General features: G+C 35.8%; 1 protein-coding gene across 1 annotated transcript; it reads left to right on the forward strand.

The window, feature by feature from the left end:
* Nucleotides 1-6066: 6066 nt before the first annotated feature.
* Nucleotides 6067-120841, forward strand: LOC101899254 (uncharacterized). The gene is made up of 13 exons (XM_059121572.1): nucleotides 6067-8250; nucleotides 65122-66388; nucleotides 74301-75440; nucleotides 83157-83242; nucleotides 84344-84518; nucleotides 85246-85400; nucleotides 85726-85823; nucleotides 87304-87446; nucleotides 88063-88172; nucleotides 91136-91267; nucleotides 111414-111508; nucleotides 111601-111855; nucleotides 113994-120841. Exons 2-13 carry the CDS (start codon nucleotides 66292-66294, stop codon nucleotides 114655-114657), a joined length of 3150 nt encoding a protein of 1049 aa, XP_058977555.1. The 5' UTR covers nucleotides 6067-8250; nucleotides 65122-66291; the 3' UTR covers nucleotides 114658-120841.
* The last annotated feature ends 23338 nt before the right edge of the window (nucleotides 120842-144179 follow it).

Here is a 144179-nt window from a genome sequence, read left to right on the forward strand (position 1 = left end):
TACGTGGCGGCGGAGGTGCAGGCGAAGGCGCCAACAATACAGGCGATAAATCGAGACTGGGAATTGGGAAGCAAAAGTTTGACTAGGATTTGCACCGTTATTGCCTGAAGTGTAATCACGAAAGAGTTTTCAATTTTCAAACATGTCGATGGTAGAGCAACAACGTTGTTCAGTGTTCGATGGATGGAGTCAATTTCCGTTTCCTTCAAATGTATGCCCCGAATCATATCGCAGTACTTGTGTGTGTGTGTGCATGTTGCTATAGCCCATCGAGCAGCTAGCAATTTGTTGCTCTGTTGGCCAGATTTAGTTGTTTGTTAAGAATTGTCATGTCCTTGATTTAATTTTATGATTTAATGGCTTTTTCGGATGAATGGGTGGTGTAGATGTGACCCATTTTGGTTGTGTAGCCCTCTCCCTTCCTTTCTTCCGACGCCCATCCTTCCTCCAAGTGTGGGATATCTATTTGCAACTTATAATTAGTTTGATGAGAGCCTGGAAGTAGACTTTCTTCCGAGTTCCTTAATAAAGTTTTGTTATTTGAACAAAGCCAAAGAAACATTACACACACACACAAACACCGACAAAGTTGTGGGAGGTGCAGTTGTCATGGCATTGGACAAATGTAAACAGCCCTAGCCGTTTTATGAGTTGACATTGGGTACTCATCTGTAAAGGCAACATCTCCAGTTGCTGTGCGGAACTGTTGTGTATAGCTGGGACAATTCCCGTTTACTGCTACAACTTGCTAGTATTTGAGCACGAGTTGTTGCTGGGTACCATTGAGTACCTCAGTGCTGTTATTGACGATGTCGGCGACTGCCATGGATTGTCGCTTTCCACGTTGCCGGAATGGATTATCGAATGCGTTCGCTTGTTCCGCATTTATTGCAAAATTTTTAATTAAAACTCATTAGTTTTGCTTCGGATGTTCGATGCTGCCTTTGCAGTTGCTTGCAGCACTTGGTTGTTTGTCACACTATTACCAGGCATATCCTCAATGGATTGCCCGCACTCTCCCTCACACACACTCGTGCATGGCGGGAACGTCTCTATACTGGGTCGATGGTCCATTAGTTGAACATTTTATGAATGGCAGTCGTACTTTGTTTGTTTGTTTGCTGGCAATCGTTTTCAATAAAATTTATAAATTTTTGTAATAAATTACATGTTTGTTTGCTGCACCAATAGTTGTTGTTCCGAAATTCGACTGCCCTGTGTGTGGCATGGCATTCACCCCGAGCCCGACACCAGCCAGTATTTACTTCAATGGAAATCGTGAGTTAAATTAAAAGTGTCTTTGGGGAGTCCCACTGCAACGCTGCAACAGCGAGGAGCACGTGCATTCATTTTTAATTGAATTGCCAGATTGTGCATGCATCAGGGCAGGGGGTTGGGGTGCGGGACAAGTAGTTTACTCTGATTTCGTCTCCGGCACTTGGTTTATTTGAAAAATTATGACTGTTTAAAAAGCAATCAGCAAAGTTTATGTTATGCAATCGTGCCTCACGTGCCCTGCCACTCCATTCGATTGCGAATCGATCTGATTGCAAAATGTTCGGCAGTCATTTGTGGCTAGACGCGAACGCTGGTTTGTATTTAAATATAAAAATAATTTAATTTACGAATGTCAAACACATTGCATATTTGATTGATAATTTTTTTGAAATGCAGCGAATGGATTCGTGAGTGGATTTCATGGAAAGTTATGGGTTTTGGTCGACACAATGTTGTCTTTTCGTAATTTATTTAAATGTATTTCAAATCGTATTTACAGGAATTATGAAAAGAATAGTTTTCAATGAAAGCAAATCAAATATTGATTTCTAAAGTTCCATTCAAAAATGCTTGATCAAAATCAATTGAAGAGGTTGGTTAGATGTTGAAGCGTGTTGTAATTGCATTAAGCGCCGTAGACATTCAAATTGATGCAGTATCCTCCATTAATACTGAATTAAAATATAAATCGGTGATTTTCCACACAAATTTAATAACACAATGGAACAGTGTCACACCAATACAAGGGAAAGTTTCCTTGTGTTAGTGTTATGCTTTTTGTTTTTTGCTTTTTTCATTTAACTGTGAATTGCTCATTGCGGGCAGACCTCAAGCCACGACTTGGCCGTACATTTCCGGTTCGTCGGAGTGCGGTTGCGAATTATTGTGCCAATGTGTCGGCGCCTTTTTTTCGTGGGGCGTTAAGTGGAAAATCGAGTTGTTTGCAGCAATGGCGGTTTTCAACTTTCAACCTAAAATTTGGTTAAATTTCATTTGGTTTCACGTGAATTCAGTTGGGGTTTTTACACCTCCATTTCGAGCTATTAAAATCTGCGGGATTCCCTCAGCTATATCTTTTTGTTCGTCGCTTGTTTCGTAGTGGAGAAAAAGGTAGCTCCGAACACAGACATTTGTTGCTTTCGCATACGCAAACCGCAATTGAGTGATTTTGCGTGTCTGTAGGTGTGTGAGTGTGTGTGCGTCCGTGTGTGTGAGCATGAGAATGAAAGTGATTGTGTAAAAGTGCAGCTGGTTTAATTGGCGGTTGACGGTATTGTACAATCATTTCATCAGGATTGTGTGTGCGCGTGTGTGTGTAAGTGTCAATGTGTGGAAAATTGTTATATTGCCAGACAAAGCTGAAAGTGGTGAGGGGTGCCGTATGGTGGTTGGGGCAGAGGATATTCGCAGTTATTTAGAATTACAGTTGGACACATTATTTTGGTTTTGTAATAAGCCAATTTTCGTGACCATGAAATGTTGTTATAATTATTTTATTGGATAATTATTTGTTATCGTCGAAAAGGTCAGAATAAAAACAACATATGTGTGTGTGTATTGAGAATTGTTTTATTTCACCGAAACTGTAGTAATAAAATCTCTGACTTTAGGAAAAACTAAAAACTATATATGAGACAGATTCGAAACATTAAAAAAAACTTGAATCGAACTTGGAAGGTTTCTGGTGATTAATTTGCATATGCTTAATGGCAATAAGTTCGAAATAAATACTACTTTACAGAGAACGGCCTTTGTAAGCCATCATTCACACCAAATTTGCCTGATGAGCCGCTTGACCAACGGCGAAGAGAGTCACATAGTGGTGGGTGTGTGATAGTGTTTATCTGGCTTTACATTGCACTGCAAATTTCAGATCATTAAGCTCGTCTCGAAAGAGAAATAAGCACATAAATCATAAACATATCATCTTCGCCTTAACAAGGCAAAACTCAAGAATTGACAACAAATTTTAGCTCCCAAAAAATTATTAAGTTGCATTTATTTAGCCAAAGGATACAAATTATTTGTGAATTATGAAGCCATTTGTTTTAATGCAAAATAAATATTTCAAAAACTGAAAATATGTCATATATGTTTGTTTTTCTTAAGAATATTTGTCCTATTGTGGGATCGCCATACTAACTTTTCATCTAGTGTTGCAGAAATATTGCTATGTTAAATTGTTTAGGAAAAATTGGGAAGTTATTTCATTATTAAAGCTATGATTATTTCAAGAGAACTGGGGGAAAACCTTGCATCTTATGAAAGTTATGATCATTATTTTTTAATTGAAAAATACTAGGTTTGAAGAAAAATTAGACTTTTAACTATGAATTAACCTATGTTGTATATATGTCTCAAAGTTGGATTCTATTCACAACTCGATTCGTTTATTATATACAGGGTGAGTTGAAGCAACTGCAACCAAATTCAGACTGCTGAAATTTCTAAGCCACTCTTCCGACAGTTGTTATAATTGTTAAAGGGACAGCTCATTGTAAACAGCGTACAAAAGAATTTTGGTGAGAATTTTCCGGAAAAAAAATTTAAATGTGAATAAATCTTTTGTGTTTCGTTACCGTGATACTGGTAGTTTAGCCCGACGTCAAGGAAGTGGTCGGAAGAAAACAGCAACATCAGCAGAAATGGTTCGAAAAGTAATGAAGCGACTTGATCGAAATCCGCGTCGCAGTGGCCGAAAAATGGCTCGTGAGCTTAACATATCGCAATATTCCATTCGGCAAACAGCTCGGGGTAAAGCCATTGCAATTCCAAAAAGTGCAAGAACTTACACCGCAACAGAAAGAAAATAGACTCAAATGAGCTAAGGAGATGCTTCGCTTGGCCAGAAGTGGTGAACAGTCTATAAACAAACAAAATTATCGTGTTTACTTGCCAAAGAGGTCAGCTGAAAATGTACACCTTCGGTTGGCCACCAGAACTCAAGCGGCGCCCATTGTGATGGTGTGGGCCGCCATAACAGCGGATGGTCGCTCTCCGCTCGTATTGATCGACCATGGCATCAAAATAAATGCCGAATATTATCGTGAAAATATTCTGGAGGGTGTATGAAAGCCTTGGGCACGCAAACATTTTTGGCTCAGACCTTGGACATTCTAGCAGGACTCACCACCACTGAAGAATGGTTACAAAATGAGTTTCCTCGCTTCATTTTCAGCGCACAATGGCTACCAAAATCTTCGGATACCAATCCTTTGCACTATTGTGTCTAGAGTATTTTGGAAAGAAAAGTTGACCCTAGAAAATACCAAAGTGTCGATCATCTCAAGCAAGTGCTTCACCGGGAATGGGCCAAAATACCGCAGAGCAACATTCGGGCAGCGTGTGGCGGTTTCATTGGCCGTTTGAAGGCCGTAATTCGTGTCAAAAGTGACCAATTCGAACAAATCTACACTTATTCTAAAATGTGATGCTATTTCCGACATTTTTTGCTTTCATTCAATAAAATAAAAAGAAAGTGTAGAAATTAGGGCATTTGACTTTGTTACAGTTTTTTTATCTCACCCTGCATATATCGCAATAGGTATAATTGAGAAAAAGATGGAACGCTGACTTTAAATAATATTTTGTTTCAAATTTCACGCTTTGACGGAAAACTTAAAAAATACCTTCCGATTGCGAACTTTTTGTGTAATGAGATACAAATTAAGAGACAGGCTTAAAGTCGAGGGCGTCCATCCTTTGGATATGCACGAATTGCATTAATATATATGTAAATATGTTCTGTAATTAAATCTGCTACATAAATCCACTATTTTAACAACAAATTAATTTAAATTAAATATTTGATGGTCTTAACGATAAATCTGAATGAAATGCAATTATGTTCCACCGACTTTTATTGCTGCTTCCCCACGTAATACATAATATAATATATAAATCTAGGTAAATTCTTAGAAAAACATTTATCTTTGTTTCATGGTCTTTTCCTTTAGGTACATTTCACCATTAAAAATTTTAGTTTCTTCTTAATTACACGCAAATTTGTAATTAAGTCCGCATAATGTCAACCACCAAAAGACAATATCATTTAAAGCATTTTTAAATGCTTGTGTTGATAGCCAAGACATGTGGATTTTAATGGCTTTAACGTAAATAACACGCTTTATGGCAGGATTTTGCTGCGTTAATTGTTGGTGCTTTTGTGCGCGAGATATCCATTAGAATGTAAATTATCGTTTCCATAGTTTGCGACTGAGTTAAATCTTTCTAAATCCATCTACCCGACATAGAGACTCTGTTGATACATTGAAGTTAAATTTCTGTTCTCGCCAACCATTGGCCATGCCGTTTCCCCTTGAAAGTACCCACTCTTGAACGTAAAACATCAAAGTCTTAATGAAACAGTTAGCCTCCAAGTAAAAAGTGTCTTCTGCTGAACTTGAAAGCGTGTTGTTGTATCTCGCAAATGGCAAAAGGTGCAAGTTTAAGATATAAATTACTAGCTCTCCGCATGTGGATGGATTCAGTAATTTGTTGCAATTTCAGTGCTGCGTCCATGTCACAATGAAATATTGAATGGAATAATAACATTTGTAGCACACACACACAAACACTCACAGGCATTCACATCAAGCAAGTGACTGTCGTGCCACCGAGAAAAAGAGCCGCCATTTAAGAGAATGTCGGAATTACTCTTCTCGTTGTGTTCTAGAGGAAAAGGAAAATACTGGGAAATTTCTTCAGCATCCATGCTTGCTTGCATATCTTTTCAGTTTTCCCCAAATGCTGCCGCATCCACGAAATCAGTTCGTGTTGAATGCTAGAAGCGTAACGTTGTGGTCGCACGGTGTATCCCCACCTCAACAAGGAAACGTGACTCTTTTCGTCGCTGCTCTGGAATTCAATGAAATCTAACACAAATACGAATCTTTTGTTTGGTCGAGTGCTCGTAAGCGTGAATACTTCTTTAAGATACATATACGTATTCAATGCGAGTGTAGTTGTGTGTGTGTGCGTCTAGGTCGTTGCTAAATATTGATGTGCGTGTGTGTGTGTGTTTTTGAAACAGTTGCATTCCTCGAGGCAAAGAAGCTGCCGTTCGCATTCACTGGGAACGTGAGAAGAAGTGTATTAGAAATACATTGAAGCCCCCTTCGAGATAATGTCCATGAATTATGTGGCATCCTCAAGGTCGGCTTAGTTAGTTGGGTTCTAGAGAGAAAGAAAATTACATGTGTATGACCAAAACAAACAACAAATTTGTCTCGTCCCACGTTGTGATGTGCAAACATTGAATATTGTTGTAGTCAACAATTTTTATATTTGTTAAATCGGATCGGATCGGTGTGAGTGTGTGTGTTTGTGTGTGCGTTGAACGCATTTAAAGGAAAGCACAGCCAAATAAAATCACTTTTTGGCCGGCAGCTCTGAAAAATTCTTTCGAAATTACGTCGCGTGGTAATATTTCGCTAAAAGAGAAACAACATTTCTTTTTTATTTCGTTTCTCGGATTTGGGCCGTTCGGCGTGAGTGTGTCAGAGTGCTGTCTGTGCCTTCATAATCGTTGTCGTATTTTTAGTAAATGGTGACTCGCAGCGCGCCGCGACTTTTTGACGACATTTCGTTTTTAGTTTAGAAATAAAATTGAAATTGTATTAATCCAAGCAAGCCAACACAACGACATCAACAACAACAACGACAAGAAAAGCGGAACAACAACAATTTGCACAAATAGTTTTGTATTCAATTATTATTATCTATTTATAAAACAACACAATTTTTGTATAAATAAATATTTGCAGAGAGAGAGAGAGAGATAAATCAAATAACAAGTGTATATTAAATGAATCTTGGCATAATTAAGTGTATGGAATTTTCAAATAATCCTAAACCGAACATGGATGCTGTATAAATATACGCACACATGCATATGTATGCGGGTATGCATAAATACAAGCAAAACAATTTGCTTAGTTTCATCAACACAAAAGCACAACTAAATGTTGTCATAATTCCAAAATCCAAATGAGTATTTCCAGTTCATATCCAAGCAAGTGTATCCTAAAACTAAACCAAACGACGAAAACAGTCAACCCACCAGCTATTCCATCCAGCCATCCAGCATAGAAGAGCTCAAGCGTACATAATAAATAAATAAATAAATAAATACTAAAAACTACATAAATATTTATATCACATACTCTGGTCGACGCCACCGTCGTCTTCGTCGCTGTCATCCCCCTCACAGTTGTTGTTGTCGTCGACGACGATAGATCATTAACGGCAGTCGGTCTGTGCTGGCTGGCCCTGCTTGCCTGTCTGGCCGAACTCGAAGTCGGTCCATGTGTGTGAGCACCAGTGCGTTTGGCTGTGATAGTGTTAGTGCCACCGCCAGTCTTATTGGCATCATTTTTAAGAATCTAGTTCAAGTGCCAACAAAATAATAAAGTGTAGAAAAAGTCCATGTCAAGAAGGCGAAGAATAAATGCCGCCACATAAAAAGTAGTGAAAAATTTCGTAAAAAGTGTGAAGAAATAAATAAATGAAAACACACCAAAGACATTGTGCCCACTTTTCGCTCCTCTCTGTCGTTGCTGCTATTGCCAGTGCTACATTGAATGGCTATAGACCCAAGTCTATATTCTGTTCAGTTCAGTTCAGTTCAGCTCTGTTTATGTGTTGCTCTCACTTTCTTGTGAATGAATGACCTCCACATAATTCTAAAGAAAGAAAGAAGAATAAGTAAAAGAAAAAGAAAACAAACAACATAAACGTAGACCCTGCCTGCACCTGCTGCCAATGAGTGAACGCCATCTAAATTTCCCCCGGCTGCTGCAGCACCAACATTGATGTCCACAACAACAGCGCCACCGACAAGAGCGCCAATATTGAGACCATTCGTTCGAGCGGCCTTGGGAGACATACCGGCGAAACCATTAGCACTCTGCCAGTCAAACATTCATTCATAGAGGCAGGCCACTTTCGTCACTGCACCGGATGGAATCTTGGGTATGTCAACTATTCACTACAAAGTAGATACTTTTAATTGTGTTCCTTGGAAGTCTTTGGTTTGCCTGTGGGCTGTATGAATGACTTTTTTATATGTGGCGTAGGTTTGCCTTCTTTTCCAGTCACTCTTCTCGTTTCTGTTAGTTTCCTTCCATTCCAATTAATTAAAAGAAACTCTTAGGGTGGATGCTTGTCAGTCATAAGGTCAAGGGAAGATATAGCTAGCTATTCACGAATGATTCGAAAATGAACTTTGGCTTTTTTAGCCATTCAAATATGCGAAGAGCAAAGGTGCGATATACTTGGATGATTGGATGAATCCGATGATGCTGGGCAATATTGACATATCGCTCATTTATTCAATGAGTGGCATTATTAAAAAAAAAATTCGTTTTCTGTGTTAGCGTTTTATACATTTTTTCACGAATCATTCTTATTTATTTTTTTAAGACTTTCACGTTGATATCAGTAGAACTTAAGGAATTATAGCTTTAAAATAGAAGAACGAAGAGTATATTGCGTGTATTTAATACTTCAAACCATGCTTAAACAGAATATTGAGAATCATGCAAATGGAAATTGGAATTTATTAAATCTGGATTTGGAACACATACTACCACAAATATTACAAAAAAATATATATTTCAAACGAGTTCGTGTCGAAAACTCATCAAATTGACATTGTTTGTTTTTCATGAAAACGAAAATTCGATGGAAATCGAAAAAATGGCCCAAGGCCATATAACAACATCACAATCTGTTTGAGATTCTATATACTATGGTTACAGATTTGGTTTGTTCAGAGATTCATAATGAAATTGGATTTATAATGAAAATCCCCGAAAAAGGCAGTTTTTTGTGCAAAATCCTAAATACTAAAAATCGCTAAACATAAACTCACACTCCATTTGAATTTATGCAAAATAGTTACATAACATTTTGCATAGATTCAGGTGGATTGTAACTTTAACCTTAAAATTTATTTTTTGTGAGTTTGGGTGTATTCAGAGGCCTACAGATGAACTATTATGGTGAATATTTTGACCATATCTTAATTAAGTTTTTTTGACACTTTTGGAGAAAAGACCCTTAAATCTGTCTCTAATTATTCGACTGCTGATTAATTTGAAAAATTCCCTGATTTTTGCGCGTAATATTGCCACAGAAAATGTATACCTAAAATGCATGGCTTCCAAGGATTCTCGAAAATTTTCAAAAATGTAATAATAGATACAACTCGCCTGCTTAATTTTGGTAACCTTCCTAAGCACGTGTGTTTTCTTTTCTTTTGTAAATTTAGAAAAATGTGAAATTTGCTGCACTTGGTGATGGCGGGTTACCTTCTTTACTGCACAATAAAATATAAAAAAAAAATATGTAAAAACTTTTCCATTTTTTGGATATTTTTTTCAATAATAGAAAAGTGTTTTTTCGTCAACCATTTTGTCAAATGGTTTAAATGATAACCTTGCCGTTCTTTCGGGTCAAACCCCGGTAACCCGAAAGAACGGCAAGGTTATCATTTAAACCATTTGACAAAAATACCTATCTAACCTATGTTAAACTTCCTTTTCTTATTCCGATCTTCATGAAATAAATACCTAAATAATATGATCAATGTGCATTAATCTTTTGAATTGAATTTTTTTTGTCAGCACCTTTATCTGAAATCAAATTTAAATATTCAAAAGGGCTGAAATGTGTATTAGACCCAAACATTCTACCATCAAATCTGTAAAGTTATCTGCAAAGAAAGTTAGATTTCTGTACACCAATATTTCTAACGGGGTATTCATAGAAATATCCGGCAGCACCTTTCTCATCGACTGCTCGAACAAAACTAAACTAAACTAAATTCTATCAAAAGTATTTTGTCAGAAAATTCAAAACAATTTATTTTTTACAATTGTATTGGTGAACACACAGATATCCCATGGGACTCTCTGTGCATAACCAAGTTACAGTATTTGTCATAATCTTTCCTGGATGCAGAGATAGGGCTCTTTGAAACCTCACAACCCTGTTCTGTTCAGTATTTCTGACACTATTTCAATTCCATAAAACAATAGGATATGGGTAGGTTTAATCTTGATTTTAGAGGGATATTTACGTTGGGGAAAAACTGCTTCGTAAAGAAGGACAGACCCTTTCAAAAAATATTTTTATATTGGTCTTAAAGAAAAGTTGACCGTACATTATATTTATCAAGCATCTACTTTGTTTCACAAGTACAGGGTTGCTCATATTCGACGGACCTTTGGGCCCATTCCAATCTACGAGGCTTGTCCGCAGGCAACATTCTTTGCCTCAATTGAATTTTGTACGGGAAAAAATGCAAATCAATGCGAATAATCCGTTGTAAAGTGGACCAAGCCATGCCCAACTGTTGAGAACGGCGTTTTTGGGATGTTCTTGGGGACCTCTCAACACTGGCTCGTACGGCGCCTTGGTCGACTTTTATATGGCCTTTTCGTATTAGAAAGAGCCTTACCAGTCGAAAATTTTTCGTATAAACGCTTAATGGTGTTCTTAGAAGGCGCACTTCTCACATTTTTTAATGTTTTAAAAGCACGTTGAGTTTTCACAATTGACTTCTCGTAAATGTCAACTATTTCAGAGAGCTCGCGTGACGTGTATTGGTTCATGGTAAAAATCCGCTTGGACTGACGCTTCAAATGCGGTATGTCATTAAGCGATGTGACATCTCTGTCAAAAGTTGTGGCTTCGCCAGATGGGTCCGTCGAATACGGGCAACCCTGTAGACGCTATTAACTAGCAAGGCTACATCATAGACTCCGTCTTTGTGGTGATTATGGCTAACGTATTAATGGACGTCCAACATGAACATCAAGAACCATAGTTGTTAATACTGTTATCCAACAATAAAGGAATTCACGGTCTTCAGAGGCTCCTTTAGATCAGTCACATAAAGTAGGAACAAAATCGGACCTAAATTAAATATATAAGCCTTTTACTATTAAGGCCATTTCAGAAGTTTATCGTCCATTGACATTTGTTTCTCGTTTTTTTTTTCATTTAGCATTTTTGTGACACATTTTAATTTGTAGCAATTTTCATGAATAACGAACGAACAACAACGTGCTAGAACTAGTTGCTTGTATAGTTCACGTACTCGACTGTTCGTTCCAGGCATTTGCACTATTTTTACTGCCTTCATGAGCTACAAATATTTCATCAGTAAATGTTAGCGAATGCAGTTTGTATGTTTTGAATGAAAATGTGAAAAAATCTCGGTAGTGAAGTGGGATCCGCTCTCTCCACATGCAAATTATCGCAACATGACATAATATTTTTGTTATATTGAAAAATTTACGATTTAGCCCATGTTATATTTCGGAGTTGTAACATAGTCCCTTGTTCTTTTGCTAAGTCAATAAAAATATATTAATTTAAAAATTCTGTTACCTTTTGCGCTTGCTTTGTATTAGTTAATATATTACACTTATGTCGCACAAGATATTTTTGTATGTTTCGTGGCCGATTCGAAGATCTGAATATTTTGTATTCATGAGCAACAACTTGCTCTATGTACCGATTCAAGTCGAGCGAAGTTCAGTTAAAGCCGACAATTCGATAGTATAACAACCACAGGAGTGGTTTTATTTTGTTTTAGTCAGTTGCCAATTTGCATAGATTACCCCAAGGACATACCTCAATCAAACATTCCTTGGGGTTTAAATGTTGGCAATACATGGTGTGCCACTATTGCCACAACTTCACTTGCACTCTCTTTGCTTTGACCGTGTTCGTGCGGTCGCAACTCCAACTAAATTTTCTTTTTGATGCAATTACTCATAGCATCAACCGCAAATAAAATCTCTTGTTATAGCTGTTTTGATGTTGTAGCTTGTTCTTTTTATGATGTATCCCCCCCCCACTGCGTCCCACCATCCTTTTAGCCATTTGGCCTATTCAACTGGTAACATAGTGTACACAATGTAGAGTAATGCGAGTGTAAGTGTGTGTGTGCGTTGTTTCACGAAGTTTCCAACACAACCGCAAGACGACTGACTGGTCATCCATACACACATATTCGCCAGAGAGGAAAGAAGTCATAAACTGTTTGATACTTTTAAAATTTTCATTATAGCCAAAGTTGGAGGCAATGCTAGTTCCGCAACTTGTCCTCCCGCCCGCTTAACTTTCGCTGAGGCACATTTACATGCATTCAAGTTCCTTTAACTTCGACACAGTTTCTCGTAAGTAATTTGGTCGTCTGGACTGGGTTACCTCCGACACTAGTCCGTATTACGCGTGTAATCAGATTTGGGCTCCTCGGGCGCAAAACATCCTCCTGAGCGGGGCAATGGGTTGTTCACCTAGTGGTTTCAGTTGGCATTGTTCATTTAGGTTCACAGTTACAATTTGAATAGAAACTTTTTGCTCAACTTCAACTTTTGCCAACAGTTAAGTGAATTTGACGAAAACGTGTTTAAGGTCTTAACAGCACACTCGTCAACCCCCTTGCCTGTGGAGCGAATTATTCAGCGCCATAAAACTTGGGGGGCTGTAGAACACTCATAGACATGAGGATCTCTTAGTGGCGCTGGCGGAAGATTGTCGTTGCCGTTGGCATTAGCTTAAGCCTAAATGATGCCACCCTGTCGATGTGTCGGAATGACAAGAGTGTTGGCCTTCGTTCCCGCTAAGCCTCTTCAATAGAATAACTTTTGTTTTAAACACTTAATACCTTGCGGCATTCCTCACTCGTTTGGCTGTTATTGGTGTTGAGTTGAATAGCGAAACGAAAACGGCGAAGAAGAATAAAAAACGCAAAAACGAAATATTTAAACATAAACAACATGCTAGCGCTCCGTTCTGCTCTTCTCTACTGGTGTAGTTTTCTATGCGACAGAACAATGGAACTCTGTGTGTAAAAGTGAAAGTTGTCATCTGTCCCTTCGCACGTCTGCCAGCTGCCCGCCTGTCCCTCTCGTGGCACGTCGTGTCGCAGATATTCTAAATGTTGCAATTCATTATGGCAAATAACAAGGCCCATAAACGTAAATTGCCAGATGTGACAAAGAGTGGCAGTGACATCAGCTACTGAGGCAATAAGAAAATGCAGAAAATGACAATAAAGAAGAGAAAATGAATAGGAAAAACACACTCTCGTACATATTGTGTGTGATGTTATCCGTGAGTATTTGTTGTTGCTGTTGTTTTCTGTTCTAATGGCCAACACCAAAATAATTAGCAATGATTTGGTACCCTGCAATAGCTGGAGCATTTATGTTCCGGAAAATTATGTTTTGTAGATGCAATATACTGTTTGATGTGAAGTAATCCCAATTATTTACTTATTTTTGATAGCATATACACCGGTGTTAATAGCCAATCTGCATATGGAATAAAATATTGATAGATCGAAATATATTGTCAGATTTGAAGGCGCCTATTTAGGGAATACAGAGGGAGTCGGCAAAGTAACAGATTTTTCAATCCGCTGCAGCGTTGATAAGATGTTATGTTGGACAGTTTGACTATGGCCTTTTTCGCCCTTCATTCTGTTTGACTTTCGAAAATATTTGGCAGTTATACCCGGAAAAACAGACCACCCCTTAGCCTTAGGGGTATAGGAAAGTGTTTATGTCAGTTTTGACTATTAAACCACTACTCTTTCTATTCTTTCCCTTGTCTTTCCCGATTGACGCGTTAGGTCCAGATATCACTCTGTAAAATACTTATGTTATCTGTATCCATCAGAAAGTGATTACGGTTACCTGCAGGACCTTAAGAATATAATTGTTCAATTTTTCCAGATATTGTCGTCTTTGGCGTCATGGATGTCGTCTTTATTGTATTTCTCTTCGGACATGGCAGACGAATAATTTTTGTTTTGTAGGTTGTATTACGGTTATCTATTAGGGAGAGCTAAAAGTATATCCCAAGAGGAGAGGGCATGCTACGAATGAGGTTTTATTCAATACTTTTTGCCCCTTTTTTTGAAGTTTTAAACCAAAAACAGGAGAGCATGCGTAGATTTTGGCGAGGAACATTAACAAATATATCCTTCATTATATTCTTGCTTCATAAAATTGTCGGCAATTTAAATAACAGTGAATAGTTGATTATCTCTGAGGTAAGATTTATAAATGTATCTTACAATTGTCCGCTACTTCGTTAGCAACTAGGGCTCATTTGCAAACCCTATGACCTTCAGAGCTCTTGATTAAGATCCATCGGTCCACCCAATATAAATGGTACCAATTTTTTACTATTCAAATTTTTGTAGGAATTTCAGTTTTGTGTACGAATTTCTACAACTATTTGTGCTGACAAATTTTGAAAACTAACTTGTTTCATTTACCAGATTTTAGAGTTTTATGTTAATGCTTTTTATACCCTACAACACTATGTGTATTATAAGTTTGATTGGGCCAGAATTTATGTAACACCTCGAAATATTGGTTTCCCACATAGGAAAGTATATATGGATCTTCCTAGCTCGCCGAGCTGAGTCGATCTAGCTTTGTATGTCCGCCCGTCCGTCTGTCCGTCTGTCCATGTTAATTTGTAATCACGCTACAGGTCGCAATTATGGCCCGATCTTCACGAAATTTAGAATGTAGGTGGGGTTAAGGTCAGAATAGAACCCTATTTCTTTTGGAGATGATCGCATAATGTTTAGGGGTTGAAATGGACCAAAAACTGAAAAACATCCTGATTTTGCAGTTGCTCTACAGGTCGCAATTATAGACCAATCGACGCGGCGCATGTAGCTAAAGTTTAGGTCGGGGAAGAAGCCTACCAATGTGGGTGGTCATCGGATAATATTTAGCGGGTAAAATGGACCATATTGAAAAAAATCAAAATTTTTCATTAAACCGTGAATATTTTAAATCCCGGCGAAATCACAAAGCCATGACAAGGTTACTTCTGATCTTTACATTGATGTTAACATCCATCAAATCGGATATATAGCAAAATATGTGCGATATGTATGTCTATCAAAGAAGATATGCTTGAAAGATCTCTTATATGTCGAGAACGGCTGAAATGATTTCAACAGTTCTCATTAATTCAAAATGGCCTCTTGGCAGGAAAGAAAAAACGTTTAAAAAAATCGCATAAAAATATCTCTCTAAAGATGAAAATATTGATTTTGTAAAATTTTCTCATATTTTTTCAATTTTGTCATATTTTTGACAAATTTTCATTTTGAATTAAACATTTGGTAATATTTCTACAGCTAACAGAACTAAGTAGTTAGGATATCAGGATATCATATACAGATCGCATTTATGGCCCGATCCTTACGAAATTTCGCATGGGGATAAGATGAGGGTCGGAATAGAAGCATACTCTTTTATTTAAGGGTTGAAATGGACCAAAAAACTGCAAAATTGTCAGTAGGTCGTAATTATTGCCCGATCCTCACGCTCATTTGTATGGGGGTTACCGGCCATCGATGGCCATCCAAAAATGTTCAATGTGTGAAATAGTTTGCCAACTTTTGTAGACAAAATACGAAAATATCCATTCCAGTGACTTTTTGGAGAATTCAAAAATACAGGAAAGACGCACTTCTAACTATTTCGTTAACGCTGATTTCGTTGAAGTATATAGTCAAATGTCTGTATCTCATATAGATGCGTTTCAGTCAAAAACCAATAAAAAATGTTAATCTTTTGCCACTTCTGAGAGATTATAGGTCTTTGAGAAATATTGGTTCCAGATCTAGGAAGACCATTTACGTGCAACATCTACCAATAAATTGGAAATGAGCAAATTAGTTTAAGTTGCTATTATTCGAAAATTAGAGAACGAAACCTGATGGTTTTCTTTTATTATTTGTCACAATATCTTGTGGAATTCTTTCGAGTATCTCGCCTATATAAACTGTATCGTTTAGTTTAGTGTAGAGTAGTGTAGGGTATTCAACGGTCGGCCCCGCTCGACTGTAGCCTCTGCTTACTTGTTTTTTCATATGTATAGTACAAAAATTTAAAAAATTTTTTTGCAAATAATAACAATAGAGCAAAGATTAAAATGCCAGTACTATCAGTCACCCAATGATGGCATATGTAGGACCATTCAGTTCTTTTCGCACATTCAGAAAACTCCTTATATCCTCCTAATATCATAATTCTGTAGCACACACTTTTTCCGATACCAAGAAATATTCATTACACCCTACACCACATAGTGGTAAGGGTATTATGTCTTTGTGCATTTGTTTGTAACATCGAAAAGGATGCGAGATAGACCTGGAAATAGATAGTTGCTTTTGAGGATAGAATCACTTTCTGAGTGGATTTATGCATGTCAGTCCGTCCGTCCGTCTGTCGGTGTATTCTTGTGAACAAAATGCAGGTCTCATTTATTATCCGATTGAGATGAAATTTTTCAAAGAATATATATTTGACCCTAGAATATATGTTTTTTTTTCTATCGTAGAACAACAATATAAGTCCTATATCTGGCAGTAATCATTACACTTTCCTATTGCAAATCAGTAAATATATGGCCCACCGAAGAGGCCCATGCTCCGATGCCTCTGCGCACGCCCTTGCTATAGAGGGTATATTCAGATTTAAATTGCAATCTAAACTTCTTGGAATAATCTCACACAGTATTTAGTTTTTATCAGCTAAAAACTCTTTGACGATTTCCAAATTGTCGGCGTTTTATTAAAAACACGTCCTGTCCGAATAACAACCTTTTCTTTTCGTTCGTACAATGTAGGAGGATTTAAGAACATATTTCAAAACAACTCAAATCTCGACGACGCTATTTCACAAATTCAATTAATTTTAAATTCCAATTATTGTAGAAATTCAACAAATTGTCCATTAAAGCAATCCCCATTAATAATTCACCCCTCCAGCTCCCCACCACCACCACCACCTACAAGTGCATTTTTTCGTTCTTTCTTAAGATGTTTGACCAACAACGCGTGCAAAGGATTGCTAAATGGCCTAATCACTTTATGTGTTACCGAAAAGATCCCTTAGGAACAATTTTTATGGACTTTGTAGACAAAACATTCCTTTTCGACAATTTCTATGAACGATTTTAATGAAGCTTTCCGAGGGAAAGGATAAGGAAGCCGTGCCTCCGCTTTAGTCTTTGAACTGGTTAAGAAACGGACTTAAGTACGGCAGCAAACGTGCTTAGATGTTTTTCGGATGGAAAATTACCCCAAATAAAAATGTTTCATTTTTTTGTGTCCAGTTTGGAAATCTTTCAAACATCTTTTTTTTTGGAGTTGCGCCCTTCACAGGAACAGAAAACGGTGGATCATTTCAAATGGACGTTCGAAGGAAATGTGAATTTGTTCCCTACCCCGGGGCCAGCGTTTGTCGGTAATAAATGAATTTTTTAAGCAGTTTTAATGTAATTTGTTTCGTTTTTGTTGTTCTTCTGGGCCATCCGACGATTTCTGGTTGGTGTTGTTGTTGTTCTGGTTTTAATTATGATTTACAAAACATTGAAGAGCCTTGCTCCGTTCATCTCTCTTTGCTTTCGGTTGTTTGTGCATCGGGGCCACCAAGAAGAATATCATCAGTGGCTGGACGGACCTTTCATGTGACAAAGCAACAATGGATGGCATCGTCGTTAGGCTGTACAGCTTCGAAATGACAAAATGTTTCAGTTTTTGAATGAGGAAAAAATGACATCCTTTCTTTTTTGCGACAAAATGAGATAACTTCCGCGGCAGCCTTAAAGTGGAATTATGTTGTCAAAGGTTTAGGAAACAAGTTGGCTTTGGAAAAGGGACGCAGGGTAAAAGTTCCTTCCATTTCATGTATCTGTCTGTGAAACGATGATAAAATATGTTCATGCATATCTCATGAGTGTGGTGGTGTGTGCGTGAAGTTGAGTAATGTCACGTCGAACGGAGTTGCTGTCACGACCAGGGCTAATCCTTTCCAAGAAGAGACAAAGCAACAGCGATAGCGACAACGGTCCAATTGGGTTAATCATTTAAATTTCATAGCTTAGAGTAGCGGTTTATCACCGCCGAAATGAGTTGTCATTCTTACAATTACTTCACACATGACAAATTCGGCTGCGTACCCATAGCCTATGATGTGTGTGTGGTTTGTCGTTGTGTGCGTGAGCATGTTTATTATTAAATCATATCCTTTTCCGTGGAATAATTCAAAAAGTTGTCTTGTTGTTTGTACTGCGGAAATGAATTTCGTGTAACAATTACCAGGAACCCAGAGGAGACAAATGCAGAGAGCATGTCAGTGGAGGTACGGAGGGGGTGGGTGATAATTGCAAAACAAATAACGCCGATGGAGTGGCGGGGAGGTTAGTGAATAAATTATGCCGCCAAACTTCTTTTCGCATCCGAACGGAAGCTATGACGGGCTAATTCTCCAATTTATAATTGTAGATCTCTGGCAGCACCGCAACGACATTCCACATCATTTGTCGTATTTCCACGCAACGTAACGCAAGTAGGTCGCTCACACAAATACACACACACAAACATGCTGGTGGTTATTTTATGGCTGAGAGTGTGCGTTTAGCTAAAGGTACAAAGGATACACATCGCATTCAGCAATGCTCAATAGTTTTTCCCAAGCAGTACTGACAGCATAATGGATGAGTTTTCTAAACCTGAACTTTGACTGGCAGACAACATCATCAACAACAAAAAACAACATAGCAGCTCAACAACAGGAAACCGAATAATGGTGTATTAGCCAACGACAACGAGTTGTTTACAACGGATGTTCGAAGCTAGAAATTATAAAATACAAACGATCCAAGGGAAGAACAACTTCTACGAAATAACGTGCAATACTATGTCCAATAATAATAATAATAACTTTTTATTTTTTATGTTATGTAAAAATAACTGCTCCTCCGTCATAGGGTCGTGGAAGTGTATGTTGTAAACGCGTTTGTGATCAGATAAATCATATGTATCCACAAAGAAAATTCTATGTCCAAATGTTAATCTGTATCTCGATTCAAGTCACAATAGAGTTCTAATACAATGTCGGACAGACATACTAATGCATGTGTGGCATAAAAATCGTATATGGTCAACGTAAAAGTAAGACAAAAAAAAAAAAGTAAAAAGTATCGGTCGATTGTGCCGACAGATGTATACCCTCAGTCAATGTTCGATTGTTTAAAAATATTTTTACTTCTGTTGTGATTATTCAAACTCTTGTATCGGACCTAAATAAATATGATATAAATATTGCGACGTGCCGGGTTTGGACTACATTTGTAACTTCCTTCACTTTACATGAGATACAGGGTGAGATAAAAAACTGCAACAAAGACAAAGGCCATAATTTAAACATTTTTTTAAATTTTATTGAATTAAACCGAAAAATGTCGGAAATATCATTAAATTATAGAATAAGTTTAGATTTGTTCGAATTGGTCACCTTTGGCACGAATTATAGCCTTCAAACGGCCAATGAAACCGTCACACGCTGCCCGAATGTTGCTCAGCGGTATTTTGGCCCATTCGCGGCGAAGCGCTTGCTTGAGGTGATCGACACTTTGGTATTTTTAGTGCCAACCTTGCTTTCCCATATACTCCAGACACAATAGTCCAACGGAAATGAAGCGAGGAAAATCTTTTTGTAACCATTCTTGGGTGGCGCGTGCTGAGTGCGATGGTGCTGAGTCCTTTTGCAATGTCTAAGGTCTGCGGCCAAAATGTTTGCGTTCCCAAGGCTTTAATACACCCTCCAGAATATTTTCGCGATAATATTCGGCATTTATTCTGATGCCATGTTCGATTAATATGAGCGGAGAGCGACCATCGGCTGTTATGGCGGCCCACACCATCACCATGGCGCTTGAGTGCTGGTGCCTCCTTGGCAAGTAAACACAAACTGCTGGACAACGAATGTTTTCTCATCGGAGAAAACCAAATTCGACAGTTCACCTCTTTCGGCCAAGCGAAGCAACTCTTTAGCTCCTTTGAGTCTATTTTATTTCTGTTGCTGTGTAAGTTCTTGTACTTTTTTGCATTTCAATGGCTTTACCCCGAGCTTCTTTTTCAATATTTGCCGAATGGGATATTACGATATGTTGTTCAGCTCACGAGCCATTTGTCGGCCACTACGACGCGGGGTTCAATCAAGTAGCTTCTTTACTTTTCGAACCATTTCTGCTGATGTTGCTGTTTTCTTCCCTCCACTTCCTTGACATATGTCGGGCTACGCTACCAGTATCACGGTAACGAACGATGGTACGAGATACAAAAGATTTATTCACATTTAAATGCTGGAGTGCTCTAACGATAGCCACTTGTGGTTTTCCAGCCAAATATAAAGAAATCACACTATCACGCTTGAATTCCAAGACGAATAACTTTTTTTCTGAAAAATTCTCACCAAAATGGTTTTGTGCGCTTGTAAACAATATAATGAGCTGTCACTGGAATAATTTGAACAGCTGTCGCACGAGTGGCTTAGAAATGACAGCAGTCTGAAGTTGGTTGCAGTTTTTCCCTCTCACCCTGTACAATGTTTTAGTATGATAGCCGCTCTCTTTAATTTTGCATTTCGTCAAAGCACAAATATACCGGTTGGTATAAACCTACTATATAGTGGTAATTCTTGGAACAAAGTACTTTTAATGTTTTTACGTCATTTTTCCAGACGATTAATTTGGGTTTTCTTTGGATGAAAATTCGCCCAATAACGTTTTCTAGTTCACGCCCACGGCTTAGCATAAAGTTATAGCCATGCTTGCCGATTTCCCATGCTGAGTGAACATTTTCCATGCTGGAGGGCATAAGATAACAAACGTGTTAGAGTTAATGCTGGTTGTAATGTGCTTCATTGCAATTTATACTTTCTTGTTTTCGTTTGTTTTTTTTTGTCCATGTTTCTGCACCTCTAGTTGCTCATCGATAATAGAACATCATCTTCTTTTGGCTTTCTTCAGGTCGACACAATTTTTCTTACAACACTTTTATGAGTATTTTTGTATTTTTACCCTTTATTATGCCAATCTATTAGGGATGTGATTGATAGTTACACATATAAAAAGAAGATGGCCAGGACCGACCTATATAATACTTTACTCCACTATACAAAGTTAACAGAGTTACAGAGAATTTGTTATGGACCGCCAATCTGCAACCCATTTATAATCTTATTTTTTTCTCTGAGTCAAAGTTCAATAGGTTTGACTTTGACATATAGACCAAAACTTGCGGAAAAATGTTAAACAATAAAACTTCATCTTCAAGATCAAAATCGCCCAAGTCAACTTTTTATTATTTTGACTCTGGTTCTGGCTTATAATATACATGAAGCTTATATATGGGATCTACAGTTATGTCTGAATCGATTTGGTCCAAGCTCGGCAGATGTTATTCCGGTAGAAGCTTGATCATTGATGAGTGCATGTTAAGGTTTTTGAGGGGCTTAAATGTTAAATCGGATTGAACATATATATGTGAAAGCTAGAGCTACATCTGAACCGATTTTCACCAAATTTGAGAGACTTGTTTCCAGGTTAAATTCGGTCGTAATTGCTTATATTAAACATGAGGTGTAAGACAAACATTAAATCAGATGATGATATGTATGAGAGCTATATCTGAATAGAAACCGATTATCCCCCATATGTAAACAGAAAAATTTAATATCAACTTAAAATTATTCAATGCAGATCATCCAAATTAACTCTGGATCTACATTGTCTCCTTTTGTCTGTTACAAACGAACGCACAAAGACATAATATCCTGTACAGAAAACATATTATTTCCAACTCCATCTTTGGTTACCAAGGATAGCTCCTCTCTCAGCGATGGGTTATGGATGTTTATTTTCGTTTTTACAACATTTACATCATTTTCTATTGTGTTGCCTTCTTAAGATATGTACTGATAGCTGCACACATACAAAGCTCCCCGTGCTGGGCAAAAGTTACTTCTCTCTCAGGTGTGGTACTTCCCTTGCCTTGTCTTGTCTTCTTTTCACATGGAGCACAACTTTTTCTTACCTCGTAAAACATATGTGAACACTTTGATGACACAATTATTTCTATTCAGATTGCAGGCAGATAGCAGTGATAGGCGGGACGAAAGGATTGTTTAGTGTTGTTGTTGTTGTTATTTTATTCTTTCATGAGAGTGCTGTTACATAAATTTATGACGTTGCGTTTTTATGCCTTGAAGAACACTCTTCGTACTTTTTTTTCGATGATGACGACGGCGGCGGCAACGGGTGTTGCAGATAGATGTTGGATAAAAAGGCACAGAGTAGACAGCTTACATTTGGAAAACATTTTTATTTCGGTTTTTGGCTTGCAAGATGGAAAAAGGCAAACTCGACTAAGTGTGTAGCAGCGTCAAAGGAGCAGCAGTGGATTTGAGGAAGAAAAAAGGATGTAGACAAGATACTTTACCTTGAGTGTTATTGTTGGCTGCGAAGCAACATTATAAGATTGTCGAAGTGAAAGAGGAATGTCTGGCTGCTGCAGATACATTTAACCAAAATCGTAATCGGGTTTTGAGATGAGAATCCTTCTTTTCTATTTTATCGGATTTGTTTTAAGTTTTTTTTCGTGAGGATAATATTTGCAGGAAATGTTATTAAAATTCATTTCAGTTCAGCAAATACGAAAACATTCCCAAATTATTGGGTATTAAATAAAATGTTGTCAGATAAGAGAAGATCTGGGTATGATATGTGTAGCTCCATCGATCAAATTAAAACAAAGTGACTTTTACAAATTTATATTTTTGCATGACTTTCGGTCAAAACAATGCGTTACTGTAGCGATTTTGAATTTTCCTGTAAAATTTTTTAACCGTTTGTTGCTTATTTCTGGTTAACTCCTTGCACCGTCGTCCTCAACAAATGAACCTTTCGGTGTGATCATTGGGACGAATTTTGTGACAGAAAGTTGTCTATATAGGTCCAGGACTTCGTATATCTCCGATATATCGGTACCTCCCTATATATGGAATTTGATGATTTAGGTACATTATTCACCGTCTATTTCAAGTTTCGAATTTGAATATGGTAATGGCTTATGACAAACGTCGTACAGGCCCTAATATAACGGCTATATTCTGTATTTTTAAGATCTTAACATAATTTTTGGCGAATGTTATCTTTTTCGAAAATTTCCAAATTCATTCCAAATAGTGGAGGGTATTCAAAGTTCGGCCCGGCTGAACTTACTGTTTTTTACTTGTTTTTGAAAATCGTATCATCAGCTGCTGAGCTGATGTAAGATGGCCACCTCGAAGCTGCAATTTGACACCGTAAGACAATAATTTCTGGGGTGCCTTCAATGCTAAGTGTTACGCCGACTAGCCAGAGATAATTGACGATTTAAAAGAGAATATTCGTGAAGCCATTGCGGAAATACACCTGCACACAGTCGATATGTGCATGCCAGCAGATGCAGTCATATGAATGAAATTATTTTCCATTGTTAACCGGATCGATTGTGCTTTCAAAAAACAAAAAATGCATATTCCGAAAAGATACAGCAACAAAAAATATATTTGACGGACCCTGCCTTTGACAGTTTTTTTATTTATCTTTCAATTCAAGAACTCAAATTTCTATCGATAACTTAAAATGGACTTTTACAAAACTGAAGTTTTTGGGATGTGACACCCTGAAATGTATGAAGATGAAGAAACGTCAATCTAAATTAGTTTAAGTCCTTAAATTACCTTCCAATACCCTCTCCGCTAGACATTGAGGCACCATCAAATTGTAATGACATTGAAAGTTTACCATTTTTGTTGGACTACCACAAAACCGCAATGTTCTTCGAATTTGTTTTCCTTTGTTATGTCGGAAAAACTTTTCATATTCCGCTTTTCTTAATTTCATTTTATAATTAAGCGAAGGCTGATGATGCGACACGACTCGAATGCTTCGCATGTTTGACTATGGCTTGTTAAATATTTTAATGAAATGTTGAATTTTAAAATAAATATAAACGAAATCTTTGCGATTTGTACCAACAATCGCGCACTCACACACAAACACATACACTCACCGCGTGGCGTAACATTATTATTCTCTATAAAATTACATTCACGTGTGTGGCTATGCAAACACGGTAATCTTAGTCCTCGCCACACATGCACTCGCAGTTGTATTGGTGTGTGTATGTGCATGTTTATGTTGCTCATGGATTGCTGGCAGCCTAGAAAGGGGAGGGGGCAAAGAACGGATTTTGCTGGAGTACGTTTCAGCACGCAATAAATTTAAAATAAATTGCTTAAGAGCTCTTAAGCGTTGCCGGGAGACGACGCACCGTAATACAAGCGAGCACACAGACACACATTCTCCGCAACGGACATGAGCCAGCGCCTTTGGTATGATCTTTCTCGCAGTGTAGCGATAACAAAGTCGGTTAAAAAACAAACGAATAACGTTGGTAATTGTGGAAGATGATCACACCGCTGATGATTCCAGCAATGATGGAGTATGAAGTCATACATTGCCGCAAACATGCACCGATACACATCAACACACACACACACACACCAAACACCTACGCACATTCACACAGTCAAGTGAAAGGATTTATTGTTGGGTAGGTGGTAAACAATCCGATTAAACAAAGCAGTAAAAAGCGACGTGTATTACTGTCACTTAAAGTACAATGCAACATTCATTATCCTCTTTTTCCCCATTTAACCAAGGCAGTGCAGGGATGGATGTGTTGGTCCACAATGGAAGAGGTGTGACAGTGTGTGTATGCGATTATTGTACCTACTTAAATATACATACGTATAGTATGTATGGGTATTAAATAAGCCGGCAGCAAACACGTTTTTTTTATCATAATATAAATTTAAGCGACAACAAACTCAGCATTCCGACTTCGTACAACCCACTCAGTCCTTGGCTGACGGAAGAGTGGAAGGAAAATATCTGCAACGTAGCACAGTTTGGTGGCTCGTCGTGTTTACTTTCTGGTAGGTGGGTGGTTCGTTTTAAGGGAATGGGAGGCTGCCAACGTCTTGTTTCCTTCGGTAAGAGTGTCACTGTGAGCAGACCACATGACATACAACATACAAAGCAGTCACACTCCTGCACACATAATAAGATTTTATTTATGGCTACAAGGCAGTTGGTCTGTTTAATATTAAACACACAAACACACTCGTACATTAATTGTGAGGTTGACGGAGTGAGTTGGCTCACACGGACACACCGGGCGGCAACAGTGTGACATCAGAAATTAATCTCATATAACATGCAGGCGAGCAGTCTTCATCCTGTTCGAAAGGATCCACAACAACAGTAGCAAACACAACCACCCATACCCACATGATTTCAACGGGCAAGAGCGAAACTGTAACTGTTAAGCAACCATCGAATTGTTTCACGCTTCCGCTTACTTCAATCAACGTAATGTAGCTCTTTTCGTCACACGCACACACAGACTCACACACAAAATGAGAGTAGCAAAGTAAAAAAAAAAAAACAAACGTTTGCGGTCGGTTGAGTGTGAGTGGACGCACTATTCTTGTTGGTCTTAATGCAAAGGAAACATTTCGATATTTTTTATTTATAACCTATGTACGAGTCGTTCTGATGTAGAGGGTATACCTTTACTTTCATCAAAAAATGCTTAAGGTATAGTTTTTGTTACATCAATTTAAGAGTTTTTGAGAAAAGAAAAATTTCACTGATTTTGAGTTTAAGACTTAGTAAGGCGATTTTTTCTCAGGGTTACTCCGCTGCGTCGTGGTTTATAGAAATGATGATAGCAAAACAAAGTAACATGAAAGTTTCTAATAAAACATTATACACTACGTGAGTAGTACTTATTTTGCTGTCCACAGAACTCGGTTAATACCAACTGAATAATATGTAGTTATAATCGCTTTTTCTTCGGTATGATTAACGATAACCATTATTTCTAACCATCAAATTTCCTCGTCTTCGTATAGTTCCCATATCGGTACTTAGAAATACCATATAGCCATACGGAAGATTTTAGCGATATTTTTCTGCAGAATTGTTTCAAATTTCGTATTTGAAGTTCTTAATGAGTACTACAGCCTGTGAGAAAAAATTGGCTATGCAGATGCACTTCTTCTTTGCAAATTCCTTAAAAATGGTGGAGAATATTTAAATAATTTGCTTCTTTATTCCTTGAGATTTTAAAAAGGAAAATGTTTACCTATTACTTCAAAAGTCTTCAAATCTTTAATTTTTTAGTTCACAGAGGACCCACATCCCAAAATAATTTCAACGACTAGAAACCAAGAGGCACCCTAATATCAAATTTCGGGATCCCTTCAACCAATACTGAATTGTGTACCACGTAGTTCTTTTCACACAATTATAGTAAACATTTCCAAAAATACTTCCATATCTTAACTACAGACACCAATAGAACACCTATATCAAATTTCAATTTGAGAATTGCAGTTCTAGTACCATTTAGCACTCTTCGTTCACATGTAGGACAAATTTTATTCACACAATACCAAATATAGCACCATTCAGTACTTTTCGGATAATTATAGTATACATATTCGAAACAATCTCCATATGTCCAAGCTATACATAAACAGCAATCCTAATACAAAATTTCTGATTTCAAGCACTATATGTTCACCCGGTTCTAAATTGTACCAAATAAAGTACTCCTTAGTACTTTTCTTGCATTTTTATTACATTTGTCCAAAACCACCACTTTATCACAAACCTACCATCAACAGGGACCCCAAGACAAAATTTTAAAATTCCCACTTCATTCGTTCACCCTAAACCAAATGCTCCAAATTTAGTACCATTTAGTATAGTTCGCATATATAGTGTACATTTCCAAAACCCCTTATATTTATTAAAATAATTTTCCAACCTTGATTCTCAAGGTTTTAGCTCCATGCGTTCACATAATACCCAATGGTACTATTTTAGAAGTCTTGCTCCAATTTATCACTTTTCGTAAGTTTAAACTTCGAATTTTCAATAAGCCTTTGGTACATCTATCCTGCACTCCATCAGTGACTCTCATTCACAATTCTAGCTAATTCCGTTTGTCTTATACAAAGTATTCAATTTCAAGTAGATTTTAGTACTTTTTATTTCCAGATTTATCACACTCCTACTCACCAAGATTGGCCGTCGTGCAACATTTTAAGTTTCTGGCTTCAGCCGTTTCGTTTGGGCGTCGATGAATCCTCAAGTCAGTCAGTCCATTACATTACACTTTTTATTTAAGATTACCTAGAAATCAAAAAATCAAATTTCAGATATCCGAGAGAGATAAACTTATTCTGATCAATACATAAAAGTGTATTATTTGCAACCAGGGGACTAACTAAAATAATTCGTTTCGTTGGTTAGCTGATTAAAATTTGTGGGAAAGATATCGGGATAAGTACTCATTATTTTTGGCTAAAATTGATGCTGATATTTTTTTAGTTCCTGTGAGGCACACAGGGTTCATATAATTCAGATGTGTTGAAGAAAAGTACAACTTGAAATTGTGTCGTTGTAAATCATAGCCAATTCTTCTCATTTCGTTGGTCTCAAAAAGACGACACTTGGATGTGGCAATAGATTAAACTGGAATTAAAGTCAAATGTTTCGTGACAACATTTTCGCAGCCTCATTAAATTCCAAATAGAAAATGTATATATTCTTGGTTTGAAATTGTATTGCTTTAAATACTTTTCCGTTGCTTCAGCTTTTTCCAGTATAAAAACAAATCCGGTGCGTGGTGGAGATGAAGATGCCTCCAAATCAAATATTTTGATATTTTTTCTCCATTCGTTGGCCAATATTTGTTGTCTATCATCTTCATTGTTGTTTAACGTTGCCTTGAGTTGGTAGATTGTGGTTTCTGTCGGTTCAATTGGAAAACCTCTGTTGTCCAATAACAACCTCTCACTCCACTCCTCTCCTCCGATCCATGTCAAATTGTTCAAATTTGAACATTTTGTCTACACAGTTAAGTGAATAAAGAAACATAAAAGAAAAGAAAAACGACTGGAAAACAACATCATAGAGAAGAGTGAAAATTTGGCGTAGCATTTGACTGATTCTTTTTCCCAACTGAATCATCCTGAAATTGAAGGATACATAAAATTTCAGGTTGTGGATTTAGAATCTATTTCATTGTTCGCAGAGGATTTTTTATGTGAACATCTTGAAATATTGTGTTCTAGACAGACAGACAGAAAGATGGTAAGAAAACTTTTTAATGAAATCTGCTACCATGGCGAAGAGGAGAACATTTCTGATATGTTTCTTTTGCTCACATCCGTCCTAATAAGCGTTTGAAGTTAATTCTATCAACAAACATTATTAAAGGATGATCTATGCGTGGAATTTCTTTATTAGGGTTTATTTAGAATAAACCAATTTGGAGACGTCGGTATGTATGTATTTGTGTTTTCAGCTACTTCTACTGAATTTTATTCATTCAAAATAGTCCTTGCAGAAGAAGCAGTTGCTTTAATACTTTAAAACTTCGTTTAAATTGTTAAATTCTGTTCAGTTATGCATTTACTTTATATTCTGGATTTTTTTTGGATTTTTCATTGAAGCAAATGTAAGGAGTAGCTGGAAGAAGATTTCTTCTTCACATCCATCAATTATTAAAAGTTGGATTTGAAAGTGCGAATCTTTGAAATGCTTCAACAGAGCGAAGTGAGACTCAGCGGGCAGCAATTCATTGCCAATGCACTTGCAGAGGAGGGGAGAGAGAGGAATGGAAATATTTTGTTTTTCATTCACAGCAGTTCATGTATATTTTGTTCACTGATTAATAATAGATTGTAGTTTGCTGATGACTGTTGTTTGGAATTTTTTCCAAGTCTCGCTCTGCCCAGCTTTCACTCACTCCACGGGATGTGTACGTTCGCTGGTTTTCACTTTTTTTTTTTGCTAACGTAATGGAATTGAAAAGAAATGACAAGAAAAATAAAAAAAAAAACACGGAATACAAATGCGGACAGTCTTGTACTTGCAGATGATAGTATAATACACAAGGTCTCTCTGTCGTCTCTGCGATGTCAAGTTCATTTGACACTCAGAGAAACATTTTGTGGTAGTCAGTCTAAAGCGACACAGGGAAATTCAAATAACTAATATATGAATGGTTGGCGATAAAACTTGTGAGAGGGTCATTTATGTGTGTCGATTCGAATGTGATTGCAAAAAAGTAACCAGACACACTTGCTTTCCATGATGTTTTTGATAGGATTTTAATGAAATTGAAACAAAAAAAGTTAAAAAGTATGTAGACGGTTTGCCAACAGATAAATACTTTCAGTTTAAGACTATTTACATGTGTATACATGCGGATCAAATTCAACCCAAGAGTATAGTTTGGCATAACTTTGTTTATAATGCGATGTAAAATTTATAGGCAATTTGGTTAGTTTATATGTAATTTATAAATTTTTATTTATAACAGAAATATATTCAAGTGTGTGACGTTTTCAAAAAATTGGGCATTAATTTAACATATTGTGAAAGCTGATTTGCTTTCATATGTCAAATATTATTTTAAAGATTTAGTATTTTTCTGTTCTCGATAGATCTAATTGCACTAGAAATATTTAAATGTGCAACGTTTTAAGAAATGTCGGGCATTTATTTTATATGGTTTAAGGAAGGGAGAGAAAGATTGTTATTCCAATGATAATCGACACCTTTTCATACTCGTAGATATTCGGTATTTTGATGCATTTTTCACCGATTGGTCTAAAAATTTGTATTTGTAGTTCGTAATGGGTTCTGGCACATATAACGGTAACTCCGAATATTCGGTATTGTGACGATTTAAGACACGTTTTCTAAAAGGTTTGTGTGAAATTTGACATTTTTACTTCACAATGGGTTCTACAGCCGGTTTCAAAACATTGTCCATATTAATCAACGGTTCGATATTTGATAAATAGACCGATATTCGGAATTTTAATAATCAAAATCACATTTACTCTCTAAATTATGTCAAATTTGGTATTTAAGACTCGCAATAGATTACAATTTTTATACCCTACAACACTATGTGTTGGGGGTATTATAAGTTTGATTGGGCCAGAATTTATGTAACACCTCGAAATATTGGTTTCCCATATAGGAAAGTATATATGGATCTTCCTAGCTCGCCGAGCTGAGTCGATTTAGCTATGTATGTCCGTCCGTCCGTCTGTCCGTCTGTCCGTCTGTCCGTCTGTCCATGTTAATTTGTAATCACTCTACAGGTCGCAATTTTGGCCCCATCTTCACGAAATTTAGAATGGAGGTGGGGCTAGGGTCAGAATAGAACCCTATTTCTTTTGGAGATGATTGCATAATATTTAGGGGTTGAAATGGACCAAAAACTGAAAAAATTCCTGATTTTGAAGTTGCTGTACAGGTCGCAATTATAGACCAATCGACGCGGAATTTCGCATGTAGCTAAAGTTTAGGGCGGGGAAGAAGCCTACCAATTTGGGTGGCCATCGGATAATATTTAGCGGGTAAAATAGACCATATCTTTTGTGTTGAAAAAATTCTAAATTTTTCATTAAACCGTGAATATTTTAAATCCCGGCGAAATCATAAAGCCATCACAAGGTTACTTCTGACCTTTGTATAGATGTTAACATCCAACAAATCGGATATTTAGCAAAATAGGTGCGATATATATGTCTATCAAAGAAGATATGCTTGAAAGATCTCTTATATGTCGAAAACGGCTGAACTGATTTCGACAGTTCTCATTAATTCAGAATGGCCTCTTGGCAGGAAAGAAAAAACGTCTAAAAAATCGCATAAAAATATCTCTACAAAGATGAAAATATTGATTTTGTAAAATTTTCTCATATTTTTTTCAATTTTGTCATATTTTTGGCATATTTTCATTTTGAATTAAACATTTGGTAATATTTCTACAGCTAACAAAACTAAGTAGTTAGGATATCAGGATATCATATACAGATCGCATTTATGACCCGATCCTTACGAAATTTTGCATGGGGATAAACTGAGGGTCAGAATAGAAGCCTAATCTTTTTGGAGATGATCGCCATATATTTAGGGGTTGAAATGGACCAAAAAACTGCAAAATTGTCAGCAGGTCGAAATTATCGCCCGATTCTCACACATTTGAATGGTGCTTACCGGACATTGCAAAAGCCAAGCAGTGTTGGATGGCCATCCAAAAATATTCAATGTGTGAAATAGTTTGCTTACTTTTGTAGACAAAATACGAAAATATCCATTCCAGTGACTTTTTGGAGAATTCACAAATACAGGAAAGACGCACTTCTGACTATTTCGTTAACGCTGATTTCGTTGAAGAATATAGTCAAATGTCTGTATCTCATATAGATGCGTTTCAGTCAAAAACCAATAATAAATGTTAATCTTTTGCCACTTCTGAGAGATTATAGGTCTTTGGGATATATTGGTTCCAGATCTAGGAAGACCATTTACTTGCAACATCTACCAATAAATTGGAAATAAGCAAATTAGTTTAAGTCGCTATTATTCGAAAATTAGAGAACGGAACCTGATGGTTTTCTTTTATTATTTGTCACAATATCTTGTGGAATTCTTTCGAGTATCTCGCCTATATAAACTGTATCGTTTATTATAGTGTTGTAGGGTATTCAACGGTCGGCCCCGCTCGACTGTAGCCTTTGCTTACTTGTTGTAGTATAAAATTGTCTATACAGGCTCCCGTTTCGTATGGCCCCCATAAAACGGCTCCAGTCACAATAATGTTTTTTGAAAACTCTAACTGCATTCTCCTGCCGGTCTAACTTTAGTTTGTAGTTTAAAGTGGAACGCGTTTTAATCGACATACTTTTGTTTAAAAGGTTTTCTTTACCACATGTCAATCGACAAACTTTTGTTTAAAAATGTTTTCTTTACCAAATTATGGAGGGTATTAGAAGTTCGGCCTAGTCGAACTTAATGTTTTTTTACTTGTTATTTCTTCTTTTTTTACTTATTATTTCTACTAGAATATTTAAATATATATATTGCGTTTCTCCGAAGTTGATCTATGCTTGGTAAAATTATTACGATGTACCGACGACGGATTTTGTCCAAAGAGATTGACCTTAGGCCAATTATATGATATCTACCGTCTATAGTGATAATGCTGAAATTATAAACATTTCGAAAACTAAAGTTTAGGCTTTTTTACTTTATTTTCTATTTTTAGACCGACATACCGAACAAAACATTGAAGCGAAGCGTATTGTTGGGTGTTACATATTTTTTTAAAGAATTTTGTTATTCATTATCCTGGAATTCAAAGCACACACAACTTTATACGAAAGTGTTAGGAAAACTTTCAAAAAAGCAAAATTTCGTTTTACCTGTTTATTTGGCGTTATACAAGAATGTGGACAAATATTGATAGTAGTTTTGAAGAGAAAAATACAACATTATTTATGGAAATCTTCCACATACTTACCACTTGACAATGTACCTCAAGTCAAAATTGCAAAAATAATGCAGTTTGATACCTTTGCTGCCTTGTTGTATAACATAAATTTAGAAAAGTAGCTGTTTTTTTATAAATTCTTTATTTTATAAATTCTGAATTTCGGACTTTAATAACAAAATAATTAAAATGGATGACACTAACATTTTTTTCGGTGTAGCTTGACAGATTCTTTTCTTCCTCGCTCGCTATCTTAAGCAAACGAGCACAACGCCACAACTATATTCGTGATAAGACACAATCTCATTATTTGTAAAGTCACATAATTGTGTAGCGATAGAAGGGCAGACAGGCAGTCAGGCGGGCAAACACAAACAGACGGTTATTTGAAGGACTGTTCGAAAATAAATATTATCGTTGTAGTGGTGAAACGGCTCATGTGTTTTCTTTAATCAAATTAAGGCTTTCTCTGACGCTAACCCCGTCTCCCCTCCTTTGGTACCTGTTCTAAACTTCATTGTCATTGTCTGCTTTGTTATGTTGTCCTGTTCGATATTGATTAAATCGCATAAGAGAGACATTGACGACGACAGCGACAACGACATTCGATGTTGGGGGGAAATAAGCAATAATGTTTGTTTGGTCGTCGTCCTCTACTTGCGATTCATTTCTGCCCAGCAGAAAGATTTAATAGGTGTTGAATAAAAAGAAGAAGAAATGATTAGAAAAGCAGGAAGAAACAAGAGTTCCTCTACGAAGAGCTTTTGCTGATTGGTAAATACAGTTTGCAATCGAGCAGATTTTAATTTTACAAAATAACTCAATTATCGGCATATAATATATACATATATTTGTGATTTCTGATGTCCCAAATGAACTTGAGGGGTTGCAGAAAATAAAAGTGAAACAGATGTAGAACTAAAAAGTATGCACTGAAATATTAAATGGGCTTCTCCGAAGTACCAAGTGAGAAACTGGGTAATTAAATGTATTTAATATTCTTGTAGAATGCATCTGCACTCTATTCGTTTACTTGTATTTATTCAATTTGTAGATCTATAGAGGTGTAATTCATCACCTCCTTTGCAAGTAACAAACAACATGTATACCTGCATAACCTTAATACAGTTCAGCTCTGTTTTTCCTGGAGAGTACTATTTTAATTAAATTTGATCCTGGCAAAATGGAATCAGAAACCCCTGATTTACGTCATCGTATCAATTTTATTAATAATAATTCGGTCATGCGGAATGGCATTGAGACAACGAATGAAGTGTGTTCTGGTTAATATTAAATCACAGCATTTTCATGGAAAAGGATAAAGATTGTTTATCGACAAACGTCAAGTGCCGCTTTGTGTTCATAACGAGAGAGGAGGTGTACCTAATAATGTCTTTTGTCGACTGATATATGATAAGCGAATGCGTGTGTGTATGTGTGTGCTTGTATGGTTGTTGGTCTCTGTTTTGAATATATTATGGCGCCATCAAACATTTCTAATTGAAATATTGAGACAGGGTACAAATAAAGTACGTTCTTTTGCGGTTACTCACATTTAATAAGTCGCATACACAACCAACGATGAAATACTGTACACCCAGACAGAGTTTTAATATTGAATTTTTTCTTTGAAAATCAAAAGTTTTTTATTTGGTTATTATAGTTGTTTAGCTACTTGTTTGTTATTTTATTCGTTTCATATTATTTCATATTATTAAATATATTTTTAAGAGAATTTTTTGATCTCTTATTTTACTTAGCGTGCATATAAAATAAAATTAATTATATAACAAGTAAAGAAGCCGAACTTTGAATACCCTTCACCATTTGGAACGAATTTCGCAATTCTCAAAAACAATAAAATCCGTTAAAAATCTTAAAAATACCGAATGTAGCTGTTATATTAGGGTCTATACGACCTGTATAGGTAACTTTTGTCAAAAGTCATTACAATATTAAAATGCGAAATTTAAAAAAATCGGTGAATAATGTAGCTAAAATCATCAAAATACCGAATATCGGAAGGTACCGTTATATGGGGGCTATACGAAGACGTGGACATGCACAAACAATTTTCTGTCTTAGGCTGTAGCATCCATTTCGAACTTCAAATACCAAATTTGAAACAATTGTCAAATAATGTCGCTAAAATCATCAAAATATCGAATATCGGGAGGTACCGCTATATGAGGGCTATACCAAAAGTGGACCTACATGGTCCATTTTCAATACCAAAAGTCCTGGAGACATAATATACATTTGAGTAAAATTTTATCAATCTACTTCATTTCGTTCGGAAGCTAGAGTGATTTCCACAGACGGACAGAGGGACGTCCGCTAAATCGATATGGAATTGCATGCTCATCAAGAATATATATACTTTGTGGGGTCTAAAATGTATATTACGAGATGTTACAAACAGAATGATAAATACTATGGTGGAGGATATAAACATGTATTTAATATTGTATGAGTTTAAACCTGAAGTTTTGCATGTCTTTCTTGATTGTGAGAAAACCCGTGATGAAGACAAAATCAATCGTTAATCAAACTGATAATTCTTAATTTAATTTATTTATCATGGAGATTACGTTTTCCGGACCTCTGGTTATCAAATTTTTAAAATTCTTATTCGAATATTATTTTGACAAACAAATTTTGCGACAAAAGATTCTATAAACGTATACCCTTGGCATACGGTCATTTTCGAATATTGATTTTCTTTGTTTACACTATGTGTAAGAGCTAGCTCTTCCATATAGTGTACAAAAAAAAAATCAAATCAATATTCTCACTTAAGCCAAGTGCGTCACTTATTTGGGCTATCTCGATGTTTCCCATTTATTTTTTTTCTGGTTGCATATTAGACATTTCGCAATGATTTCCATAATTAGGATTCATTAAAACTTTACAAATATTTTAATACATAATCAAAGCAAAGTAGACAGGTAACAGGAAAAAGCCATCAAAAATAAAGAAACAGAAGCATATTTTCCATTAATTACAAACTTTGTTCATATTTCATAACAAACATTTTTGGATATTAATTAGTCCCGTGTATTTGATGTCTTACATTTCGTCTTGTATGCGTTTCCTAACAAACAAACAAAACAAAAAAACTATGAATAATGAATGTCAGCATGGAAAACAAGCCGTAAACAAAGAAGCGAGAATGAAAAATTGCAACACAAAGGAGAACACACGTGAAACATATTAATTAGGAGAACTGGGATTGCGCACAAAGTTACTTTTCATATCTATGATATTTTAATGTATTTTCTTCTTGGAATTTGAAAGAATGTTTTTTATGTGAGCTCATTAAAAAATGGCTATAACTTTTTCATATAGTTTTCAGAAACAAAAACAGTTTTAATCGTCATTACTCGACCTTTGTAAGTAACATTCTCCACCTTAAGTTACTGTTGTTTTTTATTGCGACGAAAGGACAAACTCAAAATGCTTGGTTTTTAAATGTATCATCCGAAATAATTACATACATTGTGTTAACCAAAATGTTTCTCAGGAAAGAAGTGGAAACATCTTTATTTAGGAACTTGTGAGAACGATTCCACGCCGAAACATTTTTCCCAATACGGCGGTATAATCCTATTTTATAAATACGACGTTCTTTTTTTGTCATAGCACCAAATATATAGTGTTTATAGTTTGACACAAATATACATCTTGTATGAAATTGTATTTTTCATTAGTTTCGGCCTATTTGTATGCCCTACGCCACACTGTGGTACAGGATATTATGTCTTTGTGCATTTGTTTGTAACATGCAGAAGGAAGCGAAATAAACCTATTATTCCTTTTGATGATCTTCATAAAATAACTTTCCGAGTCGATTCATGGACGGATGGACCGTCTGTCTCTCCGTCTGTCCATGTATTTCTGTAAACAAATTTTTGGTACATTTATTGTCTGATTGATTTCATAAATATTGCGTAATGCGTAATATCGGTTCGAATCGAGTGAATCTTAGCACATACAGCCAAAGTCAGACCAGAATTATGTCTAGTAAGTGATTATCGGTTCAGTTATAACTCCCATATATTTTTTCGTCCGATTTCAATTTTTTTGTGCGCCATATGTGTAACAGTCTCCAAATGGAATGGATCGAATAGAGTCCAGAAGCAAGTACTTCAAATTTGGTGAAAATCGGTTCAAATATAGCTATAGCTTCCATATATAGATTTCATCCGATTTGGGGTTTAAATCCCTTACATTTGTAATATGCAATCCAGATATCAGATACACTCGAGAAAAACCTCTGTCAATTTTCATCAAGATCGGTGCAGATTTGGATATAAATTTCATGTATATCTTTATCCGATGTGTGGTTTATTGTGCACAAAATGGTTAATATCAGCTCAAATGGAGTAGATTTTTGCACATACGACCGTAGCAAATACTTCAAAGTTGGTGAAAATTGATAGTTCCAATGTATATGTTTTATCCGATTTGGTGTTATATATCCTCACATTTGCTTAAAAATACCTCAGCTAGATACCGCTCAGAAATGCCTCTGCCAAATTTTACCGGTTCAGATTTGGATATAGCCCCCATACATATCTTCAGCCGACTGGACGGTTATTGTGCACCAAATATGTAATGTGTGTTTCTATCCTGGATGCAAATACAGCATTTGTTGAGACTCGATTGCCAAGTGTCTATTCTTCCGATTTTTTTTAATGTAATCTTTCTCGGAGTCATATAATGCAATGTTATTTGGTAGGAGAGGTACAAATGCCTCCGTCAAATTTGATTTAAATCGATTCAGAGTTTGATATACCTTTGTTCTCTCTGATTCCAAATTTCAACAGCTCTAAATCCATAATACGCTGTCAAAAAATGTTAATAATTGGTACGATACACTTCACATTAATTCCCAATACAAACGTTTTTTTATACAGTTTAAATTTAGGTAGCGGAGTCGGAACCTGAGTCGCACAATTGTACTAGAGTAGGAATCTAAGTAAAAAATAACTCGACTCCTAGTCATAATATTTTTTCACTGATTACACCAATTTTAATTTTAGCATTTAATCATTATACCCTACAACACTATGTGTTGGGGGTGTTATAAGTTTGATTGGGCCAGAATTTATGTAGCACCTCGAAATATTGGTTTCCCATATAGGAAAGTATATATGGATCTTCCTAGCTCGCCGAGCTAAGTCGATCTAGCTATATATGTCCGTCCGTCCGTCTGTCCGTCTGTCCATGTTAATTTGTAATCACGCTACAGGTCGTAATTATGACCCGATCTTCACGAAATTTGGAATGGAGATGGGGTTATGGTCAGAATAGAAGCCTATTTCTTTTGGAGATGATCGCCAAATGTTTAGGGTTTAAAATGGACCAAATACTGAAAAAATGTCGGATTTTGCAGTAGCTATACAGGTCGCAATTATAGACCAATCGACGCGGAATTTCGTATGTAGCTAGAGTTTAGGGCGGGGAAGAAGCCTACCAATTTGTGTGGTCATCGGATAATATTTAGCGGGTAAAATAGACCATATCTTTTGTGTTGAAAAAATTAAAAAATTTTCATTAAACCGCGAATATTTTAAATCCCGGCGAAATCACAAAGCCATGACAAGGTTACTTCTAATCTTTACATTGATGTTAACATCCAACAAATCGGATATATAGCAAAATATGTGCGATATATATGTCTATCAAAGAAGATATGCTTGAAAGATCTCTTATATGTCGGTAACGGCTGAACTGATTTCGACAGTTCTCATTAATTCAGAATGGCCTCTTGGCAGGAAAGAAAAAACGTCTAAAAGATCGCATAAAAATATCTCTCTAAAGATGAAAATATTGATTTTGTAAAATTTTCTCATATTTTTTCAATTTTGTCATATTTTTGGCATATTTTCATTTTGAATTAAACATTTGGTAATATTTCTACAGCTAACAAAACTAAGTAGTTAAGATATCAGGATATCATATACAGATTGCATTTATGGCCCGATCCTTATGAAATTTAGCATGGTGATAAGATGAGGGTCAGAATAGAAGCCTACTCTTTTTGGAGATAATCGCCATATATTTAGGGGTTGAAATGGACCAAAAAACTGCAAAATTGTCAGCAAGTCGTAATTATCGCCCGATCCTCATGCACATTTGAATGCAAAAGCCAAATAGTTTTGGATGGCCATCCAAAAATATTCAATGTGTGAAATAGTTTGCCAACTTTTGTAGACAAAATACGAAAATATCCATTCCAGTGACTTTTTGGAGAATTCACAAATACAGGAAAGACGCACTTCTGACTATTTCGTTAACGCTGATTTCGTTGAAGAATATAGTCAAATGTCTGTATCTCATATAGATGCGTTTTAGTCAAAAACCAATGATAAATGTTAATCTTTTGCCACTTCTGAGAGATTATAGGTCTTTGGGATATATTGGTTCCAGATCTAGGAAGACCATTTACGTGCAACATCTACCAATAAATTGGAAATGAGCAAATTAGTTTAAGTTGCTATTATTCGAAAATTAGAGAACGAAACCTGATGGTTCTCTTTAATTATTTGTCACAATATCTTTTGGAATTCTGTCGAGTATTTCGGCTATATAAACTATATGGTTTATTATAGTGTTGTAGGGTATTCAACGGTCGGCCCCGCTCGACTGTAGCCTTTGCTTACTTGTTTTTCACTGATTTCACCAATTTTAATTTTAGCATTTAATCATTATACCCTACAACACTATGTGTTGGGGGTATTATAAGTTTGATTGGGCCAGAATTTATGTAACACCTCGAAATATTGGTTTCCCATATAGGAAAGTATATATGGATCTTCCTAACTCGCCGAGCTGAGTCGATCTAGCTATGTATGTCCGTCCGTCCGTCTGTCCGTCTGTCCATGTTAATTTGTAATCACGCTACAGGTCGCAATTATGGCCCGATCTTCACCAAATTTAGAATGGAGGTGGGCTTAGGGTCAGAATAGAACCCTATTTCTTTTGGAGATGGTCGCCAAATGTTTAGGGGTTGAAATGGACCAAATACTGAAAAAATGTGGGATTTTGCAGTAGCTATACTGGTCGCAATTATAGACCAATCGACGCGGAATTTCGCATGTAGCTAGAGTTTAGGGCAGGGTGGCCATCGGATAATATTTAGCGGGTAAAATAGACCATATCTTTTGTGTTGAAAAAATTCTAAATTTTTCATTAAACCGTGAATATTTTAAATCCCGGCGAAATCATAAAGCCATCACAAGGTTACTTCTGACCTTTGTATAGATGTTAACATCCAACAAATCGGATATTTAGCAAAATAGGTGCGATATATATGTCTATCAAAGAAGATATGCTTGAAAGATCTCTTATATGTCGAAAACGGCTGAACTGATTTCGACAGTTCTCATTAATTCAGAATGGCCTCTTGGCAGGAAAGAAAAAACGTCTAAAAAATCGCATAAAAATATCTCTACAAAGATGAAAATATTGATTTTGTAAAATTTTCTCATATTTTTTTCAATTTTGTCATATTTTTGGCATATTTTCATTTTGAATTAAACATTTGGTAATATTTCTACAGCTAACAAAACTAAGTAGTTAGGATATCAGGATATCATATACAGATCGCATTTATGACCCGATCCTTACGAAATTTTGCATGGGGATAAACTGAGGGTCAGAATAGAAGCCTAATCTTTTTGGAGATGATCGCCATATATTTAGGGGTTGAAATGGACCAAAAAACTGCAAAATTGTCAGCAGGTCGAAATTATCGCCCGATTCTCACACATTTGAATGGTGCTTACCGGACATTGCAAAAGCCAAGCAGTGTTGGATGGCCATCCAAAAATATTCAATGTGTGAAATAGTTTGCTTACTTTTGTAGACAAAATACGAAAATATCCATTCCAGTGACTTTTTGGAGAATTCACAAATACAGGAAAGACGCACTTCTGACTATTTCGTTAACGCTGATTTCGTTGAAGAATATAGTCAAATGTCTGTATCTCATATAGATGCGTTTCAGTCAAAAACCAATAATAAATGTTAATCTTTTGCCACTTCTGAGAGATTATAGGTCTTTGGGATATATTGGTTCCAGATCTAGGAAGACCATTTACTTGCAACATCTACCAATAAATTGGAAATAAGCAAATTAGTTTAAGTCGCTATTATTCGAAAATTAGAGAACGGAACCTGATGGTTTTCTTTTATTATTTGTCACAATATCTTGTGGAATTCTTTCGAGTATCTCGCCTATATAAACTGTATCGTTTATTATAGTGTTGTAGGGTATTCAACGGTCGGCCCCGCTCGACTGTAGCCTTTGCTTACTTGTTGTAGTATAAAATTGTCTATACAGGCTCCCGTTTCGTATGGCCCCCATAAAACGGCTCCAGTCACAATAATGTTTTTTGAAAACTCTAACTGCATTCTCCTGCCGGTCTAACTTTAGTTTGTAGTTTAAAGTGGAACGCGTTTTAATCGACATACTTTTGTTTAAAAGTTTTTCTTTACCACATGTCAATCGACAAACTTTTGTTTAAAAATGTTTTCTTTACCAAATTATGGAGGGTATTAGAAGTTCGGCCTAGTCGAACTTAATGTTTTTTTACTTGTTATTTCTTCTTTTTTTACTTATTATTTCTACTAGAATATTTAAATATATATATTGCGTTTCTCCGAAGTTGATCTATGCTTGGTAAAATTATTACGATGTACCGACGACGGATTTTGTCCAAAGAGATTGACCTTAGGCCAATTATATGATATCTACCGTCTATAGTGATAATGCTGAAATTATAAACATTTCGAAAACTAAAGTTTAGGCTTTTTTACTTTATTTTCTATTTTTAGACCGACATACCGAACAAAACATTGAAGCGAAGCGTATTGTTGGGTGTTACATATTTTTTTAAAGAATTTTGTTATTCATTATCCTGGAATTCAAAGCACACACAACTTTATACGAAAGTGTTAGGAAAACTTTCAAAAAAGCAAAATTTCGTTTTACCTGTTTATTTGGCGTTATACAAGAATGTGGACAAATATTGATAGTAGTTTTGAAGAGAAAAATACAACATTATTTATGGAAATCTTCCACATACTTACCACTTGACAATGTACCTCAAGTCAAAATTGCAAAAATAATGCAGTTTGATACCTTTGCTGCCTTGTTGTATAACATAAATTTAGAAAAGTAGCTGTTTTTTTATAAATTCTTTATTTTATAAATTCTGAATTTCGGACTTTAATAACAAAATAATTAAAATGGATGACACTAACATTTTTTTCGGTGTAGCTTGACAGATTCTTTTCTTCCTCGCTCGCTATCTTAAGCAAACGAGCACAACGCCACAACTATATTCGTGATAAGACACAATCTCATTATTTGTAAAGTCACATAATTGTGTAGCGATAGAAGGGCAGACAGGCAGTCAGGCGGGCAAACACAAACAGACGGTTATTTGAAGGACTGTTCGAAAATAAATATTATCGTTGTAGTGGTGAAACGGCTCATGTGTTTTCTTTAATCAAATTAAGGCTTTCTCTGACGCTAACCCCGTCTCCCCTCCTTTGGTACCTGTTCTAAACTTCATTGTCATTGTCTGCTTTGTTATGTTGTCCTGTTCGATATTGATTAAATCGCATAAGAGAGACATTGACGACGACAGCGACAACGACATTCGATGTTGGGGGGAAATAAGCAATAATGTTTGTTTGGTCGTCGTCCTCTACTTGCGATTCATTTCTGCCCAGCAGAAAGATTTAATAGGTGTTGAATAAAAAGAAGAAGAAATGATTAGAAAAGCAGGAAGAAACAAGAGTTCCTCTACGAAGAGCTTTTGCTGATTGGTAAATACAGTTTGCAATCGAGCAGATTTTAATTTTACAAAATAACTCAATTATCGGCATATAATATATACATATATTTGTGATTTCTGATGTCCCAAATGAACTTGAGGGGTTGCAGAAAATAAAAGTGAAACAGATGTAGAACTAAAAAGTATGCACTGAAATATTAAATGGGCTTCTCCGAAGTACCAAGTGAGAAACTGGGTAATTAAATGTATTTAATATTCTTGTAGAATGCATCTGCACTCTATTCGTTTACTTGTATTTATTCAATTTGTAGATCTATAGAGGTGTAATTCATCACCTCCTTTGCAAGTAACAAACAACATGTATACCTGCATAACCTTAATACAGTTCAGCTCTGTTTTTCCTGGAGAGTACTATTTTAATTAAATTTGATCCTGGCAAAATGGAATCAGAAACCCCTGATTTACGTCATCGTATCAATTTTATTAATAATAATTCGGTCATGCGGAATGGCATTGAGACAACGAATGAAGTGTGTTCTGGTTAATATTAAATCACAGCATTTTCATGGAAAAGGATAAAGATTGTTTATCGACAAACGTCAAGTGCCGCTTTGTGTTCATAACGAGAGAGGAGGTGTACCTAATAATGTCTTTTGTCGACTGATATATGATAAGCGAATGCGTGTGTGTATGTGTGTGCTTGTATGGTTGTTGGTCTCTGTTTTGAATATATTATGGCGCCATCAAACATTTCTAATTGAAATATTGAGACAGGGTACAAATAAAGTACGTTCTTTTGCGGTTACTCACATTTAATAAGTCGCATACACAACCAACGATGAAATACTGTACACCCAGACAGAGTTTTAATATTGAATTTTTTCTTTGAAAATCAAAAGTTTTTTATTTGGTTATTATAGTTGTTTAGCTACTTGTTTGTTATTTTATTCGTTTCATATTATTTCATATTATTAAATATATTTTTAAGAGAATTTTTTGATCTCTTATTTTACTTAGCGTGCATATAAAATAAAATTAATTATATAACAAGTAAAGAAGCCGAACTTTGAATACCCTTCACCATTTGGAACGAATTTCGCAATTCTCAAAAACAATAAAATCCGTTAAAAATCTTAAAAATACCGAATGTAGCTGTTATATTAGGGTCTATACGACCTGTATAGGTAACTTTTGTCAAAAGTCATTACAATATTAAAATGCGAAATTTAAAAAAATCGGTGAATAATGTAGCTAAAATCATCAAAATACCGAATATCGGAAGGTACCGTTATATGGGGGCTATACGAAGACGTGGACATGCACAAACAATTTTCTGTCTTAGGCTGTAGCATCCATTTCGAACTTCAAATACCAAATTTGAAACAATTGTCAAATAATGTCGCTAAAATCATCAAAATATCGAATATCGGGAGGTACCGCTATATGAGGGCTATACCAAAAGTGGACCTACATGGTCCATTTTCAATACCAAAAGTCCTGGAGACATAATATACATTTGAGTAAAATTTTATCAATCTACTTCATTTCGTTCGGAAGCTAGAGTGATTTCCACAGACGGACAGAGGGACGTCCGCTAAATCGATATGGAATTGCATGCTCATCAAGAATATATATACTTTGTGGGGTCTAAAATGTATATTACGAGATGTTACAAACAGAATGATAAATACTATGGTGGAGGATATAAACATGTATTTAATATTGTATGAGTTTAAACCTGAAGTTTTGCATGTCTTTCTTGATTGTGAGAAAACCCGTGATGAAGACAAAATCAATCGTTAATCAAACTGATAATTCTTAATTTAATTTATTTATCATGGAGATTACGTTTTCCGGACCTCTGGTTATCAAATTTTTAAAATTCTTATTCGAATATTATTTTGACAAACAAATTTTGCGACAAAAGATTCTATAAACGTATACCCTTGGCATACGGTCATTTTCGAATATTGATTTTCTTTGTTTACACTATGTGTAAGAGCTAGCTCTTCCATATAGTGTACAAAAAAAAAATCAAATCAATATTCTCACTTAAGCCAAGTGCGTCACTTATTTGGGCTATCTCGATGTTTCCCATTTATTTTTTTTCTGGTTGCATATTAGACATTTCGCAATGATTTCCATAATTAGGATTCATTAAAACTTTACAAATATTTTAATACATAATCAAAGCAAAGTAGACAGGTAACAGGAAAAAGCCATCAAAAATAAAGAAACAGAAGCATATTTTCCATTAATTACAAACTTTGTTCATATTTCATAACAAACATTTTTGGATATTAATTAGTCCCGTGTATTTGATGTCTTACATTTCGTCTTGTATGCGTTTCCTAACAAACAAACAAAACAAAAAAACTATGAATAATGAATGTCAGCATGGAAAACAAGCCGTAAACAAAGAAGCGAGAATGAAAAATTGCAACACAAAGGAGAACACACGTGAAACATATTAATTAGGAGAACTGGGATTGCGCACAAAGTTACTTTTCATATCTATGATATTTTAATGTATTTTCTTCTTGGAATTTGAAAGAATGTTTTTTATGTGAGCTCATTAAAAAATGGCTATAACTTTTTCATATAGTTTTCAGAAACAAAAACAGTTTTAATCGTCATTACTCGACCTTTGTAAGTAACATTCTCCACCTTAAGTTACTGTTGTTTTTTATTGCGACGAAAGGACAAACTCAAAATGCTTGGTTTTTAAATGTATCATCCGAAATAATTACATACATTGTGTTAACCAAAATGTTTCTCAGGAAAGAAGTGGAAACATCTTTATTTAGGAACTTGTGAGAACGATTCCACGCCGAAACATTTTTCCCAATACGGCGGTATAATCCTATTTTATAAATACGACGTTCTTTTTTTGTCATAGCACCAAATATATAGTGTTTATAGTTTGACACAAATATACATCTTGTATGAAATTGTATTTTTCATTAGTTTCGGCCTATTTGTATGCCCTACGCCACACTGTGGTACAGGATATTATGTCTTTGTGCATTTGTTTGTAACATGCAGAAGGAAGCGAAATAAACCTATTATTCCTTTTGATGATCTTCATAAAATAACTTTCCGAGTCGATTCATGGACGGATGGACCGTCTGTCTCTCCGTCTGTCCATGTATTTCTGTAAACAAATTTTTGGTACATTTATTGTCTGATTGATTTCATAAATATTGCGTAATGCGTAATATCGGTTCGAATCGAGTGAATCTTAGCACATACAGCCAAAGTCAGACCAGAATTATGTCTAGTAAGTGATTATCGGTTCAGTTATAACTCCCATATATTTTTTCGTCCGATTTCAATTTTTTTGTGCGCCATATGTGTAACAGTCTCCAAATGGAATGGATCGAATAGAGTCCAGAAGCAAGTACTTCAAATTTGGTGAAAATCGGTTCAAATATAGCTATAGCTTCCATATATAGATTTCATCCGATTTGGGGTTTAAATCCCTTACATTTGTAATATGCAATCCAGATATCAGATACACTCGAGAAAAACCTCTGTCAATTTTCATCAAGATCGGTGCAGATTTGGATATAAATTTCATGTATATCTTTATCCGATGTGTGGTTTATTGTGCACAAAATGGTTAATATCAGCTCAAATGGAGTAGATTTTTGCACATACGACCGTAGCAAATACTTCAAAGTTGGTGAAAATTGATAGTTCCAATGTATATGTTTTATCCGATTTGGTGTTATATATCCTCACATTTGCTTAAAAATACCTCAGCTAGATACCGCTCAGAAATGCCTCTGCCAAATTTTACCGGTTCAGATTTGGATATAGCCCCCATACATATCTTCAGCCGACTGGACGGTTATTGTGCACCAAATATGTAATGTGTGTTTCTATCCTGGATGCAAATACAGCATTTGTTGAGACTCGATTGCCAAGTGTCTATTCTTCCGATTTTTTTTAATGTAATCTTTCTCGGAGTCATATAATGCAATGTTATTTGGTAGGAGAGGTACAAATGCCTCCGTCAAATTTGATTTAAATCGATTCAGAGTTTGATATACCTTTGTTCTCTCTGATTCCAAATTTCAACAGCTCTAAATCCATAATACGCTGTCAAAAAATGTTAATAATTGGTACGATACACTTCACATTAATTCCCAATACAAACGTTTTTTTATACAGTTTAAATTTAGGTAGCGGAGTCGGAACCTGAGTCGCACAATTGTACTAGAGTAGGAATCTAAGTAAAAAATAACTCGACTCCTAGTCATAATATTTTTTCACTGATTACACCAATTTTAATTTTAGCATTTAATCATTATACCCTACAACACTATGTGTTGGGGGTGTTATAAGTTTGATTGGGCCAGAATTTATGTAGCACCTCGAAATATTGGTTTCCCATATAGGAAAGTATATATGGATCTTCCTAGCTCGCCGAGCTAAGTCGATCTAGCTATATATGTCCGTCCGTCCGTCTGTCCGTCTGTCCATGTTAATTTGTAATCACGCTACAGGTCGTAATTATGACCCGATCTTCACGAAATTTGGAATGGAGATGGGGTTATGGTCAGAATAGAAGCCTATTTCTTTTGGAGATGATCGCCAAATGTTTAGGGTTTAAAATGGACCAAATACTGAAAAAATGTCGGATTTTGCAGTAGCTATACAGGTCGCAATTATAGACCAATCGACGCGGAATTTCGTATGTAGCTAGAGTTTAGGGCGGGGAAGAAGCCTACCAATTTGTGTGGTCATCGGATAATATTTAGCGGGTAAAATAGACCATATCTTTTGTGTTGAAAAAATTAAAAAATTTTCATTAAACCGCGAATATTTTAAATCCCGGCGAAATCACAAAGCCATGACAAGGTTACTTCTAATCTTTACATTGATGTTAACATCCAACAAATCGGATATATAGCAAAATATGTGCGATATATATGTCTATCAAAGAAGATATGCTTGAAAGATCTCTTATATGTCGGTAACGGCTGAACTGATTTCGACAGTTCTCATTAATTCAGAATGGCCTCTTGGCAGGAAAGAAAAAACGTCTAAAAGATCGCATAAAAATATCTCTCTAAAGATGAAAATATTGATTTTGTAAAATTTTCTCATATTTTTTCAATTTTGTCATATTTTTGGCATATTTTCATTTTGAATTAAACATTTGGTAATATTTCTACAGCTAACAAAACTAAGTAGTTAAGATATCAGGATATCATATACAGATTGCATTTATGGCCCGATCCTTATGAAATTTAGCATGGTGATAAGATGAGGGTCAGAATAGAAGCCTACTCTTTTTGGAGATAATCGCCATATATTTAGGGGTTGAAATGGACCAAAAAACTGCAAAATTGTCAGCAAGTCGTAATTATCGCCCGATCCTCATGCACATTTGAATGCAAAAGCCAAATAGTTTTGGATGGCCATCCAAAAATATTCAATGTGTGAAATAGTTTGCCAACTTTTGTAGACAAAATACGAAAATATCCATTCCAGTGACTTTTTGGAGAATTCACAAATACAGGAAAGACGCACTTCTGACTATTTCGTTAACGCTGATTTCGTTGAAGAATATAGTCAAATGTCTGTATCTCATATAGATGCGTTTTAGTCAAAAACCAATGATAAATGTTAATCTTTTGCCACTTCTGAGAGATTATAGGTCTTTGGGATATATTGGTTCCAGATCTAGGAAGACCATTTACGTGCAACATCTACCAATAAATTGGAAATGAGCAAATTAGTTTAAGTTGCTATTATTCGAAAATTAGAGAACGAAACCTGATGGTTCTCTTTAATTATTTGTCACAATATCTTTTGGAATTCTGTCGAGTATTTCGGCTATATAAACTATATGGTTTATTATAGTGTTGTAGGGTATTCAACGGTCGGCCCCGCTCGACTGTAGCCTTTGCTTACTTGTTTTTCACTGATTTCACCAATTTTAATTTTAGCATTTAATCATTATACCCTACAACACTATGTGTTGGGGGTATTATAAGTTTGATTGGGCCAGAATTTATGTAACACCTCGAAATATTGGTTTCCCATATAGGAAAGTATATATGGATCTTCCTAACTCGCCGAGCTGAGTCGATCTAGCTATGTATGTCCGTCCGTCCGTCTGTCCGTCTGTCCATGTTAATTTGTAATCACGCTACAGGTCGCAATTATGGCCCGATCTTCACCAAATTTAGAATGGAGGTGGGCTTAGGGTCAGAATAGAACCCTATTTCTTTTGGAGATGGTCGCCAAATGTTTAGGGGTTGAAATGGACCAAATACTGAAAAAATGTGGGATTTTGCAGTAGCTATACTGGTCGCAATTATAGACCAATCGACGCGGAATTTCGCATGTAGCTAGAGTTTAGGGCAGGGTGGCCATCGGATAATATTTAGCGGGTAAAATAGACCATATCTTTTGTGTTGAAAAAATTCTAAATTTTTCATTAAACCGTGAATATTTTAAATCCCGGCGAAATCAAAAAGCCATGACAAGGTTACTTCTGATCTTTACATTGATGTTAACATCTAACAAATCGGATATATAGCAAAATATGTGCGAAATATATGTCTATCAAAGAAGATATGCTTGAAAGATCTCTTGTATGTCGAGAACGGCTGAACTGATTTCGACAGTTCTCATTAATTCAGAATGGCCTCTTGGCAGAAAAGAAAACCCGTCTAAAAAAATCGCATAAAAATATCTATCTAAAGATGAAAATATTGATTTTGTAAAATTTTTTCATATTTTTTCAATTTTGTCATATTTTTGGCATATTTTCGTTTTGAATTAAACATTTGGTAATATTTCTACAGCTAACAAAACTAAGTAGTTACGATATCAGGATATCATATACAGATCGCATTTATGGCCCGATCCTTACGAAATTTCGCATGGGGATAAGATGAGGGTCGGAATAGAAGGCTACTCTTTTTGGAGATGATCGCCATATATTTAGGGGTTGAAATGGACCAAAAAACTGCAAAATTGTCAGCAGGTAGTAATTATCGCCCGATCCTCACGCACATTTGAATGGGGGTTACGGGACATTGCAATAGCCAAGCAGTTTTGGATGGCCATCCAAAAATATTCAATGTGTAAAGGAGTTTGCCAACTTTTGTAGACAAAATACGAAAATGTCCATTCCAGTGACTTTTTGGAGAATTCACAAAGACGCACTTCTAACTATTTCGTTAACGCTGATTTCGTTGAAGTATATAGTCAAATGTCTGTATCTCATATAGATGCGTTTCAGTCAAAAACCAATAATAAATGTTAATCTTTTGCCACATCTGAGAGATAATAGGTCTTTGGGAAATATTGGTTCCAGATCTAGGAAGACCATTTACGTGCAACATCTACCAATAAATTGGAAATGAGCAAATAAGTTTAAGTTGCTATTATTCGAAAATTAGAGAACGAAACCTGATTGTTTTCTTTTATTATTTGTCACAATATCTTGTGGAATTCTTTCGAGTATCTCGCCTATATAAACTGTATAGTTTATTATAGAGTTGTAGGGTATTCAACGGTCGGCCCCGCTCGGCTGTAGCCTTTGCTTACTTGTTTTTGTATAGAAAGGAGAAATAGCAAAAATTTGATTTGATGGTGGAAGAAATTGATATAATTCGATTCGGTTATGCCCTTTAAAAAATCAATATACTTCGAAATTTGTTAAAGCGATCGATGAAATATTTGTACGTTCCTGCAAAATATTTAGAATTTATATATATGTCTTCTACCATGAGATTGTAATTTTACTGCAAACACAAATAAAAAATGTGATTGTCTTTTTTTATGTCGGTTTAACGCATCAGAGTCTACAATGTGCAATGTCTAGGGTGATTAGTATTGAAAATGGGGTACAACTGCTCATTTTCATTTTCGGAATTTTTATTGTCTGTGCAGATCCACTACTGGATATGGCATCCATTTAATGAAACCTACCGCTTTTAAGTATGTCGAATGATTCAGAAACATTTCCAACGAAGTTTTCTGTAATTCATTGAGTCTGGTTTTCAAAGGATATAATGCCGCCTTACTTAAAAATGCCATTATTAGGAAGTGATATATCCGTATCCTGGAAGGCTTTAGGACCAATCCACATATGAGTTAGTGGCACTTTGAGTTCTCTTTGCACAAAAATATTTACCTTGAATCCCATGGGGGAAGATGTAAATCTAAAATTGTTTCAAATTTCATTGTCGAGCCAATCCAGAGAGTCGGAGGGGTTCAAAAAGACGACTCTATATTCGGAGTTTATTCAAAAATAACTCGATTCCGCAGTTAAGTGTAAATTAGAAAAGTGAGTATTTCCTCGGTAATTTTTTAAACAAAGGATTGTGAAAATGGTACCGAATTTGAAGGACTTTTAAGAAGACGTGACCTTCAAAGTTTCGAATAGGATCGATTGAAAACCCAACTAATTGTACGTTATTTATAAAGGTTGTAATGGCAACTTAACTAAGTGTGTTTATATCTTTTACATTCGGCATGATTTTGTTTTAAGGCCAGTACTGCGTGAGCCTATATAGTTCTCAGATATCGGACATTCGCAGCTATCGCTTAAAGCAACCAAGCCTATGCACATATACATGCACGTACACCCAGTAACATTGCTCGCATAAATCATAATGCATTTATATTAGGAAAAAATTTAAAACATTGGAAAAAAAAGGCGATTTAAAAACACGGCAACATCTTTGCGCACCATTACATAACTCATACTTGTGTTGGCATAAAACAGAAAACTACAACAATCCGGTAGTCAAGGTCTCCTCTGGAGTAAATTACTTCTCGTACCATCTGCAAGGAGAAAATTGCAGGGCAATTTATTGTCAACATTCAAACAAAAGAGGTCTTGACTTTTATGAGACCTGTAATTACTTGTGCATGTAGGAATATAGTGTACATATCTTTCTACATTCTCCCCATCGCATTCTTGTTCTAATGTGGAATTGCGACAATTAATGTATGAAGTCTGAAAATGTCTTGGTACGTGGTAGTCTTGCTGCATCTCATGAGTTTTTCATTTCGACATTTCTTTTTTTTGTTTGTTGTTGTATTTTCTTTTTTTTGTTGCTGTTGATATTTATTTTTCGTGTCGTACTGTTTGGCTGTAAATTTTTTCTTGCGCTCTTTGGTAGATGTGTACGCATAAAATTGAAAAATACTACAGTGTAATTGCTCAAGGTCTCTGTTGAAATTGCTTACACATGTAGGTACATTTGTATATATGGTGAGTGTGTGTGTGTGTGTGGATGTCAGTCACATCCCATTGCCAAGACCGATCAAAGGAGGCACGCACGCACGCACACAGAGACAGGCTTCTTCTTGCCTGTTTATGACATTTCTTCATTTGATTTTGTTTTTTATTTAAATGAACTAAATAAATAAAATTCAATGAAGAAAATCCCACAAATGTGAATCGGACTCTTACACATGTGCACACGTGTATGTGTGTGTGTGCTCGTTGCATGTGTATGGGTTTATTTGCTTTTAGTAAAAACAATAAATTATGGCAAATACATAATCATACGCATCAATAAAAATATGAAATCTCTTCACACAAAACGTTTTGTTTTGCATGTCTGGCATTTTTATTGACATATTGTAGTTGTGTGTCGATGCTATGATGCGTGTATGTTGGTGTGTATGCATGTAGTTGGAAATTGATGGCCTCTTCAAGTTGTGAGCCCACATGTTGTTGTCGAACACATCATCGTAAATGTTCAAACCACAACATTTATGTTCAAGTTTATCTGATCGAAATAATTGAAGTGATTGAAGAAAACATATTTAGAAATGTTACAACACATTCGAAATCAAAAATAATGAATCGAGTTTTTTCTCAGATAGATAGATAGATAGATAGTATTCAAATGATTTTGTTAACTATGGTATTACAGCAAAGAGCAAACAAGACGATGATGTGTTATAACAAACTTTTTTTTTAATATCTAGTACAGGGTATTTCAGAAGCTAATTGTTAAAATTTTTGTCAAAAAAATAGTAAGTTGAAAAGGTAAGAGTTTACCTTGGAGACAAACTGATTATGCCAACTTTATTTAACAATCAAAATTAAGAAGTGATATGAAATTTAAAAGTATCTATCGGTTTTGTCGACAGATAAATGCCCTCAGTCAATGTATGTTTGTTTACATATTTACAGGGTGAGAAAAAAACTGCAACAAAGCAAAAAATGTCGGAAATAGCATCAAATTTTAGAATATGTTTAGATTTGTTCAAATTGATCAGCTTTGGCACGAATTATGGCCCTCAAACGGCCAATTAAACCGTTACACGCTGCCCGAATGTTGTTCGGGGGTATTTTGGCCCATTCCCGGCGAAGCGCTAGCTTGAGGTGATCGACATATGTGTATTTTTTAGTACCAACCTTGCTTCCCGAAATACTCCTCATTTTATGACTTTTCTTAGGTGGCGCGTGATGACTGCCATGGTGCTGAGTCCTGTTGGAATGTCCAAGGTCTGCGGCCAAAATGTTTGCGTGCCCAAGGCTTTAATACACCCTATGATGTCACGCTCGATTAATACGAGCGGAGAGCGACCATCGGCTGTTATGGCGGCCAATACCATCACCATGGGCGGTGCTTGAGTTCTGGTGGTCAATCGAAGGTGCACATTTTCAGCTGACCTCTTTGGCAAGTACACACGATCATTTTGTTTGTTTACAACATTTAAATGCCACATTTAAGAGCCACTTGTGGTTTACCAGCCAAGTATGAAGAAAGAATAAATAATTTTTTTTCTGGAAAATTCTCAGCAAAATGCTTTCGTATGAACTGTCACTTGAATAATTTTAGCAGCTGTTGGACTAAAAATGACAGCAGTCTGAAGTTGGTTGCAGTTTTTTTCATCTCACCCTGTATATAGGAATAATTGGTACCAGAAGGAGTGGACAAATAAATTCCAAATTCATTTGAAGACAATCGGACTCTTTTTCACATTTTATTTCAAATTTTGATCCATTGTGGTGGAGGTACTTTATGGGGAGCGCCGATATTAACCATATTCTTACTTGACATGGCACTGAAAAAAATATTGGGATTGGCAAATGGACAAAATCGAATTATTATTTCTCTCTCTCTATGAGGTAAATTATTTTCTTTGAAAATTTTGACCCGGTGTGGGGGAGGTATCAGAAGGAGTGGACCGCTGTTGTTCACCTCCGAACTGGATTACGGTGTCCCAAGTTGGAGCCAAATCGGATACTACCTTCGAAAGTTATTGTGTGCATCAGTCAGACAGACCGACGGACTGACGGACACCCTTAGATCGACTCCAAATGTTTTAAAACTTTTAGACGCATCAATTTCCACTCCACTTTCATTGCTTTTGATAAACTCTATTATCTTAAAAACATTTTTAATGTTCTTCGATGTGTTTAGCGGATTGTGATCTCTTAAGGATTAAACATCTGTACTGCTGTAATGGCAACAATAAAACAAAAGCAAGCAGCAATGAAGTAAAATCATTTTGCATCTATTTTATGATGGGACGAAGCCAAAACGACTTTTCGTTGACAGCTGGCGACACACAATTCATTCATTACCATGTCTAGACATATTTACCCCCATCGGTTAAATCTTAAAGACCATCGAGAAGACATTGCCAACAATTAACTAAATGTGTGATACTGTCACAGCAAACCTAAGGCATTCACATCTGTCGTTCCCACTTGGGTGGTGGGAGAGGTGGACCCTCCGTCTTGGCCTGGTGAGAATTCCAAAAATCTCTCCACATTTCCAGCATATTTCCACATATCATTTGTTATTAGAAATGAACCCAAATGAAAATTCCAACAAATCTCTGTCACATTGTAGCTAACAGGTTGTGCCACTGTTCAAATGAACATTTTAATGTTTATTAGGGTAAACATTAGCCTTCGCTTCGTTCATCCCGATGGGGATGGATCACTGAAAGTCCAACCAACAAACATGTCGGATATGATAGCCTTAACGTTTTCCTTAGGCACTCATGTTCAAAATTACAATATATAAATAAACAATTGTAATATTGTTATGGAACACCCTAATATACGTATGAATGTACATTAGCATAACTATGCGCACGATACACGGACGGAATGTGGACGGCTAAAATGAAGTACAATGGTGCACAAAACTCCAAGGCAATGCAATCGATTAAATTTCATTTCCAAACATAGCATCCTGTCATTGATTTCATTCCTTTCTGACAATTGCGGTCTAAAATTAGTATTGTTTTGTAAAAAATAAGAAATATGTATTGTATGGAAAATGCCTTAGCAAACGTTATGAATAACGGCAATTATGTTCAGGATCCATAGGAATGCAATCACTTTCATTTAACTCGTTCGAACTGTCCCAGGTCCATCAAAATATAAACCATTATTTGTTTGGCATATTTACAAAATATTTCATTATATAAAATGAATCCAAGGCCACTTCATTATCATGCTCGGCCATGCGAACAAGTAAATGGTCGTCCCGCATAGCTCAGCTTTATTCGTACGCATATGTTCCCCTCTGCCAAAGATTAAGCATCGTCTTTTTGACAAAGAACACAAATTGATGGTTGATTAAAAATACATACTCACAAATATTCCATGTGTACATATGTTTATGAAATATATATGTCTGATGATGGTGCTTGTGTTCCGTTGTCACTTAATTCGTGAAGGGTTTCAACCTGTATTCAAATGTCCAGTGGGCTCAATGTGATACATTTATCTCCCCATTGGAGAACGTTCACATTTGCTTAGATGTAATCCCATTTTATGGGGTTTCGGAAAAGCATCTTAACGTATCGAACGCACAAATGCCAAAAACTGAAAGTGGCCTCCGAGTTGTTGTTTTAGAACATTCTGAGTTTCTAGTATTATTTGTCTTTGTGCTGTCCCTCGGCACCAACAATAACCCATTCCATTGCTGTGTGTTGATTTATGGCAACAATTGAAGCAACAGTCGGGTTCTAATATTAGTACGAACAACACCCATACACACGCACATTCAAAAAACCCCATTTTTAATACATTTTGTCTTCTAAGAAGCTTATACGGGTCAGTAAGTAACACGCTTGAAATGGATTGTGTTGTAAAGCTTATAAATGGTATGATGAAATTTAAAAACATTTTTCGGTTTAGTGCGGTAGCTATTTGTTACGAGAACAACTTTAATGCTTAGTTCCGTGTTCGGAACACTTATATGAGGTTATGGAAATCAGGTTGGTAGAGAAAATAAGTTCTGTTGAAAATTGACATTTTCACAGTAAAACTGCTCGTTTATTTAGCAAAAACATTAGGTGTTCAGCTTTGGGCGAAGTGGCAAAGGATTAGCACACACAATGTATACCGAGAGGGGCAGAGTTAGCCTCTCGATGTTCACGTTTGTAACACATACGCAATCAAAGCTTTTGTGTTGCTTATCTATACTTCCAAAAAATCTCATCAATAAATAGGGGGCTTATTAATTACATTTTGGTTCAAGTAACTTTATTATTGAATCATGAGCATCACTTAGCTTCCGAACGGAATGAAGTAGGTGGATATAATTTATGTCAAATGTATTTTAGGACCGGAGAATTTTTGGTATTGAAAATGGTCATAGAGGTCCACGGTACAACATTTTAACCGATTTTTGGCATTTTGTCATTTTACTATTTAGGAAACATCTTTGAAAAGATCCGTTCATTTACGTTCATTTTTTGGTATAGACCTTATATAGCGTTGCCTTTCGATATTCGTTGTTTTGAGGATATTAGCCAATTTTTTTTACGGAATTATTTTAAAGTTGGGACTGGGAATAGATATGACAAGAAAAAATTATCTATACCGGACCACGCATTTGAAAAATCGCATGTAATGGTGACCTTTAATATTGGATATTCCATGTTACTAACACAAATAACTATGTGTCAATACTTATAGACACACTTTCAAAAGAGTTGCATTCCCAACGGTGGAGGTTATAAGATTGGCCGATCTTAACTGCTTATTTACTAATTGGCTCTCTTATTCCTAATGGTGGAGGTTTAAAGTTTGGCCCATCTTCACTGTTATTTACAAAATTTCGAGGTCTACCGATGTATATGTTGGTAGGAAGGGTCTTCGTATTTTTTGTGTTGTACCTTACACCACACTCTGGAGAGGGTATTATGTCTTTGTGCATTCGTTTGTAACATAGAGAAGGAAGCGAGTTAGACGCATAGTTCCTTTTGACAATGAGCATAGAATCACATTCTGAGTCAATTTATGCATGTCCGTACGTCTGTCTATGTATTTTTGTAAATAAAGTACTGGTCGGCTTTATTGCCCGACCAATATAAAATTTTGCAAAAAACATTTGTTTGGTCCAACGACGAACTCTGTTGAAATTGGAGATAAACAGCCCAAATTGGATGGATGGACATATAACTAACCACAACTGTGGATGTTTGGTGCCAGCTATCAGATACAGCATAGAAATACCTGTGCCAAATTTTCTAGATATCGGTTTAGATTTGGATTTAGCTCCCATATATATCTTCACTCGATTTCACGTTTATTGTACCTAAAAAGTGTATTTTTAACTCAAATAGAATGGATTTTGATGAATTTTATCATAGTTGGCATATTTTAATTGTCATGAATTCCCCATAAAAACATTTAATTGTTGTATGTAGCTCTACGATATATACAAAGTGGTGTAGTGTTTTTCATTCGTTTGCGTGGCGTAGACTTTTAAACCAGATATTTTAATAAGATATATTAAGTTCGTCATTCCGTTTGTAACTCATCGAAATAAACATTTTAGATATAAGAGAGTATATATATTCTTGATCAGCGTAAAATTCTATGATGATTTAGCCCTGTCCGTCCATCCGTCTATTGTAATCACGCTAGAGTCAAAACGAAGTAAGATAGGTAGCTAACATTTTGCACAGACAAGTCTTTTGTCTGCAGGTAGGTCAAGTTCGAAGATGGTCTATATCGGCCCACGATATCGTATAGACCCCATACAATGGTCCCCCCGATGTTCGGTATTTTGCCACATTTTTCAACGAAATTGTCTGAAAATTCACACTGGGAGTTTTTTCTGAGTACTTTACCCTCCGGAAGATAATTGTTTATATTCACCGGAGTTGTTTCAAATTGCGAACGTAGAATTGGTAAAGGGTACAATAGCCTATGATAAAAAATTGCTTATGCAGGCCACGTCTTCCTTTAGCCTCCTATAATGGTACATTCCAAATATTCGGTATATTGATGGTTTTAGCGACATCATTCACCGGAGTTGTCTCAAATTTCTTTGACAGAAAATTGTCTAGCCCAGGCCTTCTTACAAGTATATCAGTACCTCCTCATATATGGTATTTTGATGATTTTAGCTACATTATTCACGGATTTTTTTCAAGTTTCATATTTCAACATTGTAATGGCTTATTACAATATAACGGATATATTCGGAAATTTTAAGATTTTAACAGAATTTTTGGCGAATGTTATTTTTTTGAAAATTCTAAAATTTCTAAAATAATTAAATGTTTTCTCATGGTAATTTAGAGGGTATGTAGTAGCTATTATTAATGTCTCTGATGTTCCAATTCATACAATTCTCAATGGAAATATACAATTTGTTATTCGAAAGATTGAAAAACAAAATATTAGAATAACACCAATTATAATTTACGTTATATGCATTTTTAATGTATTTAGTTAGAATTCCAAATGAACACTTTCAGATGAAATGCTAAATTTACTAATTAAATTCTTTGTATTCACGTAAGCAATGAAAACTGAAGCAAATATATTTTCATTCCTTAGAGTAGTTTCAGAAGCTGAGCTTTGTTTCGACAATTAGTCAAATGGTTGGTTGGTAAAATGCCGCATCATATACACTTGCGTTCCAGATTACAAGGAGAGAGAATTGACATAAATCAATTTCACGTTAGAGAAAAAAAGAAATCTATTTTGTTTTTTTTTTAATGCATATGGCAGCGGAATCTTTTGAAAATGAGCGACTCCAACGGTACTCTCGATTTAAACTATTCTCCGAAACATGCAACTCAACAGTTAGTTTAGTTACATTCAAGCCACATGTTTTCCTAGTCGCATCAAACTATAAACCTATTTTGTATTTGTAATGTAGTAAAGAAGTTTTGAAGCCACAAATTTAATGTCGACACAATTATTTACAGCTCTTATTAAAATGTATAAAATATCAGCTGAAATTCCTTCTTACACTCTCCACAGCTGAGTTATGCCAGATAAGCACTGGCTCCTCCACACTCCCATCCCACTTTAATCTTCCTTATTTACAACTTCCTCTTGGGCACACACGACTAACTTTTCGTTTCTGCTAAGTGAAGTGTTTTATTTCTTTCCTTATTTGGGAAATTTCTCGCTTTAACAGTTTAAGGACCGAATGATTAACTTTTTAAGACATAAAATATACAAAACACTTCTCAAAAAGTTCGTTCTTGTATTTTTCATTCTTCTTCCTTGCTGCACAACCAAAGAAGACAGCATGTAAACAGAAAACAAAAAGAAAAAAAAAGAACTACTAATGTTTCCATTTTCCTGATCATTCCTCGTTGTTTTCTTCTCATATCCATAAATTCCATAAATTCAACAAAAGTTGCGGGGGTTGGGAAAGGGCAAGGGGAGGGGATACAATAATATTTACTCATTCGACATTTTTTTTTTTTTTGGTACGAATAAGAGATGATGTCCATAAAATTCATTGCCAAGTGAAAATTGTATTTATGAAACATGAAAAATTCATTCATGACAAACAAAACCATTCACTATCAGCAGTGGCCGCAGTGGGCGGTGGACACAATAACGAAGCGACACACAGCGCGACGTCGTAGCACTCATTCTGGCCTTCGTTGGTTTTAAGCTTGACTAGTGTTGTAAGCAAGATGTTTGACAGAACAACAAACACACTCTGTGTTGGCCTCAATCATGGCTATAGTTGTGAGGGTTCCCTTTCTGTTTCGTTGGTAGTAAATGTTCGGCCTTGGTCAACAGAATACCAAGATTCACATCAATCTGTCTATCGCAAAATATTGAGCTACTAATGCCATTTTTATTAACATCGGCCGGAATGGACGCAGATACAATGAGGGTACTTGGTTTCCAGGAATGCTGACTAACCCAGAGATTCCCATTGTCACAGTCATTCTTATTACATTCAATAATATTGAGGGGGTGGGAGTGAATGGCACTTTCCATAGAAAGTGACTTTTCAGAAATGTTGTTTTTTCTTTGGCAGGCATATATGGAATGGTGTGCCCCGTCTTTTACAGCTCTGAGTAGTGTCAGATCGTCTTTACACTGTATCGATTAACAAATTGCACATTGACAGATTTTTTTAAAGAGAATTGGAAACAAAGGAAAGTACACCATTTTAACAATTGATATTCCATTTAAAAATATATATTGGATGTCATATTCTATGGAACTCCATGTGGCATCAATTGTCTCAACAAAGAAATGAGGTTTATCATTAAGGAACTGTCGACATTCTTTCATTCAAATCGAATTCGAAATAAAAATATCATATAGAAATAATCTATGTTTTTTGCCTCCCAATTACCGACAATGGAATAGAATTTATTATAAAATCATTTTACGTACAATGGGAACAATCGTCAAAATAAAATAAATCTTAAATTTGATGTTTTAGTTGTAATTAGATAGAGTTGATAGAGTGATTTCCACAGATGTACAGACAGATGGACATCGCTAAATCGACAAAGAATTTTATGCTGATTAAGAATATATATACTTTGTGGGGTCTAAAATATATATATTCGAGGTGTTACAAGCGGAATGACAAACTTAATATACTCTCCATACTTTGGTGGAGTGTATAAAAATGCAGTTTCGTGTACCCTTGGCATTTGCTATGACAATGAGTAAATCACAATGTTCCATTTTCGGGATAAATATTTATATCAATGCCTGTTAATATAGTGAGCTCTATTTTCAGTTCAACAAATGAACAGGCAGAAATGCGGATAGACGGACATGACTATATCGACACGGAGTTTAATGCTGGTCGAATTCGTATTTAGAGATGTTTCAAACTGAATGACAAATTTAATATAGCCTCCATTTTTTGATGGCGGATATAAAAAGTGATTTAAACGAAAATCCAGATTTTATATTGGCATACTATTAACCAGAATATAGAACTTCCTGTAGTATGAGTATTCCAAACATATATCACGTAAATCATACGCACACTACTTACGTGGATTGACATTCTGACTGATAATGATAGACCAGTTGTACAGTTGAAACGTAATTATTATTTTTAGACCCCACAACTTATATGTATTCTTGATCGGCATAAAATTCTATGCCCGCAAAATGTATTTTATGATCGTGTAATTTTTCGATGTAACGGTACTAGCCGAATACTCTGCAAATTGGAAATTAATTTGTTGGAAACATCCTTGCGAAAAACTGTTGATATACATAGGTCCGACATTGTGTATATTGATGACGGTAGACACATTTATCTACGGAATTGTTTCAAAGTTGATGTTTATATTTTTGCAATAGGTATCACCAACTACGCCTGAAAATTGTCTATAGAAGTTCCGTTTTCTTACAGCGCCATTTAAGTTTTTGTTTCAAAATGAGTTTACATTGACATTCTGCAATCTCGAGGAGTAAATTATTTTAATATAACAGTAAGATTATATTGAGGACATCCTAATGGTTATTTTTGGCATTATCTTTCTATAAAAACAAGTTAAAACGTATCGGTCGGTTTTGCCGAAAGATGTATACCCTCAGCCAATGTCCGATTATTTAATATATTTTGACCTCTGCTATGATTATTCAAACTGTTGACTCTCGTATTTTATAATCGTTTTGGTTATTCAAAACTTTGACCCTTTTTGGGGGAGGTACCAGAAGGAGTGGCCATATCTCTACTAACTTTATAAAAGATCTTATGTTGATGGAAATATTGAGATGTACCAAGTCTGAATTGAATCGAATGTTAATTTCGATCTTTATGAGTTTCATGGATATTCTAAATGTTGAGCATTTGTGGGGGAGGTACCAGAAGTTGGGAACCGACATATTCTATCTTCACACCAGACCTTGAATTACTAAAAACCGGACTTAACTCACATTTTATAAGAGTTATAATTTGATGGAGAGGTCGGATATTGTCAAATTTCGCACCTGATCAATCCGATTTAAGTTTGGCAATAATATTAAGGTGTACCAAGTTTGGAAATAATCGGATACTGCCAGCCAAATATATACACAGATGGAGATCGCTACATTGAGTCCAAATGTCCTGAAACGAATTTGGTCCAAAGACACCTAGGGTCTAAAACCGTTATTTGAATGAGGCACGTTTTGGCCGTATCAAGTGATATTTACTGCAATATAGCTGAGGGTATAATTATGTTGGATCTGTCAATGTTATTAAATATTTCATTTTCGTCCTTATACGTTTAATGCGATGATTTTAGCATTTAATTTATAAGGAGAAGCACTTTCCAATCTTACTCATCAATAAATAATCTCTTTTCATTAAAAATTGATGCCGGTCTGAGCCATAATTTATATTTATTGAGAAATAGGAGAGAAGAAAAACAATTGTGAAACATTCTCAATTTGCATTGAATTATGTAGACATAACTTTCGTAACCCAAAAATTCAAACTTATAATTCTTAACATATTGAATTTGCCGTTGGCCAACTTTGTCATGCAATTCAATAAACAGTTTGCATGCTGTGTGTCACAAAAAAATAAAAAAAAATGATCTCAATTCGATACAAATTTCATTAAATTCCAGTTGATTGTGTTCCCAAATATCGCTGCGCCAGAATATAAACTCTGCAAAAATGTTTGGAAAATTGATTCCAATATGTCTGTCTGTATTTTTCATAAAGCCACATCAAAATGAATTTCGGCAGCCAAAACGACAACTGCTGTCACATTCAAGAATTCACATTGTCAACGACAACAATAAACCAGACAGACGGACGGACAGACACCGAGGGAAATCCCCACTATGTACTAGGGATATGCATCATGCAAACAACATACATCGCACACACACACTCACACACACATACTTAAATGTGTACATCAAACGTTGCTGCCACACAAAGCATTTGTGGCAGTTGACAAAGAGGACAGAATGACAAGTGGCACTCATTCTTATTACACGACTATTTATTGTGCATGTAGTTGTGGTCGGGCTTTTTTGCCAATGTTTGTTTTTACGGTTTCTTTTCTCGGGCACACATAAGAAGCATGTCGTAAACTTAGTTATTTCCGGAAATTGCAGCTTAGAATGCTTGCTGCTTGGTTATTTTTTGCATAGGGAAGTGCCATCAATTTGAAAAATGAGAGTTTTTGTAGTTTCAATTAAAATGAAACCGAAGTTAGAACTTGGATGAATAAAGAATTCAATGACTTCTCTCATCTCTCGGAGTTAACAACCTTTGCTTTGGTGGCTCTCACTCATGTAGATTCAAGTTCACCCGGAGGCTAGTGTCAATGATTTTCTGGGTAACATGGCCTTTCGGAAATCTACTCCATTAAATCAATCCGCCAAATGTTCGCACCATTCCATATCATTCCACCGAAATATTTGCTGCATTTTTTCCAAAATGAATATTAATTCCGCAGAAACATGTTTTGCCGGAAATTACATTCTTTCCCATTTATTATGAATCAAAGTTGTTAATGGCACAGCAATTTTAAATATTAAATTTAAATATTCATTTTATGAAAATGTTTAATGCTATGCAAAGTGCTCAGACGAAAATGTTTATTTTCGCTGTAATGACTAAGGAGCTGCTGAAGGTGGCGATGTCTACCTGGTTGTGAATCATCAACATTTCTCTGGAGGGGGAAAGGCATTCCTCGACGGGGATTTCCGTTTTTTTCTTATAGCATGTAAAAGTATATGACACGCTTGCCGGGAACATTTCAATTTAAGAAAACTCAGGCAATGCAAGCGAAGAAAACTTCATTTTATGATCAACATTTGTAAGATAATGTCCCGTTAAAAAATAATATTCAAGTCCGGAGGGTGGGAAATATTTTACCGAGATTGTCATATCCGCGGCTAAGGAGGGCTGCATGGAATTAATTCATTTCCTTCACCTCCATATGATTTATGATGATTTTGCAAAGACACTCAGGACAATTTACCGTTGTGCTTTTAATGTGGATTGTTGTTGGCACCCTACCGGCCATCGTAAAATGAAAAATGATTTTTTGGCAAAATAAATTGGAATTTTGTGATATTTGAAACGAAAATGTAATAAAAAAGATGAAAAAAATTAAAAATTAAACCTCACAGTCGTTCTGAATCGGTCAAAGTTCTGCAACTTTTGATTGAAGATCGGTTAGGTAATTCTTGAGAATTTTAAGGCCAAATTTCGAATTGGGCGTTTGAGTAATAACATTTTTGATTATCATATCATATACCCTCCACCTTAAAATTAAAGTAAATACACTTTGTCATTCCGTTTGCAACTAAATATTCGTCGTAGATCCTATAAAGTATATGTATTTATAATAGGCATCAAATTCTGGGTCGATTTAACGATGTCCGTCTGTCTATCGAAATCACGATACAGTCCACATTATATATCGTACAGCTTCAAATTTGGTACAACATTTTGTATTGCATTGTAGGATGATGGGTATTGAAGATGATATATATCGGTCCATGTTTTATTGTAACGGTACCTCCATTTCGGCATTTTGATGGTATTAGCCATATTTTTCTAACAATTTGTGTTTAAAATTCAAAATGGGTTCTATCTCCGGTGGCAGAATAACGAATAACTAGATCCACGTTTTCCTATACCGCACATGTAACGTCACCTCCCCATATATTCTTAATTTGGTTAATCCTAGTCACATCTACCCAAAAAAGTGTTTCAAATTAAAGACTCCCAATAGATAACAAACCTTGTAGTATAAAATTGTCTATATAGGTTTCCGATTTGGCAGGGCTCCCCATGCAACGGCTTCGCACACTTTATGGTTTCTTGAAAAGTTTGACTGTATTTCCGGGCATTGCATAAATTCTTAAAAGATCTCAACGTGTAAGAAACTTTTTTAAATTATCGATATTTTGCAAAGCACCGCCAGGTAATTATATTGTAGTATGGTCCATTTTTGTTCATATTCGATGAAAAGTTACCCAGGATAGGTAGCTTTTTTGGGTTTTTGCCCAATCAAGTTCTTAAATGTTCATGTGACGAAAATTACATCTCCCAAATTATTGATCAATCTTTGCAGCATTGTCTGGCAGTGCTACTATGCCCTCCAGCGACATAAAATAAAATAACTAATTTTATAGACGTGTGTGTACCAACTTCCCTCCCTCCCTACACGATATATAGTGAGTTGACAACAATAAATCTGTTGCGTGGTTAAAATAAATTAATCTTGCCCGCCTGTGTGTAGCTGTCACAATGTTACATAATGATCTATTTTACTAGCGAAATAGACAAACAATGTTCGAGGGGAGACTCTGGGGTTACGCAAAATCCCTGTTATACTAACAATGGAACAAATAGTGTTTCAAAAGCTTTTATTATCGCAAAATGTAGCCACTAATAGTCGACTTAAGCCGACAGCATCCTCTTTCTTACATCACATCCTTTGCCATAACTTTTCATAATTCTCCCCATTTTTGTGTTTTAATAATGTTTTGCAGAACAAACAGCAGACAACGGCAATAGCGCATGGAGGAGAAATTAATTATGAACCAACGAGCGGACGGATAAGGAATAGACGTGACGAGAAGCTTTGCCAGCCAGTGGAAATCCAGCACAAAACATCCGAAGGATAACTGAACGAAGCAGCCACCTACCAGTACCACTAACGCCGCCACCACCACCACCACATGCACGCAAACTAAACGCAAAGCGATAATTATTTCATGCAACCAGTTGCAGGAAGTGCGAAATCATTGTGTGGCAGCAGCAATTAAGTTGTTCGCAAAGAAATCGCCTTTGCCTAAGGAGCTTCGGGGAATTACGTGCAAATTTCCATCATCGTCATCGGGCCGGGCAACCACCACTTCATCATTGTTAAGCAATCCGCCAAGAGAATAGCCATAAAATTAAGGAAATCGCACTAGACAGACGAAGAGACGGACAGACAGATATTGGCTGTCACTTCCACGCTCTGTGGTGGCCAAGAGACGATTAGTGGGTGAATAGAGTGAGCCGAGGTTGGAAGTGGCTGGGACCACTGCCGTCAACGGCCATCAACATTGTCATTAATAGCGGGGATTTTGCACACGCACCTATTAACGCCTACGATTTGGTGTTCGACGCGTATTCCGTTCCGTCACTGATGCCATCAACACGTTTGCGTTGTCTGTTCTTAACGCACTCCATAAATTGCAGACGATTCGGAGGAGATCCAACGACAAGTGAATGAACAACGAACCAGCTGATGTCTTGAGTGTCCTCAAGCCTTTTTTAGTGCTGACCATCTAGCCAGACATCCCGTCAGCTACGCCGCCATTATCAGGAATTGCAATTGTTTTAATACATTGGCCATCCAGCCATTCAACTAACCCAGTCAGTGGAACAGTGGCTTTCAGCCATTGATTGCTTTCATAGAACGGCGATTTTTTTTTCGGACAAAAGCACCGAAAATCGGCAAGTGCGTTTTTGAGTGTGTGTGTGTGTAGGCTGGCCCATTACTGTGTCCATAGATCAGACTTGTGGTGGCGTGCAGTTGCCATTAAGTGCTCATCGGACACCAGTTTATGTGGCCGTGGCTGGCTCCTGTCAGCGTTTCTCGCTTTGGTTAGAGATCGAAATCGAGGTGGCGGGGGAGACAGCACACGTCCGCTGGACCAGTCGCACAAATAATGAAGCCCAGCAGTAGCGTGTCGTGTGGTTGCTGTTTCTGTTGCTACTGTCGCAGTTGGCTGATGATGCTGTTAATGGTCTCCAGCGTTATTCACGGTAAGTGAAGTTATTTTTTTACGATTTTATTTTTTTTTTGTATTTTTGTGTATTTTATGACACCCTCGATGCGAATTGTTGCTCTATTTTTTTAGTCATTTGATATGAGGAGAGTTGGTGTGAATATGAACACGTGTTGGTATGTTCCTCGAAAGTGTTTATATGGGAGATCACACATTGTATTAATAGAAATTGTAGAAGTTAGCCAGAGAAGTCCCTCTGAGTGGGTTAATAGTTTCATTTTTCAATCTTTTGATCGTCATTATGCGCTACATCACTGATGTACAGGGTATTATATATTTATGGAATATTACATCGTTGGGTTTGGAGAAAATTTAGACCTATAGATGCTTTTCATGGTATACCTACACGATTTATGCATGCTATTCCAATTAGTGGTTCATGTGTTGATTCCCTCAGCTTATAAAGACCAAATGTGTTCATAAAAATAACTATTTTAGACAGTACAGACAGTGGTCGATTCTAGTACTTTATTCAAAATTGGATGGATTTCGGAGTTGAGAAAAATTGATTTCTTTTAATAGGGCGATGGGAGTACCCGATATAGATGCAACTTGGCACACCGTAATTTTTGGATAGATTTTAGCTTGCACCACTCCTTTTTTATACCTTCCATGTAAGGTCAATATTTTGATTTAGCACATCTAATATTTCAACAAGAGTACCTCCCCCCAAAGGAAATAAATGTTAACTCCGGTAAATCAATGAAATCATTTTTCGATTTTGTTTAAATGTCGCATATCCCAAATAGGCCATATAATAATCACATTTTTAACAGTTGAATTAAAACTTCACATAGTCCAATACATGTACTGACATTAGATCCAGTCAAAGGTTGGCATATGTTGGCCCATTCTTCATAATACATAAAAAAGTGGTCAAATGCTGAACAGACTAAACTCTATAACATACTTGAGTAAGGTTTAGCTTGCTTTTATAGTCCCATTCCACAGAAATTGGATGCTAATAAAAATATTGGTCAGATAGGCGAAATATCCAATCCGATTCTAGGTTTTTCTTCCCATAGCTAAATTATTTGCTTTTAAATTTCAAGTTATGGATAGTCATTTCCAACTGACTTTTGTCATTTATCTATTGTTCCGCTTTCATTCAGTGTAGCTCAAGTCTATTTTTATATTTAATTGATTTTATGCTAAATTTTGATAAAGAATTCTTAAGAAGATTTAATATTCTTAAGTCCTGGCTTACCCACGTAAAGGGAACGAAACAATTAAGAGCAGCTAAATAATTGGAAAGTAATTTGTTTTCCCCTCTCAGTTTCGGGCGTTTTTTATGAGCTTCTTGTTTTCTGCTGTTATTAAATTCGGAAGTTATTCAATGAGAATTTTTGTTTGTTGGGCCGAAAGTTTGTTTGCCAGAGTTTACAAATACTTTGACATAAATAGCTCTGTGGACACTGCCTTTATGACTTGGCAATTCATTTAGCCTAAGTGGTCAAATGAGTGGCCGGGATGGGATGGAGGAGAGCCTGCTGCCTGCTCCTTGTTACGTTTTGCAATTTGGCTGTCTGGTAAAAAGTTTAAAATTCTTTGGCAAAGTCTGAACGTGTATTTATTTGCATACCACCCCGCCCCGGTGTAAATGCTTCCAGTCTGCGTGCACGTTTTATGTGTAATATCCTAATCAAATTTGAAACATTTTCAATTTCCTTTCAAGATGTGGTACACCGATCCCCATCAGACACACAACAAAATCCGTGAAACAATTTTCAATGAACGCTTACATTTTGGGGCGAAGTGATACATCCTTGAGCTGTTTGCCGTATTTTTATTCATTATTATTATTTTATTTTTCTTTTTCGTTTTTAAAAAAAGTTCAGAAGAAGAAGAAGGAAAATAAAATACAATTTGTAAAAGCAACAGTTTGTTGCTAGGAATAAGGCAGGCCGCACAGCCATTTGATTGGGCTTTGACATGCACTGCAGGTGGCGCAGAGACACATAGAGACGATGTTGTTTGGTGGCGGTGGTTAAAGGTATGTAGGGGGAGGGGGATAACGTGAATCAGCCAGATTCAATTTGAAAGCACTTTATGCCATAGTTAACATATTTATTCCCTCTCTGCAGCCGAGGAGCACAACCACATGGTGTTAGACAAAGTTTGACATTCGGTATGCAACATCCTGGAGAAAATTAGTTTTCTAAAAAGTCTTAAATAGAAACATAAACACTTCATACCAAAAGCGGGTTTCGACTGGCTTCCGTTGTAGGTGGCACGTCATTGATTATCTCTTTAGCGTTCCAATTAGGGCAATTATCATAATTCCGAAACTGACAAAACGTATTTGTTTAGGAATAGCAAAAAGAATTCCGATGGTTTGTTGTAAATTACAAAATTTATGACTTAATCAGTTCGCAATGTATATTTAAATTGATAGAAATTAGTAAGGAAGGGAATAGCTTATTATGAATTCAGTTAACTTTGTTGGTGTATGAGAACCGTATTAAAAATGTGGATCTATAACAAATCGGAAATGTACAAATAACAATTTGGCGGGATAATTTCGGACAATAATGAATATGATGTATGTTTCCATTACTATGCAAAGAAGGGTTAAGTCTTCCATCGCGATTCGTTGCGCCACATTTACAAAACTAAACTCAATGTTTTAGCCTCTCCCATGGTATAACCAAACCATATATCCAATAACAGCATTTTTACCAAGTAAATGACTAACTTAACTCCACTACAAAGCACCATAGGGTGATCGACTGAAGCTTAACAAGCGGCACTTTGGTTTAAATGGATTTTTACACGCATCCTCAGAAGATGGCAGACTAAAAGTGATGTTTCAAATTGAATAATTCAATTAAGGCCATTGCAGCGAAAGCAAATGGATTTAATAATGGATTTTCTTCTAGGATACGGTGAGTGGGTGAGTGAGTGAGTGACTGACAGCCAAGTGGGTGGGAATTCAGCAAACGGCTGAAAATGCGTTGGGAACATTTACCTTGAGCCATGAACTAATCCTAGAGGGCTTTCACAGGGAGAGATTAGAGTTTTTCATTTATTGCTGAAAAGTTGTTGTATGAAAATACAAAATGGGGTTTGCTAACATCACGTTTCGGGAAAGGGTTACTTTTTTATTTTTTTTTTGATTTTTCTATCCATTTAGGTAGATTAGTTTTAGGAACTTTCATAGAAAGGAAAATACTTTCTATTTCATAAGGACATCGAAAACAAATTTATTTGCTAGGGCCTTTTAAGCAACAATTCCTGTGATTAAGTGTGAGAGATGTTAATAATTTCATTGTTGTTCATATTGTCAAGTAACTGATTTCGTGATTTAGAATTTTGGAATGATACTGGGAATTCTGTACTTATTCGTAAATATACTTTGATTCATGAATTGTTTCAAATTATTGCAGCACACTATCGAAATCTAAATTTATTATTTTATATTTTTTATTATGAGACATGTGGTGCTGCTTTTTATTTCAATTTCAAATAAAAATTATGAAAAAATCAAATTCAAAGTTAACCTTGTTTCATCATGGTAGTAATAGTACAAACAAGTGTATCGGAGTTTTTGTAAATATGCATCTTATATGTATTATATATTTTGATCCGTCGGCAATATTCTGAGAGCTCCCGTAACAAAAGAGTTTATTTGAAGTAGATCTTATCAGCTATCAAAATTTGGCTTTAGAGCAGTTATAATTTGGTTTCAGGTTGGAGGCATATCCAATTCTTAATCGATTTTCACTAAATTTGACATTTGAATAAATTTTTATCTTTCATACCAAATAACATTGCTATAGAGTGCATGATATCACTTCGAGAATGATTATATTAAAAAATATATATCGGAGCCAATTTCCACCATATGGGAACCAACATATATCCAAATCTTAACCGATCACGATAACATTTGGCAAACGTATTCCGACCTCTCTAAGATATCTCGTACCAAATATCATTGTTGTCGAATGCATATTACGAATGTGAGGGACTTAAATACCAAATCGGATGAAACAAATATATGCGAGCTAAATCAATATCTGGACCGATTTTCACCAAATTTGAGGGTGATGATTTAGGCCATTAATCCAAAATCGGTTGAAGTTATATATGGGAGGTATATCTAAATTTGAACCGATTCTCACGAATTTCAATAGGATTCGTCCTTGGGCCAAACAAATATTGTTTGGGAAATGTCATCTCTATTGGATAATAAATGCGACCTGCATTTTGTTCACAAAAATACATGGACGGACGGACAGACTGACATGCATAAATTGACTCAGAAAGTGATTCTATGAAGATCCTCAAAAGTAACTATGGGTATCTCGCTTTCTTCTCCATGTTACAAACAAATATACAAACACATACTACCCTTACCACTTGTGGTATAGGGTATAAAAAACAACAACAAGGCAACAAATCTGAAGGCAAGGAAAATATTTTCTGCAAAAGTTGAAATACGTCTGATTAAAATAATATAATTAAATATTGGGAAGTAAAGAAGATAAAATAAATATAAATTTGTAGAGAAAAATATGTTTATAATTAATTGAAACTTACGTCAATAGCTCCGTCTCATTTAAGAATAAACTTTAAACAAAATACAAACCCAGCCAGTATCTGTATCACACCAGCACAAACAACTTTATGTTAATTCAGACATTTCTTTTTACAATTCGTTATTTCACTTTCTGATTCTGATGTCAAATCACTCCATTCCAAGGTTCACATATGCCACCGACATTTGCGGTGTAGTTATGTGGGATGCTGTGCTTTTAGAGCGATGCGACTTGAATAACAATGGACCACAATGGAAGTGCGCAGCGACAGAGGGAAGTAGGTATGCCACAAGGTCTTCTGACTGCGTCCCATGACTACCATGCCGGGGAAAGTGAATTATTCGAAATGATTCGGGATTAAAGGAAAATTAGAATGTATTCAGTGTTCAACACATCGAAATAAACACAATACTTATGTAATGATGTGAAAAGATATCTGTGTTAGGCGGTCGCACACATACACAAGCACATCAATAAAGGCGAATAATAATAGTTGAGCATTTTATTTCCAGTTTTGTTTTCTCGATATTCGTCCCTTTGTTCGCTACGGCGTGGACCGGAGCAACAGTCAAATGTGAAATGTATTGAGGGTTTTTTTCGTTTGTTTTCATTTCGACATTTCCAGAAATCATTCAACTTAGATTACACTGACCCTTGGGAGGACCTTTCGAATTCCCTTTGAATTCTTTCTGTATATTTTCCATAAGATATTTTCTTTTTGTAAATGTTAACGAATGTACGTACGAGTGTTTGCGTATTGATGAGAGATAACTTCTGTTTGTGTAACATTTATATTAACATATGTACGTAGCTATATTCGGGTGTGCTGAAAAAGTTTTTGTATTTTTATGCTATTGCTAAAATAAAACAGCCAAGTTTTGTTAGGAAAACATTTGTGTTAAGGAACCCTGATATGATTAAGATATTGCCAATAATGAGATGCACTTTTTTATTTACGTACACCCTAATGTCATTATTAAGTTGCACTCTTGACTAACTTTGATGACGATCAAGTGGGCTATACTTTTTAAATATTTATTTAACAGTCACAGGGACTGTGTGTAATTTATTATCAACCAATAAATTTGGTACTCTATGGGGAGGTAGTATATTTTGGCGAGAACATATAACGAATACGCATAAATTTCAAGTAAAAAATATCTCGTATTAAATATTTATTTTGCACCTGGCGATAATTATTGCAAATTGACAACTAAATTGTTTATTTGAACTTCATTAAACTTTTATGACAGTCATGGCAGGGCATTTTGTTTCACAACAGAAAATATTATCAAATTAAATCCCAAACAAAGTATATATCGTTCAGTCACTCAATGAGTGTCACATCTCAAAAAAAATCAGTCTTAAGAAAAATGAAATAAAAATTAAAATCAAATTATACTTGCCAAATTTAAAAGATTATTACACAAAAAGTAGTATAACTCCATAGACAGTTATTAACAAAGAGGTTACCATAAATCAGTGGCATATTTTTGTGCAAAATCAAGCATAATTAGATGTAGAAGTGCTTTATAAAGTCATTGTACTGTTGTGTTGGTTAATCTCGAACTTAAATATCTGTATCTCCTTGAAGTCTACCCTTGGTTGATTGGAATATAAAGTACGATTCGTAGAAAAATTGAGAAATTGCTAATGTTTTTTTTTTTTTTTTTGAGCTATTCTACCTACTCTTGAAGTAAGTGAGCGATATATTCTAGAGCAGCATACGATTTTGTCCTTTTAGCCGCCTGTCTATCCGTCTGTACAAATCACTGTAGGATTCAAACGGAATGACTAAAAATAGTAGGTTAATAAAATTTTTGAAATTTTGTATTTAAATACATTTTGGCTTCTGTTATGATTGTGCAAATTGTTAACCCTCTTTGGAGTAGGTACCGTATATGCCATTGACCATATCGAATGACATATACCCTCTGTAGCTACGGATTGCCCATATTCGACGGGCCTTTCGGCCCTTTGGGCCCATTCCAATCGACGAGGCTTGTCCGCAGGTAACATTCTTTGCGTACGGGAACAAATGCAAATCAATGCGAATAATCCGTTGTAAAGTGGACCGAGCCATGCCCAACTGCTGAGAACGGCGTTTTTGGGATGTTCTTGGGGACCTCTCAACACTGGCTCGTACGGCAGCGATATTCTCGGCCGATCGCCTTACCAGTCGAAAATTGTTCGTATAAACGCTAAATGATGTTCTTAGAAGGCGCACTTCTCACATTTTTAAATGTTTTCAAAGCACGTTGAGTTTTCACAATTGACTTCTTCTGTTGAATGTAAATTTCAACTATTTCAGAGCGCTTGAGTGGCGTGTATTGGTTCATGGTAAAAATCTGCTTGGACTGACGCTTCAATCGCGGTATGTCATTAAGCGATGTGACATCTCTGTCAAAAGTTATGGCGTTGCCAGATGGGTCCGTATACAGGTAAACCTGTATATGGCTCAGGGTATAATAAAAAGTACTGAAAATGATTAGGGAAAATTAAAATGTTGTGGAAACTTAAAATTGAAAATGAGTACTATTTCTATAATAAAGTAAAACTGATTGGCAATTTAAGTGGCAAAATTACAGAAATGTTAACATTTAAATTTTAATCGTGACTAGTGTATATTATTTTAAAATTCGATATATGGATAATACAACCACGAGAAGACCTACATTATTTTGTATGTAGTATTCTCAAAATTTGTGTGGCTATATATCTTGGGTTATAAATTTGAATATATCTGCAGACTCGAGCAGTATTGGTATGAAGGTTTTAAACAAAATGGGAATTCTCCATAATTACTCGACAATCATTGCAGAACGATACTATTTCACTGAGTCTGATATTTTGTATCATCAAAAGTAGTTATGCAGCATTTGCTATCCTCACACAGGGTTACAATAATATTTTGTATTTGATACTCGACTTTGTTTTGTGTCTACAGTAGTTTGAAGTCTAGTTTTAAACAATAACATTTTTAGAAAAATAGAGATAGAATAATTTGCTGAAGAAAGTTTCAAAATAGGCCGGACATCACATTTGGACATAGTTAAATTATTATGTTAATGAGTTATGTCATAGGCATTTGCATCATCATCATTACTGCTTATCACTATCACAACATAAAAAATTGGCAACAGTTCATGGTTTAAAATGCCAAACTTATTTTTATTTTCCCTGTCGTTTTAACTGCAGCTACTCCAACAAAATATCCCAGTTTCTTCTGCAAACCAAATCTCCGAGTTTTCTTTCAAAATTTAATTAAAAATAAAATTGATATTAGACGGCATCGTATAACAATCTTATGGCTACAACTTTTGATTCTTGACTTTTCTCTCTTTGCAGTGTCACCGGAGATGATGACAGCAATAACAACAAAAACAGATACGAATTTAAATAATTACTACAAAGCCATGACTAAATTTGCAAAGTTCAATAGCAAATTACCTAGTCAATCGAACGAAGTAGAGCCATCATCGGCTCAGCCCCTAGCAGATACTCAGAGGAACACCATCCCCGAGTTATATCCTGCACTGCAATCCGATATGATAGCCACACTGGCCACAATGCAAACACATTTCACTATCTCGAAAACACCAACAGCAACACCAGCAACAACAATTACTACAACTACAACATCATCTCTGCTCGGACAAATTGCAGTGACAAGACAAAGTTCATACGAAACAAGAGCAAGAGCAAGAACAACAACAGCAACAGCATCAACTACAACTGGACCCGTAGCAGAAGAAGAAATACGGAACTCAGTTTACAGGTCATCAACGAACAACCCCAGCACACCTGCTCTCACCGGTGATAATTACGACGTTGTTATCCAAACAACAGATACACCAGCTTCAATGCCCAAATCCACAGAGACAATGGGTGAGAAAGGAACAACGAACGTACAAATCGCTCCGTTTCATGGTGACAGCAAAAACCCCAAGTATCCCAGAATAGAATCGAATTCAAGCCTGCACTCCGGCACAACATCGGCAGAAACAACAATTGTCACACAACATGCACAACGTCCTAAGGGCAATCATGTCGGCGCTGCGTCGAATCAGATGCACAACATCGAAGAAGTACAAAAGACCATCACCGGACAAAGAATCACAGCCACAGTCTCATCTAGTTCAAAGTTAACTAAACAAAACACCCCCCAGCCCAGCAGAAAGGACCAAATAACAATCAGCAGCCTTAACAACAGCAACAAACACGCCAGAGATATGTCGGTGTCATCACAACTGCAAACGACCCACTCAGACCTGCAGCCTTGGCATCGCAATCAATTAAAGAGACCAGCACTTTTAGCCGCATCTACTCAGCCTCGGACTTTGCTGCGCCAGACCCGGCAAGCGGACGATGAGCCAATCGACAAATGTCGTTTGTTTGAAGTAGGCGATCCCGAAAAGATGGAGTTGTATAGTCCCGACTATCCGAATGTCTATCCAAAGAACATTAATTGCACGCGTGTGATTACGGGTAAGTACTCGTATCTTCCAAATGCATTGTTATTGGAGGACATAAGCACATCAGCACATACCTGCATGGATGTGTGTAGGTGTTGCATGTGTTGGTTGTTCAGGACTTTTTTGGAGATTACGTTTTAACAAGTTGTCACTTTGAACCTTATTGCACAATGTAATGGGAATATCACCTGCCAAATCACAATATGACATGATTTCAATTTTCATGTTCGACTCTTAGATAAAAATCTATTGAGGCTTGATGACTTTCCTCTCCTGTGAATGGCCTAATTTGTAATCATTTTAATATTCTTTATCAAAATAAGCAAAATAGGCAAAATAATGAGCGAAACGAAACCTCTCCAAGGTTTTTGGAATCTATTGGTATTTAGGACCAGAGTTACGGAATTTCTACAGGTATCTACAGTATAAAGCTCGTCATATCTACAGGGAAATAATTTAAATTCGAATACATTTTCATGGGAGGAAATTAGTTTTACTAGTTTTACCTCCACAATAATATAGTGCCCGGATTAAACTTGTAATGGCAAAAAAAAACTTTAATTTGAGTCAAAACTGTTCTTAAAATCCCCATAGCATAGTCGATCCGTAAAAGTAACTACTGAATGTATTAGTCGTTAGTTGTTTTATCGGTTACGAACCCAAAACACCATTCCAATCTTTAGATTAACGCTATACAATTTTTATAATGATTTGTTTCGCATCTTTCAAGATTTTAACTAAAATCCCGCTGTTACCTTTATATGGCGCTTAAGTCAAAATGTGAACCGTCACTGGAAAATATTGCATGTCGAATTTTCTTTCAAACAGAACCCAAATAGCCAATTTAAAGCCAATTCTATTGAAATGTTGAACTGTATTCTCTGATCAGTAGGTACCATTATTAGGGATTTGTCAAATAATAGGCCTACGTGGAACATTTTCTGTAGGAAGCTTTATTTTTACTAGAAATGCCAACGCTTTTTCAAACGCAGTGACAAATTTATTTTGCTCCACATCTTTTGGTGTTGAGCTCAAGAAAGTATGTAAATATCCTTGACTAGAAAAAAATTCTGAGTCGACACAGTCAGTTTATCCATCTTTTGTATGCTATCCATCATGATAGCATCCAAACGAATCGAGATGGAAAATTAGGATAGAATATAGAAATGTGACTTAGTCAGATTAGTATCATGCTATAGCGGTTCAATTTTTGGTACACTACCCAAATCCTTTGTGTGACCCAAGGACAGTTGGCGATAACTGGTCCAACTTTAGGTGGTCCGAAGCAAGTACATCGAATTTGCTGAAAATCAGATAAAGCTATAGGTCACATATATATGTTTTATCCGAATAATTTAATTCGCCCAAATTATAATATGCAAAATAAGGTGGATTTTGACACATTCCACCCTATATAGCCTGGAAGCAGATATACCAAATTTGGTTGAAATCGGTTCAGATATAAGTTTATTTCCGATACATAAGCTTCAACCGATTTTAATTTAAGACATTTTTAAATTCAAAACATGCACTCTGTAGAATTGATATTTGGTAGGAGAGGATATACCTCCATCATAGTGTATGAAAATTGATTAAAATTAAGAGATAGGTTCCATATTAGTTAATGCAACACGCAAAAATAACGAGCATAATTTGTATGATATAATTCTACCACCCGGCTTTTATCCTTCAGATATAGTTACAAAATATAGCTCGCAACATGTTCCATTCGATTTGGAATTTACATCATAATGTAAATGTAATTTACATCATAATGCGAATGTGATAACGTCATTACCAATAGTTAGGTCTAAAAAACTTTTTCATATTTCCTAAGCAAAATGAAAAAAGTTGGTAACTAAGATCGTCTATGCCATTTTTTTAAGCCGACTTCATTTCCGTTCCATATTTATCTCTGAAGTGCATTTCATCTTCGAATACATTGCCGACATAAACGGCTTAGTGATCAATGACCTGTATTACGTGAGAATTCACACCTTTTGTCAAATCGCAGTATTGGCACAGCTGAAATGTTCACGCCAGCTTTTCGATGTAATTACAATTTCCACAAATGCATGACGTGTCCTCATTAGCGAAAAATCAATCAAATGTTGAAATCGACACTGAGCTGTCATAAAATCTCATTAGATTATGATATGACAATTACTACCGAAAAGCAAGAGGAAGGAAGGGAGAGTGGGAGGGGGGGAGGTAACTTATTAATGTTCAATTTACATATAAATCACTTAAAATTCTGGCGACACATTTGCCGATGAGATGAGTAGCCAGTAGGCAATGGTGGGCCAACGATAAAAGCTCCTTTTATCGTTATAAGGATAAAGACCTGTCCATACATATTACCCAACGAATAACGCCTACGACGCTTGAATGAAACAACAAATGAAGAATTATTGCCATATTTTTTAGGTTTTATTAAAAAAGTTTCGAGTAACACATTTGAATTGTATTTAAAGTAGCTTAGCCAAGTTGACGGCATCCGGGTTCGAATGCGACGCGGCATTGAGGACTGAAAGGACCATAAATCAATATCTCCAATAGAAAAGTCAACACATTTCGTCATGCGTCCCTTGATACAATGACAGAATTTATTGAAATTCATTGTTGACTATGTGAATGGCACGGTTCACCGTAGCAAACAAAGCACATACATGTGTACGTACGTGTGCGTGTGTGTGAGTGCGTTAACAAGCAAAGGTGGAGTAAAATCACAATAAATTTTGAATCTGTCTCGTTTCGATTTGACGTGTATAAATGTACATACATATGTGCATGGATGCCGTGTTGTGAGTGGCTCATTCAATTTGAAATCAATGAAAATCCATTCCTCCTCTGGAGATTCCCAATAAACTTCTCACATTCTACCGAACATGGCCACTGACGCATAGCTATGTTTTGCAAGTTGAGCAGTTATCTGCATATGTTACATATTCGGAACTGGATGATGATGTCATTTGCAAAACTTCGTTAATAATAGGCATTTAGAAGTTCTTTTCTTTCGGCAGAGTGCAAACAAAGGCACCACCATGTATACGTCATAAGTGGTTTGGAAAATATTTTTTATGGAAAGCTATTGAAATTGTCAGCACCTCAATTCATTCACCTCTGGATTAATTTTTAAATGAAAGTACAATATTTAGCCTCAGTCAAAAGTTTAATATTGCAGCTGTTTTGTAATATTTAATAATATTCTTAGCCTTTAAGTACCCATTTTTCTTAATTCCCCCTTATATTAGCGCTCCGTAAAATTGGTAGCCCTCATGTTTGGTTTCAAAGCTCTGGCTCAAGGAGATTAAAACTAGTTATATCCTCAGCCATATGGCTACAGATGGAATATATTATTTGATACGGCCTAAACGTGCCTCATTCAAATAACGGTTTTAGATCCTAGGTCTCTTTGGATCAAATCTGTTACAGGTCATTTGGAGCCGATCTAGCGATGTCCATCCCTCTGCCTGGCTGACGCACGATAACTCTCGCGAGTATCCGACTTGATCCAAACTTGGTACATCTTAATATTTCCACCAACAAGAAATCTGTTATAAAGATGATGGAGATCGGACCATTCCCACTTGTACCTCCCCCACAAAATGTCAACATTTTTAAAGAAAATAATTTATTGCACAGAAAGAGAAATTATAATCCGATTTTGCTCCTACTTTGCATCAGCGCTATATTGGGTGCGAAAATGAACAATATGGGTCCACTAAGTACCTCCTGTCTTCAAATTACACACATAATAATATTTTTATTAATCCTAGGTCTGGCGCGAAGATGGAACATATCCACTCCTCCTGGTACCTCCCCCACAAAGGGTCAAAGTTTTGAGTATCCATGAAGCTCATAAAATGCGAAAATAACGTCCGATTCCATTTAGACTTGATATATCTCAATATTTCCATTTACACAAGATCCGCTATAAAGATGGTAGAAATCGCCCCATTTCTCCTGGTACCTACCCCACATGGGGTTAAAGATTTTGAAAAACAAGACCTATTGTGATGATGATATACATCTGACAACCCCCTCCACAAAGGGTCAATACTCTGTCATAACTTACAAAAAATTCGGCGATTCTTTACAACTTTCTTGATCTAAGCATTTCTCTTAAACCCTTAATGATAACATTTTTCTATTTCCTTCAAATTTAGCACATATTAATATTTTTATCTGTATTAGCTGAAGTATGAAAATGAAATACTTCGGTCCGCTTTGTCCGTTACATTACGCATATTTCAACATCTTCCAAATGTTCACATAGCACAGGAAGTAGTCGATATAGTCCTTAGGTTAGATACTAATTTGTCAATATTGACCAACTGCTTCGGAGCTTCCCCCATAAAGAGTTAAACCTTTGAACAATCAAAAGTCAAGGCTGGAGGTATCTGTCGCCAAAACCGACTGATACTATTTGACTTTTTTTAACGAAGATAAATCGGCATAAATTCAAGTAAAATTTTTTGCTAAATAAAAAATTAAGATGCTGGCAATATGAGCAGATAATAAGTCCCAGATTTGTGTCAAACATTGTTCCATTTGTTGTAACGTGTTTCCAACACAGCGAAATATATTGTAAAACGAAACGACAAAAGCTGAAAACTTCAACTGGGGTTAATTTTAATGAGAAAAATGTACCTTAGTCCGAATATTACATGGTAACGTCGTCGTATTTTTTAACTCGTAAACCAAAAAATTATACCCTTAAGCCATTAACATCTTTTTTATCATAATCATTGTAATAATGGTAGCCACATGTGTTGCCGGCCTCATATTTGGAAGACAGTGCACTAACAACATTTGGTAACAGGGCACAGCAAGTCGTTAACAGCATTTCCACACGTCATAAAACTAAAATATCTACATTTTAGAGGGAAAGATCTACTGCGCCGTGGATGAGTACGTAAAGTGATTTGTTGTTTAAGGAACAATGGCTTTAACATGCTTACATACAAACATATGCAGAGGGACTCTACGTTGACGTTAGGTTTAAGGTTTCCGACATCATTTTAAAACATAAGCAATTACAACAACTTGAGATGGTGAACATTCGTATTATTTATAAGACGCAAACATCCATTCCATGAAAGTTGTTTTAACACTTCTCACACACTCAAAAAGTTAGCAACAGATTAAAGTTCTTTACGAATTATCGCTGTAAAAGTGATTCTAGAAATAGTACTATTCACTTCATTAATGAAGGACAATAACAAGTTTAGAAGTGACTCGAAAATGTTAAACTATTATACATTAGCTTCGTTTCTTTGTTGGCGGGAATCGGCAGCTACTGTTATGTTTGCAAATTATTACTATAGAAAACGTTTGCTCACTCGAAAAAGTAGTAAAACTTTCTGCCAAAATTGAAATAGCAAATCGGGACGAGTAAAAAGTAGAAGCATAATTGCCAGCTTCATATGGGCTCATGTGTTCTTGTTGAAGGATTAAAGTAAAATTTTAACAATTTCTATAGTTTTCCATTCCATTACATTCTGAGTAAAGTAGGTTGGCCAAAGTGAGTTTCAAATTTAACTCTTTTAGTAGTTTTACCATTGAAAGAATGGGGGAACAAAGCTATTATGTTCATGAGATTGCTTCGCACTCTAGGCGTAAAGTGAACAGGCGTAAAGTTGTAATTAGGTTTCAATCAGCAATTAAAAGTTATTCTCTGTTAAGCAGATAATTGATGAAACACTAAAAAGTGATTTCGCTTGAACGGTAGCACAGCTATTCTTTTCGCAAGAAATTTCCAAAGGCATGAAGGAGGACAGCTTGTAAAAATGTACAGTTATGAACTTGTCACATCCAGCCACATGAAATTGCGCCAATGCATTAATTTTTTGCGGAGAACTTTCAGTGTCCAAAAATGAAATAATGTGATTTTATTTCCTTGCAAATTCAAAATTAATTTATAGATATTTTTGTCATCCTAAATGCTCGAATTCTTCCCTGTCCTTAACACTCTCCTCATGCAAAATTCGATTGGTTTTCAATTGTAACCTGTAGATCGACTGCAAAATCAGATAAAAACAATTAAGCAAATATTTTGGTCGTGCGGGGCCGACCATATGATACCCTACAACACCACAATATGTTGTCAGGCCCCTTATGTCCAAATCTACTTTGTAAGATTTTGTTTTAGATATGATGTCAAAGAGATCTACCATAAGTTTTTAACCGGGTGCATTTCCATTTCCATCGTGTCGTTAGGTATTCAAAACATTTTCACGCGAAAGTTTGGCCCCTTTTACAGCTAAATGTAATCCAATGGTCATTCAAAATGCTACACTTCTTCCCGGTACTTCGCATGCAATAAAAAATATGACAAAAATTGAACAAAAGATATTCACTTTTTATTGATATATTTTCCGCGATTTTCTTAGACTTTATCCATTTCTGGCAAGAGACCATTCCGAATTGATGGGAATTGTGAAAATCGGCCCAACGGTTCTTGACATATAAGCAGAATAAATAAAATATATTCTTAATATTCAGCATCACTTTAATGGTCAGAAGTGACCTTTTAATTTATTTGTGATTTGGCTGGGATTAAAAATATTCGTGGTTTAGTGGAAATTTTCTTATTTCCTCATATAAAACTAAGGGTCTATTTTACCCTCTAAATATTGTCCCATGGCCACCCAAATAAGTAGGCTTCTGCCCAGTCCTAAACTATAAATCCATGTTATTTCCGCGTCGATGGTTCATAATTGTGGCATATAGAGCAACTGCAAAATCAGAAAAATTTTCTGTTTTTGGTCCATTTCAACCCCTAAATATTGTGCAATCATCTAAAAACAATAGGGTTATATTCTGAGTCTAACCCCACCTCCATTTTAAATTTCGTGAGGATCGGGCCATAACTACGACCTGTCGAATTATTCTAAATTGTAAGTCAAATTAAAAAATTCAAATGCGAGTAAAAAATATGTCAAAAATGTAACTAAAAATATTCACTTTTTTCTTAGCATATTTTACGCTTAGGTTTTACCCTTTTCTGGCAAGAGGTCATTGTAACTTGGTGAAAATTGTCAAAATCCGTTCAGCGATTCTTGGCTTTTAAGCGGAATAACTAACATCAATTTCATTTACATAAAAAATTTTACCTATATAATTTTACCTATTGGTTAGAAGTGACCTTTTAATGTATTTGTGATTTTGCCGGGATTAAAAATATTCGCGGTTTAGTTTTTTTTTTACATAATAGTTATGGTCTTTTTTACCCGCTAAATTTTACCCGATGGCCGAACAAAATGTTAGGATTTTGCGCAGTAATAACAATAAGTTGGGACCAATAATACCCCAACGCCATAGATTTATATAAAAACATCTGTTCTTTAAAACTTTTACACACTGGGAAACTCTAGTATTAAATTTCAAAGATGTAGGACAGGACAACAATAGTTCTGAACATTTTGACTTATAATATGAGTTTTCTTCGTTTGGGAATACAAAATTTTAAGGTCTTCCCGGAAAATAACAGTTCAAACTATAACTGTCTTGATTTATATTTCTATTCATCCTCACATCAACACCTTCCAACTAAAGCTCCCACCTGTGTGCGTTGGCAGGCGGCTTAAAGTCGTCTCTAAGATATAAAATCTTCAAAATCTGCCTTACTTTCCTTCCCTACTAAAAACTATGGGTTATGGTCATAATAAAAAAACAACTTGAAACTTCATACATTTTACTCTCTTTTTTTTTGGTATTTTTGCAGCACAAAAGGGGCAGATAATTCGCCTGGATTTTCGCAATTCATTTCACATAGAAGAGAAGGAGGACTGCAAATTTGACTTTTTGGAGGTAAGTTGTGGAAGGTGGTGTAAAGGTAATGGTAGTAAATAGCGCCATGTGTATTATGAGGCATATTCTTAGAATGGAAATGTTTCATGGAGTCACAAAGGTACAGCCGAAGTTTTGTGAAAAATTCCAATTTCATAGAATAAAGGCAAGGGGTAAAATACATAAATCTAATAAAGAAGTATTGGACAGGGAGAATACATTTTTTTGAACAAAAATATATGCAATGATGCGTCTTGCAAACTGTCCAAACTAAAAGTAATTCAATGACCCTTTACTTTATACTATATACGTATAAGAGAGTCCTTGAGAAATATGGAGGATTTAACAATTTCATTTCTGGACTTTTTCGTCATAAAGTAGCTTTCGTTTGGACTTGTTTATCTGTGTGTAAATACAAACAATTTACTCTAATATTTGCTGGCCAAGTTTCTGTGATAAACATGAGATTTTGCAAAACTTAAGATTTCGTTTTGCCATCGCCACTTGCAAGATTTGGCATGTTTTGAATTTCCTTTTGGACACAGCAAGTTGAGTGCCTGTGGAAGATATGATTACCGGCTCAAATGAAGCAGCTAAAAAAGGCTTCACACAAAGTTGCCATTTTACAATCGTTGAGTGGGGTCAAGAAATCCTTGAACAAACGCGGCATAATATTTTTGTTTGACTCAAACTTTCAAAGGATCTTCCTTGTTGTAGCAACAAGTCTTAAAGAAACCAACAAAACAAACTTTCATGTCCCGCTTGTCAGTGATGGTTGGTAAAGTTAAAGGATTAAAAGGAATCCTTTTAATATACCTCGTTGTACAACACAATTGGGACTTGGAAATAAACTTTTCGTTTTACAACGAATTTCATACAAATTCACCGGACCTATTTTTGGAAAAGTTTGATGGGAGAAACCATCTAACCCATTGGGGTAGCACTCGAGTCATTTCAACTATTTAAAACTTTACCACTAAAATGTTGTCTTTATCTCGATGGTCATTGCGTCATTTCTAACGTCGAAGACTAACAAACAAATGATTGAATGTGAGAATTCAAGTTGCATTCTCTAGAATTGACGGTAAATTTAAATAGAATGTTAATCTTGACTTTTTTCAGATACGCGATGGACAATATGGTTTTTCAAATTTAATTGGAAAATTTTGCGGAACCGACTTTCCGCCGGAGATAACTTCGAAAGAAAGATACCTTTGGCTGCATTTCCACTCAGATGAGAGCATAGAATATTCTGGCTTTACGGCTGTATACGAATTTATAGACAGAACGCGTGATGGTAAGTTTATTGAACTGTATTATAAATATCCGAATTCACAACAATCCAGTGGATAGCTCTCCTAACAGTCCCTTTTGGAATTAGAATGAGTCTATTAAAAATAACACTTATTTTAAATTGGTTCGATTTGTTGTGTAACGTTCTACATTGCCGTATGTATGTAGGTGTGTAAGTATGTGTGTGGAGGTGCGTGTGTATTCATTTGTAAGAACAACTACAGGTCCATAGAAATATCCATCCATATCAACATGCATGCCGTAGTTGACAATTTACAAATGGCAGTCACTTAAAAAACCATAAGCACTGAGTGGAACATATTTTATTGGGCACTTTATCAACTCAATTCTCTGAGCAACATATCACCACTCACACATACAGACATACATACGTAGCCAGGCATCTGTGGAGGAACACACTCACAGATACATGCACATTTCCGTTATGAATGTTTGGGGGACCAGAACAATCGTCCGCACTCACTGATTTTTGACAAATAATGGCAAATCAACAAAACGATCAAAAGTAATTCCCTCAATTCATTGGAAATGCCATTCATTCACCGATGGATGGAAGGATGGATGGATGGACGGATAGACTAATGCAAAGGAGTTCCAGTAAAAATTTGCATTTTATTTTTCGAATTTATTTTATTGTTTAGATTTACTTATTTTTTCTTTTGTTTGTATTTAAATTTTTATCACATATGGTCTGGCGTTTTGTTCTGTAGCTCCCAGTACGGATTTGAATTGCACCATCGAAAAGGGCGGCGATGAGGGGTTTGTTAACAGCACTGATATACCGCAGGAGATCAGAGACACTGTAGCTGCCAATAAAATTGCCTTGGATTGTATGTGGCGTATTCAGGTGCAGGAGAAGTGGAAGGTAAGTCCCTGGATTTCGAAGCAATCGAATGTGGCAATCCAACACGCAGACACACACATCGTTATCGAATCGAATAAAATTCATTTCTCAATTTTCAATTATTATTTTTCATATTTAACATTGTCGCACAAACACACATGCATAAATACATTCGAACATGCCCAGCCAAATTCACACTTTCATTCTCAGTAATCCCATTCACATATTCATACAAACACACACATACAGATAAAGCAAAAAATCCTTATTGATTTGTATGCTAATTTTTTCCTTCTCGTTTTTCTCCTCCCTCCAATCTCATCGCCACTGCTGGTGTCTCCAACAGATCCAAGTGAAATTCTTAGATTTTAAATTATCCAAACCCAATGACTGTGACGTGAATTTCCTAGATATTTTCCCAGAACAAACAGTAATGCCCCTCAGGTGAGTATTGAACACTCAAAATAATATTTACGCAATTTAGAGGCGTTTGCACGCTTGGCTCTCCAGGGCGAAAAGTGAATCCGAATGACTTTAATTTGACAAACTTTGTATTTGGTAGACAAGGTGGCAACAGAAACTTTTGCTGCACTGCCACCCCAAACCAATTGATTCAATTTCATTTAATTTACTCTGTCAGTTGTCGCAATCGGTGAGCAATTGGCTTGGCCAATGGCTCAAATATATTTAGAGTCATCAATCTTTTGATAGATAAATAATGACATCGCTTCAGTATTATAGGTGTAAATGTAAATCTACATTTTCTTTCGGATTTAGTTTGCATATACAAATATAAAAACCACTAAGAATCGCACTGTGAAGAAAACTTAAATTATAGCTATTATTTTCAGTCTACGGTACCATCAAAACACCTTTCAGTTGAAAAATGTGGCAAGGACCTTTAAAAACCCAAAACTAGAAGGATGTCCTAGATGTCCAATTGCAGTCAATTCAGTTAAATATTATGACTAACATTGTCAAAAATCCACAAGCGGGAGTTTGCCTTATTTTAAAATTTGACAAAAAGTGGTAACTTTTTTAGTAAAAAGATTGAAAACCTCCGAGATACTAAAAATCGGTTGGTGTAAAGAAGATTTTATAAATAGTCTACCAACATTAAACGATTTGATTATCCTTTGGTAATCAGGTGGTACCTTAATATAGGGGCAATGCCTTAACTGTAGCCAATATTAGACATTTTCAATGGTAATCATCCAAACCTTAATGCAATTTTTTGTGTCAAATTTCAAAGCTCTTCATGTATTAGGGTTAACAGGAACGGTTAAAATTGTTCTAAGAGACTATAGAAGAATTTTTCAAAACTCTGGCTTTATTAATACATTCGTACCTAACAAATTTATAAAATAGCATTTATTCGATGCAGCCTAGTATCAACTTTTGGAAATATGCATCGATATTCAATCAAACTCCATGCTTAGTTATCAACAAATCATTTCTGAAAACTGTTTGGATTCCAGCCAACTGCCACTTCATTTCGAAACTATTGCTGACAACTTTAACTGTGGCCCCGTTGGCATTGAGGCTTTATCGCTGCCGTGATTGATGTGCAAGCAAATAAAGAGAGGGAGAGAGAGACGGAGTGTGACAAGCATTGCCATCGAACTGTTGCTCCAACTGGTGCAATTGGGTTCGAATGCAATTGTATTTATGTATGTGGAAATCAAAATTTCATTTAGTCGCTTCGGCTACCCGACACCCCCCTACTTAGGCATCTCTTGTGCATGCAATTTGACCTTTTGCCCCTGGAGACCATGAACAACTAACGCAACGCTTGCATTCGACTACAAGAATTTGAATGTTGAGCTGATTGGAAATAATCCACTCACCCGCTCACTGACTGTGAACAGTTTTCTATTTATTTCATCTTTGTTTTGTGTTTCCCTTTTTCCGCCATTTTTTGCAGAGTGAAAAACTTTTGTGGGTCTGCCGGTGAGGGTATTACATCGGAGTCCAATATTTTGCATATGCGGTTTTATGCCGAGCAACAGGCCGTTAATTCAACGTTTTCCATTCTATACACCGCCTTTCGGGATCGTGGCAGTGGCTGTAAGTATGCATCACCCTCGGGTACTTGTTGTGTTGTGTTGGTGTTGTTGAGAGTGGATGTGAATGTGTGTGAGGGTGTGTTTGCTAGTTTGAATCGCACTCTTTTATAAAATCAATGGAGAAGACACAATTTTCTATTGTGTTGCAAAGCGTTAATCGATGTGAGCCTGTGTGTGTGTGCATACGTGTGTATTGAAGTGAACAACTAAAGAGAACTTTCGATTTGGTTCAGCGATGACTTTGAAACATTGCCTTGCATCTGCTGCTCATTTGAGTGGCAAACAAGTTGAAGAGGACACAGTTAACCTGCACAAATGTACCCTTTGAAGAATTAATGAGAATTGGACTGGTTATTGGTGTTGATGCAACAGCTTCGATTCTAAAGATAACTTCGAGTCTTAAGACGTCTTAATATATATCGATGATTTAATTCCTATACCCATCATTACTTATTTCATATTTTATGCATATCGGATATATTGTATGATTGAATCTGAAATCGTTTTAGTTTCAATAGTTAATTTTAATTTCACTTCTGTAATCAACATTAATCCGAACTTAGTTCACTTTTAAACTAATTCAATTTGTATACTCAAAGAGATGTTTATTTTTGCAGCATGTGCGGAAAATGAATACGATTGCGAAGACGCCACCTGCATTGCTGCCGACTTGAAGTGCAATCAGCGTGACAATTGCAAATTCCGCTGGGATGAAGAAGGCTGTGAGGTATGTATGTGTCAGCGTGTGTCTGTATTAGTTCAAGCAATTAAATTCCACGGAGATTAATCATCCTGACAACAGACGAAAGATTTAACCACACACGATTTGGAATTGATTTCGAAACTGATTGAGGGCTTTTAATCACTGAAAGTAGCCAATATTGAATGAAATTTTAATAGTTCAAAATAATTGAATTTTATAATAAGCCTACTTATCAGAGATTTACAATGAAAAGAAGGGCTTATTTCGGAAGAGAAAAAAAACATATAACATCATAATTTTTCATTTCTTAAAAGAAATAAATTTAGATTTACGCTTCTCTTGTGGTCATTTTCCGAGGAATTCAAAAAACTGGAATGTACTAGCCAAAGATTTCAAAATTTTCATTAGGGAATTATAAGCTGTTAGAAATACTTATATTTAATTATTAGCAAAAAAGAAATCAAATGAGGGCTATTATGTTCAAAATTGTAACTCAAAACTGCCTTTAATTTAATTTATTACTTTATTTATCACCAATATTCGAAACTTTGCATCCGGGGTATGCGAAAAATTCTCAAACATATTTTCAGTCAACTTCTCAGTTTGTTTTGGCGATAGTTGGGTTATAACCAAAACTGTGTATAATTTCATTTCGATTATAGTTATGCAGATACATTTACATATTTATGTTGGCAAAACGTATAGCCACGAAAGGATACTTACAAAGGCCAAATAGAAGCCCAATAAATTTTCCGTTTCATTGACTAAAAATTCGTTGCTACTACCTAATTCATTTAGCCTGGAAACACAAAGTCTGCATCTCCTCAAAGAGGCCAAAATGTAGTAATGATTTTAATTGCGTAGCTGGTGTTATTGGTGTTTCACCTGCTACAGCCGCTAAAAGCAACAACATTTTCGCTGTTGTTAGGTAATTATTGGCAACATCTGTTTTACGGCAATACCGATTCTAGGATATGCGGATAAAAAATTGAAAATTTCAAGGTAAAATATTTATGGCCTCTTCGGAACAATAATCGTTCAGCTCATAGAATTTGTTTATTTATATTGCCGCTAAAATTCATACCACAACTTCCATTTACAAAATAAGTCCAATTAGACTGTTTGTTTTTACAGAATAAAGTTTTGAAAATAAAATAAATTTCACAGGAAAATGGGGCTGGAGAACAATTTGGACTTATTCTCCGAAAAAGTTCAAGTTGAGTTTCGTTTTAACTATCGAAAATGCCAGGTGGCTTTGCAATCTAATCTTTTCCTAACAACTTCATCGCCTACGCCTGAGTTTTAAAACCAAAAAAATATGTTTGTCTACGAAGTGGAATCATACATAAATATCGCTATTAATATTCAAATCATTTTTTAGTGATAAAAATCCCATATTGTTTGAATGGGTATGTTAGGGGAAAATATGAAATGGACATGCCAAATTTGAAAAAAAAAATTAGATAATATTTAAAATTGTATACGCGCTTGCTTACTACTTGGTAGAATTCCAAAGACCCTTGGATTATATCACCTTGGGAGGTATCCTTGGTTGGGACTAAACCAAAAATATTTGTGAGAAAATATTTTCATCGTAACATAAATGCTATATTTATAATTTTAGCATATGAGGACTACATATTGAAGCCATTTCGAGAAATTTCCGGGAAAATTTTGAATATTTATTTTCAAATGAATAACGGTACTCCGTGATAATTTGAAGAGAGATGAATAAACACTAATGTGGAATATATAATTCAAAAATATTCCAAACCTAAAGGACGTCTTTCGTTGATTAATATTGCGACAATATATTGATGAACCTAAAATGGGGTTCTAAATGCAAATGAATACTGATCTCATTCAAATGAAAATAACGTGGATTAACGTTTTGCCACTAGCCCTACCCAGGTGTAGTGTGCATTTTATTGGTTTCCAAGGTCTAGACTTTGTTATAACCCTTATTCATTGAAAGTCACAAAATTGTATAATATAGTTCCAGGCTTAAGAACACCATAACTGCACCGCATTCTACTTTTCCTAATGTTAGTTTTGAAAAATATTCAGCCTTAGCACCTATTTGTCCATGGAACAATGACTTCAAATTTTTGTTTTTTTTATGTTTTGAAGCTCGTAAATCATTTTGCAATTGGCTGGAAGTTTTCCCATGGCAGACGGCATAAAAGGTTCCACCCGCATGAGTTTCACGTCATTTTTACATGCTGTTATGTAAATTAAATACGAATAAATGGTTACGATATAAACAGGCGTGTATATTTTTCTACGCATGCAAACATACATACATACATACAAACACCTTCAAATGTATTCCAATGGCAAGTGTAATTATTTTTCTCATTTGTCATACTTACTTTCTCATTGCCACTCACATGATATAGGTATGTATATACATATACATTTGTGTGTGTGTTTGTGTCTTTCATGTTAAACGTGAAATAATGTGCCAACGCCACATTTCCTTCCAACTTCGTGTGAATTACATAAGCCTGACAACGGCTTAGCGGAATCGTCTAAATGAGACTGTATCATTTTTGGCGAGTTCATGCCAACGGTTCCATCACAAGCTGACAGGCCGTCAAGTTGTTCCAACAGCAGACAAGGATACCGGCACGTCCGCATGGAATGCTGCCAAAGGAAAACACGTATCCCAAGAAAGACAAACAAACAAAAGTCAGCAATGTGAAATTGCTTTGCCGCAAATGAATAGGGTGAGAATGTGATAAAATGCGGTCACCCACATTTATAAATGTATTGCCGTTCCTCTGCATGGTCTCCACTTCTCTCGTCTCCTCTCTGTCATGTTTCGAAATACAATTCCAATTCCTTTTTGGATTCGCATTCGTTTACGTTTTCGTTTTCCAGTGACAACAATTTATTTCAATTGTATTTCTACTACGTGTTACATCCTTTTTCTAAACGATTTCATTTTATTTCTTTCTCCTTCCTCTCTCTCTGCCCGCCTGCAGCCTGAATCCAAGGGACAATCGGAGCATATGACTATTATCATCACTGTGTTTGGTCTGATCCTGGGCGGAATGGTCATAACATTCCTCGTAAATTGTGTGCGCAAAATTATGCATGACCAGAAGATTATACGGGTAAGTTATCATTTCATATCTTCGGTAGATATCCATCCCCGTGTGTATGTCTGTCTGTCAGTCTGATTGTCGTCTGTACGTACGTTCCCCTACACTCTTTGTAGATGTATGTTATCCGGCATTTGTATCTGTATCTGTCAACCTATTAGGATCTCTATACCAACAACACATACACACGCATAAGTAGTAGAGTACGTATATAAACCTCACCAAGTAAACATAGGAAGTTATGAATATGAATTGGTTTGGCATTCAATGAAATCTTTAGGACAAATTATCATCTAACATTGTGATGCTGCAGTTGTTGTTGTTGTTGTTGGAGAGGTGGTCTAGAAATTAAACAATATTCACATTCTTAGTGATATCCTAGAGACAGAAGGATAGCGAGAGATAGAGAGAGAGCGAGAGACATAATAAAATAGTTGGAGTTAATGATTAAGTCTATTAAAAGGATAATAGTCCATTGTTTCATTAATGATTTTGTGAATTCGGTTTATATTTCTAGCTTGCTTTGTGAAACGTCACCAAAAAAAGAGATAGAGATAGTTTTGAAAAATATATTTATTTCCATATCCTACATTTATTTCATTAAGTAAAAATGTTAGAAATATTCCACAACAATAAAACATTGCCGTCGATGATTCGATATAGGGACATTAAATAAAAAATTAATATACTTTGATAAAGGTCAGAATTGTTCTCGAGCTCGAAGAAATTGTCTTTATTAACACTTAAAAAGGTGGAAAATTAATCAGAAAAACCTTTTTTAAAATACTTTGGAAAAAATGATCACAATATTATAGGTGTGTTTGAAAGGCTGTGAGAGACACCCCAATATTTACTGTCAATTAGATTTATTTGATGTTTAGTCATTAAAGCACTGTCGTCTTTCTCTGTAGAATTATCAAACCATGCACCACCACACCCACGCCCACCCCACTCACACACACACTCACATACATTGTCATCCTGTAGTTCGTAGTCGCCCAAATGAATTATTTCATTTATAACAAAATCCTTTGGATTAAAATTCACTGCGCATCAAATGCCACAAATAAAGTCAATATTTATTTTAATTTTCTTATCAAAAGATAATTGGATGTTATAAAGTTCCTCTCGAAAAACTTAATAAACACACTCAAATCATTTTGATATTATTAACAAATTTGGACTTTAAGTTGTTGTCTGGTCAGGTCCTTTGCAGGAGGATATGCTCGATAATTAATTGCATAATTTCATATTTATAATTCTGGGCAAATACATAATTACAAACGCTTCATTTTTAATTTATGAGCAAACAATCCGGCTTTGTGTTGAATGTCATTATCTGATAATGATATATATTTGGAAATTCAAAACATGAGTGCGTGCATGTGTGCGTGATATTAAGTCAATATTACATTGCATTCGATATTGTCACAAATTCAATTGGAAAACCAATTTAAATTCAAAACAAATTTTCAAATATTACATTTCAAAGGGTATTCCATGTAAATTTGGTATAACGTTACGCCAATGATTACCGAGAAAACTTCATTTAAATAAAATTAATCAGAATTTATATATCTATAAATAAAATTGTCACTTGTTTAATGAGAATCATAACTGCATGGGGTCGGCGCCAGAAAAAATATTTTGTCACCGACGTTCTCATGCGAAAGTCTGTAATTTGTATGCCCCAATAGCAAGAGAATAGGACAAAGTTAGGAGCAATTGTCATATTTGATTATGGAAAATCAATATGTTTCTACGTCGAATTTTATTGTGAATTCTGAAATTAGTATGTGTCTCATCAGGATTCAATGAACAATTATCCAATCTTTGAAATCTCCATTTTCGATAAACAAACAATTACAGCACAACCTCCATCTGAATATTATAATCGCTGATAGTTGAAAATTAAGGAATATCTGATATGAAAATAGTAAAGAAAGGTTAAAAGTCATGTGGGGCCGATTTTATCATATCCTACACCACTGTGCATAGTTACTAGAGCTACTTGAAATAAATAAACGTTAATATAGGAAATTTAAGTGAAGTATAATGGCTTTAGAGCAGTTATATTTTGAAACCAAAAGAAACTTATGTATGGTAGATATATCCAATTCTGAGTTGATTTTAACTAAATTTGACGCAGACATTTGTGTCCGATCCGATTTTCATAAAAATCCATCCTATTTGAGCTGATATTACATTTTTGCATGAAAATATATATTGGAACTATATCCAAGTCTGAACCTTACTCTATAATTAAAATTTATGCGGCCAGCTATCGGCACCAAATGTCGTTGTTGTGCAGTACATATTACGGGTGTAAGGGACTTAAATACAAAATCGAATGAAACATATATATGGCAACTATAGCTATATCGAATAAGGTCGAATGTGCCAAAATCGGGCTCGTATTAACCACTTGGTGCACAATAAAATTGAAATCGGATAAAAATATATAGGTGAGCTATATGTCTTTCTCTCACGTCCTTCTTCGTGCTACAAACAAATGCACAAATATATAACACCCAGATCGCAGACTGGTATAGGGTATAAAAATGTGTTTGGTGGGATTTAGTTTTGGTGGGATTTAGTCCTTATCGAAACGTTTGGCCCAGATGGCAAACATTTTTTTTTAGATTAAATAACATTCTTAAATTTGTCTCTCAATGATTGAGTTAAAGGCTTTAAAGTCTTAAAAAAACTGGCAAATTTAAGTTTTATTTTAAATTAAGCTTATTTTAAAGATACTACATTTGGCGAAATACACACACACACACACACACACATCTAATATAAATATCGAATGATTGCAAAATGTTATTATTTGATCTGTCATTAAACTTCAATGAGAAACCATGGAAATCTTTTCAATGCCTCCAAAGTTTGGCGTTTAATTAAAACTACAATTTTAAATTCCAGTTAAAATAAAACTCCCAAGCATTTCTTCTATTCCAGTCGTACATTTTTTGGTATATTCCGACAGTAAACATCGACGGATAAATTTGAGTTGTTCAAAGGAACCATGACCGAATTACATCTACTGCCCCTGCTGCTCGACTGTTTCTATTCTCCACTGGTCTATCGATTTAATTTGTTTCCTCGACGCCAGTTCGCTTTGATGATGCCCCGGGTATATTTGTTCAAAATTAAAACAAACTCAGCCAAAAGGCACAAAGAAACGCTATCGCTACGTCAACAAAATGCCAAACCAGTCGACATGTTGTTGACGTTGATGGTTTGAGTGAAATTTACAAAATATTCCTTTCGAACTTTTAATTGAAGTCAATAGAGTTGTCGGACTTGTTTGTGGTTAAAGCTGTACAAATTGAAACTTTAAACTGCACATGGAATGTTTTACACCAGATCCGAAAGCTGCAGTCGACTAATCAACGACATTAGTTGGCGGCGTGTCTCTAGTGTTGGTCAATGTGAGTTATGGAATCGGTTTTCAAAAAAAAAAAAAAAAACATGTACATTTAAAGAGAGGTTACATTGTGTACAACATTTAAAAAATTACATTTTAAAGAGTTTGGCTGGTTTATCCAAAAATTGTGTACTGCACTTATGATTCATGGAATTCGGAAAAAAAAAATTAACTCATACCAATGACAAGAAATGGTACCAATTTGAACTTTTCATGCTAAATTTTTATATCTGCCCGTAACCCGACATGAATATTACCAACTTTAATACCTGTTGTTACACGCCCTGCTTATATCAATGCACACCAACCCAAATTAAGCGTCTTTTCAAAATGTATCTCTTCGAATAGGTCAAATTTTCTTCATTGCATTTCACAAAAATGCAGTACATTTTGTATTTCTCAAGAATTTTGAGTAGAAACTCTTCAGAGTATCCGTACAATTCGTAATTATTTTTTCTCACGCCAAATTTCAGATATTGTTCATCTAATACCGATGACGCACTATTCTGTACCATTTCGCACCCTATAAAACTGAAATAGTTTTTTGTCCGCCCCCCTATCTTTATATTAGCCAATTCGACATAAAACAAATACGAGCTGTAGGCTTTCGGATCGAGTATGCCAGTTGTACACTACTAAGCCTATTTAAGTACTTTTCTGGGATAACAAAATGCTTAGCATATGACTATGCTTTTGCTGATCACTCACTAACAGTTCTGTAATGTTTACTATGTTCTGTATTTAAAAAATTAAATTAAAATTGCTTAAAAAAATTACTTTCAATTCCAATCTAAATATTGAGTGGTAGGAATATCCAAAAATCCCGTAACACACATTTACCCAAAGAGTGGCCCTCAATCAAATTTAAAAATGGTGGCTTTCGTTGGGCGTCAATGAAACCGTGCAACAACCAAGCTGGGGGAGGACAATTTCAAGCGAAGTTGATAGCTAGTCTAGAAGATCAAACATACAAGAGGATGTTAGGTCCCAAGGCCTTACATAGCCAATACACAAAGTATCATTTTATTAGGTTACTCACAACAACTTCACAACATTTTGATTGTATATGGAATCGTTTGTACAACATATAGGACATATTAATCCAATTTTTGAAAATCCGTAAAGAATAAAGGATTATCCAGATTTCAAGTTGTTTTTAGGTTTCAGTTATATTTTCCAACTAATATCGACAAACTTTTCAAGCAAAAAAAAACGCACCCATGTAAAGGTACCCACTGATTTCAACTAAATTAAGTTCTTGGTTCCATTTTTCAGTTAAAAATTTGTAATTTCTAAAAGAAATTTGCTTTTTGAAAAACTGTTATTAATAACAATAACTGTTATTAAAAAAATCAATTATGTAATACCAGAATTTAAGCAAACGTCACAGCTAATGACAGTATATAACTGAACTGGGGTTTGCTCAACTAATCGAAAACTGCTGCAGTCAGTCATCACATTGAACTTTTACGCCCAGCTTAAAGTTTTGCATATATTAATGAGGACTCTATCCTGCATTTGATGTGTTTTTTTAATAAATTTTAGAAAAATAACTTTAAAACATATTTAATGACGAAGGGTATAAACAATTGGTTCATTGCTTAAAAATGCTAATATTGGCCTTCCGCCTTTTGGCATGAGATGTAAAGTCCAATTCACTTTTCCATTTATTACAACATTTCATGATATATGCTATGTTGAACATTTTTAATTTTGGAGTTATGTGGTAAGATGTGAAAACCGCAGCTACACATGATTATGATGATGGATGAATGAGAGAGAGATGAAATTCATTTGGTTAATGGTTAACATTCGGTCCATCTAATTATTTTGAGTTTCATAGCTTTTAAGTTGATGCACGGGTTAACGGGTTCGATTCATTTCCAATAACTGTTTCAAAATTACATTGTATTGCCATCAACCTGCTCTAAATTTAAGAGCTCTCGGAAAGTTTGTAAATGTGTGTGTGAGTGTGGCTACAAAAAGGTTGTCAAATAAAATTATTCATCAAATGGAAAAAGGATCTACTAACTGACTTGTGTTGTGTTGATGTTCATTGCAAATAGCAATGTTTACAATCCAGGCGAAATATATGTATGTGTCTGTGTGTATGAGAGTGTGTGTGTGTGTGTTGGTATGGTTGAATTTATTTGTGCTTTTGTGTAAATGGTTAGCTGGCTTACATCCGGTATTTTTATTACTGTGTAGACATGCATGTGTGGAATTAAATTGAAATTGAAAGGCTTTTTGATGTATCAAAAAAAAAAAACACACACACACACAAACACAATGGATGTAACGAACATAAAATAATCAATTCTATTAGGGATTACCAAAAATACCACAACACAGAGAAGCACAAACGACGCGGCGGGTAGCAGGCAAGGCAAATTGGCAGAGCAACAAGTTTGATTAATGTTAACAAGTAAATAACTGGAGGCAAGGCATTTTCAGCAAAAATATAGAAATCTCTGAAATTAAGTTTTAGCGCCCAATAAACGCTGGTGTGCGTTAACCGACCGCTACGACATCAAGCAACCGCAACATGTTCAGGCGAATGAAGACGTAATTAAAGTAATCCATTGTAATGATGGTACGGCATGTATGAGCCATCAAATGTTGGTGCGATCTGATGGTTGGGAGTATTCTACAGCACTTGCGAAAGATTCATGGCATTTTAATGCATTTGGGAATACACATGGGGAGCAACATACATTTCTGTACACTGCGAGATTTCTCCGGAAATATTTTTAATCCCCTCCCCGTATATACCATTTATGTCGCTTCACTCGAAACTCTAAGAAATTTGCAGCTTATAATCTTGTCATAGTGATAGATACAACTCAGTAAATTTGCTATTGAAAAAAAAAAACAAACAAAAATAGTATCCATGTAACAGATCTGGGCGAATGTCAGCATGTTAATTGACTTTGCAGTGAAATAATGTAAATATTAACACATATTTTTAATTGAAAGTAATTTAACATTGGAATTTAAAAATATTGGGTGAAAAGAAAATGGTCACATTGTCATTTTTTTTTTATTTCTCCATATTTTTCAGAGATACATTTTTGTTGAAAAAGAAAAAAAAAAAGAAAGTTGTATTGGGTTAAACATTTCCTGGCTGCTGAATTTGACTGCATAGATAAATTTCATTTTTTTTTTGTGACACTTTTTAACTTAGCATCTACGAAATCTATTCTTCCGATATTAGAAATTATCTGATTTATACATTTCTACAATTTACAAAACATATATTTTTGAGTATAACATTTATATAACATTTAATCTGCTGACACGATTGACTCAAAAATTACAACAAAAATCTACATTTTTTAAAAGAATAGGTCCAATTTTTATTAAATGTGGCAAAAATTAATATTAAGTCTGTAAATTTGTAAAATTAAGATATTTATTAATTTAAATACGTAAAATTAAAAGGTATTAAGTAAAGCAATGTTAAGAACTATATTAAAATTTCTATGTACAGATGCTTCCTACTCACTGAGAGCCCAAGCTTTCAAGTTTGGGTAGAAACGTTTGTAAGAGATAACCCATCTAAAGGAGGACCTTCAAAAATGTTGGAAATGACGCCGTTAATTTTTCAAATTCAAGGACTAAAACAAAATCAGAAATCAATACAACAATTTTGTTAATTATACCTTTAGCCACATGGCTTTGAAGGGTAAATCGATGAGGGAACATGTGGGTCCACTTCTTCCCGTACCTCCCCCACAAAAAGTAAAATTTTTCATAAAAAACAATTTACCTTATAGAACATGAAAGGATTATTCGATCTTGTTCAAACTTTGTGAATCCTTATATTTTTGCCCAACCCACTCCATCAAGTACCTCCCCTACAAGGGACGAACATTTGAAATAATTATAACTCTTTTAAAATGTGAACCGCAAACAGTCCGGCTGCCTTCAAATTTCACGCATCCCAATATTTTATTACCAAAGATCTCTTGTACCTGGTATCTCCCCCACAAAGGGTTGTGGATAACAAAACACTCATACGAAATAAGAAACTGGTTCTCTTTAAATTTCAATTTTTCAAAATTTTCGCACATCCCAAAGATTTTCTGTGAAGATGGAATGTATTGGTACTCTCCTTCTGGTACCTGCCATATAAAGGGTCACGAAAGGTGCACAAATCTAAATCATAATCAGATATCTACGATTTAAGTTAAATACATTAAGATGTAAGTACTTAACTTCAATCTAAAATATCTGGTGTATAATGCTTCCATATCTCACCATTTCTTCGAGTGTACTCTTCTAAAATATTTGCATGTCCTTGCATTTTTTATGATCACATCAACGAATATTTTTGCCTTTTGCAGTGCGACGCTCGTAAGTTGAGTCTTAAATTTCACGAAATGTCATATGCAATTTAAGAAGTCGCTGTCATGGCGCTTCCTTTCAAATGTCATTTATGAACATCATCTATTAAATTCCTGCAACAGTTCTCGCTCTCCCTCTCCCGTGCGAGGAGAATGTGTTACACATTTGTCGCAAATGTGTGTGTGTGTGTGTGTAGATTTGTGGCACACACCCCCACACGATGTACGAATGCGAATGTGCCACACCAACAACTGGGCCAAACATGTCCTTACTGTTCATCCGTCCCTATGTCAGCTATTTTGCCTGCCTGCCGGCATTTGTAACATATTTACATATTCACACACACATGAATATGCATCCATACATTCATGTGTGGTTGTCCTTTGCGCAGAATACATGGCAGCAATGTCTGTGTATTATTATTTTTAATATTATTGTTTGCCATCTATCTGCATTGTGTTTTCTTTCTTTCGATCGAAATTCCAACATTCGCCACTGTATATTTAGATATCTTGCTGTAGTTGTTGTTGGTTTTGTTTTCGCAAAATAATGTGTTTTCTTCTCGTTAGGAATATGCGAATGACCCTCAGCTACGAAACCCTTATCATTACTCAATAATTTATATGATTTACAAACATAGTATACATGCGAAATGTTACAGCATAATGTATCCACATTTCGTGTAATTAGTTGTGGTTGTAATGGAGGCTAGTAACGTCAGCCTTGTTACACTCAGACACAAAAATTTAACAACAAAGAAGCTTGATATTAATGTTTTATATCTACACTTTAATCATTTGTCTTCTCGTCATATCCTCGGAAGTATAAAATTACAAATCTCTCCATTCAAATCCCGATATTTTACTCAATATTTTTATGTTGAAGTTTTTACTTTTCGCACGCATATTTTTCTTGGTTCTGGCATGATCTGCTTTTTAAATGGAATTGACACACTTGTGAGATAGCTTTGTTCACTGAGTAGGAAACGCAATAATAATAAATGTTCACCTATGTCCCATACTTCTACTGACTCGTTGCTAATGAAACATGCGATGTTCCCAATAATAGCTACCATATTATGTCCGATTTTATTCAACATTTATTAACTAATTCTTCCCATGACCGTTCAAAGTAGTCAAAATGCCCTCATTTCAGTTCAATTATCAATTTGTCCATCTTTCCTTTGAATTTCGCTAAACGGCATTTACTCAGCCTCAATGGATAAGATTTAATTCCTAACAAATACTTATTTCTTCATTAAATATTCTTAAAGCAACGATGACTCTGTTATTGCAGGGCTAGCTGTAACAGTTTAGAGAATATTTTGGTTCCATATTTTCTTATTCTTTTTTTGTGGCATAAATCATATCAGACAGCATATGGGGGGAGGTAGTACGTTTGAAGGTTGAGTGAAATTTATCTTAACAGCATTCGATAAAGTCAAGTCAGTCGTCGACGATGACACACGCAGCACCGCACATCCGGGTAAAAGCAGACATTCAACCAAGGCAACAGTGCGACAATCTTAGACGACAGAGAGCGGGAAGTGTGTTATGCAAATTCAATTAATCATCATAAGAACTGATATAGAGCATGACATTTGAACGCATTCAATTGCAAAATAGAAATTGAGTTTATAGCAGTCTTGTCGCATTCTGCCTGTCACATCGACTGGGGAGGACTACCCTCCTTATGGGTCTTGTGTTTACACAGAGACAAGCACTTGCTTGTTGGGAATTGGTAATGGTCTTGCGAGTGTGCGTGTGTGTGTAATTGTTGTAAACATCCTTGGGCTAAAGTATGGCGGGTTGTCACATCCAACCAGAAATGCCGAGATAACGAGACATTGTGGTATGTATCGATGTAATTCAACTGTGTATTCATAAGTTAAGGCGCATTGTGGTTAAACTGTCATTATTGATGTTGGGTAGTTCTTACTGGGAATTTGCGGTTCGATACTTTTTTCAAATATTCAAATGAATCATGGTTTTTATAACCTTAGTCTTGTGGCTTCAGAGATTATGTATTATTTTATACGACTAACCTCTAGGAGAATATCCATTTTTTAATATTTTACCTATTTTAATTTTTTTTATCAGATCTAGCTAGGATGGGAGATATTTCTTCAAACTCTGCATTCAAATACACAGATATATACAGTTCGTTGGTTCCTACTGGGAAAATTTTGAAAAAAAAATATAATTATTGAAACTTTCTGCATCGTAGCACTAGAAAAATGTGAAGATGGGATACACTGGCCCACTTCTTCTGGTACAATCCCAACAAAAGGATTAAAAGATTAAAAAATAAGGAATAAAAAATCCTCAAAATGCTAAATTACAGACGGGTTTTCTTCAAAATTCAGTTTGAAAAATGAAATGTCAAATGCAGAGGACACAAACGTTTTAATAAAGAGGCGATCGGCCAATTCCGAATATATTTATTTTATGTAAACGATATTACCTTTAATTACAACAATAACTACTTAAACTGACAATTTTAGCTCGGGTTAACATAAAGAAGTATCTAATGTATTTCAAACTTCCTACATCGTTATATTTGTATGTTTATTGCGAAAATGGACAATATCTGCTGTCACCTCAGCGTACTTCCTTTGTACAACGTCAAACTTTTGGGAAAACAAGTTCGGCAACAACATTAAGTTCAGCCTATCCCATCATTGGCACAAAAAATAACATTTTTATTTAAAAGTATCGAGATTCAACGTGTTTCACTTTAAACTAAAAATATCATTTAGATCGTTTTCCATAAACAATAAAGTAGGTGGAAGCCGTTATATGGGGGTCATACCAAAACGTGAACCTATATAGACAATTGTATACTACAAGGATTATGATCTATTGCGAGTCGCAAATACCAGATTTGAGAAAAAAAATTTGGTAAAAGAGACTAGGATTATCAAAATACTAGATATCGGTTGGTACCGTAATATGTGCCATGGAAAACATGGACCTAGATATTCAATATTTTGACACCAGAGCTACAACCCATTATGTATTACAAACACCAAATTTTAACTAAATTCGTGGAAAAATGGAGCTAAAACCATCAAAATACCGGATATCTAATATATCTCATTTTCAATAAAAAAAAATACATCCTAGATACAATTCAATACAAACTTTGTCAAACTTTGAAGCTCTAGGTCAAAAATATGGGTTGTATCGTCATTTCAACAGACAGACAGGCATCGTTAAATCGACTTAGAGTTTTATGCCGACCACGATCACATATATACTTTATGGGGTCTACGACGAGCATTTAGAGGTGTTACGACGAAATGACAAATTTATTGTACTCTCCTTTCCAAGTTGGAGGGTATAATAATAACTCTCATAAAAGGGTAAATTGAACCGCATTTAATTTAAGTAGAGCATATCTATCAACAAACCAAGGCTCCCATATATTTGTTCACGTTCTATCATCGAATTACACATTTGAAAATTTAAACTTGGTATCACGACACACCACTAAATTTTAGTTCCTTTCTTTTATGCTAAGCCTATTACCGAATTACACGATACATTTAAAATACCATTCAATTGGATTTAAAGGAGTTACAATGGAATACGACACAACGACTGCCAAAGTAAATGAACGATTGGCTGGCCAACGCTTTAAATGACAGCAAATAGAAATGTTTTTATTGGGATATCGTGTGCCGACTTTTTCACATGCCATTTCAGCGCCCGACTACATCTGTTGTGACCAAAGCTTTTAAAAATACCCATAAATTATTCGCTTAAAAGTTTATCGCCTCAACGAGTGAAAACAAAGCAAAACTATTGGCTATTTTGTAAAACTTGCTGTAGCGAGGGTGTTGAGCATAGCGTCATAGCCCTGTTTAGTTTCATTCGACATTGTCCAAATTTGCTGTACAAAAAATTGTGAGAGAACATGGAAATGGCCAAGCCGAAAGAGTTATATGGCTACCGTATACCCAACATGAGAAGGCTGCGTTTTTTGGTTATTCATGGAGGGTGGAAAATAATAAATTTTAATAATTTTATCGAAAATAAGGAGAATAATAAAAATGAATTATGGAATATGAGAACACATTTTGTTATTTATAGAATATGTAACACAAAAAATAAAATGCTATAGGGTGTTTATGATATCATCTACCATATGGCGTGTAAGTGTTTTGCAACGTCAACCAACAACCAGTTGAATTGTCCCCATTCCCATGACCGACGAACCAACCGACAGACCAAACAATATTTGTCCAGTTTTGGGTTTGAAAATCTATTGAATTTCATTGTGTGCTCGCCCCAGCATTATGAAACATTTATCCCTCATTGTTAATTGCTACTGAATGATTTTCGGTCGAGAGGATGTTTGGGTGCTTTAGTTTCGTTACTGCTCTTATTGTTGACCGGAGGCACCCAGCATTCCATCCCCGGGGGAAGTGCAATCAAATAACTTTGTGCAGCAGCAGCAACACAAAGTTCATTTCGATCGAAGGGAGAGTTATTCGAAATACAATTGAAGTAGTGGTAGTGAATAACTCTGAGTGCATACTTGCCGTTATGGTCAAGGACATGCTCGGAATGGCCAAAAGTATTTGAAACTCTATCAATAATTTTGTTACTGTGCTTTTTTCCTTTTTCGCTATGCCCTCTCCAGTTTAGTTGAGTTCTAAAAAAGTTTAATGGAAAAGCGACTGAATCGAAATAAAAAAGTAGCTTCGCACTAAACAAATGAAAATTTTGTCATCGCACAGTTGAAGAGAATTTAAGTAGGTCATAAATTGTGGCAGAGTATTGCAGGAGCATTTCATTTTTAAATGAATTCAAGATTTTAAAGAATGGAATATTTATGACTTATTTAAATCTTCAGAAACCCATTTATTTGCAAATTAACAGCAGATTTTGTGTTACATTGAAATACAGTTATACTTTATGCAATTTGTCTAATCACTTTGTTCATCCCATCTCCCAGGCATTTAAAATTATTCTCCATTCAAAGATGATATTTTATTTGAACTCTTTTAACATTAAATTCTTTATTTTCAATTCTTCGAAATCCATTGTCGTGGCATTGTCATCGCACATTGTCAGAAGAAGTCACAATGCCAAAAGTTTAAAACATCGAATTCATGGGAATTACATTAAACTGGGCAGGGCAGAGCAGAGCAACGCCATTGTTGTCATTTCGCACAGCTGTTCCCTACAAAGAAATCTCCATTTCCAACGGTCCTGTCGCATATTGTCATTTCACAAATCCGAATACATACATTCGATTATCGTGTTTATAAAGTATAATTTTGAAAATTTCAAATACTAACGGCCGAAGCCACGGGCTATTGCATTGTTCTATGGCTTTGTTCCCAATCGAATCATTGGAAAAGTTTTGATAAAAACGGATAATCAATTCATGTGAATTGTTATTGTTAGCCATTCATACACACATACGTACATTCGTGCGGACATACGGATTTGTGGGAAAGCGGACTTGAATCGAAACTACAAAATCCCATCAATATCCAAAATTACATTTATTTATCATTAAATGAATTTAATGTTCATCGAACATTGTCAACTTTTATGGTCGAAGCGCCATAGTTGCGCATCCAGATTTTCACTGGAAACAGCGAGGCGTGTACAAATGTCAAGACAACACATCGGAACCAAAAAGACATCAGCCACTATCATCATTAATTTGCTTCGCTACACAGCTGCGGGGCTCAACTTATCACTGCTGAGCTGAGCGTCTACGCAACGCCGACAATAACCGCATTGAGTTCTCCTTACCCAGACATGGAGCAGAGACCCAGATGGCCAGACAGACAATGGCACAGAGCTGCGATTATTATTTCCAACCTTTATCTGATGGGCACTGAGTGATGTCAATAAATGACTGTGTGTTTGTGTTTCCTGTTGTCGGTTAACCAGTCGAGTCCTTAGACCGGTTGTCGTTGGGCATGACAATGGAGAAGTGCTTGCGTGTGTGTTCGTAAATTGTGTAGCCCCAAGAAAACTTTACAATTGTAGTTTATTCAAGCGAACGACAAATGTTCCGCACATAGTTCGTCTGTGCTCATATTACAACAATAGTCGATATTCGTCAGGCTTTGAAATGGCATTGCAATCAACAAATGTTATTTTGTCATCTAAGACAATCAATAGTGGTTCAGCAACACAAGTTCTCCTTGAATTTTCTAAGAACGTACTGACGTATACTTGATGGCATTCAACAAAAATCGCTCATGCGCCATGTGGTCAAAGGAGTTTGGCATACTGCCTAGGAAGTAGGACAATTTAATTGAAATTTGGCGAATGGGTTAAAATTTAATATGAAACATCAAATGTATGTTTATTGAGGAAAGGTATGATTATTAAGGAGAGGTCAGGATTAATTCCAGTATAGTTTTTTTTAAGTTACACCACACTATTATGGGCATTATGTTCGTGGGCATTTGCATTTGTACGAAATATACCCAGTTTTGATTATTTTCGACCAGGTCACATATTCTGTACGATTGCGATATTTGAGAATTTTGCAAAGATCACTAGTTTGATTCGAAGGTGGACGCTATTAAAACTGGTGGCAATTGGTCCTCATTAAGGTATAGTTCCCATTTAAATTTTAGTTCGAGCTTATATTTATGGTGCACCAACTGCGTAAAGCTTCTGTATATGTTTTACAACATAAAATAATGGTTTTCGGTATAGGATAGGATAGTCTGGGAATACCTTTGGGTAAAAATCGGAACAGATTTCTATATAGCTCCCATATACATGATTCAAACGTTTTTTGTATTTAAGCCTTCTCAAAATCATAATAAGCTTCTATAGCAGTGATATTTGGTACGAGATACTACATTCACCGAAACGTACCTCTTTCAGTTGAAACCGTTTAAAATTTCAATACGCAGTCAATAATCAATAACGATCATAGTTGGTATGATTTTCTTCACATAAATTCCTTATATAACGGTTTATTAATAAGGCTATCTCTTCTAAAAAAACATAACGGTGTGGCGTATGAAATAGTAGGCACCGCCCGACATTTATCCTCTTCTTACTGGTTTCTATAAACATCGTTTATTTGTTAAAGATAAATATGGTATTGTTTACCAATGCCAAGGAAGACTTCAGTTTTGGAAAGAACAACCACTTCTAATCGGTTTCTCTTTCTAAATGACCCTGCGTGCAAACAAAATATTGAAAGGCTTGAGTGAGTTCCAACTGGAGGCCAGATTCGCAGTTTCATATGTAGCTCCCAGTAAGTAAAAAAGTATTATTACTACGCTATCAATTCTCACAGCCAATCCTTAAACTTTAAAAATAGTTGAGACCGTTTAAAAAATCCATAGGACTTTAGAATTATGTGTAAGCTGATCTTTAAGGCATTGCAATACCATTCCGTATATATACTCAAGTTAGTTTTAATACTTTGTATATAAGATACCCTGCAAAAAAAAAAATTGTACTATTTCCATGCAATTCAAGAAAAATACAAAACTCTCCATTCGATATGGCGTACTAAGAGCAAATTGTTGTAGGAAACGAATTTCTATACCAAATAATATAAAAACTAATGAAAGATATAAAATATTGTTTCCAGGAATAAAGTAAACGGTTGTGGCTAGTTATCGAATGTGTCAAAAAAATTAGTAGCTAAAAGTTACAAAATACCTGATATGCGTATTGTGCCATTGCTTTCAGCGAATTTCCAGGATCTAGAACTCTCAAGTCGTAAATAGCATTTTCATGATTATAAATAATGGATACAAAGACGTATCATTAATATTGTGTGAAAAATGCACTAAGTTTCTATTCAATGATAAAATAAAAATAAAATAATAAAATGAAAAATTTAGTACTGAAATAAGTACCAATATATTTGTTTTATTAAATAAAAAGACTAAAACTAAAGTTCTAAATTGTGGAAAGTTTGACCATTTCTCTTAGTATGTGTTTAAAGGGGATTCTACTTTTAGGCTTCGGTTTTCCCACAATTTCCAAATGTTAATACCAAGAGAAATAATGCGAATAAACATACGAAAGTTTGCGTTTCTGCAGAAATAAAAAAAACTATATGACATTGTTATACAAATCTGAAATTATTACCAATTGATTCAAACTCGTATGGAAAGAACAAAAAATAAAATTTATCTGTGAAAAAAATCTGTCCAGATATGTTACAGTGTACCAACAGTAATATTCGGAAAATGATGCTCACTAATTGAATTTGCTCATGACGTCATCGTCAGTAGTTGTGCCAATTGTAGTCAGTTGTCGGCATGAGAAATGTGTGTCTGTAGAATCGTAGTTGAATAGATTGCAAGTATTTATTAACACTCTCATCACTTACACTCTGTACCATCATCTCATGTTTAAAATAATAAAAATAATAATAATAACAGTAATAAATATTATGAAGGCAGAAAAAGAATTATACTCTTCTTCTGTCGAAACCTCAAAACAGTTTCCATTCATACAAAGTTTTGTTGTCTGTGCGTTATAAGGCACGCTTTCGAACCGCAAACTCATCAGCACCGACACCTATATCTGTGTGCGTATCCTCCCACTCCAACCACTTCTCTTCCCCGATCCCCAGCAACGAGGACGCACACTGTCTTACTTTCTTTGTGCGTTGGCCTTTTTGTTGTGTATGTGTGCGTGTTTTTTTGTTTAGTTCGTAGGACGGACAGAAGTGTGGCACTCGTGCCTTCTGTCGTTTCGTTTCATCTTCCGTTTCATTTGTGTTTGTCTTTTTCGGTTTTTTGTTGTTCCTGTTTCTTTTTTCTTGTTGTCTTTATGTATTCTATCCGCAGGATGTTCCGGTGCTAAGCGATGGCATTTATCATATTGACTCGTTTGTCTTGGACGCTCCGAAATCCGCCATATTTGTGGGTTTGCAGGACGATTATAAGCTGCGATACAGCCCTGACCGTCACAGTGGTCATGAAAATATAATGGCCATCGATATGATGGATGATGACCTCAGTTCCATCTCGAGCGCCCTGGAAGGCCACTCGTACTCCGAGACATCGCAAGTGGATGCAAATTCAATTAATTGTTGTTCTGCTTATCCGGGCGACGACACCTTAACCGGCCCCCATACCGGCAGCCATGATGGCGTTATTCACTTCGACAACGACGAATTTATCCTTGTGCCCCAAGTGCCACAGAAACTAATTACGTCGCATTGCAACCTACATTCTGGTCACGCGATAATATCTTCGCCCTCGTCGGGGGGCAGCAGCGACATCAGTTCGCCATCACCGCAAGACCCTGCATCGGAGGAAATGAACTATCGGCCAACTGCTACCGCCTTGTCTCTGGCCATCTACCCCGACTCGGTTCGCTCGTGTATCTAATCAAAGTTTTACACAAATGTGCCCCATGACGGCGATGGTCGTGTCCTCATTGCACCGCAGAATGAAAAATATTCACATTATCATATCGTCCTTTTGAGAATGAAGCTGCAGCAGAAGCAACAGCAACAAAAACAAGTAACCGAATCATTTGAGTTGGGCACATGAAGCAAGGCATATCGCAGAGATGATACTGCAATCCGCAAGAAGTAGACAAAGAAGAAGAAAAACCAAATAAACAAAAAGAAAAAACAAAAGCAAAATCAAAATCAAATACTAAATAACCCATGAACACGCACACATTAGGTTGTACCGAAAGCACATCCTATTTTGAGGTTTCACTTTAGGTCTAGAATTATACATATCGGAAATAACTAAGCAAATATAGTATATGTTTAATTTAAGGATAATTTCATTCAAATATTACCGAGTGGACTTCGGAGGTCTCGGATGATTAGAAATCCAACAGATGTTACATTGCGAAATAAGCAGTTTCGGAGGTAAAACTAATTATTTCGTTTTACAAATCCTTAAAATCATTGCAAATTTTACCCAGCAATTGGATTCAAATATTTTAGAAGAACTGTATCATAATTTTTTTTATTAATCGCATTTGGTGTCGTGGAACAAATGTTCATACCAACCGATATTTCGAAGGGATTCCTAACCGGAGTAGCTTTTTTTAATTTTTGTATCTTAATGCGAAGCTCATCTTCGTGTTACCTCCAGACATAAACCATAACCATAAACCACTTTTTTCAAATCGAATAAATGCTCTCTAAATAGCGAATGTTTGAAGTTATACACAGCCGAATATAAGGTCACATAGGCATAGAGAATATTATTTTTGAAAACTCATTGAAAATAGCCAAATTTTCCACCAGTATTTTGAAAATAATAACTAATTAAAAGTTTGATCTTTTGTAGGGGAGATACCAGAAGGAGTGAACCGACATATCCCATATTTGCATAAAATCTAAGTTTGATTGAAATATTGAGATACAATACTGACCCTTTGTGTGTGTGGCACCCGAAGAAGTTGCCATAAGACCTACTGCTTGTGGAAGTACAATGTTGTACGAAACTTCCTCTTTATGGGAAAGTCATCAGAGGAGGTGGTCTGCTGCATCACATATTCAAACCAGATTTTGTGTTAGTAGACATATGATATATGCGAATTTTCAATCTGACTCTTTGTTCACATTTTATAAAATTTATGATTGTTCACCCTTTGTGGATGAAGCTTATGTAAAGATATTACGATGCCCCAAGTTTGGACCCAATCGGAGTTATCATGCTCACCAGCCAGTAAGACACGCAAACATACGTACAGGCACCACAAAATCGATTTCAAATGTCCTGAAATAGATTTCGTCGCAAAAGACATAGGGTGTTATTTCAATGAGGTACAAATGGCCTATATACTATAAGGGTAGAAAAACACAACTTTCCTCATCGAGAACAACAGATATTCTCAAAAAAATTTTGTTGAGTAGCTACTTGTAAAAAGTACAGAAATACAGCTACTGGTAAAAAATCCATTAGTTTGAAATGCTCTTAGTATACTTCACTTTTTGCTAATATCCCTGCAGACCCACGTTATTTCAGAACCCCATTAAATTCGGTCTAGTACACATACGGTTGAATTAATAAGCGAACATACGTAATTTGTATCTAGCAAAGTTTAATGATGGAAAATTTGCAATGAAAAAGAAAGTCCAACATTCAAGTAGTCATCATAGCATAGGTCTTCTCACAATATTGCTGCGAATTGAGTACCACAATCCAAGTTCATCTTAAAGTGTAGTTCATACTTCCAGCTAATATCCCCTCGCTTCTAATATTTCGAAAAACTTTAACGAATCAATTACGAAATGAAGCGTGAACTTGAGCGCAAAATGTGCTTCTTTCGGTACAATCTATTGTCCAGCGTCACTGCAGTCATGCCTGACAGCGAACAAATCAATCACAGTCATTGTTAGTGCATCTGAAACAAATGCTACATTCAATAACCACAACAACAACAACAAGATCGATAAGCTGCTGCGGACGCTGATGATCCACTCGAGACGCAGTGCAAGCCTGGCGGCGGTTTGAAGGTTCAATCTCAATCTGGACGGAGACAGATGCACACAAAACTGTAGTCTCATTATGCTCATCCAGCCACACAGAATTATGTTTACATTTCTTTTTGTTTTCCTTGGTTGTGCGACATCGGTTCTTAGTTACAGCCATCATCATTTCCGGTTTCCGTTTGTTTTGGGAATTTGCTTTGTCTTTCTTTTTCCGACTTATTTGCGTTGTGAGTGTAAATACTTGTAATCGAAGCGAGTTTCTTTCTTTAGTTTTGTTTTTTTTTTTCGTAGATTTCTTTGAACGTTGATTTGGTGGCAAATTGGTTTCGTTCGGCTTCTTTGGTTTGTTTGATTTGTTTAAATTGCCAACTCCCCCAGTTTCAATTGGCATCCTTTGCTCATTATAGCGATTGGTTTATCCATCCACCCCTCCCCCCTGTTGCTATATATTCGCTTCTCCACATTCGCTACAAGTCAGTGTCATTGGTTGGTTTGGTGCGTAGATACAGAGAAAGAGAAAGTAAAGACGGAAATTAAAGAACCGAAGAAAAAAGTAAAATGAAATTTAATTATCTCTTTTAATGGCATTCTGCTTCCTTTTGACATCGGCTTTACCACCATCGGCAGACACCATTCATGTCATTTTAATCGGATGTTTAATCGGATTTAACACAATCAAATCAAGAAAATTTCAAAGAAAAACGCTCATGCCTACCAAGAAGGACAGATATTAACTCGACTTTTCTCGAATATGTTGTCATGTCGAACAATGCAAAAATATAATGCCGCAACATATAAAGAAAGAAGTAAACCAACGAACCAACAAGTATGTTGTAGGGAGTGAAACAAGGCAATCAGACAATACATTTCAAAATTCCAAGAACTCAGTATTCCTACATATTTGTTGGTCCACCTGCCACTTCTAATGATTAATCACGAACTTTGTTGCCTCTTTTCCAGGAACACATTCGACAGTCGAAGGAAAGCAAGCTAGACGAAATGGGACGCAATTCAAAGGCTCGGTCTCGTGACAACATATCCATTGTGTCGCCCAGGTAAGTCCCACCGCTGGCCCACCCGCATTTATATCTTCATTCCGCTAAAATGGTTAATGTTGCTGATGCATCAAACCTCTGTTTCTTTTCAGACAAAAACATTCACAGACTTCGCTGCAGATACTCGATGATGTTTCCAACCGCTATTATCGGGAAATTGAACTACAGACCAAGGGCAATTTCAAAGAGAAGGAGCCGCCCAACCTAATACGACGGCACGACATGATTGTTCAAACTAGTCTCTGCAGCACCGACGATTCGTCGACAACAACGGCAGCAGAACAGCCGCCGCCAGGACCTGCAGCAGTTCCACAACCGAATGCATGTGACATGGGCTGTCAAACGAGGTGAGTTTCCTGCATTTGCCGCGATAAAATTTTATGGCAACCGAAAAACTATTTTGCAATGTTCGCTGCAATGACAATGAATTGGCATCGATCGGAATATTCACTTTAGCTCTGCCTCACTACTTGCATACAGTAGTCGGTGGCTTTAATGAATATCCGAAAATTGAAGTTCGACCGAGGACTAGTGGAAATGCATTTCACTTTTTAAACAAACATCTGAGTCCGGAATTATGTTACGATAATGCAAAAAGGAGGTCCTAGTGAAAGTAAAATTCGAAATTGGCGAAAACATATGAATAAGAGTCCCTCGGTATAGCTCCAACTAAACTATCTAATTTTCTACAGCATAAATCTGAAATCGGGTAGAAATAATTAGATAGACGTTTAGCACATCAAATGGGCAGGCCAAATTCGGTGTTATTTCTTGTAACGAAAACTAACTCTGGGTAAAAAATGAAATGTAATTTAATCTCATTGCAAGAATATATGGGTAGGCAGAGGTACAGCTACACATAATTAGTTGTACGTTAATTTTATCAAACCATCTTGGAAAACTCTTTGAAAATACTCTGTAAGAACATCATCGTGTTTTGTACATACATGGTGAGATGAAAAAACTGCAACCAACTTCAGACAGCTGTCATTTCTAAGCCACTCTTCCGACAGCTGTTAAACTCATTCCAGTGACAGCTCACTATATTGTTTACAAGCGTACAAAAGCATTTTGGTGAGAATTTTCCAGAAAAAAAGTTATTCGTGATGGAATTCAAGCGTGATAGTGTGATTTCTTTATATTTGGCTGAAAAGTCACGTGGCTGTCAAGCGGCTGTCGTTAGAGCATTCTAGCATTTAAATGTGAATACATCTTTTGTTGTGAATACATCTTGTCACCGTGATACTGGTAGCGTAGCCCGATATCAAGTAAGTGGACGGAAGAAAACAGCAACATCAGCAGAAATGATTCGAAAAGTAAAGAAGCGACTTGATCGAAACCCGCGTCGCAGGGGTGTATTAAAGCCTTGGGCACGTTTTGGCCACAAATCTTGGACATTCCAACAGGACTCAAAAAATTAAGTTCCTCGCTCACAAAATTAGGTTCCTCGCTTCATGCCAGCGCACAATGGCCACCAAAATCTACAGATACCAAGCCGTTGGACTATTGTGTCTGTAGTATTTTGGAAAGCAAGGTTGGAACTAAAAAATACCAAAGTGTCGATCACCTCAAGCAAGCGTTTCGCCGGGAATGGGGCAAAATACCGCCGAGCTACATTCGGGCTGCGTGTGACGGTTTCATTGACCGTTTGAAGGCCATAATTCGTGTCAAAGGTTACCAATTCCAACAAATCTAAACTTATTCCAAAATTTGATGCTGTTTCCGATATTTTTGTTTCTTTTAATAAAATTTAAAAAAAATGTAGTTTGACTTTGTTGCAGATTTTTTTATCTCACCCTATACATACATATAATTTAGATTCACTATATAAATGAAGCGGATTATGAAATATTTACAGAGTAAAACTTATCATTTGATTGCAACACATATTTGTTTTTTATACCCTCCACCACACATAGCGTGGAGGGTATATTGAGTTCGTCAGTCCGATTGTAACTCATCGACATATTAATTTTAGACCTTCAAACTTACAAACAAAGAGTTCTAACTTTTTTCTCTATTGACGAACGAATGTATCTGCCAAAATCGTTGCTTTTATCTGGCTATTATCAATCAATTGCTAGGAGCAAGGAAAAGGCGCAATATAATTGCCGCCTTCCAACATACATTCATAATCGGCCAAATATTGACGGTACATATCTGCAGACAAAACCATATGTTCATTTAAATTGCCGATAAGTCTTGTTTACTATTTGTCCACTCCGTAGTTGTCTCAGAGGGCGTAGTAGTTCTCTTAGAGCTATTATAAAAGTTCGCTCCATTTGTAAATTAAATATTATTTTAAAAAAGTTAATCCTTCATATCCCCCTTTCGATTCGTTGAATCGACTATCTACTGTCATTGTCATTGTGTAATGTGATTGGCATTATTTGAAATATCTTTTGGAGTACCTCCATTTGAAATTCAAATAAAAGTTAAATTAAACGATGTGCCTTAACAACTCTTCCATGTTTCTATTTTGCAGGGAATCACTCTTTGCCACCGCCTCATTGCTGCGTTCCAAATCAAAGACGCCATCCCTTGTCGGTGGCCACCGAAGCGTTGAAGGGGTACCACCACCACCTCGATTCTCAACGTTTGGCTATGATGCAGCTCAGATGACGGCACAACAGCCCACATTCGGTACCACTTCCACTCTATCCAGACGCAATATTCACCTGCCGCAAGGATCCATTGAAACGGACCACCCGCAAAATCAGGAGCACATGACTATGGTGCAGCCGCAACAACAACAGCAGCAGCAGCAACAACATCGTCATTTACATCATCGGCCTTCGCAGGAAATTTGTCACCATCATCACCAACACCAGCAGCAACAGCAACAGCAACAACAACAACTGCAAAAGCAAACATTGCCTCGTCATCAGCATCAACATTTGCAAGACCAACACCAACATCACCATCCCCCCTCGTCGACGGGAGCTCACATAACGACTGTGCCATCAACTGGCACAACGATTGTTACAGCCATATCAACAGGATCCAGTGCTGCCCGGGTCCGAGACCCCGCCGCAGCCGTCGGTCTAGCTGGCAGTGCCAAGAACAAGCAGACCAAACTCGATGAGTCAAAGCTATTCATCGACATTAGAAACTCGGCTCCGGATGTTATAATTATGACATCCCATTGACAATTAAGGAAATCCCAGCCCAGCAGTCCCCGCTCCACCCGGCAACATTGTACAGAATATTACATTATACCTCCGACCGTTATCGTTTCGTTGACGTCTCTTCTGAAACGAACGACAAATGAGTTGGCAAAGTCCAGACTTGTCAGTCATCGAGGAGCCCCAGTGCGTTCGTCAATCGGATGTTTTGTTGAGCATGACGTGCAACTTTATTTAGTTAATCACAGTCGATTCATTTGTTAATAAAATTTCGAAAGTGTCATTGACAGCTCATGGAAGTGTGCCCAAAGAGTTTCGGACAGTGACGCAATTCCACCGGCCATGTCTGATGGTCAAGTAACGAATATCCACACCAAACTCAATTAGAGTAGATTTTAGAGAGTAGTTAAATCGTCTCGTTACTCCTACCCTCCCCTCCCCTCCCCTCCCCCCACTCTCTCTAGTACGGTCTACGTTTACACAGTAATTATAGGCAACATGACCTTTGAAAAGAATTCATGTTGCGGAGGAGGGTTGCGAGCGTTACATGCTTGTTTGGTCATGTTTCTCTTCCGTTGCGTTGTTTATTGTCCTCCCCTTGTGCGTGGTTCCATTTTTGTGGTATTCCCAAACCAGAGCAAAACATGCTACAAACACAATACGCCTCACCGCATGATATATAGCCAGAAATACAACGACACGCTGATGGTGGCGGCGGTGCTGATTTACAACTTCGCCAGTAAAAACGCCTCGATCGCCATCATATGTCATATTTGGATGCTGCCAAACAGGGGCCCTGCCGCTACTTTCTCTTTCACTGGCCAGCAGTAAACCAATGTCGTCTATATGTATTTTGTTTTTTGTTCATGTAACAACGCAACATGTCCTGGTTTTAGAAGGAATGTTTGCATGCATGTCTGTGATGCGAGAGTGTTGATGTTGTGCGTGCGTGTGTGTGTGTATGTGTGTTTGTCCATGTGACGAGAGCATTCATCAATTTTCACTTTTGGTGCATGTTGATGAAAACAGTGTCATTCATTATGGATGTGCCAGGGCAGACGCATACAGCTTCCCATACAGCATCACTACATTCATATAAGAGAGTGATTAAAGAATTGGATTAGATCCGAGCGGAAATTGAATCGAAGATAAGCTAATTATTTAATCGATTTTCCGGCAGAGTCAAAGCAATTGTTTGCTTGTATTGCGATATGCAATAATTTGCTACTAGTGTAGCGATGTTGATGATGAAAAAGATGAAGATAAAGCTCTGTTCCAGAATGTGCACCCTTGTTTTCAATTTCCCTTGCTTGTAGGCGGATTTGGCGGAGTAAAAAAATGCGATATATTTGTCACATATTTTGCAGTTTCGACTCTCTTGCTTTCTTTGTAAGTAGTTCCCTCTTTTTCTATTTTTTTTTCCTTTGAAACTAGTACGGGAAAATGAATTGTAACAATTTACTGGGATGATCCGCTACTAGACTAGATGAGTCAAATAGGAGAACGTCTGATTATTTTGTCTGACATCCAAGCTATGATAATAATTTTTTAAAATTTTCATATTTTTAATCGCTTTTTGTCTCTGTCTAACTCTCAAGAACATGCTTTTAGCGGAACCTTCACTGTGTGAAACCAATATTAGACCCAATATGATTGAACATAATCCAAACAATCTATGGAACTAATATTATAATTAAAATGTCTGAAATTTCGCTAATGTTTTCTACCGGACGAGGTTGGGATATATTCTTTGCAGATTTGGGGTAGTTTTTGTATCCATGCGAACCCGTAAACATCTATAATATTTCGATCGGACACTGTCGGAAAGCGAGTCTGTTTACGTTATAAATGACCCGCTAAACTAATGGTCCGAACAAGGAATCATTGATTGTTACTACAACATCGTGTTTGACCGGTTGTGCGTGCTCCATCATGTTTTCGACAAGGACAACGTGGCCAACATTATTCCTTTGTAGTCGAATGCCCATCGCAGTTAGTCTGAATCACATTGACAACAACCGGAGAGGAAACGATGACGACAATGTCATTGTCGTTTCTGACATCCGTGTACGGTCGACCATGTTTTATATGTCCATGCATACACTCACACACACAAACACACATGCATATGCATGCGTCCATATTTGTAGATATGTGACTGTGCGTGCGCTTGTGCTTGTGTACATGAAAATTATGTGCAATAACAGACACGGCAGCAGATGTTTCCCTTTGCCAGGATGAACACGAACACGCTCACACGCTCATCCATTTAAAAAAGGAATTGGACAAATAAAAGCAAAGAATTCATTTCCATATCTCGCGCTAAAGTAAAGCCAAACATTGTCATTCTTTAACATCTGCAAATATGCCGAAGTTTACTGAAAAGATTGAAGATTTTTGATCGCTGGAAATTTCTTTTGAGTACTTTTCATGAGAGGATTAAAACGGGCGGCATTTTAAAAGGCCAAATAAAGGATATCGTAAAACGGTGGAATCGCATCAAATGTAAATTACACCGTGCTACATAAAACATTAAAATTGCAGTCGAATTGAAAGTGTATTCGAAAAATAAAAAATATGGGAATGACAAATTGAGAATGGACGGTCAATTCAATTTTGCATTCAATAAAAAATATGGAACACTACCTTCTATTGATATGCATTAACTGTTGTATTAATGGGCTTAAATTGCTCTCTTTTTCATTTTGTAGCACAGTGTTATTAAATGAGGCAATGTTTACGTAAGACTGTATCAATGGAAGTTAATATATTTCGACATGGTCTCCGAAATCCACTTAACTTCAACAATTACAAATAGAACGTCATATGTCCTTTTTTTTGTTGAAAAGAATATAACGTGTTGAATTGAATGTATAAACTCTTCCATGCGTCACATACGCTGGACAATAAAGTATTAAGTAAATTGATTCAACGTGAAGAATGCAACCAAAGGCATTTGCTCCTTCCATTACACACATACATTCGTATAAACGAGTATTGTACAGAAAAGAGATTCTGTTACACCCAAGTTATGACACCATTCGAAAAATGAAAATAAATTTACCACTTTCCAGTGTACTTCTCTCAATTGGTTTTCATTGTTCCGCATAATCTAAAATTCACTGACCAGCCTAAAAGTATGCAAAGGTAGATGTAATGTGTGGTCAATAAAAAATTTATTTTTTCTCTTCCCTTCATATTCGGCATGATGCAAATTAATGAATGCAAATTAATGAATTCCAAACAGGTTTCCGACTCTGAACGAAATATGTTTTCCTTCACAAATGAATAAATCTCATTTAATTAAAACCAAAATTTCTATAAAAACTGTCCCTTCACGGCATAGATCAACAGACCATTGGTAATCACACACACACCCACCCACGTTCACTGAATGCGTAATTTTTCAGAGGGCGTCATTTTAATCAAATATTTGCCCCAAGCCTGTCATCGTCACAAAAATCAACAATTGATAAATGACATGTCATTCAGAACAATTTATAAACGAATGAACGTTTGACTGACTGACCGGCCGAGCGGCGGTGTAGGTCATTTAGGTCATGTTAATTGCATACCAATCAACTGGAACTGGGCTGGGGGTCGAGTTACTTAGTAATCAGTAAATTGTTGGGTTGCTTTATTTACATTTTTTTCGACAAAGAACTCAAATTGTTTTTCTTTTCAAATTTCAAAACTGAAATGTTTTTTCAAGATCTGCATGCAAACAAACATGCTGATGCATGTCCATCGGATTGGCTAACTAATATTTAGACATGTATATATGTTGATGGCAAAGGAAAGCTTGGTTTTCCGAATCGATGAGTAAATTATTATTGGTTTATGTAAATAGCCGGTAATCACATCATATGGCTAATCGTTGCCTCAATTAGATCAATATTTACAATTTGCAAAAAATTCGGAATTACAAACAAAGCAAAAGGTCTCAAACAAGTTTGTTTACAAATTGCAATTCATGCATTCATATGTACACACAGGTGTACATGTATAAGGATAAGTGTACTTATTTGAAAGGAGGAAAGGCGGATCCTTACACTTGTTCAATAAAAAATGTGAGTTGCTTTTACGAATGAATAAATCTGGCCTGATTATTGCAGTCACAAGAGAATGTCTGCCGATACCGGGTAAATTTCTGTTTTTTTTGTACTAGACGTTGTGCTTCGATCCTTTGGGATCCTTATAGCCATTGAATAGTAACATCACATTCTCAAACTTTGTAAATATTTTAAAGCGTTTAATGCTGCATATATGGCTGCAACGATAAGTTCGTTTAGACGAGTTTCAAATACTACTTCTTTGTTTAAAAATGTCAAATTAAAGCAGAAGTGGTTAAAAGTTGCACCTGGATGTGGTTCGCGCGTTTGGGCCTTTTGCAATGCCAAACATTGAAGATATAGTTTTATATACTAAAGAGAAATAAAAATCAGTCGGTTGCGAAAAATTGAGTTGACATCGAAAAAAAGCTTTCCTCCGACTCCAAATAAAAATAGTTGTTATGCAAAGTGTATTTAAATTTTATACCCTCCATCATAGTATTGAGGCTATATTATGTTTGTAAATCCGTTTGTAATGCCACGAAATATACATTTTAGACCCCACAAAGTATATATATAAATATATACTTGATCAGCATAAAATTCTATGCGATGTCCATCCGTCTGTGGACATCCCTCTAACTTCCGAACGAAATTGAGTATTATATCTGCAAAAGTGTATTATATCTGCAGGACTTTTGGTATTGAAATTGGATCATGTAGGTCCACGTACGTTACCTCCCTATATTCGGTATTTTGATGGTTTCAGCTACATTATTCACCGATTTTTTTTATTCAAGTCTCGGGTTTGAATATTGTAATGGTTTATGACAAAAGTTACCTATGCAGGTCCACGTCGTCGTATAGACCTTAATACAATGGCTACATTCGGTATTTTTAAGATTTCAACAGAATTTTTAACCGATTTTATTTTTTTTGAAAATTGCCAAAATCTTTCCAAATGCTGAAGGGTATTCAAAGATCGGCCCTGCCGAGCTTACAGCTTTTTTATTTATTTTTATATGGGGAACTATTAATATCGGTTCAGATTTTTATATAGCTTCGATATATATTTACATCCGATTTTACGGTTATTGTTCACCATATATGTAATATCAGCCCAAATTGGATAAATTTCTTCATACTCAACCGAACCTTTCCACTTGGTGAGTCTCTGTCCGGTATATCTATTGCCCCAATAAATATTTTTTATATAATCTTTAGCGAAGTCATATCATGCAAAATAAACAATTTTATTAGGTACTAGAGGTACAAAGGCCTCTGTCAAATTTGTTAAAAATCAATTCGGAGTTGGATATAGTTCTAAAATTGTGACTACCCTAAAGCCATGATTCGCATTCAAATAAGGTTCATAGTTGGTATGTTTTACTAAATTCTACATAAATTCCCATTATAAACTTTTCTTGTTGCGGGAGCTCTGCTTAATATGCATGGTAGTGTAGGGTATCATATAGTTGCTCCCGCCCGACTTTTGACCTTTCCCTACTTCATCTTTTAAAGACGGGAAATTTTTTTTTTTTATGATAAATCAATTGATTGCTTGCAAGTTTTTCCGTGGGTTCGTCAACATGGAATCACTCAGAAAGAAGTTGCTGGAAAAGTTAGCAGATAGCTGTATACGTCATTTATGACTCCGTGGAATTTTTTTGTGTGGTTATCCCGTTCAGTGGAATATTTCTCTGAAATTGGACACGGTTACCTCACAAAAAATCCAACATTTCATAATTTTTTCAGAGTAGTTTAGCTGCTGACGAAAGGTTCCTGATCAGAAACATTGTAATGAGTTTGTGTGGATGTTCATGGCAAGAAAACTGCCTCACTCATTATCACCTTCCGTAGCTGTAACCACTACCACTTAAACTTCACCGAGACTAAATTTGACAAATGCGAAACAATTTACGAAATCTACCATCAACACTTCTACGTCTTTGTTAATTCTAGTTAAATTCTGCAAATTATTGCAACTATCAACAGTCGACTGTACACCAAGTAAATATTATCGATTGCATTGTAAATGTATTGTATTCAATAAGATTGTAAAAAGTAAACTCTAGTAATGTAGTTAATTGAGGCCAATAAAAACCAAGCAAACATTTATTAACATTTTTAGTATAAAATACAAATCTCCAGAAAAACACACACAATATTAAAAGAAAAATGTAAACCACATACATTAAATTAATTAAAGTCTTGTTATAAGTAAGCGTTTTAGTGAAAAAAAGAAGAAACATCTATATCTGTATGTATGTACTCTAGTTAAGTTCACTTTTTTCAGAAATAAGAAACTGTCGCAAACGGAACCACGTTTGTCTTGCGACAAAAAAGTATTGTTTGCCTTTAAAGGACGATGGAGAGCGAAAAGAAACAGTTATGTTTAATCGTTAAGAGATTTAATTATATAGTTTTGTTTTATTCTATTCTTCGGTTTGCATTAATTTGACCCATTTATTATTGTGTTTCCAACTTTGTTACAAGGTCGTCGAATTCCACACCGTCGCATGGTGTGGAAGTGTATATTTTTAAATAAAAACTAAAAATAGAAAATTTAAACCACCAACAAAAAGAACTGCGTTTCATTTATCAACCTAATTCACTGGCCGGTCGGCCGAGGCCAGTCGGCCATAGATTTATGTCCTGTCTGGTTGGTATCCCTTTTAATCTCTCATTAAATCATCGTTCTCCGCTTCGCTCTCAGCATGACTAGTTGGCTCTTCCCCTCCAGCACGTGTTTGTGGCTTAATGTCCTCTAATAACAGTTGTATTACGGTTCGCATGGAACATTGTTGTTGCTGCTGTTGTAGTGCCTGTCCAGACTAACTCTACATTTATCACTAAATACAAACGGCCACAAAGTGAAATTGCAAGAAATCATTGGAAAAACTACGAATCCAACAACAACAACGACAGCAAAATATCTGGTGAAACAAATGTTAAGTTTATTCAACATTGTACAAAAACAAAAATAACAAAACACAACCACAGGACAAATTCCAGTGCTGCGTGGATGTCGGGATGTTTGCAGTGTTGGTGGCATTATTGGTGGCACATGATACGACGGCGCCACTCATAAATGCCAGCGGAGCCGAATACATTCAACTGTTTGAGCATTCATGGCTGAAATGCAAAACAATTGAATCCATAACTGAACAAATTTCCCAAAAAAACAAAACAACACACACACTTACAACAAGAACAACAAATGCCACTGAAATCCAAACTCTGCATCATTTGGAATGCCAAAACAATTTCATTGCGTTTAGTGGTGGTAATCCGCAGAGTGCGTTCGCTTTCAAAGCTCCGTACATCTCCGCTATAAACTATTTTAGGTTTGAATTTGCATTTTCGGTTATTCTCACAATTCCAGAACAGTGATTTAAAATTCCATAAGTTTTAAGCGTTGCATCGTAATAATACGAAAACGAAATATGTATACAAAATGCTGGCATCCCTTCTCAGAAGCAGAGCGGACGTTGAAACCTAGGGATGAGAGAAAACATGAAAATAAATCATGAATCATTTACGTAGAATTATTTAAAGCAAAATTTAAAAAAATGAAATGATATGCTGTACAACAGAGACAATTTCTACCCATTATTTAGTATTTCAACGAAACGAGCTTTCCTTAAAGTGGACTAGAGCGGAGGGACAGGCAGTTTCTCAAAACAAATTGTTAAACCCTTCTTAAGATATATCCTTTTCGATATACGCTAAAAATATTAAAATACGACAAATTGAATTCTTCGTTTTTTTTTTTTTTTTTTAACAACAACAACTCTTGGGAGATATACGTTGTGAATATCACCCATGTGGTGAATCACGCGTATAATATATTTGCATACCATCCACAGATCAGTGTTGGCATCTTTGTTCGGGATACCATAGTATTTTGTTGTTGCAAAATAGTTAGGCTTTATCCTATTATTGTTGTTTTTATAAAAACAACGTTTGTTTATTTGTGAAAAAATATGGTAATGTGCACCAGTGCTAAGGCAGGGAATACCTAGGTTTCGGAAAGAACCACCAATCCTCATCGATTCCCTTAGTTTTTGTCTGGGGATATTGTTCCCATCTACTAAAAAATAGAGGCTGTACGAAGTTTATCATTCTTATTATTAGTGTTATAAAGGTCCTAGGTGCAATATCCCAACGAACGGATTCGCAATGAGAAAACTACCCTCTTGCAGCAAACAATAAGTATTATGAGAAGAGGGTAGTAAATATATTTTTGGCATATTTTTTTTTTTTTTTTTTTTTTTTTTTTTTAATTTTAGCCGTTTGTGGCGGAAAGGTCTGAAGGTATCAGTCAGCTCTGTTTGAGAATAAAATGATGCTATGTTATGATGTGATGACATGAGATTTGTTCATATTACCAACGCCACATACCGAAATATGACAGCAACGAAATCACCCATCTAATTACATAACATGTTAATATTAACAAATAAAAAATATTAAGTACTGTCGGGTCGAACTTCAATATTTTTAAATAAGGGTACCTAAATTCAAAAGTCTTCCACTTTAATCTGCAAATACCAGTGAGATCGGTTGAAGAATACAGTTAATACTAAAAGGAGTCTCATCTATTGCGAGTCATAAATACCAAATCCAAAACTCCGTGGAAAAATTTGGTTAGGATCATAAAAATACCAATTATCGGTGGGAACCATTATATCAAAATCTTGGACTAATTTGGATAATGTTTTCGCACCGGCTGTAGAATCCATTTTGAACTACACATGCCGAATTTGAAGCAATTCCCAATAAAAAGATGGGTTTTATCGTAAAAATACCGAATACCGTCAGTTACCACCATATGGGCGTATGGACCTATATATATACATGTTCTGCTACCGTAGCTTGGCACCCATTACGATCTATAAACAGAAAAATTCGTTAGAAAACATGGATTACATCTTCAAAATGGCGCATATCGACAGGTATTATCAATACCAAATTTAGAACTTTTAGATTCTGTGGAAAAATGTGACAAAAATTATTAAAATGCCATATAACGGGAGGTATGGTTATATGGCGCAATACTGTTATACAGGGTGAGATAAAAAAGACTGCAAAAAAGTCAAACGCCATAATTTTTAGATTTTTTCTAAATTTTATTGAATGAAAGCAAAAAATGTTGGAAATAGCATCAAATTTTAGAACAAGTTTAGATTTCTTCGAATTGGCCACCTTTGGCACAAATTATGACCTTCAAACGGCTCGAATGTTGCAAATGTTTTTTTTTTTCAGTGCCAACTTTGCTTTCCAAAATACTCCAGACAAAATAGTCCAACGGATTGGTATCCGGAGAATTTGGTGGTCATTGTGCGCTGGAAATGAAGCGAGGAACGTCATTTTGTAACTATTCTTGGGTGGCGCGTTCTGAGTGCGATGGTGCTGAACCCGTTTGGAATGTCCAAGGTCAAGGACCAAAATGTTTGCATGCCCAAGGCTTTAATACACCCTCCAGAATATTTTCGCGATAATATTCGGCATTTATTCTGATGCCACGGTCCATTAATACGAGCGGAGAGCGGCCCACTCCATCACCATGGCCGGCGGTTGAGTTCTGGTTACCAACTGTAGTGGCGCATGTAGATAGCATATGGTTTTCTACTGTGTTTTCTTATAAGTAAATCTTTTGTTGGCACCCCTCAATCATGAACTTGGACACCTCTGACTGTAGTAAAAAAAAAAAAACCGCTGTTAGCTAACCACTCTCCCTGATCGATACGTTACAGCATGATTGTTGGTGTAATCCATGTTTGGCATGTGGATTTTGTTATGTGGATCCCAATTCATCGTGTAACATGTTCCAATATGTAATGCTACAATTATTTTTTTTGGAATTTTGTGATTGGTGGCGTGATGGTAGATGACGGCTAGTTAAGCGACCTATTTCAAGGGCTGGTGATAGCCTAGAGCTAGTTGTCTGGCTTGGAAGCCGCGAGGTCCCAGGTTCAATTCCTATGGTCAGCAAAGTTTTTTTTATTTATTTTTGTTTTTTTAACTTATTTCGTTTATTTTATGCATTTTTTGCCATTATAAGCATACAACAAAACCTAACTTACAACCAAATAAACAATTATAATTTTTGTATATTTTGCCTTTAAAGGTTGATAGCCATAAATTTGTAACCACACGTCTGGATAGTTTTTGATCAGCGAGTTAGATTTGTGATAACTGGTATAAAGTAAGTAGCACAGTAAAGAAATTGCCCGCTACTTTCTTTTGCTGATATTAGTATTTTCTTTTTATGTAGTTGTTCGAAATCAGGCGATTTGAACTTATGTGTATGAGTGTCAAGATGGCACTAAAAGGTAGCCATTTTTCAGTCTGGAAGTTTTTTTCCTGTGTGTGTGATTCCGCAATTTAGCCAGTATTGATTACCAAGGTTACAAAAAGGGGTCTCTTAAAAAATGTCTACCTCATTTGATTCAGATCTTTGATCAGTTCAAGCGTATAAATTTTGAAACTTGAATTTTTTTTCTTGGGAAAAAAAAAATTTACTTCCTTGAAAATTTCACAAGAAATCAAGTTCTAAAGTGATTGGGACAACCTACTACAGTGGATTCGTTTTTGCACTATGGTTATTTAATTATTGCTATCGCCGGAGGACGATTTCATATAGCTGTCTGTCTGCTGTTATTCTGGTGACTGGTGAAACTTAGATGTTAGGAGCTACATTTTTTTTGTCTCCTAACAAAAACCCTAGTTTTCTGTTTGACATATTTTCACTGGACTTCTGCTATTCCCCCCCAACACATGCATTTTTGCCCTTGTGTCCACATACTGCCTCAGTGGAGTCGTCGTTGGAAGAGAGCCGTTGTATTTAGTTATACTTTGCACATTTTTGTGATCGGTTCAGGGTATTGGATGCACACATAATAAGCCGACGGGCCATGTGATTTCTTAAATTTCTTTTAAACCAAAGAAAAGGGGAGAACCTAGTGGAAAAAGTGTTCTTTAATCGAATTTGGCATAAAAAGAACAAAACAAGATCGAGAAAAAATTCATAAACTGGTGTTAAAAAAAAAAGGGAAAGAAATATAAATTTTTTGGTGTGTGTAAATTAATTTTTAATTAAAATCGATTTTCTCATTAAAAAAGATCACAATGGTAAAGAAACAATCAGTGGAAATAGTGTAGAGAGAAGTTATTTATTTTCTATAATTTCATTGCATATTATCGAAAATATATATAAAGTTGAAACTAAAATCTTAGTTAATACCCAAAAAAAACTGTGCAATATCAAAAGAGTACAGAATTTGCCAAACATCATATTGCCGGAGTGTAAAGAGCTGTTTCAAACCTCACCCCCCTGAAAGGCCTTTCATCGTGGGAGCTACTCTTGAAACCAAGTAAGTGCAAATCTCTTATACAAGCCCTAAATGAATACAAAAAAAAAAGTGATCAATACCTTGAGAGACTGGACGGACAATCCGTTATATGTTGGACAGTGCTCTGGTTCATGTGGAAGACAATTTTAATAGTTTTTCTTAATTAAATTGAAGAAATATTAAAGTGTTCAAAGTGCCAATTTCAACACATTGAAAAGATCCCTTTATTTTTGTATTCATTCAATTATTTGTCAGGCTGTGCTGGTTTATTGAATATGTTAATGATAGTTGGGTTAACAGTGGATGGTATGTTAAGCAAATGATCGACTGTTAACGCCTGCCCTAGAGAAATTAAAGTTTGAAAATCACTGCTAAAATTAAATTTGTTTTCGTTTCTGCATTTCAATGGTCAAGTAATTTTCTTATTTATTAACATATTCAAATTAACCAGCTTGAGTGAACATTTTCTGTATTTCTTAGTATTTATTGGCAGTCAATGGTATTAACTATGTATATGAAATTTAAACCTACGAAAAAATTTAATTTTGAAAATTGAAGTTGCATGAAATTGTACGAAGGTCAACGACCTAACAGCTGTTCGTTGTTAACAAAAAAAAAAAAAAATGAATAACGTCGGTGTAGTTTACACAAACATACACTTCATTACTGCTCCACTGATCTAATTGCGCATATATTTTTTTATATACCGATTTGTGTTTCAATACCAAAATCAACCCCACTTAATTAAAATTTTATATTATGGATGAATTGTTGTTTAAGTAATAATCAGCCATTAAATTATCCTACATTTTAAATGCATGTTAACTTATATTTGATATCTTTATACACACATAGGGAATGATTTGTTTCGATTTGTCCTCTATTTATAATGAATTTTACTGTTGTTTCATTTTCTATCGTTAAAAATCTCAGGTCATAATTATTCTGGTTAAATTACCTTTAACTTTATATAATGAATTCTTTTTCTAATAAATATTCCTGTTGGTTAATTATGTTGTAAGAAAGTTTTTCTAGTTTGATTCGAAAGGGTTCGGAGCTGTAGGTGGGATAGGAAGAACTGGGTTTATCATGAAAATTTGTGGGGTTTCCCGTTGGTGTGGAATTTCTATGGTAACATGGATGGGTGGGCATATCGTGCAACTAACATCTGCGCGTAAATACTTCAATCCTTTGATATAATGGTTCGTGTCTTTACTTTTTATCGGACTGTGGTTCATCACTTTTCTTTAAATTTCACCTATCTTCTTTTGTTCATGTCTGTTTTCTTTTCTTTGATGAAGAGCACGCATATAAATCTTTAAACTGGTAGTTGTATACAATAATGAACTTTTGGCAAGATCTCACCCCCAAAACCACGAGCAATAAGGCTGGATAATGCGTGCCAGGCCAAAGGATCATTTTTAATCAAGAGTAGATATCTTCTGATATTACAAACATACAGTGCATACTACAGTTTTGGCGCCCAACGTGGGGCCCGAGTGGAATTCATACAATTTAAAAAAAAAAAGAAGAACGTCTTGGTGTTTTTAACATCGTAGAGTTTCCGCTCAGGTCTATTCACATATATTGTTAGATTTTCTTTCTATTGTTTCCTGTAGGATGATAACATTGGTCTGGAATGTATATGAATGAAATGCAGTGGTGCTGTTTCATGTAACCGCTAATTAAGTTATTCTATCCCTTTCTATTTTGTGTGGAAGATTCCTCTAGTAGTGTGGTTGGATGAAATCAGATTTTGGATTAAATTCTATTCCTGACTTCGACCTCGACTACTAATTTGGATCTTTTCCTTTTCTCTTGTGTTACGAGTTGGAATTATAAAATGTTATTGATGATTTTTTATACCGTCGTAATAAGATAACTACAGTTCATTTTTCTATCCTTTTTTCTGTCTTCTATTTTCCTTTTTTTAACCATTTGCTCAAAGTGGATTGATTTTGTTTATATCTCACATTTCCTCCGATTACCTAGAATCAAACGGAACTTTGTAATATTGTATATTTTTTCTCTAAATATTTTGATTTTTTATCATCATTTTAAAATTCTGCTTTTGTGTAATTTTGGTCTCGCTTTGGATTTGTGATTATGCCCCTTGAAAGGAGTACCGAAGATATTTCAGCTCCTGGAGCTACGATTGTTGAAAATTTACCTGTATGTACCATTTGCAACTCAGTGATACAGAATCCTTCTGTGTTGTCTGAAACTATCTGTAGACATTCGTTCCATAGAATTTGCATCTCCTCTTACGTTAAGACTCATTCAACGTGTCCCATATGTGGCACAAAAATTATTAAGGAATCAAAACCAAATAATCCTCCTGTAGTTCAGAAGTCTGCTGCATCGGATCGACAGACAAGGTCGTCGTCAAAAGCTAGGAATTTTGACGCTAATAGGTCCGAGGAATCACTTCGCCAGGATGCTGTTGTTAATGCGAGTTCTGCTGCTGTGTCCAATACCCAACCCAATTTGACGATGGATAGTGTTCGGGAAATGGTTTCTTCTTTGGTCAGTTCTCAACAAGCTCAGATTATAGAAGCGATTTCAAGCCAAATTTCGTCTTTGGTGGAGAAAAGTGTGGAAGCGAGTATAGCTCGGCTAAATATAAATAAATCTTCTCATAATGGTAATGCCTCTTCTCCTGTTGTAAATAGGAGCCAAGAAATGCACAATGTTTGCGATGTTGAACAAAGAACGTTAGAGCAACTACTAGGGTTGCCATCAACAAATACTAATCAAGTTAACAATGGTTATGGCCCTGTCAACATAGACAGTAATTCAGTTAATAGGTCTCGATTCAGTAATCCTAATTCAGGTCATGATTTGTTGTCTCGTCCTGATAAAGTAAGCCAGATCATTTCGAATTGGAGAATCAAGTTCAATGGTAGTTCTACTAGTTTGCCTGTAGATAATTTTATATATCGGGTTGAAGCCTTGACTAAGCAAACTTTGAATGGGGACTTTGATATATTGTGTCGAAGTGCTAGTGCTCTATTCGAGGGTAAAGCTTCCGACTGGTTCTGGCGTTTCCACCGTACAGTACGGGAAGTCCAGTGGACCAATCTCTGTAGTGCACTTAGACAACAATATAGAGATTCAAGGACGGATGTGGACTTTAGAGAAATGATACGCGATAGGAAACAGAAACCTAATGAGCCATTCGATATATTTTATGATGCAATAATAGATTTGGTGGACAGACTAGACAGACCCCTGGATGACAAGACACTGGTTGAAATCCTGCGAAGGAATCTTCAACCCGACATACAACATGAAATCTTAAATATGTCCATAAGCTCTGTAGGTCAGCTAAGGGAAATATGCAGGCGAAGAGAGTTTTTTATACAGGATTTAAAGCGAGGGCGTGATTTTACTGTTAACAGGCATAGCATCTTAAATAGACGTGCTGCTGAAGTTGAGTTTGGAGAAGACATTAATCCCGAAATTCTGAAATATGAGGAAGTTGCCGATATATCCACCATGTGTTGGAACTGTAGAAAGCCAGGGCATCGATATCAAGATTGCTTATCGGAAAGATCAGTGTTCTGTTACGGTTGTGGGTCACCACAAGTATATAAGCCTAATTGTGTGAAGTGCAATGGATTTTCAAAAAACTTTCAGGCTCCAGCACTGAAAAGTGCACCCAAACCGAAGACCTGTCAGCAGGCATCCCAGACCATGTAAAAATTTTAACCAGATGTTCCCCTTCTACACACATTTCTCAAAGTAATAACCCAAATTATAGTAGTAAGGTAGAACGTCCCAAAAATTCAGAAATTTATAATGAATACCCTCGGAAAAACTTTAGTTTTTGTAACAACTCATCTGCCTGTCATACAACACCTAGTCCCCAAGTTCCCCTTCATATTAGGTGGGAAAGATATAATAAGATTAGAGATCGCATTTTTAATGAGGAGCCAAGAATATCCCGATCCGCCAAGAGAGTTAAAACTTTTTGGAAAAATGTTAAAAACGTCAAGAGAAGTTTTGGTATTTCTATTTTGGAACGGTCTGGAGATGTCCGTCCATATGCAGAGGTACGCTTATTGGATAAAAATATGATAGGATTATTGGATACAGGTGCTTCTATTTCGTGCCTTGGTTCAAAAGCTGCCATTGAATTTTTATCGTCTAATATCCCATACAAAAAATTGAATACCTCTGTAAAAACAGCTGACGGCAAACCCCAGAACATAGCTGGTGTCTTTACCACCACAATTGTTTTCCGAGAAAATAGTCAGCCCATTACCTTATATATAGTTCCAAATTTATCTCAAAATTTAATATTAGGAATAGACTTTTGGAAGTTGTATAACCTGCTTCCTCTGTGTTTGTTGAATACTATTTCTAGCTTAGGATTATCTTCTAGTAGCAATGACCCCCTGGACCAGAGAAGGCTATCTGCTGATCAGAAATATGAACTTCAGTCCATCATAGATTTGTTTCCTTCGTTTGCGAAAGAGGGCCTGGGGAAAACTAGTCTGATTTGCCATACTATAAATACAGGTGATGCAACCCCTATAAAGCAAAGGCACTTCCCCGTCTCTCCGGCAATCGAAAAACTCATCTATGATGAACTTGATCGCATGTTAGAAATGGGAGTTATAGAGGAATCTACTAGTCCGTGGTCATCTCCCATTGTCCTACACCGTAAACCTGGAAAAAATCGTTTATGTCTTGATAGTAGGAAATTAAATGCGGTGACAGAGGGGGATGCATACCCACTTCCTCATATAGAGGGTATTTTGAGCCGTTTACCTAAGGCAGAATACATTTCCTCTCTCGACTTAAAAGATGCTTTTTGGCAGATCCCACTAGAAGAATCTTCGAAGGGTAAGACTGCATTCACAGTTCCGGGGAGACCGCTGTATCACTTTAAAGTCATGCCGTTCGGTTTATGCAATGCTCCGCAGACCATGTGCCGACTCATGGATAAAGTGATACCAGCGTCTCTCAGGACTGAGGTTTTGGTTTATCTGGACGATCTTCTGGTGGTATCTCCAACCTTTGAGCGACACGTTCAGGTTTTGAAAGAGGTAGCTAGGTGTCTTCGTATGGCTGGACTCACTATAAATGTCGAGAAGAGTAAATTTTGCATGAAAGAAGTTCGCTACTTAGGTCACGTAGTAGGTGAAGGTACGATACGAACTGATCCAGATAAGATTTCGGCGATAACCGATTTCCCTATACCCCGTTCAGTTAGGCAGGTGAGGCGTTTCCTAGGTATGTCAGGTTGGTACCGAAAATTTATCAGGAACTATGCTGCTATTTCGAGCCCGTTAACAGATTTATTGAAAACAAATCGTAAATTTATTTGGACCAATGAGGCCCAAAAGTCCTATGAAGAGTTAAAAACCATTCTTAGCACAGCCCCTGTATTGCATAGCCCTGATTTCTCACAGCCGTTTTTCATACACTGTGATGCTAGCAAAACAGGAATAGGAGGAGTTTTGGTGCAAAAGAATGCGGAGGGCGAAGAGTTTCCGATAGCATTTATGTCGAAGAAGCTCAATCAAGCCCAACGTAACTATAGCGTCACCGAACAAGAATGCTTAGCAGCAATGCTTTGCATAAAAAAATTTAGAGCTTATGTCGAGGGACATGAGTTCACGGTGATCACCGATCATGCTTCTCTTAAATGGCTCATGTCCCAAACCGACTTAAGCACACGGCTGGCTAGATGGGCTTTAAAACTTCAGGGTTATCGGTTCAAAATAGAGCATAGGAAAGGGTCGCAGAACATAGTTCCTGATGCGCTTTCGCGTGCTAACACTGAAGATTTGTCGGATATTAATTTAGTGGCTGAAGTAGGCGAAAGTCAAGGTGTTTTTGTTGATTTAAATTCGCAACACTTTTCTTCAGAGGAGTATAGGGACCTCCTAAAACGAGTTGAGAAAAACATTAGCGTTACTCCAGATCTTAAAATAATTGATGGGTATTTGTACAGACGTACTGGTCATGCGGTTGGGGATCCGGTTATTGATGATATGGCATGGAAGCTATGGATACCTTCAAGCATGGTTCCAGAAGTCTTACATAAATACCACAACGATCCATTATCATCACACTGTGGAATTGGTAAAACACTGGAACGAATACGTCGTTATTATTTTTGGCCAAATCTTGTTTCAGATGTGAAAAATTATATTAATTCCTGCGAAGTGTGCAAAACCACTAAACATCCCAATTTCACCCTGAGGCCACCCATTGGAGATACTGGTATGACTCACAGGTTTTTCCAGCGGTTATATGTTGACTTTTTGGGACCCTATCCCAGATCTCGTTCGGGAAGTATAGGCATATTCATTGTTTTGGACCATTTCTCAAAGTTCTGCTTCCTTCGTCCGGTGAAAAAGTTCACGGCCGATGCCGTCATTAAATATTTGGAAGAGGATTTATTCCACACCTTCGGTGTACCTGAGTCCATTATATCTGATAATGGAACTCAGTTCAAGGCAAAGAAATTTAACGAGCTTCTAGATCTCTATAAGATATCCCATATATACACCGCAGTGCATTCGCCGCAAGCTAATTCCTCTGAGAGAGTGAATCGTTCTGTGATTTCTGCGATTAAGGCCTATGTTCGCCCTGACCAAAAGGACTGGGACGAAAAACTTAGTCATATTGCCTGTGCATTACGATCAACCATCCATACAGCTATTGGGACTTCGCCGTACTTCATGGCATTCGGCCAACATATGGTTATCAATGGATCGACCTACCAGATGCTGCGAAAATTGGGTGCGTTGGAGGATAGATCTTTTAGTTTCAATAGGGAAGATTCGCTTGAAATTGTCAGGACTAAAGCAATTCAGAATATGAGGAAACAGCACGAACGTAATGAACGACAATATAATCTTAGGGCTCGTGAGGTGTCGTACAAAGTTGGACAGGAAGTTTATAGAAGGAACTTTAGTCAGAGCAACTTTGAGAAGGGATATAATGCCAAGTTAGCCCCAACATTTATAAAGTGCAGAATACGTCGTAAATGTGGCAACTGTTACTACGAACTCGAAGATCTCCAAGGTAAGATTATTGGCACTTATCATGCAAAGGACATTAGACAATGATGAGTATCTACATGCGGTATCAGCCTTAACGCCCTTTTTGACCGTTAAGCCCGATTTTGGCGGGGGGTTTATGTAGTGGCGCATGTAGATAGCATATGGTTTTCTACTGTGTTTTCTTATAAGTAAATCTTTTGTTGGCACCCCTCAATCATGAACTTGGACACCTCTGACTGTAGTAAAAAAAAAAAAAAACCGCTGTTAGCTAACCACTCTCCCTGATCGATACGTTACAGCATGATTGTTGGTGTAATCCATGTTTGGCATGTGGATTTTGTTATGTGGATCCCAATTCATCGTGTAACATGTTCCAATATGTAATGCTACAATTATTTTTTTTGGAATTTTGTGATTGGTGGCGTGATGGTAGATGACGGCTAGTTAAGCGACCTATTTCAAGGGCTGGTGATAGCCTAGAGCTAGTTGTCTGGCTTGGAAGCCGCGAGGTCCCAGGTTCAATTCCTATGGTCAGCAAAGTTTTTTTTATTTATTTTTGTTTTTTTAACTTATTTCGTTTATTTTATGCATTTTTTGCCATTATAAGCATACAACAAAACCTAACTTACAACCAAATAAACAATTATAATTTTTGTATATTTTGCCTTTAAAGGTTGATAGCCATAAATTTGTAACCACACGTCTGGATAGTTTTTGATCAGCGAGTTAGATTTGTGATAACTGGTATAAAGTAAGTAGCACAGTAAAGAAATTGCCCGCTACTTTCTTTTGCTGATATTAGTATTTTCTTTTTATGTAGTTGTTCGAAATCAGGCGATTTGAACTTATGTGTATGAGTGTCAAGATGGCACTAAAAGGTAGCCATTTTTCAGTCTGGAAGTTTTTTTCCTGTGTGTGTGATTCCGCAATTTAGCCAGTATTGATTACCAAGGTTACAAAAAGGGGTCTCTTAAAAAATGTCTACCTCATTTGATTCAGATCTTTGATCAGTTCAAGCGTATAAATTTTGAAACTTGAATTTTTTTTTCTTGGGAAAAAAAAAATTTACTTCCTTGAAAATTTCACAAGAAATCAAGTTCTAAAGTGATTGGGACAACCTACTACAGTGGATTCGTTTTTGCACTATGGTTATTTAATTATTGCTATCGCCGGAGGACGATTTCATATAGCTGTCTGTCTGCTGTTATTCTGGTGACTGGTGAAACTTAGATGTTAGGAGCTACATTTTTTTTGTCTCCTAACAAAAACCCTAGTTTTCTGTTTGACATATTTTCACTGGACTTCTGCTATTCCCCCCCAACACATGCATTTTTGCCCTTGTGTCCACATACTGCCTCAGTGGAGTCGTCGTTGGAAGAGAGCCGTTGTATTTAGTTATACTTTGCACATTTTTGTGATCGGTTCAGGGTATTGGATGCACACATAATAAGCCGACGGGCCATGTGATTTCTTAAATTTCTTTTAAACCAAAGAAAAGGGGAGAACCTAGTGGAAAAAGTGTTCTTTAATCGAATTTGGCATAAAAAGAACAAAACAAGATCGAGAAAAAATTCATAAACTGGTGTTAAAAAAAAAAGGGAAAGAAATATAAATTTTTTGGTGTGTGTAAATTAATTTTTAATTAAAATCGATTTTCTCATTAAAAAAGATCACAATGGTAAAGAAACAATCAGTGGAAATAGTGTAGAGAGAAGTTATTTATTTTCTATAATTTCATTGCATATTATCGAAAATATATATAAAGTTGAAACTAAAATCTTAGTTAATACCCAAAAAAAACTGTGCAATATCAAAAGAGTACAGAATTTGCCAAACATCATATTGCCGGAGTGTAAAGAGCTGTTTCAAACCTCACCCCCCTGAAAGGCCTTTCATCGTGGGAGCTACTCTTGAAACCAAGTAAGTGCAAATCTCTTATACAAGCCCTAAATGAATACAAAAAAAAAAGTGATCAATACCTTGAGAGACTGGACGGACAATCCGTTATATGTTGGACAGTGCTCTGGTTCATGTGGAAGACAATTTTAATAGTTTTTCTTAATTAAATTGAAGAAATATTAAAGTGTTCAAAGTGCCAATTTCAACACATTGAAAAGATCCCTTTATTTTTGTATTCATTCAATTATTTGTCAGGCTGTGCTGGTTTATTGAATATGTTAATGATAGTTGGGTTAACAGTGGATGGTATGTTAAGCAAATGATCGACTGTTAACGCCTGCCCTAGAGAAATTAAAGTTTGAAAATCACTGCTAAAATTAAATTTGTTTTCGTTTCTGCATTTCAATGGTCAAGTAATTTTCTTATTTATTAACATATTCAAATTAACCAGCTTGAGTGAACATTTTCTGTATTTCTTAGTATTTATTGGCAGTCAATGGTATTAACTATGTATATGAAATTTAAACCTACGAAAAAATTTAATTTTGAAAATTGAAGTTGCATGAAATTGTACGAAGGTCAACGACCTAACAGCTGTTCGTTGTTAACAAAAAAAAAAAAAAAATGAATAACGTCGGTGTAGTTTACACAAACATACACTTCATTACTGCTCCACTGATCTAATTGCGCATATATTTTTTTATATACCGATTTGTGTTTCAATACCAAAATCAACCCCACTTAATTAAAATTTTATATTATGGATGAATTGTTGTTTAAGTAATAATCAGCCATTAAATTATCCTACATTTTAAATGCATGTTAACTTATATTTGATATCTTTATACACACATAGGGAATGATTTGTTTCGATTTGTCCTCTATTTATAATGAATTTTACTGTTGTTTCATTTTCTATCGTTAAAAATCTCAGGTCATAATTATTCTGGTTAAATTACCTTTAACTTTATATAATGAATTCTTTTTCTAATAAATATTCCTGTTGGTTAATTATGTTGTAAGAAAGTTTTTCTAGTTTGATTCGAAAGGGTTCGGAGCTGTAGGTGGGATAGGAAGAACTGGGTTTATCATGAAAATTTGTGGGGTTTCCCGTTGGTGTGGAATTTCTATGGTAACATGGATGGGTGGGCATATCGTGCAACTAACATCTGCGCGTAAATACTTCAATCCTTTGATATAATGGTTCGTGTCTTTACTTTTTATCGGACTGTGGTTCATCACTTTTCTTTAAATTTCACCTATCTTCTTTTGTTCATGTCTGTTTTCTTTTCTTTGATGAAGAGCACGCATATAAATCTTTAAACTGGTAGTTGTATACAATAATGAACTTTTGGCAAGATCTCACCCCCAAAACCACGAGCAATAAGGCTGGATAATGCGTGCCAGGCCAAAGGATCATTTTTAATCAAGAGTAGATATCTTCTGATATTACAAACATACAGTGCATACTACACAACCTATGGCGCACATTTTCAGCTGACCTCTTTGGCAAGTAAACACGATAATTTTGTTTGTTTACAAACTGCTGGTCAACGAATGCTTTCTCATCGGAGAAAACAAAGTTCGGCAGTTCACCACTTTCGGCCAAGCGAAGCAACTCTTTAGCTCTTTTGAGTCTATTTTCTTTCTATTGCAAGTTCTTGCAAACTATGGGTCCAAACTTTTGTTCCATAAACTATTTTAATAATTTTAGTTTGAAAATTGCTGGTGTTAATATTCTGACTCTATAATTTTATGTCTTTTTCTGCCTATTTAGTAGAGCTTCCCAAATTTGTATTGGGGATTCACAATAAAGTAAATCATATTATCTATGATTGTTATAGAATTTGTATTATAACCTCCGCGCAGTTTGAATTTAAAATCGGATATCACTCACATACGGGGCCAATATTTTAATCTGAATCAATTTTTAAAAAAATTAGCAGAGGTATTTCTAGGTATATCTCTCATACCAAATATAATTAGAGTATTACATTGTGATTTTGGGAAGGCTTAAATACCAAGTCGTATGAAATAGATGACCGGAAGGTATAACTTCATATAAACCGATCACAGACGTATACAATAAACATTCAATTGTATTAAATTATATATAACCTTTATACCCAATTCAGAGTCGAATATTGAACCTACATTTTGTTGAAGATTCTATCCACTGATAATCTGAAATGATAATAAAAAAATCTTGACACTATCATCATATACAGCCGACAGTTACAGCATCCTAAAATTTTGAGCCAATCAAGAATTGGATTGTGCTGACAATCATTTACATTCCATACCATATCGGTTAAACAAAGTCGATAAAGTCCTTCCACTATTTTTCACATTAAAGTTGTGTCCCGTGAAATTACTGTGCACCAAACCAACACACATCGAAGCTCTGTTAATTTTTCGAATCAATGCCCACGTGCATTGGCGAATCTTTATTACAACGTAGCAGGTATGCGGGAATATGCATGTTCGATTTGCGGTCGCAATGGATCCCTGTAACCCCAACTTTTGTTTAACCACAAAAACGCAGGCATGTTTGCCTCTGCAATGTCTACTCCGACATTGTTGTGGGTCGGCGTTTTGCAGTCGGTTGCCGTTGTTACATTTGTTTAATTTGAACATCCGCATGCACCGCCGTACACCCTCATCCTCTCTCCCCCTCCCATCTGGTCAGAGGGTCAAGTGTTGACTTTTGTTCTACAAAAATTTGGCTGTCCGGACATTTATTGTGGCACTTTTAGTCTAGGAAATTTTGACATTAAAATCGGGCTAATCCCCAATTAAACACACAAAGGATTGAGCATTGTTCGATAAACATCAATAAATTGCGATGGGGCAACAACAAACCTCCCGCTCAATTCCAACGCTGATTGTGGGCTATTCCAATTTCAGCATTTAGATTTTTTCTGTGCTTCTGGTTAAATTTTAGGATCTCACAACTTTAAATTCACTCGGTACGTGTTTGCATTACAAATTATTAATGTCGTTGATTGGGAGCAAACAATTAATGTGTAATTCAAACAAATGCTATTCCATGCAAATCCGTATGGCAAATATTTGAGAAAAATGATACAAAAACATACGTTTGCAATAACAACAACAAAAACCCAATGACGATATTAGGGTCATTGATTGCCATATTGACTGTGACATTATGGGTTCACTTCTAGGTACATCGATTGGCAACATGTTCAGGATATTCGTGTCATTTCCATAGATTCTTGGTAAACAAATCCTGTATCACCAGTCGGAAGTTGGCAAGATATCCTCACATCAACAATATCAGCATTGCCAAGACAATGCTCACACAGGGGAGTTAAATTGAGTGTGCTTTTTGGTACACTTGTCTTCTTTAAACATTTTGGTGAAATTGAGATGAACACTTTTATCCTCTACTGTTTGCTGAGCCATTTAATAAGGTTAAAATCGAAATATTTTTTTATGTCTTCGAAATTTGCCGTTTGTTGCGTATGTGTGTGTGTGACCAAAACCAGCTGCCCAGAAAGTCCGTGGTTGAGGCTAAACCCCGGTACGCCAAAGTTCTGATAATCAAAGAGTGGTCGGCTCGGTAGGTCTGACGTCGAAAGAGTCAGCATCACCATCTGGAAAGCAAAAAGAATACATGAGTATTTAATCACCAGGTAACAATTGAATTATTTATACCTACCGAGTCCTAACCGGTTGTTGCGGCCAAGTGGCATACGTATATATTCCCCCTGCGGCCAGAAAAAAAAGAAGAAATTTTAATTTAATAATTGATTAAGTTTTTCTAAAAAAAAAAGAGGAATGACACCAAAACTTCGAACCTACTAGTATAATTTGATGTAGTTGTCTGTAGTCTAAGTGTGATTGTCCTTAGTGTATAAAATGTAGGTTAAGATTTGAAATTGTGCAAGTTTCTAACGCCCGGTGATATACTTGAGCGTAGGGTTAGACCGTCGTACGAAGGGAGAATTCCAGTTTATTGGTATTTTTGGACATAAGGTAACGTCCGTATTACCCCCTTAACAGAGCTCTATTAGGGAGGGAGTAGATGCTAACAGTGGCCAGATTGGCAAACATTTTTCGTGCTCTTCGTAGACTGTAGTAGCCCGAGCGATTGGCTCACATAAAAAAACAGACTCAGGTGTTAGGAATTTAAAAGTCAACGTTGTGCAAATATTTAATTGTTAGGATTAAGTCGAATCTAAATATGTTAATAAATTATCTATATGTGTAAATGTTAATAGTCAATATGATGTGCTGATTTATTAACTCTTGGGGGAATATAGGGTGTAAATTGTGTGGTAAGTGTTAGTGGAATTCGGGGCCCTTAAATATTGAAGAATTACTGGACAAAAGGGTCAAGGTTGGGTGGGCTAAGTGTGGGTGCAACTTCCACCAAGCACCCTTGTCACCGGTGTATGTAGTGTTTGTACTTTTGATTGTTTTGATGTTTGTAATATGTCCCCTTTTTTAATTGTTAGGCCCCTTGGACTGTTGGTGTCAGGGTTGGAACCGACCCTGAGCAAAAAGCTCCGCTGAGCAGCTGGATACCCACCACAGTACCGCATAAGGTGGTAACCATAACAATATGGCGGTTTTGTGGTTTTCCAACCAAATATAAAGAAATCACACTATCACGCTTGAATTCCATCACGAATAATTTTTTTTTTCAGGAAAATTCTCACCAAAATGCTTTTGTACGCTGGTATACAACATAATGAGCTGTTACTGGAATAATTTTAAAAGCTGTCGGACGAGTGGCTTAGAAATGGCACCAGTCTGAAGTTGATTGTTGTTTTTATCTCACCCTGTATAGATATAGACATTAGAAATATAATCACCCAGATATAGACATTAGAAATATAATCAGACAATCATATAATTAAAATTTTTTGTTTGATGGTGTGGGTATTGAAGGTGTGGGCGTACAACTGACAGCAAATTTACATATATTTCTGTCATTTTCACATAAAATTCATAACTGCAAATTGTCGACGTATGTTTTCTGGGAATTTGATTCTTAATGACTGACTTAAAGAAAACGTTATTCGAGGTCCTCACAACTGCAAGGAGAAGATTTATGTTTATATTGAACACACTTTTATTATACCCTACAACACTATGTGTTGGGGGTATTATAAGTTTGATTGGACCAAAAATTATGTAACACCACGAGATATTGGTTTCTGATTTTGAACTGATTTTGCAGTTGCTCTACAGGTCGCAATTATAGACCAATCGACGTGGAAGTTAGCATGCGGCTAGAGCTTAGGGCTGGGCAGATGCCTTCCAATTTTGATGGTCATCGGGTAATATTTAGTGGGTGAAATAGGCCACAATATTTGTGTTAAATAATAGTCAAATTTTCTATTAAACCGCGAATATTTTTAATCCCGGCGAAATCACAAATAGACGAACAGGTCAATTCTGACCGTTACGTAGATGCCGATAGTAAATATATCGGATATATATAGCGAAATATATACAATGTGTATATACAAAGGAAGGGGATGTTAGTTAGAATGCTTATATCTCAAGAATGGCTGGACCGATTTTGACAAATTCTGTCAATTCAGAATGCCCTCTTGACATAAAAGTATAAAATCTAAAAAAAATCACAGAAAAATATGCCAATAATGATGTTAATATAGATTTTGTAGTATTTTGTGACATTTTTTTTATTTTTACATATTTTTTATCGCATGCGATTTTTTCAATTTGACTTTAAATATTTTGTAATATTTTTTCACCTTACAACACAGGTTGGGGATATTATATAAATATTGCAAATATCGTCCGATCCCCACGAAAATTTTCACAAGGGTAGGGTTGGGTTCAGAAGGGCTAGGCGTATTGTTTTCAAAGATGTCCGCAATATAATGCAATAAGAAATAGACCAACAACTAAACATTTTCCTTATTTTGCAGCCGTTATAAAGGTCACTAATAGAAACAAAAGGACACGAAGTTAGAGTTTAGGACAGGGGGTACAATGGACCACTAATTTTGTGTGAAAAATACCAGCATTACTTACAGGCGATATCCGAAATACACAAAAGGCGAACTTCTGGCTTTTTATGCTGATTTCGTTACGAATATAGCCAAATAGCGTAGACAAGCAAATCATATAATGAGTTTAAAAAATGGACTACAACAACGAACAGCCAGACGGAGTGCATAAATATCGGGCAAATGTCCCTAGTTAAAATCCTAATTTCAAAAGCGAAATCTTCCAATATGGATTTGGACATAAGGGAGCTTCTAACATATTGTAGTGTTGTAGGGTATAACATAGTCGGCCCCGCACGACTATAGCCTTTGCTTACTTGTTTTTTTTTTATGGAACTATTATGTGCCAAGAACAATCAAAATTAAATCCTATTTTGTAAAATATGCCACTTGTCATACGTAAATATTTTAGTTATAAGAATAACGTTTCATTTTGCAAATAACAAGGTCGTGTTCGTTGGAAACGCGTTGCTATACCTATATTTTTTTGCCAAGGAACAAATCATCAAAGAAATCAATTTACCTTTAAAAATTCAATATGTATTGCCCACAATTTGGGGAATAAAGACGACAGTTGTCCCTCAAACGTTTCACCAACCCCACGTAAAAAAATCTCTTGCGTCAAAATTATTTTGACAACTGCGAAAGTTGTTGGTAAAGTTCGGTAATATGCATAATTGTGTAGCAATGTCTATAAATAAAAAATCAATTAAAAAACAATCTTAAATTAAAAATCCTGCCGGGGAAATAAGATCCCATAAATTTCAATTATTTTATCCAAACGATTTTCGAAATTGCAAAATTGTTGTCAATTTAATCCAAATCTGGATACAAATTATTGCTTAGGCTCATTAAATCCGAAACTGAAAGGAAATTGAATAAATCACTTTAATAAACAATTCACAAAAGTAAAAATGATTTGTGTCCTGGGCAAGTTCGAACATTTGCGTGTGTATGTAGGTGTGTATAGCAATTTGTGTTTTCTTAAACACAAGTTTCAGCTGATACAAACAAGTATGTAAATTTATACAAATTTATGACTGGGTAGCATTGAACAAATAAATATGAAATTAGACAGGAAATGACGCATCACATTCAGGTCACTTGCGCCGATGATGGAAAGTTTGTTGTGATTTCTTTATGACTCGAGAAGGTAGGAAATTAATTAAGAATCTTTTTTATTATAGACTAAATTGATAATAATTATGGCGTCCATTCTAAATACGTCGATTACTATTTACATAGAGTTGATATTAGGGTGAATGGTGTACACATTTTGTTCGTTTTATTGATGTCTGCATGCAACAGAATTATCAAAGCTCATATGGTTTTCGCAGTAATTCCTCTAAGAAATGATTTTAGTAAATATTCAACATTTTTTAGGTCTGCGGCATTTCAATAACGCAAACTGAAGACGACATTTATTGAACCTTGGGCGGTTCTGAAGAATTATTGTTATCATATCACAAAAAGGTACTGTGGATCTACCTCGATTCCTATTCCATGTGGCAAACAAAATGTACAAATACAGAATACCATGTAAAACAGTGTGGCGAATGATATTAAACATTATATTCTCAACACCTTGCATGATTCACACTATCCTTCGGATCTTCAGCAATTCTCGGAAATTTGATTATTGCCAGGAATTTTAAGCAAAAATATAATATTGCTTCTTATCAAAATTAACATTTTAAAATTAAGGACATCATGTCCTTAGAAAAACAACAATTTTACATCGACCCAGAAAGATTACATTAACATGTCTGTTTTGCATAAAAGCAAATATGTATTCATTTTCTTAATTTTTTGGATTAATTTAGGTAACAATGCATGGAAACATTTAACATTAATGAAACAATGGTTCAGCGAAGCCTAAGGCAAAGACACTTTTAATTTCCAAATATAATAATTTATTAAATACCTAGAATTATTTAAATTATTTGTTTTGAGTTTCATAATCCAAGAGCAATCTCTGTATCCATATTCGAATGTAATATACGAGATTGGGTTACTCCTTTTTTACACATAAAAGGAAAAATTAATTTCGTCATATAAAGAAATTAAAGGTAAGCGAAACAATAAGTGGATGTTCGTTAAAATTGCATTTGGCACATTCGATTCCTGCCCTTAATATTCAAATTGTATCCCCTTAATTACTAGTAGGTACACCCATCTTAATCTACATTTAAATGCAAAACAAACAAAAAAAATACAAAAATTAGAAATGCATTGTGTGTTATTAGAATTGTCGTAATTCACATGCAGAATTTATAATTTAAGTTGAACGGAAATATCTATGAGACAGCTAAACACACATACTTGCAGGAATCAGGGTGAATATGAAAGCTAAAAAAGCCCTGTATGAATATTTGGCTCTTTACTCATACTCGGCACATCGTAATAATTAAATAAGATATAGCTTAGAAATCGATAATAAACAACATTACCCAACGTATACCTGTTCCTCTCCCATAAAAGTTCAACATTTTAAAAAATAAAGAATCCTTTTAAATATCCTTTTCAATGTTCCATTGCCTTCAAATTTTTGACATCGCAATATATTGGCCTATATTAAAGATAGTGTAACCATAGTTTATATCGGTCCACTATTTTTGGGACTCCCCCACAGAATCCTACTCCGGCACTCGTTAATTGCCATGTTAAAAAAAGCTATAACTTTGTAAGTTTAACAAAAATGAGTTGTAATTTTTTAGCTTTTTTATAATGCATTATTTTTGAAATACTGTTGATGCAAAGGGTATGTTCTAGTAACGCTTTCCCAGATGTTATTATGAGAAATATTGGACCACAAATGGAAAATGTTGATCAATAATAAAAATGACTATTAGAAATTGAAAATTTTACCAATGCAGGGTGAAATAAAAAAAAAAAAACTGCAACATCGCAATATATTGACCTATACTAAAGATAGTGTATCCATAGTTTATATCGGTTCACTCTTTTTGGGACTCCCCCACAGAATCTCACTCTGTGCCACCGGCCTTCATTACTTGCAATGATATAAAGTTATAATACTTTGTAAATTTAATAAAAACAAGTAAAAACACATTAAGTTCGGCCGGGCCAAACTTTTAATACCCTCCACCTTAAGGTAGAACCCATTTTGTCCCACAAATACCAATTTTTACACATATTCCTGAGAAAATGTAGCAAAATCATCAAAATATTGAATATCGGGAGGTA

The sequence above is a fragment of the Musca domestica genome, unplaced genomic scaffold (genome assembly GCF_030504385.1).
Source record: "Musca domestica strain aabys unplaced genomic scaffold, Musca_domestica.polishedcontigs.V.1.1 2, whole genome shotgun sequence".
Classification (NCBI taxonomy): Eukaryota; Metazoa; Arthropoda; class Insecta; order Diptera; family Muscidae; genus Musca; species Musca domestica.

Excerpts from the sequence above, each read along its gene's own strand:
- LOC101899254 (XM_059121572.1), top strand. The coding sequence starts at position 66,292 with ATGAAGCCCAGCAGTAGCGTGTCGTGTGGTTGCTGTTTCTGTTGCTAC. Across the intron at positions 75,441-83,156 it reads TTGCACGCGTGTGATTACGG|CACAAAAGGGGCAGATAATT; the intron begins GTAAGTACTCGT and ends GTATTTTTGCAG. Across the intron at positions 111,509-111,600 it reads ATATCCATTGTGTCGCCCAG|ACAAAAACATTCACAGACTT; the intron begins GTAAGTCCCACC and ends GTTTCTTTTCAG.